Raw genomic sequence first — 143,767 nt, forward strand, 5'->3', positions numbered from 1 at the left:
TGTGCCATCTTTTTTTTCTGTTGAAATAGGAATATTTTGAGTATTTAAGTCTGGGCTGGTCTAGAACCTCAGTCCTCCTGATCTCCGCCCTCTGAATAGCTATTACAGACCTGAGCCACTGAAGTTAAGCTCAAATTCTTTTTCTGGTAGTATTTAATTCAAAGTTCTATCTCTCATGCTAGAAAATTGTTCTGAATCATTGTGTTCATCAATTCACAAAAGTAAAGCACTAAAAGACTATTTGGAAGCTCTGTTGACCAGTGGATATCATTTGAAGGCTGGTCAGGTAGAAACCCAGGAGTTTTATGGGGGATCCTGACTGTCAATATCTAGAAGCCTATTCTCATGGGCTGGCTAGTTTCTTCAGAGTCTCCAGCTTGAGGTTGAGTAATTGATTACAGTTGATTACCTACTTTTCTTTCTCTTCATTTTCCTCTTTCTTTTAATTTCTTGCAGGATTCAACTATAATGCAATCAATAAACATATTTTTTAAGTATGTTAAGATGTAATTAAACTATTTCTTTCTTTTTCAATTTCTTGAAGAAGCCAAGTTATTGCCTTATAGTTTCCCACAATTCAGAGTTTACAAATTACATCTTTTGGTTCCTCTGTCCTTGTATTTTCTGTATAGTGGTAATTACCTCTACAGGCTTGATTAGATTCAACTTTGATTTTTGGAAATACCATTTTATAGAGTTTCATTTTGTATTTTCATCATAAGGCACTTAATGTCTTTTTGTGTCTCTTTTTGCAAAATTAACACCCATGGATGATCATTACTTATCTCTATTATTTCATTAGGAGTTACAAAGTTATGCTTTTATAATTATATTCATTTCTTTATCATTTGTTAGTTGGGAAGCTTATATAAGAGAAACTTCTCCAACTTCTTAGAAGGTAGAAACATTAGAATTGCAATTTAAGGCCAACCTTGGAAAAATTAGACTCTGTCTCAAAAACAAATTAAAAAAAAAAAAAAGGGCTTGAGGCCATGGTTCCATTAGTAGAGCACAGGACTTAGGTTTAATCCTCAGTTTCGTAGACAGACAGACAGACAGACAGATAGACAGACAAAAAGAAGGAAGGAGAAAGAAAGGAAGAAGAAGGAAGGAAGGAAAGAAGGAAAACTGGAGGGAAGAGAAGAGAGAGGGAGGAAAGAGAAGAAAGTTTCACCTACTCTTTGGTTATGCTGAGGTATAGTTCATTACAGAAAGTCAATAGAAATACTTTATTCTTTCTCCTTCCTTTTCAGTTTTCCAAATAATGAGTTGGTTCTCTAACGTCTTTCAAAACAGATCAACAAAGTGCTCTTTTTCCCTTGTAAGTATATGACTCTGGGATATACATATATTTGAAGAGTTTTCATCCATTGCAGATAGCATTCTTACTGATGCTCAATTGTCTCATCTTTGGCCAGTGTGGGTCTTTAGTTGGTGCCAAAGTTCTTTTGACATGACCATACTAGCTTTCTTGGTTTCTGACATGACAGTATTTCCAGAATCATCTTGTACACCTAGAATCTTCATCTCTTTCCCTCCCTTGCCAGGCTCCCCTCCCCCCCCACACATTCTTTTTAGTGCAAAAAAGTATTTAAAGACCATAATCTGGGATCTAGGCATGCTTTTTACTAGAGTTGGTTCGCTTCATGTCCTTTCCAGTGGACACAGCCATGAAATACATATATACAATGTATCAAGAGTTATTACTGATACTTCCAAGTCAAACTCAGGACTATTGAGAGGTTACTAATATTCATTGATCTACTCTTTCTTTTTATTTGTTTGCTTCTCCCACACCAAAGGCCTCCAAGAATATCAATATCATCATTTATTTGCTTTATTAGTATATATCCCACTAGGGATGTATGTAGAGTCAATTATTGGATTTAAAATTACTTGAAATAGTTTCTGTCTATGTGATTATGACACCAACTCAATAGATGGTTAGGTTCATTTATTTCACTTTGCTTTGGGGTTTTTAGAGATTATTTATTTGCTTGATCTTATTGTGTCATAATATAAAGTATTTACATGGATCTTTCTGGTACTACTGGGATTTGAACTCAAGGCTTTGCCTTTGCTAGGCAGGTGCTCTACCACTTGAACCATGCCTCCAGTCTAGCAGCACAGGTCAATCTGAATCTCATTCTCTCTTGTGCTCTCACTCTTGTCTTTCTCCTCCATGCTCACGATTGCATTAGCCTCCTAATGATTCCATCTCAACTTTGCCTTCAACCACCCTTTCTAGGAGCTAGAATTAATTTTGCACATAATACTTTCCATCTGACCATCCTTAGGAACAGCCTTGATCTCAATGGAGAACAGGAAAAAGGCCAACCACAGCCTGGTATTCAAATCCTTCCTCCCTTCATGCCTTTACCTCAGCTGTTATCTACGTCCTGTCAACTCAACCTTTGGTAAATACACCACAATCAGTTTGGGAAATTTTCCTTTAAATGGTATTTCCCCAAACAACAACAACAACAACAACCAACCAACCAACACATGGTTTCAGTCAGTATATGGCTCTAAGCAGAGCCTTCTTTTTTTAGACACTGGTTTTTTCTTCTAGGGAGTTCCTCAGTTATTCTCTCTGCTGTTGTAACCTCCAGCTCTTACAAGTTGACTGCATATTCTTTTTTTTTTTTTTTTTTTGTCGGTCATGTGGCTTGACCTCTGGGCTTGGGTGCTGTCCCTGCGCTCTTCAGTTCTTCAGCCAGCACTCTACTGCTTGAGCCACAGCGCCACTTCTGGTTTTCGAGTGGTTTATTGGAGATAAGCGTCTCACAGACTTTTCTGCCCAGGCTGGCTTTGAACCACGATCCTCAGATCTCAGCCTCCTGAGTAGCTAGGATTACAAGCGGGAGCCACTGGTGCCTGGCTGACCGCATAGTCTTTAAGGGGTTCTCTTCTCCCCACCACATCACCATTCCTGGGCTGCTAGGAATGTCCTAACTGGGAGAACTTGGCTCCTCAGTCAGGCTAGGGGTGTAGCCAAAGGCAAAGCTAGACATTTACCTATTTACCTGTTTACTCTTTAATATATGTTTTCTGGCACCCATTGACAGGTTCTGAAAATAAAGACATGAACTCCATTCTCATGGAACTTAATGTTTTGGTGGAAAGACAGAACAAATGCATGAATACTTAGTAAGGTGACATGCTGATGAATGAGGAAGTTTGGGGAGTTATAAAAGCATATCAAGAGCCGGCTGCCAGTGGCTCATGCCTGTAATCCTAGCTACTCAGGGGGCTGAGATCTGAGGATCGCAGTTGAAAGCCAGCCGAGGCAGGAAAGTCCGTGAAACTCTTATCTCCAATAAACCACTAGAAAACCGGAAGTGGCGCTGTGGCTCAAGTGGTAGCGCGCTGGCCTTGAGCTGAAGAGTGCAAGGATAACGCCTGAGCCCAGAGTTCAAACTCCACAACCGACCAAAAAAAAAAATAAATGAATAAAAGCATATCAAGGGAGTCAAGGAAAGCTTCCTGGAGGGAATAACATTTAATCTAAGATCAAAAGGATGACTAGGCATTAAGTGAGTGGTGGGTGTTACAGGGTGGGAGGAGAATGCTATACTTAGAGAAGAATGAGAACACAGGAGAACACACTGAAGATGAGACTAGAATATTGTGGCTTGTTAAGAGTTTTGACCTGATCTGTTACAGGCCTATGGTGGTCCATCAGTGTGTTAAGTTGGAAGTGGAGGGTGTGGTAGGGTGTGTAACAGGATGTTTTTGAAAGATAATAATAGCTACAAACAAAAGCCTAAATCAGATGGATATGTAGAGTACAAGATGGCTCAGCCTTGAGTTAGAAACAAGTGTACAAGATTTTGAGATATCCCTAAGGTTGAATTCAAGACTTGCATTCTGATTGGATGAGAGGGGTGAGCCAGAAGGAGGAGCCAGGATGACTGCTGGACTCCTGGCTTGGGCAGTTGAATGGATAATGGCATCATTCCTTGAGATTAGGATTGATGGATGGGACAATTGTACCTTGGGTTCCACACAGTCACCCAAGATGGTTGAGGATAATGATAGGGGAGTACAAGGAGTTATGAGGCCCAACCTAGTCAAGGGGTGGAGAAAGTCTTCCTAGTTGAGTTTGCTGATATCAAGGCCATGACTAAATGTGGTTGGACCATGAACTGGGACCTGGAGGTGGGGAGGCTGAAAGTTGGGGAAGTACAAGTCCTGTAGACTTGAAAATGGACCCAGGGTGGCCCAAGGCCTGGGTGACTCCAGACTTCATTGGTGACAGACGGCTGGGCTAGGCTGGGCTGCCCTCTCCTCCTCTGATAATTAATCCCGCACGGGGGCCGCGGGCGATGACAGGGCTGTCTAGCGTGCACTTAAGCATTAAATGACCAATTTCTGTCAGACTAACTTCCCCAGCCTCCTCGTCCCCTCCTCTGCCGCCCACACCCCGCCCGCATCCCCTCCCTCCGCTCCCTGCACTCTGAGTTTTTCAGCAACTGATGGCTCCTGGTTCATTTCTGTGGAATTAATTGGTCCCTGAATGAATTCTGTTGACAGGGCAATTTATCATGTGTTTGGGCTGACAGTGTGGGTGTTGGGGGTAGGGGGTGGGGAGATAGACTGTGGAGGGGGTGAGGTAAGGGGAGAAGAGGGTCTGTGGTAGGATGACTATTGACCATACATAGGGCTTGAAAAACACAAGCCCCAGGTCTAGGAATCCCATAGAGCACCCAACTATGGCTCCATTCCTTGCTACATATCCTAGTCCTACAAGTTTGAGGGAAAATTCCAAATTAGAAACCCCCAAAACTTTGTCTGGCTTTTCTTCAACCCTTTAATCATCTCAAATGGGGCTATCTTCTTTAGGGGAAACTCTGCACCACATTCTGAAGGCTGGAATGGGGCCCTGCAGGTTTTAAGAGAGAATAAGTGTGTGTGTGTGTGTGTGTGTGTGTGTGTGTGTGTGTGTGTGGTGAGCACACTCATGCACTCAAGGAGTGAAGGACTGATTAGTCTGGGGGGTAAAGGGGCCAGTCTCCAGGGAGTTGGGCGCTCAGCCGGCCTGGCTAACAGGGTCCTGAGGGGCTGGCTAATTAGAGTATTGGAATGGTTTGGACAGGAGGGGGTGTAGGAAGAGGGAGGAAATGTAGTTGGTCCCAAATAGCTGCTTCCTTTGTTTCCCTTCCTTCATACCCTACCCTGTACCTGCCAAGGTCCCTTCAGATCACCATTCATCTGCCCCAAAGTTTATGTTTCTGACCCCAGAGACCTTTAGCCAAACATTGGAAAGAGAGATAGGAAAAGGCACTACTAACTTCCACGTGGAGAATGGCAATAAATAAACCTACAAATCCTCCTTCTCTAGCTTTGAAAGCAATCCTTTACCCTTTCCAATTTGCATATGTCCACCCAGTCCCCCAGAATTTTCCTGAACTTCTCTTGGCTAAAGAGATTGCTTGAGGCACCTGTAGTGTACAGCTATGGAACTCTAATTTTGTCCAAATGGGAAGAAGTCCTAAAGGCCATCTGCTGCTGCATATGAAGAAACTGAGGCATCCCCATGTAGAGAGGAGCTTGTGATGATCACAGAGTGACCCTGTGAAACACATTCTGGATCCCTTCTATCCTTAGTTTTGAGATGCCTCTACACACAATAGATTTTTTTTTTCTGCCTAGCGTGTGGGACATGGGAATTCTTTGTGGAATTTATCTTCCACACAAGGCAGCAAAGACCATGTCTGGGTACTGGGAAATGGAGAGTTAGGATGATCAGATTGTGAGACGAGGCCCAAGGAGCTGCTGAGGTTCAGTCTGTGGAGATGTGGATGAGGTGAGAGCGGGAACAGGGATGTAGTTTTGGAGAATCATGGACAGGCTACCAGCATGGTATGCAGCATGGCTTACAGCACGCTCCTTCTATAGACTTCCTTTCTTATCACTGGGAGAATCTCTCCCAAATTCTCAGTCCTCCTCAAGGCTAGATCCTGCTCTCCCTTCCTCTCAGGGGATAACAGCTTTATCTCGTGTCTCTCCATGCAAATCCCTCATCCTTCCTCCCCTTGTGACCTTTTCCAAGCAGAACTATCTGGTTCCGGCCTACTTTCAATCCTGTGCCTCTTCTTTGCTCTTTTAGGTCTCTTTTCTTTTCTTTTTAGGTCACTCAGAGGCCTGAGCACTGAGCCCTAGGCTCTTTTCCTCAAGGCTAGTACTGTACCACTTTGAGCCACAGCATCAATTCCAGTTTTCTGGTGGTTAATTGGAGATAAGGGTCTCCCATGCTTTCTTGCCCAGTGTAGTTTCGGACCACTATCCTCAGATCTCAGCCTCCTCAGTAATGAGAATTACAGGTGTGAGCCATCAGCATCTAGCTTTGTAGGCCTCTTTCTACAAACTCCTCATACCTACCTCTCAACAGTTCACACTCTGCCTCTGTCATCGGCTTATCCACACAGGCCTTAGCCTGAGAGAAACTTCTCCTGAATTCATATCTTCCTGTGTACGTCTCCTCTCCTCCTCCTTTCTTTCTTTCTTTCTTTCTTTCTTTCTTTCTTTCTTTCTTTCTTTCTTTCTTTCTTTCTTTCTTTCTTTCTTTCTTTCTTTCTTTCTTTCTTTCTCCTCCTCCTCCTCCTCCTCCTCCTCCTCCTCCTCCTTCTTTTCTTTAGAATTTAAAAAAGTAGTTTAGTTATACAGAGGCGTCTCCTCTGTCTTTCACACTTTCAAAAGAATTGTTAACACTTCTACTTAGGCTTTAGCCACTGTCATCTCTAGCAGTCCTCCCTCAACCCTAAGAAAGCTTGGAGGCCTCCAGGTGTTCCTTCTGCACCAAATCCAATAGCTTTTCTTTCAGTTGTAGAACCAAATCAGCCAAATTTGGTTCCCTCATGAAACAATTATACTTCTATGTGTCAAGGACTTGGTTGTCTCTTTACTTTTGTTGTTGTTGTTGTTTGTGGGTGCCTAGGTGCTGTCTCTGAGCTCTTTTATTCAAGGCTAGCATTCTACCACTTTAAGCCATAGTGCCACTTCCAGTTTGTGAGTGGTTTATTGGAGATAAGTGTCTCATGGACTTTACTACCCAGGCAGGCTTCGAACCATGATCCTCAGATCTCAGCCTCCTGAGTAGCTAGGATTACCGGTGTAAGCTACCAGAGCCTGGCTTCTCTTTACTTTTTTAAAGTTACATTTTTAAAAATAAAATAAAAATTAGATTGTTGTCAGTTGTGGAGCTTGTACTCTGGGCCTGGGCACGGTCCCTCAGCTCTTCAGTTCAAAGCAAGCACTCTACCACTTGAGCCACAGTACCACTTCTGGTTTTCTGGTGGTTTATTGGAGATAAGAGCCTCCTGGACTTTCCTGCCCAGGCTGGCCTTTGAACTGTGATCCTCAGATCTCAGCCTCCTGAGTAACTAGGATTACAGACGTGAGCCACAGGCGCCCGGCCAAAATTAGATTTTAAAAACACAAAAAAACTCTTCCTTTGGCCCTGCTCATAGTATTTCTTTTTCAGAGACAACTGTTTTTATTAGATAATTGTTTATTTTTCTGACCATGTACATTATTTTTCTGATCATATGAAAAAATTATTTCTTCCACAATGACATGACCTCTAGCTGTATTTCTTTGTTTGTTTTTTTGGATCTGGTCATGGGGCCTGAACTCTGGGCCTGGGCGCTGTCCCTCAGCTCTTCAGCTCAAGGCTAGCGCTCTACCACTTGAGCCACAGTGCTATTTCCAGCTGTTTTCTTTTTGCTTATGTGGTGCTGAGGAATCAAACCCAGGGCCTCTGGCATGCAAGGCATGCGCTCTACCACTGAGCCACCTTCCCAGCCCCGCTGTATTTCTTTAAACTAGATAGATAAATAGATTTTTTTTTTCTGTTGTGGGGCTGGAACTCAGGACCTCACGGCCTGGGTGCTATACCTGAGCTCTTTTTTTTTTTTTTTCCCCCTTGGTCGTAGGGCTTGAACTCTGGGCATGGGCGCTGTCCTTCAGCTCTTCAGCTCAAGGCAAGCTTTCTACCACTTGAGCCACAGCACCACTTCTGGTTTTCTGGTGGCTTATTGGAGATAAGAGTCTCATGGCCTTTCCTGCCCAGGCCAGCTTTGAACCACGATCCACAGATCTCAGCCTCCTGAGTAGCTAGGATTACAGGCATGAGCCACAGTGCCCAGCTTCTCTGAGCTCTTTTGCTAAAGGCTAGTGCTCTATCACTTTGAACCACAGCTCCAATTCTGATTTTTCTGGGTGGTTAATTGGAGATAAGAATCTCATGGACTTTTCTGCCTGGACTGGCTTGAAACTACGATCCCCAGATCTCAGCCTCCTGAGTAGCTAAGATTACAGGCATGAGCTACCCGCACCCAGCTAATAATAAAAAATTTTAATGTTTCCATATCTATTTCCTTCCGGAGCCAATGTAATTATTCCTCTAGGTTCCCATCACTCCTGCTGGACAGTGGTAGTGGCGTCTTAACAATCCTCCCTGCATCCACTGTGTCTCTTTGAATTTCATTTCTCATATCATGGACCAAGTACTCTTCCAAAAGTGCAGGTATATTAAAACATTCTCTGTTGCTCAAAAACTTTTCATAGTTCTCCCTGTCTATAAAAAATTGTAAAGTTCTTGACAGGATATTCATACTCCCAGAACTGTTTCGATGAGAATTTAATGACAGAAATTCAGCACACTTCCTTAAAAAAACAAACAGAAGACATATTGGCTCTGACTCTGGAAATGTCAAAAGTACATCTTGTTTTGGGTTTAACTGACTCCAGAGGCTGGAATGATACCACTAGTATGCGCGCATGCACACACACACACACACACACACACACACACACACACACACACACACACACACATCCTGTCTCTGTCTCTTTCACCTCTCAGTGATGTTTGTCTCTGCTTGAGTCTGAGTGTGTCTCATTCATGAGCAGGTATTCTCCACATAGTTACATAGTTAAAGGGTCTCTTAGGGACCTAAGAGCGTACTCAGCCCTCATTATTGTAGCTCACAGTCCAAAAGAAGAGACCTTCATTCTTCCAGTACTTGAGACCAGTTCTGTGAGAGAACTTCTGTTGTTTCTAACTTAAGGTTTATGTACTGTAGCTAAGGACCTGAGGTGCTCACTGATCAGATAGGTGGTCAGGATCAAATAAGATAATCTGTTAGTTCCTCAGGAATTATGTAGGATGGGGGAGGGGCAATTTTCCAGTGGAAGGAGGGGTATACTCCCAAAGCTCCCTATGGGAACTCTGACTGGTGCTTTGGATATAAGGGACAGAGTTGCCCAGGTAATGATGGGAGTCATTAGAAAGCTCAGTGTTTATCTCAAACCACTAGGCTGCAAGAAAAGCAGAAACAGAACCTTCCTTCTATAACCTCCTCATAGTAACTCAGCTACTCCCTCTACAGATCACCTTTCCCTTTCTATGACTGAGGACTTCACTCTCTCACCTCTGCTCTGTGTCTATCCCCTCCATACACCTACCTCTTTACTCTTCATTCCTTTGTCCTCTTAATACTTCATTCATTTATTTGTCTATGGTAGTTTGTTGAACAGCTACTGTGTGCCAAGCACTGTCCTAAGCATGGAGGGTGGGGGGGAATGGATGCAGAAGTCACAAAACAGCAAAAAGCTGCCCTCATGGCTTTCACACTGTAGTAGCAGAAGGCAGAAGATAAATAAACCCACCAGGTACTGATAGGTACCTTGGAGACATAGAGGAAAGGAATAGAGGTGTGTGTGGTGGTGGGGATTCTGTGCTATTTTGTGTTTGTATGGTACTGGGGATGGAACCTGGGGTCTTTCACATGTTAGGCAAATGCTTTTCTACTGAGCTAGGGTCCAAGATCGTATTTTATACTATTTTATTTAAGTTGCCTCTCTGATAGGTGACATTGTAGTATAGACCTTATGGAACTAAGAGTGCTAGTCGTGGGAACACCTGGGAAAAGAGCTTGCTAAGCAAAACACATTAAATGTAAATGTCTTCAGAAGGTACTTCCTTGGTATGACTGAAGCAGAGCCCAGAGGCCAACAGACTTGAAGAATATAGATTTAAGGGAGGTAATGAGAGATGAGTTAAGACTGTCATGAAGTGGGTGAACAGCCACACATGTAGAGTCTTGTAGGTCAGTGTCATAATTTGATCTTGACTGAGGGAGATGGAGAATTGCCTGAAGATTCTGAACAGGTAGGGAAATGACTTGTAGGACATTTTGGAGGATCTTTGGTTGCAGGAGGGAAGCAAAAGATGAAAGCAGAAAGATCAAGGGGCACTTTTTAAAGTTATGCTGGCTTGGTAAAGATGGTACCATGCAGGCAGTTGAAAGTGGGCCGTATTCTAGATCAGTTTTAAAGGTAGACACTTTGCAAATCCTGAGGAATGGTCTCATTTTGTTTCCTTACTTCCTACCTCTGGTTCCTGAGAGAGGAGAATAGATTGGTTCAGTGTGGATTTGTGTACCAGTCTAATTCTGTACCAGTAACAGTCATCATGCTGTCTACATGGGCAGGAGATGATTGTGGATAGCTTCCTTGAAGGAGCTGTGTTTGTGGAAGGCACCATTTTGACATTCCCACCATGGTGTTATAGCTAACAACTTCTTTTAAGCTTTATTTACAAACCCATCATCCCCCTCTCCTTCCCTATAGATCTGGTACTTTAGCTACATTTTATCTGGTATATTTGTATGACTTCATGCCTTTGTTCCTGTTATTTCCTCAACTGAGGACACTTCTTTTTTTTCAACTATCATAGCTATGTACTTCAGCTGGCAACTCTGTTGGGGTAAAGTAGTAAGAAGACTAGCAAAACAAATTCTGGGAAAAACGAAATGAAGTTTCAAAATAAGCCCTTTTGGTGATCTGGTGAATGAAAGGGCTTCAGTTGAGTAGACAACTGGCCAGGATTCTATAGCATTTCTGGGGACCTTGAGCTTGATTCCAAGCAGAAACCAGCAACTCAGAAAAGACACAGAAAAAGCTGGGCGTCGGTGGCTCACACCTGTAATCCTAGCTACTCAGGAAGCTGAGATCTGAGGATCGTGGTTCAAAGCCAGCCCGGGCAGGAAAGTCCGTGAAACTCTTATCTCCAATAAACCACCAGAAAACCGGAAGTGGCACTATAGCTCAAGTGGTAGAGCGCTAGCCTTGAGCTGAAGAGCTGACACAGAACAAAGGCTCTGCATGGAGGTGGCCAATGTAAACAGTAGAGCCCTCAACATTCCTTTTGGTAGGAAGGGGACTAGAAGATAAGAAGCTTGAGAAAACCACTAGTGTCTCTGGCTCCCAGTTGATGGTAGGGCAAGCAAAGATCCTTGTCTGGGGGCCTGGAGACAAGCTAAGCACTGAGAGCCACGTGTCTGCTAGATAATGAAGGCAGCATTCAGTAGGTTGAGCAAACTCAATGTCTTAGTAACTTTCAGGAGCTCCCTTATTGGATATGAAGTAACAGGAGTTCTATCTCCAAACGTGGAGTGTGCATCTTCCAAAGAGCACAAGATAATCCATTTGGATATGAGAAGAAAATACTAGAACTTCTGTTTCTAGGAACAATTTTGTTCTTTTTCTATTTAATGTTTTGTAAGCCTCATGTTGGTCCAGTAGCACACTTGTAGAAAGTATAAATAAAAAGACATTTAGACTGTGAGTATATAATCAGAATTCTTTTGCAGATAAGCTGTATGACCAAAGAGGTTTGAAGATCATTCTTGCAGGAGACTGGTGGCCAAACCAGGGCTAAATGGGAATGGCATTTGCTGAGATGGAGCATTTGAAGGAATCATGGGTGAGGAGGGAGAAGAGGTTAGGTGTTTTCTCTGATTTGTTGGTGGGGGGGGGGTGTCTTGCATACTCCTTAGTGGTTGCTTGATAAGGGATGAGTCTGGATAAGCCAACTTGAGGAAAGGAAAGGCCTCTGGCATCTTGGTGGGAAGGAAGTGTCTGGATCACACTGCCTCAGTCAAGGGGGACAATTGCTCCTTCGTCTGAATGAAGGTCCTGCTTGCAGCAACCTCTTGAGTTGGGGAAGTTTCCTGGGATGGAAAAAAAAAGTCTCCTAGGGAAGACAGCAGGTGGAAGCTAGTGCCTGTGTGTTGTCAAGAGTAAAGGAGAGTTTGTGCTCAGGGGATATTGAAAGGATGGACAGGGGCCACTTTTAAGTATCTCTGATGTGGGAGGACAGTGCGGACATCCTTTCCAAGAAGAACAGAGACCCAAAGACAGACACAAAGATCATCCATTTGTTACCTGGGTCCAAGAATAACAAGGATGTCTAAAAAGACCAACAATTCTCCAATCCCATCTCAGAGACCCATCAGGAGACACATAGGAACGCACAGACTGACAGAAATTCATTCAAATGCAGGAAGTCATTGATTCAACTGCCCAGCCAAAATAGGTACCTGTGTGTGATGGTTGTGGAATATACCCAAGCTGCAGTACAGGGTCAACAATTCCAGTGGCTGCTCCCTAGGGCCTGAGACTCTTGGGGAGAGGAGAGGGGCATGTGAGGTCCCAACAGTGAGTTCTTGAGGTTTCTGTGGGGCTGCCATTCTCTAGGTCTAGAGGTAAATAAATGCAGAGCAAGGAAACTTTCGGCAAGTGTCTGAGGCCTCCTTGGTCCCTTGTACAGACTCTGGGGTAACATTGTATCTGCCCACTTGGGGAGCCCAGGAAGGACACAGGACCGCAGACCACACCCACCTATATGTAGAGGGCCTATGATGTTGCATTCTGAGAGCTTGCACCCTAGATCTGGGTGCCAGGGCAAGTGGCAGGATGGCATGACTGGCTTGGTACAGATGCAGAACTCTAAAGTGAACTCTAAAGTTTCAAAGAGAGCTCTTGGCTGGAGGGTGAGGGCGAGTAGCGGGGAGTGGATGCTAAATAACAAGATTATCCCAGCCATCACCTACGCTCAGCTGCTATACAGGAAAGTTTCAGCCAAAGGTCTACAGGGGACCAAAGTGAGAGAGGAGATTATTGACAGAATTACTGAGGATCAACCAGAGACAGGCCCACCCCAGAGTCAGGGAGAGACAAACCTGGAGCCGTGGGGAGTGACATACAAAATTTTATTATTATTATCATTTATTTATTTATTATTTATCATGTGCACAAGAAAAAAAAAGAGGAATCAAAATGAACCGACACGCTGAAAGTGGCTGAGAAACCATCTTGGTCAGGGGACCTTTCTAAGATTAGGACTGGTTCTGGGTCCCAGACTCCTGCCCCTGCCAGCCCCACCAGGACTGGAATAGACTGAGCCACCGAATAGGGACCTTGTCGCCCCGAGGAGACCACTTGCAACCTGGCTGGGCGCCGGCACTTCCCTTACGCTATTCCCTTTTCTCACTTTCCTTTTCCAATAAAAGTTAAAAAACAAAAACAAAACAAAACAAAAAAAAACCCCACAAAGGCTCGAAGGGAAGAGAGATCTGGGCGAGGACTCCAAGCCTTTTTGGATTTGTTCAAGGATTTTTATTTATTTATTTATTTTCACTTTTATTGACTTTGTTTCTGTTATTTCGAGTCGTCACGATCCACGGGTGAGGAGACATGCAGGGAGAGCATCGCCGCTACCGAGAGAGCAACTACAGGGCGGGGCAGGGTGGCCCGGCCACCCAGGGCGCAGCAGAGAAGGGCCAGCCCGGAGACTGGAGCCGCCACCTGTGATCTTGCCCGCGAGGGCAGAGCTGGGAGAGAGAGGGAGTTGGGGGGGGGGGGCAGAGACAGGGAGACAATCAGAGGTCAAGACGCAGGGAGACGGAGACAGAGGGAGAGAGCAGCGGAGAGGAAGGGAGGCGAAGGGTGCAGGGGGTGGGGGGGAGATGCCAGGAGGAGAGAGCGAAAACACGGAATTACAGAGAAACAGCCAACAAAACAGAGGCGAGAGGAGTCCACGGGACCATGTTCGTCATTTTGCATAGAGATTTCTTTCTTTCGTAATAGTTTTGTAACATTAAAAAAAAAAAAGTTGTCCCCCTCCTCCAGGATGTGCTGTGCATCAGCGGGCGCGTCGCGGTGTCCCCTCCCCCCAGCGAGCGGCGACTCTCACAGCGCACACGGCGGGGCGTATCTACAGGCAGGGCTGGCGGGGCCGGGGACTCCACGGGGCGGGAGCGCGGAGGGGCGGAGGTTATATACACGGGGGTTCGCCTTCACACGACACACACCGTCTTTCTAAAAAGCAGCAGCCTGTTGTTTTTTTTTTTCCTTTCTCTCCTTTTGTTCCTTTTTTTTTTTGCAAAGACCATCCTATTAAATAAGTGTAGGCTTTGTTTTTGTTTTGTTTTTCGGTTCTTGTTCATTTCCTGCCGGAGAGGGAGGGGTGGGGTGGAGTGGGCAGTCGTCCACTTTCCATCCAGCCGTCCACGGCTCAGAATGGGCTCCTATAGTTGGCAGGTTGGGGCATCTGTGTCAGGGAAGGAGGTGCCAAGTAACTGCCCCCGAAGACCAGTACCTGCGGCCTATGGGATGGGGTCCTGCAGCGGCTGGGGGGCGGGGCGGGGGGAGACGGAGGGCGTCCCGAGAGGCAGGGACTTAGGAACCACGGACGCCGGGCGTCTTAACCTGGGGAAATGACCGGTAGCAGGGGAGGGGGAGTGAGAGGGCAGCAGATGAAAGACGCTGTGGTCGGGGACCGGGCGGTCCAGATGGAGGAAAAGAGCCAAGAGCTGGGCTCGGTGGGTGCCCATCGCTGCAGCCTACATGTCTTGGGTCCCACAACCTGCGAAAGACTTGACACCCCAAACGCCGTCCGTAGAGCACCACCCTCGGGCGCACGTTCCGCCTTCGGGGACAAGGCACACCCGAAAGGCGGGGCAGCCCTGCCAGCGCAGGTGCCAAGGAGTCCCACCCCCCACAGGTGGCTCTTCTTCCTTCTGCAGAAAGTCGTTTGGTGCTTAATTTCCTTTGCCCAGCGCCCCCCCAGCAAAGCCTCCCGGAGCCGGAGCGCCCCCCTCCCCGGCAGGCTGCTCGGGGCGCTGGGCCGCGCTGCAGTCGGCGTTGATTGTGTGTCACAGAACTGTATCTCGTCCCCAAGGTGGCGGCCCGGCCGGCGTCCCGCAGGGGGCGGACCCGCTCCCGGGCGGCTTCTACCAGGCCCCAGAGAGTTTTGGCCGGGGCGACGCCGCGCAGTCCCAGGCGGGCGCGGAGGGGCGGCGGGCGGGGCCTGGGCCGGAGGGTCCCGCCCGCGGCTCCACCCGTCCCGTCCGGCCTTCGGCTGGCTGATGAGGAGGGCTGCGGGGGGTCTTGGGATGGGGGTGGGGCTGGGACGGTGGCCGAGAGGCTTCGCGTCGCGTTGGTCCTCCCTCCCTCCGGGGTGGGCGGTCAGACGGGGACGATGTGGAGGCCGAAGCTGTCGGCCTGAAGCTTGATGTGGTCCCCGCGGTAACTAGTGGCGGTCATAGGCAGCGGCAGCAGCGGCAGGGGCGGAGCCCCGGGGGGCGGCACTATAATAATAAGGGGAACCTGGAAGTTAACACAGGAGAAGAATGGGCTGGGTGAGAGGACAAACAGGAGAACAAAAAAACAAGGAAAGAAAAGCAAAGAAAAGACCTCCCCGGGCTGGGGTCCAGAGGGATCAGGGCGGGGAGACCGTGGCTGGGCCGCCCGGGCCGTGGCCCTGGAGGAGAGCTGCGTTCACGCGCGCTGGGTGGGAGGAAAGGACCCAACTGGTGACACCGGGCTTCAGACTCTCTAGGGGGTTCGAGGGCGAAGGCGACGCCCGGGAGCCTTCCAGTGATCTGGGAGGGAAGGAAGGAAGGGACGAGGCCAGAGGCGCAGGGGTTCTCCAGGGATTCCCGGGCCTCTGCGCTGCACTAAGGAGCCCGCTTCCCTGGGCGCCAACCGGACACCCGAGGTCAGGGGGCCGGGAGAGGCGCCCGCGTCTCGAAGCCTCACCGCCGGGCGGGCGCGCTGAGCCGCCGGCGGGCCAGCCCGGTGGCGTACTCACTTAGTAAGGCGGGGTTGCTGAATCTCCAAGCCTCGTTGTAGGCGGTGTACTGGGGGTGGCTGTACGGGTTGCCAGAGAACTCGCTCCCTGCGGGAGGGTGGGGAAGTGGGGATCAGACACCCGCGCTCCAAGACGGGCTCATCCAGTCGGGTGGGGACGGCTTCTGCGCCCCTTACACCCCTAGTCCCAGGTACAAGGCCAGGCAATGGCAGGTACGGACAGGTCAGAGGCGAGGCCGTCCACCTGGTCCACGTGGGGAGAGCCGCCCGAAGGCGCCTGGCAAATTGTGGCGGGGGAGGGGATCATCGCTGGGGTGCGGTGACTGGGGCGTGCCGGGGCTCCCCTGCGGAGGCGCTCCAGGCCACTCAGGCAGGGCTAGTTCGAGGTCTGGGTGTGCCCATCCCCAGTAACCTGAAGCAAAGGGCTTTTATAGCGAACACTGTGATTCTGGGAGGCACAGGCCCACAGGGTGGAGGCGAGGGAGGGTGGCGAAGAGAAACCCTCGGGACACTTTGTCCCAGAAAGGCCTAAGAATGGCATCTTAGAGCGGTGCCAAACGCAAGGGGCGGAGAGCTCTGCTGGGAAATACCCCCTCCCTTCTTTCCCTCAGGAGGTTTTACGTAGGCCTCCCGGCAGGGGGAAGAAGCCGCAGGAAGCCAGTGGAGTGCCCGCTGGTCGGGCAGCAGCTAGCCAAGGGCCCGTGGGCTGGGAGCCGTCGGAAGCTGCCTCCCTCCCTCTGGGGAAAAAGGCCAGGCCTCCGGGTTTCCCCCTCGCCCTTTCTCCTGTGTGATGACCCTAGACTGTTTACAGTGATCCCTAACCGCGGGTTAAGTAGAGGAGAAGGGGCCCCTCTCGGAGAGGGAGCTGGGGTGGGGGTGGGGGATGCAGCCACTGGAAAGCCTGTTTATTGACGAGGAGGGAAAGCATGCGTGCAGCAGGATAATGAGCTTCTGAGCTCAACTGTGACCAAGAGGAACTGAGCTATCTCCTTCCCCATCGCTAATGAAACAAGTGTAATTTCCTCATCAGCACTAGATTCTGTTTAACGACTCCCCCCTTGCCACCATGAGCTCTCGGCGGCTCCCCTCATCCCCACCTCCCTGCAGACTCCCCACCCTCACCCCTCCCCACTCTTCCCTCACCCCCACTTCTCTAACACCTCCTCCAGCCTCCACTCGCTCACTTGCTGGGACCTTCCTCCCAAAGAATCTCCTTGATTCCCACAAAAGTGCTTGCACTTCTTTCCCCAGATCTGGGCAGTAATCCCTTCACCAACACTTATACCTCCCTTCAGCCTTTTTTCTACCACACCTTTCTGCACTCTCCCTGTTTTTCTCAGCCTCAACCCAGCTTTGCTTACCCAGGGCTGCCCTTGGGTGATCCTAGATGGATGAGTTCAGTCAACCTCTTCTATCCTCTCCCTCTTCCCCTACCAATGAGAAACTTCTGGGACGGGGACACAAGGCTCTCCAGAAGCAGAGGGTTGTAGGCTGGGATGAATTTTACCCTCTTTAAGGCAAGAGGTTTTGGTGTTTCTGCAAATAGTAATGCCAACTCTCTGGCTTCAAGTTCTAACCCAGGACCGTAATCTAGGCTGAGGGATAGGATATCATGACCTTCGCTTGCAATCACTGGCTCCTAAATATGGCCTCTGCACCCCTGAGCCAGGCAACCCAAGACTGTGGGTGGGGCAAATTCTGGGGAGCAGTGAGGACCTGGATCATCTGGAAAGGTTTGGTGTATTCTTGCTTGTCTCTCTGAAGGCAAAATCTCTCTGTTTTGCTTTTTTTTTTTTTTTGCCATAGGCTGTTCTCAGCTCCTCTTAGGGATGAGTTCCCTCCTCTCTTGAGTTTGGGGTTGGTTCTCCATCTAGTCTTCCCCTGTGACTTGGTGTGGACCCAGAGTGGCTTTGTCTGAGTGACTGACATGACCCTGGAAATGGTTCTTGGTTCCGAGTTTCCATGGAAACCGGGGCAGGATCTTCTAGGCAGTGTCAGCTGACTAGGGTGGGCTACAGCACTGAGGGTGGAGCTGAGGCTTAGTGTTCAGGGCACAGGCTCTGGTGGGTTGGGGGGGGGGCAGGGAGCCATGACACAAAGTCATGCGCACTTCTGTAAACTCTCCCTGGATTGCTCATGAGGGAGGATGAGGGGCCAACTGCAGCCCCCAGAGAAAGAGAGAACAGAATAACAATGGTTTGTAGGGAGAAATGATGTTGGGTATCTCCCTCCTCCCCGCCCCCGCTCCACACCCTTGTCTGCCCACATCCCCAGCTTCAGACTAGAGACCACTCGGAAGCTCTCCCACATTTAGTACCTCCCACTTAGCTGTAGCAGTTACCTACCAGGCACCATTCCTGCCAGGGTGGAGGTGGGGTAGCTTCCCTGGCCAGTAGGGGGTACATGAGGGGGGTAACCAGGCAGGGTGGTGCTCGCCATGTCACGACCTGGAAAAACACAAAGGGGAAGGGGTGAGGGCTGGAAGAGAGGGTCTGCCTCTGTTTACATTGGTATATACCAGGGAGAGCTCTGAGCAGATGTGTACCTGAACAAGCAGGTCTCTGGCTGCCTTTGCACAGAGTCAAGCTTGTTACCTAAATGACTGAGTCCACCACTAGTTGTGTGTGTTACTCCCTTCTGTGTCGCTTTGGATCTCTGTGCATCTGTTTCTCTTCTTATTCCCAAACCAGATGGAGGTGACCTGGTTTTACTCCTCCCTCTCAGAGAGATAGTCAGCTGTGGTCTCTCCTGGGGCCAAATGGACCTTTGTCATCTTGCTTACCTCTCCCTTCCTAACACCCCATCTTCCCTTCAGGCTTGGATTCACCACCCCCTCCAATTCTACAAGGGCTGACTGGCATTTCCTGTCCTCTCCAAGTTGAGCTGGTGCTGTGTCTGGCAGATGTGGAGGGTAGGGACCAGCCAGTGGGGTATTTTGCTGGTAGCGATTGTGCATTTGCAGGATAGAAACCATTCACCTCCTTCCTGAGATAAATCAGGAACTTTGAACCAACGGTGTGGTGATCAGATTAAATTCCAATGAGCAAAATCTGGTACCTCTACCAGTGGCTGAGGCCTCCTATTAGCTAACGATGAGCTCTCCTTAGCTAGTAGAGGAGCGGGGAGATTCCCCAATTCACAGATGATTCTTTTGAAACACAGTTGCATGTGATGGCTGTCCTTATCTGTCCCCTCCACTGCTATGACATTTAGCATACTCCAGTTTTTAATGATGATATTTGGTCTCTCCCATCTCCCACACTCCCACATACTAGAGGCTACTCTGTTCTCTCTTGGGGCCCATGCATTCTCTGTAGGGTTCCTTTATTGTTCTTGCCAGCTAGTGCCATTCTACCTCTCTTTAGCCTAGAAAGGCAAGGTATAGCTGAAGGAAGCCATAGGTCTCTGCACACCTTGTCCAGTTCACTCTTTTCTTCAGTTAGATCCTAGTCATCATCTTCCCATTACTATTCTAAACTACCTTTCATTCTTTCTTCCTTTTCCAAATTAATGAATGAGTTAATTAGAGATGGGCCTCACTAAGGTTGTTCTCTAACTTAAGATGCTCCTGAGCACTCTTCTTATAAGTACCGTGCATTAACCAATTGCGTCACTGTAGCTACTGAGCACTCTTTTAAGTACTCAGATTATAGGCCTGGAACATCATGGCCAGCTAAGCATCTTTCTTTGCGACTGTCCCCTTGAAGATGTCCTCATTTCCTATCACCTTCTTCACCTCCACCTAGATGCTTCTGAGTGCTTTTTCTTTCTCTAAGTATACAGAACTGTGGCTCAGGATTTTTGCATTTCCAATTGCCTGCTGTACACTCTTATTCACTATTGCTTTGTCACCTCAAACCTAATAAGAAGGCAGACTCACCTTTCCCCTCAGTCAGTGCCACTAACCCTTTTGAAGACAGCAAGACCAACAACTTTGGGGTCCTTGACACAGCCTTCATCCATCCTCCCCCACTATATGAAGTCAGTCACCAAGGATTGTCAGTTGTCCTTAGCTATCTCTGTTGCATACATTTCCATTTCCTCTACCACTTTCATCATTCAGCTCCTAAGCATCTGCCCTTGGTTGGCCATAAAGGTTGGCTTCTCCTGTCCATGCCAAATACGGCTGCTTGGGCTAGTAGAGTGCTTGCCTAGCATGCTTGAAGCCCTGGGTTCCATTCCTCAGTACCACATACACAGAAAAAGCCAGAAGTGGTGCTGTGTCTCAGTGGTAGAGTACTAGCCTTGAGCAAAAGAAGGTCAGGGACAGTGCCCAGGCCTGAAAGAAACATTGCTTTCATCACACATTTCCCTTGGTTAAAAAACAAAACAAAACAAAAAACACCATTGAGGCTATAGTTTGAATATTAACTGAAGGCTTTCAAAGCCTCCTGGTACTCTCTCCACCCAAGTTCTCAACTCTGATTTTCACTTTTCCTGGTTTAGTTTGACTGCTTGCTTGGTTGCCTGCCTTTCTGCCTGCCTTCTTTCCTTCCTTTCTTTCCTCTTCTTCTTTGTCAGTTGTGGGGCATGATCTCAGGGCCTGGGCATTGTGCCTGAGCTCTTTTTGCTCAAGGCTAGTGCTCTACCACTTTGAGCCACAGTGCTACTTCCAGTTTCTGGTGGTAAATTGGAGATAAGAGTCTCACGGACTTTTCTGCCTAGGCTGGCTTTAAATTGTTATCCTCAGATCTCAGCCTCCAGAGTATCTAGGATTAGAGGTGTGAGTCACTGGCACAGGGGCAGTTTGACTGTTTTCACTGTGCATTCACCATGAACTTTCCTTCTTCCTTATTCATAGTTTTCTTCTAGCTCAAGCCTCAAAATCCCTACCATTCTGCTCATCAGGGAAGTTTCTCTCTTAAGCAGCTATAGGATGTTTGTTTTCCATGTCTTTATAGGGCATAAATGTATCAGCCCAGTTGTTTCATGTCACAGTTTGCTTCATCAGACAGATCATAGGTACTCCAAAAGCAGGACTTGACTTCTGCTTTCCTTTCCTTTCCTTTCCCTCCCTCCCTCCCTTCTCTCTCTCTCTTTCTCTCTTTCTTTCTTTCTCTCTTGCTTTCTTTCCTTTCTTTTTCTCAGTTCTAGGGCCTGAACTCTGGGCCTGGGCGCTGTCCCTGAGCTCTTCAGTTCAAGGCTAGCACTATACCACTTGAGACAGTTCCACTTCTGGCTTTTCTGCTTATGTGGTACTGAGGAATTGAACCCAGGGCCTCCTGCATGCAAGGCAAGCACTCTACCATTGAGCCACCTTCCCAGCCCCAACTTCTGCTTTTCTGAATAGTTGAGAACACAGTAGACAACCAATAAATACTTGTTGATTAATTTCCTAGCCCTTGATTGCACTTACAGCCAATTCCTAATAGGTTATAATTGTTTTCTAATTGTTTCATGTAAATCTAGAACAAAATGTGAATGTTTGAATTTGTTTTTTTCTTTATAACAACTTAAGCAATAGCATGATGAAAGATTAACAGTGAGACACATCTATTGTGACTCAGCTTTATCATTTAATAGAATGCTTTTCCTCTATACTTACTAATGTAAGTATTTCCTAAAACTCAAGAACTAAGTAGAACTACCATGTAAGAAATCACTTTTGTAACTTACAGTGATAGAAGAATTGAGTTTTGCTTTGTTGTGGGTTTTCTTTTCCCTCATTTGGTCCTACTTCCATCTCTCTCTCTGCTTCCTTCTTTCCTTCTCTCTCTCTCTCTCTCTCTCTCTCTCTCTCTCTCTCCCTCTCTCTCTTTCTTGAACTGGGACTTGAACCTGACAGGGCCTCACACTCTTGCCTGACTTCCCTTCAAGGCTGGTTCTCTACCACATGAAACATAGCTCCAGCTCAGCCTTTTTGCTAGTTAATTGGAGATAAGAGTTTCTCTGTTTTGTCTGCTTGGGTTAGCTTCAAACCATGATCCTATGATCTCAGCCTCCTGAGTACCCAGAATTCTAGGAATGAACCACTGATGCCCATTGATATAGAGGATTTAAAACTAGAAGGGCATGGAAATCTAATTTCTTCTGGCCTCCCCATTTTTTTTCTGGTCCTGGGGCTTGAACTTGGCTCGGGCACTTCCCTGAGCCTCCTTTGCTCAAAGCTATTGCTCCACCACTTGAGCCACAGCTCTACATCCAATTTCCTGTCTGGTGATCAATTGGAGATAAGAGTATCATAGACTTTCTTGCCTAGGCTGGCTTTGAACCATGATCCTCAGATCTCAGCCTCCTGAGTAGCTAGGATTACAGGCATGAGCCACTGGTGTCGGGCTTGGCCCAGTGATCTTAATGTCTAATTATAAAGAAGCCAGTTAAAGGAGTATACCTTTTTAAAAATAAAATTTAAGTGCATGTGAATTCTGGCCTTCAGCTGCATATGAATATGAATTTCTAATACTCTAAGGTTTTGCCACAAAACCTTCAGGAGAGAGGAAGAGAGGCTAGGTGACTAGAAAGTTATGTGCAGTTAACCTGCAGGCAATCCTATTGCAAAGTTTATTCCCACTGGCTTTCTCACTTGCAAAATGATATGGCCAGCTTCCAGCAGGTTGAAAGCCACCCACTGAACTGTTGATTAGAAGGAACATTTCCAAATTCTATTTTTAAAAAACTAAATCTTGGAAGCACCATGCAGCAATTTAAAAAATGTACAAAAGGTCCATGATGAGACAAAACAGTCAAGCATCCTAGCACATGACATATGGTCGTACCCCATTCCGTCACATCAGTGTCACCACCAAGGGAGCCTGCTGAAGACCCCTGAGTCAACAAAGATGCAAGCCGCTGCATACAAAGCATGCTCAATGGTTTTATTAGTACACAAGTGATACCTGAAGAGCAGGAAAAATATTGACCCAACTCTTTTCAGAGCCATATATTTTTCTGGAATATATGTTGTCAATAATAGAAAATACATATTGCAGGATGTTTTCAAATGACTGAGCTCGTCATACTATTTGCCCAGCAGCATTCTTTGAGCAAACCTCCTTTGGTGAGGGAATATCGATGGCTAATGAAATTTGTGTGAGGAAGAATTGACAGAGCACTGGGGGCTGCAGTACTGCAGAGAGACAGATGGACGTAAAAACAACTCTAAAACTGCTAATATGGCATTGCCACGTTCTTTACACAAACAAGGCAAGGCACAGAAACAGAAGAAAACAGCTACAAAGTAGAACATATCAGTTTTAAAGTATGTGCCATCCACCAGCAGACAGGAAGCAGTAATGTATTTGCTCTGCTTACTGATAAAACCAGCAACATGAAAACTGCACAGGAATTGCAAGTGGTGTAAACTTGTCCTGTAAGAGGTAAGAATCTCATATTGACCACTATAAGAAGGTGGCTACTTGGTTTATAAGGATACAAAGCTTTTGTAGATAAAAGAGCATTTCAGTTGATTATCAGCCTAATATCCTTGTTATAAAGATGAGAAAACGAAGACATACAGAGGTATCATGACTCTCCTGTGACTACATAGCTAGTAAATGATAGAGCCAAAGTTTGAAGCCATGTCCGTGCCACACTCCCTTTAATGACAACTCAACAGCAGACTCCCCAAAAGTGTCACAGAAAAGGCAAAAAAAAAAAGTCATTTAACAAGAAAAATATACCATTACACTGTCATTAAGACAAAAAAAAAAAAAAAAAAAGGACACAAGGAATAATCAACTGATGTGGAAGGTCTGTAGTAAAACTCTACAGGGCAGAGCATTAATCTCCTTTGAGAGTTTTCTGAAAAACAAAGACCTCTTCAGGAAACAGTAGTTGTTGAGAATCTTAAAGTACCCAGAAGTGTTAGAAGCACTGTATTTGATGAGGATGTCTTCTCAGTTCAACTGAAGAAGTCCCTAAAGATTCTAAAGCCAATTTCTACAGCAATCACTACATTTGAATCAGACAGTGCACTTTTGTCAGACATTCCTTAGCAAATGGCCCAGAGCAAATCAACTGTTTTGGAGAATCTAAGTGCAACCTCTCACTTGTACCAAGAGAGCAAAGTCAGAAACTTTATTAAGGTATTGGAAAACTTTGGTCATCAGATAATTTGCTACTTTAATAGTCTCGTGAAAGATCTAAAGGCAGAGTTGTGTTTCTCCTTTTACCTGGACTCACTAACATTCACTAAGCACCAACTGTCTACTAGATACTGTCCTCAATATTTTATATGTATTTTCTCATTTAATTCTCATACCAACTCTACCAGTTGTCCTATCTTTAATCCCCATTTTGTAGATGAGAAACTGAAACTTGGAGGAACTAAATATTATGTCCATGTTTTCACAGCTAGTAGATGGCAAAGCCTGGACTATGGAACAAGAAATATATTTGGGAACTGATTCTAGAATAGTATTCTCAATACTATAGACCTAGAAAATAGACAGGTATTTGGTCCAAGAAAGTAATGTGGGATGGTGCTAAGCTAATCCTTTCTATAATAGAGCACCTTGTCACTACCTGTTTCTTGTATTGTCTACAGTAGAGATTTCAAAGTGGGATTTACTGATTTTATAGGACTCCAAAGAAACACTTTAGGGGGCCTGCAGAAAGCTATATATAAAATGTTATAGATATTATAAATGCATACCTTTGGTATAGATGGTATATGGCCTTTATCATATTGTCAAAAGTATTCATAACTTTCGAGAGCATAATGAAAGATTAATAAGCAACGCTAATTAAAAAAAATAGAACCTGTTCTTTTGTGTAAAATGCTAATTTGTTTGCAACTAGTGAATAATATCAACAAATAAGATCATATAGGAAACAATAAAATTAAAGCTTATCTCAAGTACAGGGAAATGCTATCATGAGAAGATTAAGGAAATAATACAAAGGACGCTGCTCAAGAAGCAGAAACTGCTGCTAGTGACAGCCTGGGCAATAAGACTTATTAGACACAGATTTACACAGCAAAAGTTATATCCAAGGAGTTTAGAGATATGTTTCCTTGGCATCTTTCTCTGAAAATGAGCACTTTTGCTACCTACTTGACACTGTGAGGATCCTAAGGCCAGAAAGCATAACTCTTGTTTTACTCCCCTACCCTCAAGGTTTGTCTGCTTCTCATAAAGTGTCAAAAAAAAAAAAAATGAAGACATTAGATTTCTTCAAGGTTGGCAGTCTATGGCTGCATTTAACACAATCATTTTTAATAGGTATAAGAATATGGTTAGTAAATTTGTAATTACTGTCTAAGTATACATGTACTTTATACTTTATTTATATTTACCCTTTATAACAGTATATTGAATATAATACACCAAACTAAGGATCTTTGAATCTGTAAAAGATACTTTCAAAAGAGAGGGAATTTTCTGTATGTATCATTTTATTTCTTATTTCCCAGGTTACTAGCTTCCGCCACTCTTCTCCCTCCTCCAAGTTTTGTTCTTTGGAGCAAATGGGTCTGTGTGAGGACCCCATTAGGTACTGTGGAGGCCCCACACTCAACCCAGGACTTGCCTGCTCCAAGTTCCAGCAGAGGGGGCTGTACCCACAGCTCAGGGTGGCTGCTCTCCTAGCTGATCTGTTGCCCAGTGACAGCTGGACCTCAAGTCCCTAAGGTGTCCTAGGCAATGATGTGTGTGGGCTCAGTGAGGTCTGGTCCTCTACTACCAAACAGCTGGACAGAGCCAGTCATGCTGTTCCTACCCCTTCCCCCGTAGCCCACGGCCCTCCTAGGGTTGTGTACTCTCCCAGCCCAGGGCCTCACAGAAGGCATTTTGCATCTAACTCATCTGGACTATGCATGGAACTGCAGCCTCAGAATCCTGTAATAAGACTGGGGGCTCTGGGAAGAATCATATTTTCAAGAAGCTGAAAGGAACTCCATAGGCCAACTCCATTTACAGAGATGGAAACTGAGGCTCAGAGAGAGGAAGAGAAATCTCGAGTGCTCTCACTTCTCAAAGCTGCCTTCTCTGGCTCTAGGAGCAGGTTACAAATGAAGAGCAGAGCTGGGTAGGAGCTGGCATCTGGGAGGTTGGGCCAGGGGCTCATGGATGGGCTCTGTGTCTATGAGACCCTCGTGCTGGGTGGGCAGAGGTTAAGCTTGTTTGCACAGTCTCCTGATACTCCAGGTCTCCCAGTTCCTCTCTGGCTTTATTTCGCTCTCTAAGAGCACTGAATTGTCAGCTCTAATCCTTCTGAAAGCACAGCGTTTTTCAGGCGCTCTGTGTAAGTGAAACCCTAATCCCAAGGAAAACGGTCACTTAAGCTGCTGGAGCATTAGGCTGTTCTCAGAGCCCACTGTAGGATTTCCTCCCTCCCTGCCTGTCAGCCTTCCACCACTGGGGAGGAGAGGATTCCAGACTGAAGGCACATAAAGCCCTCTCTGAAGTGGCAACACTGGCAGAACTGTCTCCCAGAGCTCAGGGTTAAAAAAGCTGTGGCTAGTCTGTCCTGAGGCTACAGCTAAATATGGGGAAGGAAAGCCAAAAGATGACCCCACCCTGGGGAAGGGAGTGGGGTGGCTGACTGGGGGAAGCATGTTTTCTGGGCTGGTTTTAAAGCTAGCAAGTCATTTCTGAGATACCACTATTTAAGAATTTCTAGTTATAACTGGGCACTGTTGGCTCATACCTGTAATCCTTGCTACTTAGGAGGCTGAGATCTGAGGATCAATCAGAAGCCAGCCCAGGCAGGAAAGTCTAAGAGACTCTTATCTCCAATTAACCAGCATAAAGTTGGAAGTGCAGCTGTGGCTCATATGGTAGAGGGTTGGCCTTGAGTAAAAAAGTTCAGGGACGGTCCCAGGCCCTGAGTTCAAGCCCCAGGACCAGCACGCATGCAGGCGCGCACGCGCGCGCGCGCACACACACACACACACACACACACACACACACACACACACACACACACACAATTTCTAGTTACTCAAAAAGGGCTGGGTCATCAGACTATACTTTTCCTCAGCTAACTTTTTTTTTCTTATCAAGTACCAAATAATGGTGTAAACAGCTCTCTGCCAGAGGTAGCCCATCACTGCTAGGATGGCTGGTAGACACAGATGTGGACTTAAGATTGAGGTGGCACAGCTTTTATTCCACTCTAAATTGGCCTGCCTCTCCAAGTCCTGGAGCAAATTTGTGCCTGGACTTTTCAACCTCCTTTCCCTCTGGAGGAGGACTGAATAAAGGAGGAAGGGAAGGAGCCTGACCCAATGACTGCCTAAACAGCAGACACAGGGCACCTGCATATCTGTCAATGTCTCATTGCTATGGAAATGCCCCCATAATTAAATCAGAATGAGGTCCAGGGCTGGAGGTCCTTGGGGAGGTGGCTAGAGGCCTCAGGGGTGTCTGGAGGAGGTCTTACTCTTTTCTGTGGACCTTCTCAGCCCACATGAAGGGTCTAAGAGCAGTAGGTACAGACAAATCCTCAGACTTCACTGGGCCTCTGACTTGCCACACATCCCAAGGTGTTCTCACCCTCTCCTTTCAAGGTTGGGGAGCAACTAGTCTCTGCCCTAAATTCCTCCAGCTAATCAGGGGCTTTGAGCCAACAGACAAGACTAAGAGAGTTCCAGCCTGCCTTCAGAAGCACTTCTTGGGCCTTTATTGCCCTCTCTTCCTCAAGGGGCTGGCCAAGGGCTAAGTGTTTGTTTTATGGGGGAAATGCAGTTGCATTGGAACGGGGTTGTTAACTACAGGAAAGAGGCGGTGCCTGGTTCTCAGACTCCCCCAGTAGGTGGAGAAGATTTCCCAGGGTCCACACCTCTCTCCTCTCAAAGGTCATTTTGGCTGCCTGTGAGCCAGGAGTTGGAGCTGCTGAGTTGGTCCCTTCTGTCTGAGGTTGAATCCATTTGATCTTCCTGGTGTCTAGGACAACAGAGCCAACCTTGCTGCTTAGCTTTAAAGTCTGGCTTACTGGCCTCTAGCCTCCCCACCTCTCACTCAAACTTGCCAGTTTCTGGGAGACCAGCATTACTGATCCCTCTCCATGTGTTGGACAACACCCACTGGACCTGAACTAGGGATTCCTTTAAAGCTGTAGTCTCTAGGTATTAAGAGAAATTTCTCTAAATCTCTTGAATAAAATCTACTTCACCCTATCAGGTGAGGAAGTCAGTATATTTCCCACATGCACAGGGGAGAGGCAGCACTGTCCTGGTCCCCAACTCTCGAGTGTTGAGACATTTTTCTAAAGGGAAGGTGAGATACTCTGCTGGAACTCCGCAATCTAGGAGTTTGAATAAGCAGGGAATAGGCCCTGCTTTCACAGTTGCCTGAGGCCCAGCAGTCTTCGTGGCTCCTAGACAATAAGCTAGAAGTATGGTCTTCATTCTTTGTCATTTTTGATCTCCATTATCTGACAATTTGCTGAGCTGTGGGAAGGGAAGGTGCTCTGGGGATCTGGATCTGTGCTATAGACACCATTTATACTTTGATCTTTTTAGAATATTGAACATGCTTAGTTTATCTTCCCATTTGGATAATTCTATGATCTCTGCTTCTTGGAGGTGTTAACTGTCCTATGTGTAGTTTCTGCTACGCTCGCTCATGATAGTTTGCTTTCGCACGAGCTATGTAATTTTTATGGAGCACTCTTCAGTGCTCTTTCCCTTATAGGTAGTCCTTCTGTTTTGGATTGCTGAATGCCTCTATATGTTTTGTTATTGTTCTTTCTGAGGTTTGGAAGGAATCTGTTCTGGATGAAAGCTTAAGTGAGCTCTTGGCTTGAGGTTCCTACAATATGCTTCTAGCATATATTTGAACTCTGATCCAGACTCAGACTCTTTGATGTGTTTCAATCTTAACCTTTCCTCATTAGGATCTACCTCCGGTGTGATACCGGAAGTGTCTCACATACTGATCTGGCTTTAACTTGTCCTCTATTTCTGGCACCAGAGTGAGGATTGGCTGTTACATTAATATTATTTGTTGCTGTATTTTATCCAACTATGTTTTGCTAAGATTAGCCTGCCTCTCTACAACACCTCTCTACAACTAAAATGAGAGTGGTGAGAATTACACTCACACAGGCTCTCCCAGTGCTTGGTACTGATGCCCACTAGAGGCCAGTGAAGCCTGCTCTGTGCAGCAGCTCCTGGGACATGTGTGTCCTCATGCTTCAAGACTGGACATGGAGCTGCACTGTCACTAACTTCCTTCACCATCATCTTGGCCCATGTGGTCTCCAGGGAAGGAAGCTTGTCTCTCTTCTTCTCTAGACCTTCCTTACACTACTGGACTCTCTGAATGCTCCAAAGCCATCTCCAGTGGCTTTAGGGATCCTAAAACCAGTTCTTATTCTTCTTTACCCAGATTAACAAGACTGACAGGAACCCTGCAGACTCTCCTATCACTGTAGCCCCTAGCCTAGCCCAGGCCTGGCCCAGCGGGAGGGAGGTAAGCAAGCCTTGGAGAAAAGGGGCTGTCATTTCTATCAGCGATGGGAGACTTTAGAGAATACAAGCTCCAGCAGATAGTTATAATCAGGGTTTTAACTGCACCTATACAGCCTGGGGACTTTGAGAGGTTAGTGACCATCTCCTGTGGCGTCCTTTATAGAGGTAAGAAGGTGGCAGTAGACAGCCATCCCAAGAAGCCTGAGGCTAGAGTGCCCCCGGCCCATTCTCTCATTTAGCAGGTCTCTTTTTCCTTATCACTTAGAGGAGACTCGGCTCTGTTCCAGACCAGCAGCCTAGAGCAGTGGGCTGAGGAGAAGAGATGCTGCAGAGCTAGAGCAGCCCAGCGGCGGAAGCGAGAGTGGGTGATAAATTTAAATAACCAGCTTGACTTGGCAGCTTGCTGAGTTGTGATGCAGTAAAATTAAAATCTCGGCAGAACTTGCAAACACCACCTAGAAAAAAAAATCCATCTCTTGCCTTCGTTCCTTGGTGGAAGGAGAGTGGGGGAGGCAACCGGCTGAGTCCTAGCTTCTGGCAACCACCGTTGCTTGCAATGTGATTAGCTGTGTCCTGGCCCACTGGGCCCCACTCGCCCTTCTACACAATGGTCCAGGCTCCTCCATCCTCTCAATCCTGACCTTGTGGAACAGCTGCATCAAGTGGCTGGTGAAGTCTGAAATCAGCCTCCAGTGCCAGAAGGTGGCAGGAATATCAATAAGTTCTGGCTTTTCAGATTAGGCCAAGGCCTTATAATGCCAGCTTCCTCAGGGCTCATCCCTAAAAGTTTGCTGCCTCCTTTTATCTTTTCAGGAAGGAAGATGAGTTGGTGCTGGCAAGGTGAAAAGTGGAGAGGACTCCTTAACACTCACTCAGGCTCTGGGCACGGCATGAACTTGCTACTCTCTTACTTGAACAGTCACTTGGTACGATACTTACCTACCAGGAAGGCTTTTTTTCTTTCTCTACTAAGTCCCCTACTATTCTTGAATGAAATAATCTTTTTAAAGACTATTTGAGAGGAATTCCTGCAAATATACTAAGAGCCTTTCCCACCCCTCGCTCCTACTTGGGCCCAGTACTCAAAGACACCGATACTTCTCTAAAACTTACCCAGAGTCCACCTGTTCTGGCTGTTCTTGACACTGCTCATAACTGTCCACAAAGTCCTAACCTGAACTGGACTCACTCCAGAGAGCTCCATGAAGTCTCTGGGCAATGCCCCATTTCTCACCTTGACAGTACCTCCAGCAAATTCTGTTTGTCCCCATAATAAACACATCATGAATCATTCATCTTTAATAGATTATGCAAATTAGGAGGACATAAAATCAACAAAGATCAATAGCTGCAGCCGTTTAATTGCCAGCAAAAAACATTTTAAGAATGAGCATAATCGGCATCCCTTTCTTGGGTAATGGCACTATTAATCCAAACATTGGATCTTGGCCTAAGTGTGGATAAAATCATTCTCTGCTCCCCCTCCCCCAACACCCCTCCCCCACTCCTCCATACACTTCTCTCTTTTTGGTAATTTCCAGTTTCTGAGTGAGTTTCCCCGTCATTACCACTGGTGAACAGCTCCGAATGTTAATGGTTCTGCTTTTGTTACTCCTCGCTTGATTGAAATGTCGCATACAGATTGAGATGTTAGTGCTAACTTGCCACCTGGGAATGTCAAGCTGGGTCTGAAATGAACTTTTCTCACACTTGGATCCAGATGGATCAGCCGGAGATGTTCCCAGGCTGAGTTGGGACTGTTCCAGGGCCACAGGAGGGGGGGGAGGCGAGTGGGGGCTGCTCAAGGTGGAGGCACTTTTCTGCACCATTCCCAGGGTGCCCTGAGGCAGAAGCCCTACCCGGAAAAGCCACATGTCCAGCCCCAGGAAGTCCCTGCCTTCTAAACAGTGGTCCTGAGCACAGAGGAGCATACTGGGATCAGAGGAAAGTTTTGTGCACTCTGTTTTTGTGGTCAGTTGTCTAGTGTAGGCCATCTTTGAGAAGCGACCACTGCACCAGAGAGGTGGCCTGCCCTGGGTCAGAAGATCAAGTAGGTTAGAGAATTCCCAAGTAGGGCTGCAGAAGCTCGTGCCAAGAGCTAGCTGATCTAATCTGTACTTTGACTCAGGTAAGCCTATTGCTCCCATCAGCTCAGTCAGTTTGGGAGCACTTTCTAGTCTTAGTAGTTATACTCCTAGCCAAAGAGTGCATCTCCATCAAGACTAGACACAATGGTACCAGGACATTTCTTCAGGAGAAATTTAGAAAGCTAATAAAAGGGCTCCCTTGAGCCCCCTAGAGGCTGGGTGGCTACTCCAAGCCCATCTGCGCCTGAACCATGCCCAGCTCATTTCTAAATCACCACCAGAATCGTGCTCTACAGGAAGGCCTGTGCCTGCTTCCCATCTTTGCTCTGAGCTGACTTCCCTGCAGTCCCTCTGCCACGTTCCCAGGCTACCTCCACTCAGTGGGCAGGTAACGCCTCAGTGTCTCCCAATCCCCACCGAGACTCAATCATCCTGTCTCTCAAGGAACAAACGGCACATTGGCTTTAGTGTCTCCAGAATAATTAGGTGAATTTTAATAACACCTCAATGTGCATCTCTCCCACTTGGGCACTCCCCTGGCCCGGAAACTCTTCTGCAGTGCCATACGCCTTCAGCTCTTTGGCCCCAAGTGTCATTCACCAGCCCTTCCCTGCAGGACCATTCCAGCTACTTTAGCTCCTTGGGGCTCCTGGCCAGGGTGCCCCCTCTCCTGCAGTTAACCACCTGACCACCTTGACCACTTGGCTACCTGACCAACTTTGGCCTCAGTGACTTCTCCAGGAAGCAGGGAAAATGCTATAATCATTATGTCTCTCTCTAACTCCATAGAGCTGGGTGCCATGCCCTCAAGCCAAAAGCCACAGCCGCCTGTATTACCTAGACAGAGAGGAAAGCAGGTTGCCCCAGAGCCTAGGAACAGGGGAAGAATGTGGAGGCTGGATAATGGGAATCTATGATCAACTCTTGCCAGTCTGGCCTATTTGTCCTCCGAATTCTTCAGTACACATCCCAAGGAGAGGCTCAAAAGTCTGAGTGCCTTGGGAGAGGCAAGAAAAAAGGCAGATGGAAGGTAGAAGGACAGCAGAGAGAACCAGCAGCACCTCCCAAACTTCTGCTTTTCCTGGCTGAAGCTATACCTCCTGGCCACAATGTTTTCCCCCACATCTGCACACATCTGTTTCAGGAAGCACCCTAGGTTTTTGGAGGCTCAAACTCACTCTCTCACTGCAGATATCATGGCAGAGTGCCCAGTTGTCACTGGTCCCCAGATGGCAGGGTCTGAAGTGCCCCACTGAAAGGAGTGCTCCCACCCTCCTGGAAGCCTCCTTACCGGTCACGACGGGGTATGTCTGTGTGCCTGACACATTGCTGCCCAGCTCAGGGTTGGTAGATGCAGATAGACTCGACTTGACTTCATCAAGCCCAGGGGTCAGGGCTGGGAGGGAGTACTCATTCCCCTGGGAGGAGAGAGAAAAGTGACAGCTCTCTATTGATGCACACTTAGAGAAAGGGCTCAGTGTGCAGATGGAGAGGAGGAACGGGACCCTCCCAGATGGGGTGGAAGGAGATGGCCCAGCAGAGGGGAGATAGGGAGGGGCAGCCTGGGCAGTGATGGGAGAATGTTGTGGCAGTGACGGACCACATATTATGGGTGGTGTTCTCAGTATCCTTTAAACTTTGGTGGACGCTCTGGCCTAAGAAACTCCAGAGGGGATCTGAACAGTGAGAGTGCTCCTGCGGAGATGTGCGGTGTCTAGATACAAGAGAGTAGGAAATTTGGGGGAGGAGGCTTTATCCTCATCATGTCCTGACATGATGGCAGAGTTAGTAGCTGGGGGAGGGGCCTACTGAGGCTTCCAGCCTGGCACTGCTGGTCTGCCTGATCAGGTATGGGTGACCCTTTTTAAAAAACAAACAAAGACAGCCCCACCGGCCCCTCGCTCTCTGCCTGTGCACTGGGGTATGAAATTGGGGAGGGGAAGAGTCCACATGGCTAACAGCAGGGTGGGAGGGGGCCAGTCATTGACTCTGAAAGGGTGTCCTGCCCGAAACACTTGGGTAATTGCCTTTTTATTGCAGCTACCGCCAAGCCAGACCCCTGAGCTGGGCAGACCAGGCGCCTACACAAAGCAGAAAAAGTTGCTCTGATTAATATTACGTTAAATTAAAACTGATTTTCTGCTCTTTCGGGGTCTGTTTTTTTCCCTTCCGCTTCCTGGGTCCCCCCCCCCCCCCAGAGGACCCCCTCCCTTCCCTGGCTGGATGGGATTGCCTCGTCATTTCCAATTCCTTCTCGTATTGATCTTCCTGTAGAAATCAGTTTTGTAATTAGCTGCAAATTAGGCCTTCTACTGGGGGTGAAGCTGCCCCCTGATTTATCACCAGAGTAATTCGCTGTGATCGGAGAGAAATTAAAATGAACTCAATTAGGCTTCGGATTTGCTTTATGGGCCCTGCTCCGAGTTTCAGGGGGAAAAATGACTGTGCTGGTGTTTAATAGTCTAATGAAAGTAAATAAAGGTTATTCATTGTAATACAGCCGGGGACTCAGGGAGGGTGCACCGAGCCGCCCGCCTTGGCCGGCTCCTCCTTTGTTGGTTTATGGCTCAGGGCACCTTAAAAAGACTTTTGATTTTTGTTTTATGAAGACAAACAGCTTATGGGATAAAAGAACAGGCGGAGAGAAAGGCAAGTGGCTAGGAGCTGTTGGAGTCTTAGAACAGAGCTGTGCTATGTGGCTCCTGCAGGGCTTTGCTGGTGTACACGTGTGTGGGGGCGCGTGTGAGCACAGCAGGCTGGGTTGTGCTGTGGTTGGAGGCCTGCCTGGCCTAGGCCATAGGTGTGGGAGGGTTGGGAGGGTATCACTGTATGTGTGGGGTGTGCCAGGGGCTACACTGATGTGGGTGGAGGCATGTGCTAGAAGAGGTGCCCTGCCCTCTATGGGGTAGCTACTGCCTCTAATGGGGCAGCTGGAGCTGTGCCATGAGCACTGTGAACGGTGTAGGGTGAAGGGTACAGGCAAATGGTGGAGGTATGTAAGCACCTGTAAATGAGAGGCTGGAAATGGGTTTCTGTGCATGTTGCATTTTGGTCTCTGCTGTGTCTGTAGGAAGGCGTCAGAGTAGGCTGTCAGCCTGCCCAGGATCACACTGGGCATCTGGACCAGGTAGCAGGAGGTGGCCACCAGTGAGCTTTCCTCCTGACACTGGGCAAAAGGAGCTCCAGAGATTTTTCTACAAGACCATGACAGTGGAAGCCAGGGAACATGCAAGAGAATAGTTTGAGTCCTCAAGTGCTTATGTTTAAAGAGCTCATCCAACTAAGATGTACCATCTTAGATTTAGAGGCAGATACCTGGTCATCCCCTGGTCCTCACTAGGGCCACAGAATGACAGACTGGATGGGATCTGACTAGTCATGTATCAAAGTCCTTTGTTCCACAGATGGGGAAACAGAGGTCCTTAATGGATATAAGATTTAATCACTTGAAACGCATCATTTTTCTTTCTTCTTTTGGTGGTACTGGGGTTTGAACTCAGGGCCTCTAACCACTTAAGCCAACCTCCCCCACAGCCATTTTTGCTGTTTCAGATAGTCTTTTGTTTTTTGCTTGGGCTGACATGGACCCTGATCCTCCTATTTAGGCCTTCCTATAGAGGTGGCAGGTGTGTCCACCACCCCACTCACATGTTTGTTGCTGCTGCTGAGGTGAGATCTGAATAGCTTTTGCCAAGGCTGGCTTCAAACCACAATCCTCCACTATCTGCCTCCTGAGTAGCTGGGATTACAAGTGTGAGCCCAGAACCCCTCATTTCCTAATTGCTATATAGCACAATAATTTCTATTAACTCCATTCTGATGTCCTGGTGTCAGAATTTTCACACCACACATGTATGGCAACATATGAAGTGCTGGGTATTTGGAATGCAAGTCCTCCAGAGGCATTGCTCTGCCCACTTCCTCTCCAATTCTGTGGCCAGCAGGAAACTCCTTCCTCACCTGTTCTGATTTGATGTGTTCTGATGCCTGGAAGACGTCAGGGTAGGAAGGACGCTCAAAGACTCTATCCAAAGCTTCCAGCTGCTGCTGGGTGAAGGTGTCAGCTCTCAGGTGCTTCCGCAAACTGTCCACGCCACTCTGAGAGTCTCCGTTGGGGACTGAGCCCTCAGACACATCTGGGGAACACACGGATACTCGGAGCATTAGCACTAGGCCAGCAGAGACACAGGAAGAGTGCAGGGGACAAGGGGTTAAGTGCCTGTTTCTTACCCCCAGGAATCTGTACTCCTGCCAGACCCTGTCCTTCCAGCTCATGGGCTAGAGAGAGTGGTCCAGCTTGTTGGCCCTCCCTCAGAGGCCTGGCTAGAGAAGCCAGATCCCTAAAGGATCTGGGAAGAGAAAGGAAAAGGGGTAATGGCACAGAGGGTGGGGGGACTGGGCTGAGGGGAACCAGAGGGGCTCCCTGGGCTGTTTCCCAAGGGCATCTTTCCTCAGGAACTGCATTGCCCCTTCATCCTATTTCAGCCTGGATGAGGAGCTGAGTTCTCAGGCTGGCGTTACCAAGCCTGTGGAGAATTGAACTCAGCTCTGAGATGAATTTCAGTTCCACTGATTCTAAGGGTTGAAAATCATCAAATCTCTGAGGCTGAATGTAATACAGAGATTGTGTGAAGTCATTAACTGCCCTGGAAAGCAGGGGGGGGGGGAAGGGCAGTGTATCTCAGAGCAAGGCTGACGTGCTCAGCTCAGGTTGGGCCAAGATGAGACAGAGCAGAAGGAAGAGGAGTCATGCGGACTACAGAGCACCCATGTGAGCAGAATACAGGGGCCTGCATACAGCTGTGCCGTGGCCACTCCTCTTCCCAGGGAACTCTGGTGCACTCCTCTGCTAGGAGCCAGTTCTTCGGGCACCTGGGACTTCCTGTGGGTTTCCACAGGGAGCCGAGATGCTCCACAAAGGAGGGGCTTGGCAGAACCCCAACAGTGCCTGCTGTCTTGGGGCCACTGGTCAATCCTGTTACCATTTTAGGCTTTGCCCAGGCATTGTCGCCACTCTGCTATCGCTGTCTTCCAAAAGCTTTCAAAACATGCAGTGGACAAAGTGCCTGCTCGGCTGCCTCTCCTTGAGTCCCCATCCCATAACTCTCCTGGCCCCCAGCTTAGCCCTACTTTGTCATTTTTGGGCTTCCCTCTGCTGAAGACCAGCTAGTGAGCCTTGGGCCTGGGGCCAGCCCATGCTGGAGGCCCCAGGGTGTACCTCTGGGACAGTTATATATATCAGTTTATAGGTGATTATACGATATGATATAATCAATATTGCATTATATACAGTAACACCGTACAGTATCATTTCGGAGACCATAGAAAATATTACATATTGATTAACCTCAACCTGCAGCCATCCTCCCTTGCTGTCCTCCCAGATGGAGCAGGGGGTCCTGCTTTCCAAAAAACAAAAACAAAAACAAAAAACTTCAGTCTTCCCATACTGTTGTGGAAGGGGTAGGAAAACTCTTGTGTGTGTGTGTGTGTGTGTGTGTGTGTGTGTGTGTGTCTGTCTGTCTGTCTGTCTGTCTGTCTGTCTGTTTGGGTGTCTAGGTGTCCTAGACATATAGGGAGGGAAGAAAGATTGGAAGTAGAGGAGAGAAAAGAGACAAGGAAGGAGAGAGAGCATGTTAGTGAGAGAGAGAGAGAGAGAGGCAGCCTTGAAGGCATTCCCATGTTCCTGAGAACACAAAACATGGGAGTTTTGTTTTCTGTGTAAGATTCTAAAATGGCTTTTAGTCTTAGATGGTTTGTGTCTTTGCATGTAGGTGAAGTGTGCTATACTTTTTTATCCCATTTTGTGATGGTTTCTCTGTGCATCTAGATAAATAAGGGTCTATGATAGGCCATGTGCACGTGGGTGGGGGGTGTGCATGTGAGGGAGAGACAGACAGAGACAGAGAGACAGAAGCAGACAGACAGATGGACTGACTGCAGGGAAGTGTGAATCTATATCCCTGACTTCTTCTCTGACTGCTTCTTTTCCTATGATGTGCATCACCCGAACTCACTGCCTGTAGCTATCTACGTGTGTCCAATGTGCCTAGTAATCCTCTCTTCTTCGGATCCTCCCATCTTTTTGATTTCCCTGCTATCAGAACTGAGGGAAGGTGGCACTTTGTATATGGTTATTGCCGTTTCACCAAATAGGCCCTAGGGAGTGGAATGTCACACATCAGGTGTGTGTGTGCACGTGTGTGTGTGTGTGTGTGTGTGTGTGTGTGGCAGAATGCCATCATGCAACTGTATAGATTTTGTGTACATGCTTCTGTGTGGCTGGGCTTACCCTATGCCTCTGTGTGTGTGTGTGTGTGTGTGTGTGTGTGTGTGTGTAGGGGCTGAACTGAAGCTTTGTCCTCAGGTCACTGGCTGGAGGAGTCTCTTTGCCTTCATTTATTCAGGGGCCCTTCAGATCTTGACAAATCTGTCACTCTAAATTTGCGAGAGATTATGGTGCTCTCTCCCCAGCCCGCAGAGAGGTGATATATGATATCTGCTGCCCCTATTGATTGCCTGATCTGGTGGCAGAGGCCGGCGAAATGAACTTGAAATGAACATCATGCCTCAACTCATTGTGCGTATAATACACTACTTAATCCCACATTTTTCAGCCGCTATGGAATTCAATTGATCAATCATGTTCCACTGATAGTACTGTTTTAGGGGTTATTGCTGCTCCCTCCACTCACTGACCTTTTTATTTATTTATTTATTTTTTCTACACTCAGGCCCTGGTGGTAAGGCAGGTTACAGAGGCAGCGACGGAGAGGAGGGAAAGGCGGAAGGGGAAGGCTAAATGAAGCCTGCTGCTGGCAGAGGTAGCAGGTGGGAGGTGGAGACAGAGGAAGGAAGAAGGGAAGGAAGGGGTGGGGAGGCGGAAAGCAGGAAAGCGCTAGAGGAACAGACAACAAAGTGATTGATAAAAGCATATAGAGACACTGCCTCCCCTGCCTCGCCCTCCCCACCCTCTAAGGGACTCCCCAGAAGGGAAGAAAAACTGAGAGGCAGCAAAAGGCAGCAGTCAAGATGAATGGTAAAAGGACCACAGAAAAGTTATAGGAGACAGGGAGGTGAGCTGCCGGGCAAGAAGAGGGCAATGGTGCCACTAATGGGGGACAGGAAGCGAAGGAGCCCTCTTGCAACTCAGCCACAAGTCCCAGGGATTGTCATGGTTCCTTCTGGAGGAAGGGTGGTACCCTTCTGTGTCTGCAAGGAAAAAATGAATGAGAGTGAGGAGAACAGGCAGGAATGAAGTAAGCCACCGAGGGTAGAAGGGGCCTTCAATCAGATGGTGCCAGGAGAAGAAGCTTCAGAAAGGAGGAAGCCCAGAAGCAAAGGTAGGACAGGAAGGAGGCAGAGGAAAAGGGGAAAAGGGAAAGTACTTCCACATCAGAAGCCAGGCAGGCACTGGCTGGGGAGAGAAAACTTGGCACAGGAATGGAAACAGCTGGCTCTCTGTCACTGCTGCTTGTGTGTCCAGCTACAGAGAGCAGCCCAGGGCCTGGACTGGGGGAGGCTGGAAAGGTAGAGGGAGGAGAACAGAAGAGAGCAATAGAGAAGGAGAAGGAAAGAAAAGAACACAAGGAAGAGGAAAACAAAACAGAAAGGGGAATAAAATGGAGTTGACAGTACTGACTATCTAGAGAGCCTTTGCAGACCAAGATGGAGAGAGTCGTTCTGAATAGTCCCTCCCATAGGCAGAGTCACTGAGAAGCCAGTGAGGGAGATAAAGGTACCACTCCCAGGCCCTGAGCAAATCTAAATAGAGGCAGAAGCAGAAGTGGTCCCTGGATCTAGTGAAGGAACAGGTAGAATAGACATCAACCACCTCAAAGACAATTCCTCACCCAACAACCCTCTTGTGTCAAGGAGCCAAACTATGGGCACTTTGTGAGTAAGGTGCATGAGTGATATATTTCTATAGCTCCTATGCTAGGCATGGCACATAGTAGGTACTCAATTAATGGTTGAATGAATGAGACTCTCCGGGGTGGTAATCACACCAGACCCCTGGCAGTTAGTTTCAAGAGTAACCACCTGATTGGCCTGGCAGCCAGGGAACTCAGTCACTTGTCAGGCGAGTCCCACGGCCTGTTAGCCTCTAGCAGTATCTACCCCCGGAGGCTCATTTTACCCTCAGCAATACCATCCCACCCACCTATGATACTCAAGCCAAAGAATAGAGAACACTATGCTCCCATTTAGAAGAGAACTTAGCCTTGGAGCTGCAGACCTGTCAACCAAAGCAGATGGCAGAGGCTACTTAAGGACAAAGCCCAAAGAAGATCTCTACATTTAGACTCCCAGCACCAAGAGGGCTGGAATATGGTGTCCATATGTCCTGGACTTTCTGGAGCAGTCCCAGTTTGCAATATTCCTTCCAACTCTCAGACCATGTTTTTAGGTTGAGATTGGAAAATGTAATTGTTGTAGGTTTCGGAAGATCCTACAGAGCTAGGAAAGGGCCATATGCTAAGCTAACTATCTCCATCTGTGGAAGATTTAGCCCTACTCCTCTTCTACCTCCTGCTCAGCTATCCTAACCACACACAAATATTAAGACCTTTTTGAATGAGGATGTTACTCAGTGGTAGAGCACTTACCTAGCATGTGCAAATGTCTGGGTTCAATCCTACAGTCCACAGAAGGGAGGTAGGAAGGAAGGAAGGAAGGGAGGGAGGGAGGGAGGAAGAAAGGGAGGAAGGAAGGAAGGAAGGAAGGGAGGGAGGGAGGGAAGGAGGAAGGAAGGAAGGAAGGAAAGAAGGAAGGAAGGGGGGAGAGGAAAGAAGGGAGGGAAGGAAGAAAGGGAAGAAGGAAGGAAAGAAGGGAGGGAGGGAAAGAAAGAAGAATAAATAAAAGGAAGGAAAGATGGAAGGAAAAACAGACATGATAGTGTACATCTGTAATCTCAGCACTGAAGAAGCTGAAGCAGGAGGATTGAACCTGAGATGCATATAGAGAGAATTTGTTGAGAACCTATCTCAACAAACAAACCAATAATAAAAAAGTTTCTTCCATTCCATTGCTATACTTCAGAGCTTATTTAACCCATCTAACAACGCTATGAGGTAAGTATTGTGATAACCTGTTTCTAGACAGGAAAGCTGAGACAAAGCAAGGTTAAGTCACTTGTCAAAAGCCATGAAGCTAGTAAACCACAGCCATGGTTTGGATCCAGGTCTCTGTCTCTGGAGCCTTCTAAATCATCTCACTGTGTGGTCTTGGTGTGAAGCCCCAAGCTCTAGCTGAGGTCCGCTTTGCCCTTTCTGGGTCACAGTTCTCTGGTATTCTGCTTTCTGCTTATACTCTTCTTATACTGAAGCCAAAACTAGTGTGTGTTGGCTGTGTATAGACTCCCAGATAATTAGGACACATTTGGTCCAAATTCTTCATGTTACGAGCAGAAAAAATAGCTGGATGGCTTGGAGGTGGCAGCCACTTGTCCAAGGTCATATACAACGAAGTAAGTAGCACTCTCAGGCCTAGAGCCCATTTCAGTGTCTGTCCACAGAAGTACAAGCATGCTCACGGAGGGTGAGCTTCCTCAAGTCCATTTTTGGAACACGGACAGGTTATAGATAAATTAATTAAACAAACTGATGAGCTCCAACTTTGAAATCTATTATTCATTCAAGGAGAACAACGTTCATATCATCTTTTCCTCTGATCAACGGATTCATATTTGCTTAGTGCTTCATGTAAAGTCTTCATGGCCCTTAGGTTATTTTGGCTTCGTAGCCACTCTCCAATGTAAGCAAGAATTGTAATCTCCTTGTTACTGGTGAGGAAGCTGAGGTGCCCAATAATGGAGGGATACATGAGGGCACCTTCACCAGGTAGCTTGGCGTAGGGAAGGTGCACAGTATGCATCCATGAGCTGAACCAACAGACAAGAGCACTGCTTATCTATCTCCTGGTGGAGGAGGCCCCAGACTCCGTGCAAACAAATAGAGCTATAAGATGAAAGGTCTGGTGACAGTGGTGACTTCCTGATCACAAATGATTTGTATTTACTTGTGTAACTCTTCCCCCATATTGTACAGGCTTTGTGCAAGTAAGCATGCACTACTTCTGGAATTATTAAAAATGTCTGGAGGCTGTGTGGCTCATTGACAAAACATGCTCAAAGTGCAGAGTTTGATTCCCAACACCAAAAAGGGAGAAAAGACACAAAGAGAAGAAACAGAAAACAAAGAAAAACAAATGTCTTTTATTCCTTGATCTGACCACCTCATTCACTTACCCTGTCGCTCCCCATCTACTCCTAGGTTTACTTGGAGCAGAGCCTCACCTCCCATCTCTCACCCCAGACCAGAACCCTTGCATGGAAGAGTCACAAATGGAGTTGCCCTGAGAGGTCTCCAATCTACTTGGAGGTCACTGAATCTCTTGTCTGTGCTTGGGTTAAGGACAAGGGACAGACATGTTCTTTCTTCCTTATGTGTTTACTTACAACCTGATTCCCAAGGAGATGTGGTGGGAATAAGCAAAATAAAATTAGATGTAAAGAGCCAGGGCAGCCCGCCAAATCCTAAGAAGCACAATTAGGCATTTGAGAAGATGAAGGAGCAGAAAGAGGAGGAGGAGGAGGAGGAGGAGGAGAGGAAGAAGAGGAAGAAGGAGGAGGAGGAGGAGGGGAGGAGGAAAGAGGAAGAAGAGGAAGAAGAAGAGCAAATATTAACATAGATTTTTCTTTTTCTTTTTTTTTTTTCTTTTTTAGTGCTAGGGTTTTCCTAGGACCTTATGCATGCTAGGCAAGTTCACTGACATTTAAATAGTTCAGTTTTGTTTCTTTCTTTGCTTCTTTCTTTCTTTTTTTTTCTTTTTTTTTTTTTGTCAATCATGGAGCTTGAACTCTGGGCCTGGAAGCTGTCCCTCAGCTCTTCAGCTCAAGGCTAGCACTCTACCACTTGAGCTACAGTGCCAATTCCAGTTTTCTGAGTGGTTTATTGGAGATAAAAGTCTCATGGCCTTTCCTCCCCAGGCTGGCTTTGAACCATGATGCTCAGATCTCAGCCTCCTGAGTAGCTAGGATTACAGGCGTGAGGCAATAGTTCAGTTTTTTAAGCCCAAATACTAAGACCTATGGTTTCTGGGGAAACTGACACTTTTGAGCGTTCACCTGCACTCATTAAGTCTGTTCAACTTTATAGAGTATTTATTATTATTGTAATTTGGATGAAGGAAATAATCACAAGAGGCAAAATTGCTTGCCCAGCATCACACAGCTAATAATAAATAGGAAAGCCTGGATCTGAACTCAGGGATGTCTGCTTCCAAAGACAAATTGGGGCAAATTTGCCTTTTCTCATCTCTCTTTCCATCCGCATCACAGCCTTCATATACTGTACATTTTCTATAATCCAGCAGTTTCAGGGCACTTCCTTTAGCCCTTACAGAACACTTGGAAAGATATAGCATTAGCTCGATTTTACACATGAGAAAACAAGCTAAAGAAGAGTTCTAAATATATACAAGCTCACACAACTGGCAAGAAGTAATTTGGGATAAAGGAGATCTTTACCCAAAGCCCCAAAATGACCTCAAAAAGTGGTATGGAGTCAGGCACCAGTGGTTTATGCCTGTAATCCTAGCTACTCAGGAGGCTGAGATCTGAGGATAAGAGTTCAAAGCCATCCTGGGCAAGAAAGTCCATGAAACTCTTATCTCCAATTCACCACCAGAAAACCAGAAGTGGTGCTGTGGCTCAAAGTGGTAGAGTGCTAGCCTTGAGCAAAAGTGCTCAGGGACAGCGTCCAGGCCCTGAGTTCAAGTCCCATGACTGAAGAAAAGAAAAGCTCAGAAACAGCACCCATACGCTGAGTTCAAGCTGTAAGACAGGCATACATATTTAAAGAAAAAAAAAGTGGTGTGGGAGAAGGAAAAGGTGTGGAGAAAGTGGGTGTGGTGGCTGAGGTGGGAAGTCTGGCCATTCCGGCTCCTCACTTAGATCTACCTTAGATCTTTCACATCCCACCTTCCCCCCCAGAGGGGTTCATCCCAGGGCTGTGCCCCAATTTTCACCAGCTGCCAGTTGTTGAAGTTTCAAACTCAATTGTTCTCCTCGGTACTGAGGCAAATGGAGTCATTAATTACCTTCTATCGGCTGGGCTGAGTTCAGAATTCGATCAATATCCCCGCTTGTCATTCAGGGCAGCCTGCCTGTGCAGCCCCAGCCCCACCCCCCACAGCAGGCGGCAGCCTACAGACGGGACTTGGGTTGCCACCGGGGGCCTCTCATCGGATGGGGAGCAGGGAGTGAGGTTTGGGATGCTGAGGAATGGAGCTGCTCTCCAGAGCTGGGATGTCTTCCAGACTGGAAGATCCAAGTTCCATGGATTGAACGGAAAGTGGGAGGGGGCAGAATGGAGAATGGATGAAAAAAGACAGGGCAGGGGTGGGGGTTGGGGGGAATGAAGAGAGGAGGGAGGGACTAGGAAAAGGGGTGGAGGAAAGGTGAGAGAGAGGGGGGAGGGAGGAAGATAGGAAAACGTGGAAGGATGGAGAAGAGACAGAGGGCGAAAAGGAGGCCTGTGATGCTCCACTGTTCTAAAAAGGGCCCCAGAGGGCTGGCCTGAGATTAAGGTTATAGAACACTGCTTCTCTTACGAGGTAGAATGAGGCAAAGTGTGAGGGAAGGGGTGACATTGTCCAAAAAACAATGTATTTTTTTTTTACCTGACTTATGTAACTGTAACCCCTCTGCCCTTTACCTTTATAATAACAATACAATTTTTTAAAAAGAGAGATGGAATGACATACCCCACTCTCTCTCAGCCTCAAACTGGACAATCTGTGAGTCTGGATTGGCTACGAAGCCTGAGTTAACCTTGTTGAACACAATGTAACTCTTAGGAATCTAGCCCGAAGCTTTAGCTCTGGATAAAACCAAGTCTGTGCTGCTCCCTCACCTTGATAAACCACTCACTGGTCATCCTTGATGAAGCCCAGCTCCTCAGCTCTCTCTAGGTTTATTACAGGGTGAGAAGCTGGCTGCCAGCCCGCTTAACCTCAGGCTTGCTGCAACCATTCACATCCATTTGCTTCTAAGAACATTAACTGCATTAGAGACTTTGGGTTAGGAGTAACTTTGGGCTGAACCCTAGTTTTGATGCTCACTTGCTGTATGACTTTGATCAAGTTGCATAAACTTTTTTTTCACAAGAAAGTTGCTAACTCCTCCCTCAACAATATTAATTTCTCCTCTGTGTTCCTCAACTTGTTTTAGAAATATTAATAATAGTAACCAAAATGGCTCCAGTTCATATTATGGTACCAAACACTATACTTAAATAAACACACATGGTTTGAATCCTTAGCGCAACAACTGCCCTTTATTAAGCACTTACTGTTTATCAGGCACGCATGTAAGAATTTTACATATATCAACTCATTTCATTTCTACAAGAAAAACTTATGCATGAAGCTTCTATTCTATTCCACAGCATAAATGAGGAAATGCAAGTACAGATGTTATGGAACTTTCCCAAAGTAACATGGATGACAAATGTAAAAGAGTGCTAGAGGAGCCAAACCCCAAGCAATCTCTGCCTCTGAAACTGAGATCATAATCTCAAGAAACTGAGAGCTTCTGAAGAAAGGGACTTGCCTAGAGATATTTACTATGGCCAATAAGTGATACAGCCAAATATAAATGTGTGTGTGTGTGTGTGTGTGTGTGTGTGTGTGTGTGTGTGTCTGTATGTCTGTGTGTATTCACTGTGTGCCAGTACTGGGGCTTGAATTCAAGACCTGGACACTGTCCCTTAGCTCTTTCAATCAAGGCTTTTCACTTTACCATTTGAGCCACAGCTCTATTTCTACCTTTTTGGTGGTTAATTAGATATTAGTCTCATGGACTTTCCCTCCTGAGCTGGCTTCGAATTGTGAGCTTCAGATCTCAGCCTCCTGAGTAACTATGATTACAGGTGTCAGCCACTGGTACTCAGCATCATAATTCTTTTATGCTTTTCAATTAAACTGAATTTTGATGGCAGGGACCCCATAATTTTCATCTTTTCTAAATCTATCATAGGGTCTAATATATGGTATGTAGTCTCAACTGTTGACTGATTTCTTGAATAGAATTATAAAACAAAAACTTTTATATCCAACAGTTTACCTTTTAGAAAGAAAAAGAACAACAATAAAAATTGCTACTCTCTATCCTGTGTCACTTGCACTTATATCTGGAAAGTATAATGGAGATAATTTGATCTTGATCTGATTCCCTCTCAGAGGTATAAAACCAAAACCAAACAGAGCAGCAACAACGAAAGAAAGACAGCCTCAGAAAGACTGGGTAATGGTCCCATGTCACAGAGCTAGTATGAGAATTGAGGTTCCAAGAATAGAGACCTTTCCATTATTGCAGGTGGTTTAATCCTGACCAAGAAAAAAAAGACAACAGGTAAGTGGTAGAAGCAACCCATTGCAGAGGAAGAGACATGATCTGAATCCCACTTGAAGAAAGCAAACTCCTCTCAGCCTTAACACCATCTTTCTAGAAACCACTGCACCATGAGAACCAAGTGGAGGAAGAAGCGAATGCCCAGGCTGAAGTGCAAAAGAAGAAGGATGAGACAGAAGTCCAAGCAAACCGGCTTGTGCAGGCCAGAGGAGCAGGAATCAGGAATGCCAGAGGCTGGGAAGCTGTTAGGAGTTGTTGGACTGCATGCTGCTGTCTATGATTTCCCAATAGATCTAGAACTTCATCTCCAAGAACCTCTCTGAAAGACACACACCTTGCTCATAACCAAGTATCCCCTGATGCTCCTGTGCTCTGGACCTGTGACATTCTGAACTAGCTTTGTTCATAGTTATGACCAAATGTGATGCGTGTACAATAGCCATCTCTTTTGTTGTTGGAAAAAAAAGAAAGAAAAGAAAGCAAACTCTGATGGGGGGGGGGAGCTAGTAAAGGTGCAGGACATTGTGACAAAACATTGTGAAAGGGGAATATAATTTCATAAGTACAAGAGACTTGAAAAATGAAATTCTGCCTCCATAAGCTCAAAAAATCAACCTGACAAAGTAAAAGGAGCGGGAGCCGGGGGAGGGGTGGAAAGAGGACATTTAAAGAAAATCACCATTGTTGCACACGACTAAGCTTTAAAATATGATGAGCCTAGGATTTAAAAGGACATGTACACCGAACAGTGGAAGATTATGCAGCCATTAAAAAATCATGTTTTCAAAGAATATGTAATGATATGTGAAAATGGCTCTATATAATGATAAGTGAAAATACCAAGATACAAAGCTATGTATACAGTATCATTTCAACTTTGATTTTAAAAATTATATATAAAGTTATATGTTCAGGAAAAAAAGAAAATATACCAAATTTTAACAGTGATATCACTTAGTGACAAGATTACAGGTAATTTTTTTTAGAAACATGGTATCTCTTCCAAATATTTTACATTGAACATGCATTGTTCTGATCAGACTAAAGTTCTCTCCCACCTTCAACTCTCATAAAGTGGATACAGAACAGATGGAAAGGCCATAATTAAGGATGGATGTGGGAATAGGATGCTTCTGTCAGGAGGACAAAGGCTCCAAAAGGAACTTGACATAACAACACAAAATAGAATGTTGTTGTTCCATTTGGAGAAAGAACAAAAAGGAAGGCAGGTTTAAGCTCAATCCTTGGGAGAAAGAGGTAATGCTGAGAGAGGAGAGGAATAAGCAGAACTCCTCCATCCCCAGCTTGCCATAGACTTCTCCACCAAAGAAAAGAATCTTCAAAATGTGACCAGCAGGAGGGCACCGGTGCCTTATTTTTTTTTTTTAATTATTTTTTTATTTTTTTTATTTTTTTCCTCCCTCCCTCCCTTCCCCGAGGTTCTTTTTTTTTTTTGATTGTGATTAAGTGATTACATAATTTCAAAGTCACAAGTTCATTCTAACTTCCCTGGAGCAAATTGTCTACCACAGTCTGTAATATATAACAGTGTTCACATGTTATATACCATATTTGTGATCAGCAGCATGGGGATATTTAGTAGTGGTTCAACCAGATGAGCAGGAGTTCTTTGTTTCCTTGTAGAAAGGGGGTCTCAGTAAGATTATGCAGATAACACTGTAATAAATTCAGTATCAGGCTCTGAATTTCTTTTTTTTTTTTATCATCACATAGCTAATCTGTGGGCACTAGAAAAGAAAACGTGATATACTAGAGCCTATACACACTTACCAAGAATAAGTTGTGGTACATTAACTTGATATTAATGCTTAGATCAAATGCCCATAAGGACTTCTCCAGTTGCCCTGGTTCTTTTTCATTTTTTTTCTTTTTAAACATTTATTACAGCCTCTTCCTCCTTGATCACAACACTGACCACATTCAGCTTGAATAATGATGTGCACATTTGCCTCCTTACTAGATGATAAGCTTCTTGAGGTCAAGGACTGTTCCATTTATCAATGTAAATCATTTATATAGCAGACACTTGATTTGCTCACCAACTTACACCGGATATTTTTAATTGATCAGTTAAGGAAATTCTGTGGGTATAGTAAATGTTAACATTTGGCAAACAATCCCCTTCTTAGCTTTACGAACATGGTGAAGAAAAGTGAAACATTTGATGGCTCTTGGGCTCAATAGTAACTAACACACGCATTCACTGCAACCAGGAGGGAAGTTTCCTCTGATAGGCCGTGCCCTTTCCTTGATTTAAAATGAAAAAAAAAAAATTTAAAAAGAAGAAGAAACCACTTGGATGATCATACAGAAGACATCCTTATGACCTTAACAGAGTAGAATTAAGAACCCAAACCAACAAAATGAAATTCAACAGGGATAAATGGAATGCCCTATGTTTAGGTTAAAAAAAATCAATTACACAAGTGCAGAATGGAGTAGACCTGGCTTGATAGCAATTGATGTGAAAAAGATCTCGAGGTTTTAGTTGACCACGAACTCAATATGAGCTTGAGTCTGACACGGCTGCTAAAAAAATCGAATGTAATCTTAGGCTACATTATGGATGTGGAGTCTCCAGACGGGAGAGGGGCAGTGGTTCCACTGTACGTACTTGGCATTAGCCGGACTGTCTCCAGGGTACAGTGTTCATTTAAGAGGGACCTTAACCTTCAAGAATAAATTCAGAGATGGGTACCTTAGTTGGTAAGGGAACGCCATCAAGGACGGCAACCACATCATGTCAGAAGCTAAAATCTACTTAGGACTCAGCCCAAAATTTTCCAAGTGCTTAGTAAGTATGGTGGAATAATGGAGGAGAGGAGAGAGACAGGGTGTCAAATGGAGGTCTATACTGCCATCCACCAGGCTGGTGGTGAACGTTATGACTGGCACTTATTTTTACAGAAGAAGAAACTACGATTCTGAGAGATGGTGTAAAATAGGTAGAAATCTCACAGCAAGTAACAAGTGGGGGTGGAGCTTACATCCAGACATTTGGACTGTAAGTCCTGTGCTCTTCCCATAACCCTGCACTTACTCAGTATAAAAGCTGAGCTGCAAACAATGATAACTGTCCATCTATATCCTATAGGCAGGGAGAGTCTTTGGAACAGCAGACAGAACTGCTGGGAGGGAGAGTTCTATGGTGAGTGGCAGGCAAGACCCAGTGACCCTCAAGAATCTCTGATTCTGCCTTTTTTGCAGCCTAGCTCCTTCTGCATGGGAGGTGTCCCTGGAGACAGCTCCCAGTTGTGTTTTCCTACTTCCTGCTGGCTCTTCTAGCTGCTTCCCTGCACTCCTTGAGAACACATAGCCACACAGTTCAGCACTTAATGAATAGCCAGCTAGGTGATGTGTGAAGGCCTGGCCCTCTCCCATAGACTGCACACTGCTGAGATCCCCTCATGTAGCCCAAACACAGTGGGCAATTGAGCCCCAAGAGGAAAGCTGGGTATTCTCAATATCCCACTGAATTCCACACCACAGCAAAATCAGACTATCAGCTCTGAAGTCTGTCTGGGGACAAAGGGATGGTTGTATGGACAACCGTTAAGGCCTTCATATTTTCTAACTTGTAAGAAAGAGGAAGAATGGGGAAAAGCTAGAACCCGAGGAAATTGTGCCAGGACAATTACTTTCCTCAGTGGTCATGAGGATTGAACCCAGGGAGAAATTCTACCACTTGATCTATGATCCCAGCCTTACATTTCTTAATTTTTATACCCACTGTCAAGGCAAAGCCAGCGCAGACATGTGACCCTTGTGGAAAGGAAGAAGGAGGCTGAGTGGGTACAGTAGGGGAAGAGAGAAGCAAAGGCCAGAGGCATTGGGAAGGAAACACAAAGATGATAGAAGAGAAAGACAGACTCCTGGGAAGAAGGGAAGGGAGGGGCCCTGGGTGGAGGATGGAGGCTGGGGGACTGCATGGTGGTAGGGGATTCATTTCCTTGCTTCAGAGCATCCAGCGTGCAGTCCTACTGGCCTGCTTGCTTGCAGAGCTGGTGGACAAGGGGAGCTCCCTGAGCCCCTCTGGTAGGGCCCCAGCAGGGGTGGGGTCTTCTACCCCAGTGCTGCCCTCCCTGGGCTCCAGTTCAGGCTCGAACCAGTTAGAAACCTCTCTAGAGCCAGGAGGGAAGGGGGCTTTGTTAGCTCAAAGGACACAAGCAAGGCGAAAAATTACATACCAGGCCGCCCTAAGTATGCTTGTTTAGAGAAACTGCTTGCATTTATGAAGTCTTTGGTGCGGAAAGCAGGGTTGCAAATGACTGCATCAGAGCGACAGTAAAGGCCATTAATTTCCTGTTATGTTTTCCTGTGTTGGGGGCTTTATTAATTTAATTTTACACTGTCGAACAACAGCGAGAGCTGACATTGCCACACTGCCACACTGCCACGGCTGGGGTGTTCTTTTTGTGTGTGTAGCAAGGCAAGGCTTTGCCTGACATGCAAATCAACGCTATTACCCGAACCAATAAAGATGTATGGAGGGAAGTGGGGAGGGCTCAATGGGAGGAGGGCCGAGGAGAGAGCAGGGGACAGCAAGGGCCAAGGCCATCCTCGGCCAATTTCTGTGTCTGGCATCTCTTGGCAGTCCAGGACATCCTCCACAATCAGCAATTTCTGCCCATCTTTACCCTCCCTCTTATCCGCTTTCTTCTCTCTCTCTCTCTCTCTTTTTTTTCTACCTTCAAAGACCTCCTCTGTCCCAGCTCCTGACAGAACTTGAATAGAGGCATGAAATTCCCAGAAAGAGATAAGAAGTACATTTCTCCTTACTGTATGTTTCCAGTTGAGGTATGTCACACAAGCCAGGGGCAAGGGTCCTAATGTTGCCACAGCCATGGGCAAGAGGAAAGGCCTTCGCTGCACATTTCTTTATCAGTTACTTTCTTCTCTGTGTGTCCGTTTCCTCAAAAGTCAAAGATTCTAAGCCAAGCACTGGAATCTCAGACATAGAATCCTAATTATCAGGAGACTGAGATCTGAGAATTAAGGTTTGGAGTCAGCCTAAACTAGACTTTTATTTCCAACTGATCATTAAAAAAAAAAAAAGCTGGAACTGGAAGCATGACTCAAGTGGTAGAGTACTAGCCAAGAGTGAAGAAGCTGAACAAGTGTGAGTGGCCCTGAGTTCAAGTGCCAGTCCTGGCATTAGCGCGCGCGCGCGCACACACACACACACACACACACACACACACATAGCCCTACTTACATATACATTCCTGGTACACACACGAACCATGTGTTGAGCATAGGAAGGATTTGGAAGGGCTTCTAAGTCCTTCTGAGAGTCCCCACACTCTGGCTTATCAGTCACTTATAAGTGACTTTGAATTCTCAGGGGAAAAAAGCTTTTAAAAATCTTGAATTGTTTCTATTTAAGAGACTGCAATGTGTCTCCAGTGGCCTCAAGTATCTACTTGGTCCATACCCAGACTCTGAAAAAGGAGCAGATTTCTGGGAGGCCCAGTGGTACCACATTCTGTTCCCTTTTACTGTCCAGTCCTTATAAACACTGCCCCAAACCACTCAAGCTGCAGTGTAGATGCTCCCTCTGGTTCATACTGCCCTTGGCTCAGCTTACCATATACCACCACGATGCTGCCCACACTGCCCACATTGCCTGAGACAATGGATATGGCAGGTGGGCAGTGAAGAGGGACAGAAAGAGGAGCTCCTAGAGACACTTCCTGCAAACACACCATCTGTATCCTTCTGTCCTGGGCTTCCAGGCTGCCACAGCCGAGGGTGGTGTGTGTGTGTGTGTGTACGTGCATGCACACATGCACGTGGATGTCTGTGCATCTCTCTGTTTTGCTCACTTGCTCGCTCTCCTGCCTACACTTTCTGCTTCAGGAGGTGCCTGGCAGGCTCTGAGAGGCAGCTGGATAGAATCCAGCTCTCCCGAGGAGGAAAGCATAAACTTCATAAACTGCATTTACTTTAATGCAGGTTCGTGGGGCTGCTTTCCTCCAGCTCATCTTCCCTCCCCCATCCATCACATTATATCTCTGCCTCCATGTGCTCTCATGTGAGCACAAGAACACGAGTACACACACACACACACACACACACACACACACACACACACACACACACAGAGTCCTGACAAGATGAAGCCTAGGGCTAAGGTAAAGGGAAGGGGTGAAAGCTCCCCTCATCTGATCACACAGGACAGTACCTCAGACAGTATCCCAGATGGGCCCCAAGAGATGCCACACCTTGTCTCCAATGGAGATGATCACAAAGGGTGCTTTGAGGCAGGTGGACAACCTCAAGGAGGGAGGGCTATGCTGACATTTCATGGGGATGGCCAAATGAGAAGCCACCTGGAGGCCTGGCCACAGGCTTCAAGGAAGGGAGGGAGACAAGCAGGGCCTCGCATAGGTTGAGGTTTGTGAGGCCTCTTGTCTAGTGCTGTCAAGGTCAGCAGGTTCAGGTTCACCGAAGGGTCAGGATGGTTTGAATTACTGGCTCTGCCGCAACTCTGCTCTGAGGCGGCTGAGAGGCTGAGACTCGTGACTGTCTCCCAGCCCCTGTGCCAGGCCCCACCCTCCCCCAGACCTTTTGGCCTTTCCACCCCTCACAAGGAAGAATGGGAGAGTCCCAGGGAGCCCCAAGATCACTATGGCCCTGAGGAAGACAGAACGGGGAGGGATCTTTCTCTGGGCTGGACTGTGGAAGGCTGCCAGGATCTATTACTCTGGTAAGCAGTGATCCTAGGTGTCCCCAACCCTTCATTTTCTCCAAACCCATTCTAAGGGGACATGTTCCAGACCTCCCTACTGTCCAAAGGCGTGCAAAGGAGGAGGCACCAGACAGATGAGCTCATGAGACACAGGCCTGGGGGATAGCGCTGCACCTGGCTCCTCCCTCCTGCAGCAGGGGGGGGGGGAGGGGGGAGGAGAAGGGCAGAACTGAGCTGGTGGGTTTTGTAGATTTCTAAGTCATGAGCTAACATATGGGTGCTCATGCAAGGCTGCAAATACAGGAGCAGGACAGAGAACCTGCTAACCTTGGCTAAGGAATGAGTGACACTTCTACTATACCCAATGTCCTGGATTAAACAGACACACAGAGCCCTCCAAAGCAAATTTGTGCCCTCTCTTACGGGATGGTTGGCCCATTCATTCTAACTTTTTGCCTCTGCATGTATTTACTCTTTTGTGTTAAACCTCAAAATACTTTCTCAAACAACCTACTCATCATCCACAATAGCATAAATGAGTTGGGAAATGATGTAAGTTACCAGGATATCTTGCAGCGATTTATAAGCAAATTAATATACTTATGTCAGATCCATACAACCTTAGCTAAACTCCTCTACTTGTCCCCATAGGAAAACACAAGTCCCATATACACAGGGCCTTCAATAAAGGTCTTAATAAGAGTTGGACATAACCTACCTCTATAGAATGACAGCAGTCATTCTACAGACTAGTGGCCAACATTATTTAGCTTAGCTAATATACGATTTCACTAAGAGGAAAATGGTTCCCCGTGTGTATGACCAATAGATTTTTCCTGGCTACTAGGAAGATATCATCAAAATCCTGAATGTACATTACTAAGTGTGTTTCTTTTGCTGGTGAATTAGTAAAGGATGATCTTTAAACTTAACTTTCAAAAACTGGATATCAGCTAGATTTTGAATATTCACTGGAAAATAAACATAGACTGAGATCTGATAGTCAGGAAAACTCTGTAGCTTCCTATAGCTTTGTTTTCTGGATTTCCATAGGACCTGTAGAGAGACATGTATAGTCTGTGACATGTGTATTATGCATGTGAAGCCATGTAATGCCAAAATCATCCACAAGGCACCTTCATGACACCTCCCTTTTCCTTGCTTGCTGTTCCTCATGGGCAACTACAATCTAAAGACACGAAATGGAAAATTCCAGAAATAAACAATTCGTTAAGTTTTAAGTTGTGCACCTTTCTAAGTAGTATGAGGAAATCTGCAGACGTTCTGCTCTGTCCCGCCCTGTGAGTAAATCATCCTTTTGTTTAGCTTATCCACTCCATATCGGTGAGTCACTTGGTAGCTGTCTCTGTTTTAACTGTCATGGTGCTAATACATTGCTATAATTATTCTGTTTTACATTGGTTATTATTTTTAAATTTTCTTACTGTGACTAACCTGTAACTTAAACTTTTTTAAATGGATAGGAAAAAACAAAGTACATATAGGGTTGGGTGCCATCTATGATTTAAATCCAGTGGGTCTACTGGAATATATCCCCTGTGGATAAGAGAGGACTACTGAGTTCTCTGTGAAGGGAATCAGATTATTCTCTCTCTCTCTCTCTCTCTCTCTCTCTCTGTAAGAATTAGAAGATATAATTGAACTTAAACACTTGGGTTCAGGTTAAGAAATCAGTATACTCTCATTTTGTTTACCCAATATGGTGCCACCTTATGTCTTTCAGGCGGGCCATCCTCGGCATCCCTCCCAGCTCCTCCAGGCTGCATCGTGTCCCACTAAAAGAATGCACACTCAGCAAAACTTCCCTAAGCTCTTTCAATACCGATGAGTTCAGATGCCTCCCCATTCCAGCCAGCTCTCTGCACCCTGACCAAAGGCTACTGAAAGGGTCAGACTCAGTTTCCAGCCTCTGCCTTTAAATGTCAACCCACACCCAGCTTGTTCAGATCAGAGCAAGCTCACAGACACAACAGTTCACCAGAACACTTCCTCTCCCAATATGCCAACTCAGCGGGCAGCACCCAAGTCCCAGGACCCACCCAGGCAGTTGAGCAGTAGCAATTTTTTTCTTCCCCAGGGTCCTTCTTGCCTTCCTTTTCTCACCCTGGCTCTCCTCCCAATGCCTCTCCAAAGGACAACTAGAAAGAGAACTTGGTGGCCAGGGCACGCCTGGTTTCCATTAATGAGATACACCAAGTGTAAGCCAGCCATGGAGGCAGCCTACAAAAGGAGGCGATCACGGGCGGCCAGGAGCAGAGCTGCTCAGGTAATTGGTTTATCTATCTGGAAGCAGGGGGAGCAATCTCAGCACAGACAGACTAGCAGTAAAGTCTCTTCCTTAAGGCTATTTCCTTTGTCTTTTCAATTGCTTGCACATCCATGTGAGAGAGGGAGAGAGTGTTAAAGAGAGAGGGAGAGGGAGAAATGTTAATTTGTGAATTAATGGCTTTTCTCAGCGGAATTGTAAATTCAAATGTCACCTCACACGGTGACACCACGGCTGGTCTGCTGAAGAAGCAATGATAAGATCCCCCCACCTCCCTCAGTGCCCCTCCCTCCCCAAAGATAGCTCTGGAGTGGAACATGCTACTTTTAATTTGCAATAACAACACAACAGAGGTATGCAGTAATGACTGCCTCTTCCACCCTCCTCCTGGCTTCCTGCCCCCCAGTCCAGGTGGCTCCCCATTTCCTCTTTCCCCACCCCCTTCTGAAACAACACCTCACCTCACCCTGCTACCCCCCCCCCCCAGCCAGTGCCTGATCACATGGGGGGGTGCCTTTGGAATTGACGATGCTGCAACCCTCTCTTCTCCTTCAATAATCAGGGAATTAATGACCCTGAAGTTAAAGTGAGGCTGATACCGAGGCCCTGCCCAGCGCTGGGAAAAAGCCTTCATTGTTTTCAAGCAGGAGGCGGGCAGCAGTGAGGGAGATTCATGGATGGAGATTGAATATGCAATTTTCTTTCACCTTGCCAAGAGCTGCCCCTGGGCTGTGCCTGGCCTAAATTTTTCCTTTTACCATCTCTGCCTTATCCGGCCCTCCCACCTCCCTTCCATTCTTTCCAGAAAATTACCTTCAAAATTGATTTCCACTTTTACAAACAAATATAATGGGAACACAGGAAAAAACTTGGGCCGTGATGAATTAGGGCTGTCAGGTGCTTCCAGGTCTCCTTTGCTTTTGTTTTACTGCCCGATCTGCTCTTTGTTTTTCCAAGGGCTGGAATAGCTGCCCCCATCCACTAAGTACCTGACCTCCAGGCCACCAGGCCTCAGTCCCCAAACCCCTCAGTGGCCCATGGAGGAAGTGATCCAGGCTGGGAGACTCTATTAGCAAATTGGGTTCCCAGTGGAAGACTTAAGCCCTGCCTCCTTTCTGCTCTTGGAATGTTCTCTAACTGCCACCCCTGAGATATTCCCCATGGATGCCCATATCATATTCCCTCTGGCCCTTATACCTCTTAAAGTCCAGACCAGCTGCAATCCTCTACCTCCTCTAATGTGGGCAGGATCTGTATATACCTCAACTAGGGCAAATAAGAGACAGACAAACACTGGGAGATCCCAAAAGAATGGCAGATAGAAGATGGGGGCTAGACCTTGAGACTGAGAGACTAGACTCCTTTCAGAAGGGCTATAAGGGTTCTGAGTGGTAACTTCTTCACAGCCTGAGAAGTATTCATTCTTAGTTTCAATTTTCCTAGCCTGGGGCTCCAGGTACCTTTAGAGACAGGCTCAGAGCCATCCACCCATTCATCAACAGGTATATTATCTATGGGTCCTTGGGGACTAGCAGTATACACATTCCCTTTTCCAGAACCCCAGACACTTGGTGTGCTCAGGTCTGGCCTATGGCTGTCCACGATCACTGGTGCTGGTGGACATACACACAATCACATTACTAATCTCTCCAAACACAAAGCTACCTCCAACACTGCATGGGTTCCCAACACCTGGCACTGTCCATCCTCTTACACCCAAAGATCTCAGAGAGGGAGAACACATGAACATATTCATATAAATAAATAGATCACATAAAAATGCATATGGGCCTATCGTAATAAATGAATGTACAGGAATGTACACAGATGAACAGAAGGAATGATGCCCCCATATTAGAAAAAGGGGGGTGTCTTTTATTTATCCACACACATAGGAAATGCCTGTGTACCAAGTAAAGGTGTTTATGCCTGTAATCCTAGCTACTTAGAAGAGTAAGATTGGAAGGATCAAGGTTTGGGGCCAGCTAGGCAAAAACCCGGCCAACGACTAGGTGCAGTGACATGTGTCTGTCATTGGGATACCTGGGAGGCTGGGATCAGGAGAAGTGAAGTTCTAGGCCAGCCCAGTCAAAATAGTTTTTGGGACTGCATCTCAACAGAAGAAACTGGCACAGAGATACACACTTGGTAGGCTGGGAAGTTGGCTCAGTGGTAGATCGCTTGCCTTGCATGCATGAGGCCCTGGGTTCGATTCCTCAGCACCACATAAGCAGAAAAAAAAAAGCCAGAAGTAGCGCTGTGGCTCAAGTGGTAGAGCACTAGCCTTGAGCTGAAGAGCTGAGGGACGGTGCTCAGGCCCAGAGTTCAGGCCCACGACTGGATTCCCCCCCCCCCCAAAAAAAAGAGATACACACTTGCTATCTCATGAAAAGCATAAAATAGGAGGACTTCAGTCCTGGTATAGACCTGGACAAAAAGCAAAACATGATTTCAAAATAACAAAATTCAAAGGAGGGTTGGCTCCATGGGTCAGTGGTAGAGTCCTACCTCACAAGTACAAAGCCAAAAAGAAAAGAAGGACAGAAAAAAATACTTTTGGAGGCTAAAATATGATATATGTATGGCTCACCAGACAACCACAGAGCAAATTAACCAGTAAGGATGGACAAGGCTTGTCCCAAATACACAGGAGGAGGCTGACTGCACTGCTCCCATCCAGGTTAGCTCATCCCTGGATCAGTGAAAGGTTACCATAGTTACAAGAAGCACCACTGAGGCTAGGAAGCCAGGGCCCAAATAAATTTCTTTCTAAATAAGCTTCATTTTCCCATGAAATCTACACCTGCCAATTGCATTTCCTTTGGAAGATGTATAAAGATTCATCTTCCAAGATGGATTTGGCTCAAAACTCTAGATCTATGATCTCATTAAATCCTTTCTAGTCTTCAGGCAGTAAGTATTGTTACTATCTCCATTTTACAGATAAGAAAACTGAGCTGAAGCAGGTTAACTGACCCAAGGCCACACAGCAAGTGAGTGGTGCTATGATTCAAATCCAGAGCTCACAGTCTTCCGGAGCCACTGTCCCTGTCGATGGGAGGCTCCTGGAACTATACACCAGCCTTGGTTGGACTGGCACCTTCCTTCCTGGAGACTTTGCTGCCTTCCCTTGCCTCCTTTTAGGGCTCTGGACAAAGGCAGCACTGCTCAGTTCCGTAGTCTAGTCCCCTATTTCTACTCCGAGAGTAACTTAAGCAACAATCTCTAGGACTTCTAGGTGGGACACTAAAGAAATAAATAGTGTCTTCTAGTTACAGCTTCATCCAAAGCAGAAGGGAGCCATTAAGGGCAGTGACAGGATTCAGCCATTTGAAGCCATGAAACCTGCCCTCCTGCAAACGCACAACTGCACGGGCTTGGCACCACTCAACTGCACAATTCATTGTGCATCTAATTAATGGAATGCAAAACCACAGCCCCCTGCAATCCCACACATCAAAGGATGATACTAACACACCTCCCTCACACACATCAGCAGACTCTCACCATATGACTTCATTTGGATATTTGGACAAGTTATATAACTGCTCTGTGCTTCAACACCCCAGCTGATAGATAGCAGTGCTTTGGGCCGCAGCTCAAAGCAACGGGGGAGAAATAAAAAAATGAGGTTTTCTGTTTTGTTTTGTTTCCTGGCGCTGAAGATTGAACCTATAGCCTTGTGTATTAACCTGGTTATAGATAGGGCACTACAAATCTGTCCTCTAGCCTCAGAAACCAGAATATGCAACATTAGCAAATTGATGTCCCTAGGAATCCAACCCTAATATACCTGCCCATAATTATAGCTAAGAAATGAAGAGTACTGAATGAGGATTCTTCTGACTCAGACTGATACAAAACCTAGTTTCTGGGTGCTTCATGACATGATTTCATCTCTCCCAAGCCTGTCTGCCTGTCTCCTTCGGAAAGCCACTGGACTCCTGGGAAGTATCAAAGCTTCTTGAGTAGCACATTTCTTCAAAGAAAATCTGAGGGTTTCACATGGGCCAGGGCCTACAAGAGTCTCAAGCAGCCAGCTTCCCTGTGCCCTCAGTCAAAGCTGATCAACCTTTTACAAATATCTCCATGGATATGATTGCTGCAGATACTAATAATGGTGTCCATATTCTAAGTGCCAGTGCCAATAATGTTGGGTATTATCTCTGCGAACACCAATAACTACTGCTGAGATTGTGGCCACAAATGCCAGCACCCATTGCAATGATTGTCCTCGCTAATGCCCACCATTGTGTCATTGTTAGAGCTGAAGAATAGTCCATGCTGTACCTAGAGGCAGGAGCCGAAGCAGCTCCTGGAGGGCAGCAAGGTGCCTGGCTTGTCTTCAGGGTATGACACTTCAAGGGAGATGCCAAAGAGCCTGAGGCCGAAGGAGGGCCAGTGTGATCAGGGTATCCAGAGTTCTCCTGGAGGGAGATATGCCTGTCCCCCCACTCCCTCTAGGGTCTAGTCCCTGGACATGCATCCGTGGCCTCATTCCAATGCCCTACAGTCCCCCAACTCAGTTTCCCTTTCACCTGCAGTCCTGGGCCAAGAGCTGAAGGACACACCTGGGTGTCTGTGCAGCCTGTGCCCAAGGCTCCTCCTGCTACTGGCCTGCCAGCTGCTATGCTACCTTGGCCTGACTGCAGTGTTGGGCTACATCATCTTGACACATAATTATCTCTCCTATTCTTAATCATCTGAGCTGCTCCCTAATGCAAACCAGACTGGCTGCTCGAAGGCCTCTGGAGTGAGAGAAGGGGAAGAGGGATGTTCAGCTTTACCTTTGTTCTCTCCTTTCCTCTCCTATCCCTTCCCACCTGAGTCCTAGGAATAAAAAATAGGGTGGATGGATTGGAAAGTGATTTAGTGGTAGTGTTTGCCTAGCATGCACGAAGCCCTAGGTTCAATTCCTTAGTACCACATAAACAGAAAAAGCCAGAAGTGGTGCTGTGGCTCAAGTGGTAGAGCACTAGCCTTGAGCAAAAGAAGCTGAGGGACAGTGCCCAGGCCCTGAGTCCAAGCCCTATGACTGGCAAAAAAAATGGGGGGGGGAGGTGCAGGTACTAAGAGAAAGCTGATCTCTTCCCAAACCTGGTCTCCAGGGAATAGAAGTTCAGCTCCTTCATGCCTGAGGCTGGCTAAGAGGAGAGAAGGGGCAGGAGAAATCCTCCCCCCCCCACACACACACAAATAAGCAGTGCCTGGAGATTCTTGCCTCTTGCTGAGATTCATCAGGTAAATATTTAAGAGGAAACTCTGAGGCCCCACACTGTTCTTCACCTGAAGATTTCAACCACTTCCTACACTGTCTGCCTGCTGACATCACTGTCACACTGCTGAGCCCCTCCACCCAGCCCTGCTCCTGTCCCTTCCTGCTCAGACTCCTTCAGGCCTACCCCTTCCTTCAAAAACAAGCCCACCCTTCTTACTTGTCCAGGTATTGGCATATAGCCTGTGACCCTTACCATCTACCTGGCCTTGTCTCACACCCCTCTCCCTCTTTGCTGACAAAGCTACTCTGACTTTGTTGGCCCCAGAGCCTCTGGTCACAAGACCTACTTTATGAGGAAGACTTCCAGGCTATTGTCTTTAAGACTCCCCTCAATTATTACCTAGCCTCTTCTCAAAGAGCAGATCTTCCCGGCAGGGCCCTGGCCCTTCTCCCACCCTTCTTCCCATGCCATCTCCCAGGGCCCAGCAAGACCTCCACTGCACACTGCATCTGATAGCCTTTAGGCTCTCTGCTCTCAGTGTTTTCTGAACCCTGATAGAATGTAAGCTCCTTAAGGATAAGAATCATATCTTGTTCTGCTTGGGGACCCTCTATATCTAGCCTTTCTTGTAGCTGGTGTGCAAGAAATTCATTGAATTGAATTGGCTCGAAACAATGAATGGGAACTGCTCAGAGAAGAGATTACTCTGTTCTGTGCCTGCCTTGCCCCACCCCTGGATGGCCACAGCCTCAGGCCAGTACTTCCCTACCCTCGGCATCCCTTCACAGCTCATCCGAACCCAAGTAGCAGAGGGCAGGCAACCCCCAACTGCAAGCCAACCAAAGAGAGAACAGAGAGGCTTCAGTGGCCTCTCCAATCTCTTGGATATCTCATACACTAAACAAGGCAGGTGGCTAAAGAGAAACCCTTAGGGTTTGAAGCAGACTCTACCAAAGCATCCAGGGTTCCAGGGAGCTTGGCTAAGGCCTGAGTATGGGAAACCCCAGGGAGATCTGGGACTCAGGGCTGTTCACTCGGCCTCCCTTTGCCCATCAGGGGCTGCCGCCAAAACAACCACAATGAAATTTAGTGAGTGGCAAAGGCCGTGGCAGCCAAATGGGTTTGGATATTTTGGAAGAAGGAGAAATAGAGCCAGACAAGCTGTTTCCCTGTGAAACGAGGCCATTAGGGCTTCTGGAAGGAAGCCAGCACCAGGTCATCACTGTCTTGCCAGGCCCAGGCCTCTCCTATACACTCTGGCCCTTCTGCTAGAGGCCAGGGCTCTCATACTCTCTTCTCTCTGCCTGGGCCTGGAGAATATAGACTGTGGCCCAGAGAGACTGTGTCCCTCTCCTCTTGTTCTTTATCAAGTGGCTCCCATCAAAGACCTGTCTATGTTTAGGGTGACCACAGAAGCTATTGTCCAAATGGGACATTCTTGAGAGACAAAGAAGAGGCTGATTGGCAGAGATGCAGAGAAAATAGGCATAAATTGGAACTGGCCTGAGCTGGTGCGAAATATGGTCACCCCTCGCCCCTTATGCTGATCTTTGGAGGATTCTGTAGAGGTCATGGAAGATAGCTATAAAATCCTATACTCTGAAAATCCAGGAGGCTACCACTTCCCTGGCTGAGACTGTGGGAGAACTGGAGCAGGAAGCAAGGTCTGAGACACTGGTGTCTGTTTGCCTGCCCTGACAGCTCTGTACACTGGCCTCATGTATCAGAGGAGAACCAGATGGTCACCAAAGGACCCCTAGTGCTGGCGTATTTGAGAAAGCACCTTGAACCAAGTTCATCCCCATCACTGTCCCCTTATTTTCTTTCTTCCCATCTCCTCTTCATTCCTCATTCCCTTTAACTCATAGCTTAATAACTTGGCTATGCCTTGAGGGCTGCAGAGGAAGAAGGAGATGGGCCCGTGGGGAACCGGAGTGACATCCACTCTCATGGAGAGTCCAGCTCCATGAGGGCGGAGGAAAAAACAAAACCCACAGCCAGTATACATGACATCACCCAGTACCTTCCAATGGGTTGGGATCAAGTGAGGACAAAGTCAGTTGGCCTTTCATCCTTGGTCACAGACCAGCTGTCCTCACAACCTCCTAAGGTAAAAGGTTCACATGTCTCCTCCTGGCATCCCATAGGGAGAGATGGGGTGTGTCTCAGCAGAAGGTGAAGCCCTTAGGGCTGAGCAGATGGTGAAGCTAGTGGCCCCACCAGCAGCCTCCCTCCCACTCTCCAGGAGCCAGCAGGGCAGTGGGGGTACCTGGGCTTTGCAACTAAAACTGATCTCACAACAGAGCAGCTGCAAGGCCAGGCAGAAACCGGAGCTCTGAGTCCAAGGACAAAGCACGCAGAGGGGAAGCCAAACCTCTTCCCTCCTCCCTACCTTCATCACGTTTCCTCTTCTCACCATTGGAGCGAGGTATCCCTAGGATCCCATTGATGGAGTAGGATCCCACTGGGTCATTGGAGGCGCTGGAAACAGGAGGGGAGGCAGTGCTGGGAACTGGACAAGAAGAAGAAGGAAATGCCATCAGGATAACAGGTGTGGTCTCAGGCCAAAGCCCCACGGCTGGGGGAAGAAAGAAGCAGAGGACAGAAGGAGGGATGCGGAGCCTAGATTCCCCTTCTTCCTGAGGCTGAAGGGAGGAAACATCGACTTGCGCAGTTTAGGCTGTTACTCCTTCTGTTCAGCCCATGCAAAGTAGTGACCAGTCAACTCAGGCTTCTGTAGCCTATGGTTTCACTGGGTCCTGGAGCACCTTCTCTGTAGATAGACTGTGTATAGGCCTAGGAAACCCTAAGGTTGGTTTAGTTTAGAAAGTACTTTGATGGCTTTCTAGGGAGCATGGGTCTTAGAATACCTTTTGAATAGCACATCCAATTAGGGTCTGGGCAAATTCTTCCCCCCTCAAATCCCAGCTCATCATTCCTTTCTCCTGAGCAGTTTTTACCAGCTACTATTTGGAGCCTATAGCTCTGTGATAATTCTGTTTCTGACTCTGGGAATCTCAAAGCTTGTTCTAATACTTCTCAGAAGCATACAGTTTCTCTCTCCCCCCTCCCCCCTCAGTTGCTTTTGGTCTTGAAACCACTTAAAAAGTTCCTAAATTCCCCCTCAGGGGACAGACTATGACCCCATTCACTCTGCCATGGTGAGCTCAGGTACAGCCTGGTCCAACCCTCCCTCCCAGCACACGCTGTTACCTAGGCCTGGCAAACAAAGGCTCCTGCCAACTCCAGGAGGGCTGGGACCAGCCATTTCTACTTCCTGTTGGTCAAGAGAGAAGGGGATAGCTGCCAAGAGCAGTAGTAAGACAAATGTAATTGCATCCCATTTCTTTGGACTCCAGGCCTCATCTATGGTGACAATAGCATGAAGCACCAAGAGCCAAAGATCAGTTTGTGTGTGTGTGTGTGTGTGTGTGTGTGTGTGTGTGTGTGTGTGTGTGTGTGTGTGTGTATGCATGGTGATGGGAAAGTGTGCCAGCCGGTGTGTTGGCAGGCCTGGGACATGCCGTTGAAAGACCCTGAGTTGAGTCAAGAACTGAGATAGGAAGGTTGGAGAGAGGCAAAAGGCTACATCATGGATGAAGCAGAGACAAAGAAATCAGGAGAAACCGTGCCCTGTGGCTCATGCCTGTATGCCTAGTGAATCAGGAGGCTGAGATCTGAAGATCATGGTTCAAAGCCAGCCCAGGGAAGGAAAAATCTGTGAGACTCTTATCTCCAATTAACCACCAGAAAACTGGAAGTGGCTCTGTGGCTCAAAGTAGTAGAGCTCTAACCTTGAGCAAAAAGAGCTCAAGGACAGTGCCTAGGCCCTGAGCTCAAGCCCCAGGACTGACAAAAAGAAAAAGAAAGAACGAAAGAAAAGAAATCAGGAGAAACAGGCCAAAGGAAGAGAGACCATGAGGAAGGAAGAATGGAAACAGGGATAGATCGAGAGCCACACATACAAGAAGAGGAGGGGAGAGGAAGAAGAGAAAAGGGTTGGAAGGGGAGGTAGAGAAGAGTGAATGGAGAAGGAAGAAAGGGAGGGGAGGGAGATGACCGAGAGAAAGGGAGGGAAAGGATGCAGAGGAGGGGTGGGGAGAGAAGGGAACAAAGGGTAGAAAGGAGACAAGGTGGGATAATTTGAAACAGAAATGGCGTAAGAAAGTAGCTATGAAAGAAAGAAGAATATACAGAATTAAAAATTTAAAATATAATAGAGCAAAAGAAAGAAGGGTAAAAAGAAGAATTACTAAAAATAAAAATAAGTTAGAGAGAGACAATATAGACTAAATCAGAGGATGGGTGGGAGGATCTCAGGGAGACTCTGGGCCTCTAGGAACTCAGGAACAAGAGGAAACATGGTGTGGAAAACAGGGCAGACCCTAGAGGTCATTGAAATGGGCAGCTCCCAGGACTGGTCTGTATCTTGGCTTTTCTGGGCCAGCTTGTCTTTCCCTCCTCCCCGAGCCCTCTTACCGATGGTGTGACCAGGAGCAGTCACTCCTGTCCCTGCCCCATCCGGCGTTGGGTGGAAAGGCTGCTGAACTTTGGTCCGGATGATCCTGCAACAGCATCACAACAGTATCACACATCACACTGCCCTGGCCAGTGCCCTCCCAGGCTCCTCAGCTTCATCCTCATCCCTTGAGTTTTGGTAGCAAAGATGGGGGAGAGGGAACAACTGCTCTGGTGGCTGGTTGCCCACCTTTCTTTTCCCTCCTCAATTTGACATTTTCTGGTACCAGGACCTCCTGTGGCTGGACATCATTTTGGAGCTAGTTTTATAACTGGGACCTTATCATAGTCCTCCAGATTTGAAAAGAGGGTGCTTTTCCAATACCCCAAACTAAGGAAAGTAGAGAGGGAAGTGCTAGGCCACTGGATCTTAAGCCAAGCTCACCTCAACCAGCCAGGTGAGTTATAAGCCATGAGCCAATTCAGCTTTAATCAGCTTTTGCTGAACACTTGCAAGCTGTAGGAATGAGACCCTTGCCTTCCAGTGTTTTAAGATAGTAATCTGGGCTGGAAATGTGGTTTAGTGATAGAGTGCTTGCCTAGCATGCATGAAACCCTGAGTTTGATTCTCCCTTACCACATAAACAGAAAAAGCCAGAAGTGGCACTGCGGCTCAAGTGGTAGAGCGCTAGCCTTGAGCACCGAGAGGCTCTGGGACAGTGTCCAGTCCCTGAGTATAAGTCCCAGGACTGGCAAAAAACAAAAACAAAAACAAAAACCCTAATCTGTCATGACAATGGCAACCTGAAGACTGAATGAAGGTATGTGTGTATAAGAAGAAGCACACACTTGGGTATCTGGATAGTTATTAGTGACACAGGGGAGAAAAGTGTCATCCTAGAGGCTGAAGCAGGAACCAGGCAGAGCAGGGTTAGAGAGCACCTGGAACCAGGAGACAACAAAAGTAGCCAGCTGCATGGGAAGTAGAGAACAGATCTGGCTGTGGAACGTACAGAGAGTGTTTCAGTACAAGAACAATCATCTGGATACTTTTGTGGGCTGAAGGAAAAATCCATGCAGAGGGAAAGCCTGAGGCTGCCAAAGAGACTGGAGACAGAGCAGGGCAGCGCAAGGGGGGAGTGGGGCAGAGGGTTAGCCAAGCACAGCAAAGCTCTGAAAAGGAGTTTTTATGGCTGTTTGCTCTCAGTAAAACAGAAGTTAGGTAATCTCTGAAGAGTTGGGGAGAAGCCTGATTACTGTGGGAAACAATCAGACAGTAGTTGAGAACGGTGTAGGCTCATCGACAGGAAAATTCTAGAAGGATGTTAGGCATCTCAGAAGTTGCTGCTCCTGATTTGGGACAGCACAAACTTCTAGGGTGCTGCAGGGCCTGTGGTGGCTCTGTGTGGGCCAGTGGGCTCTGGATGAAGGAAGCCAGGGAAAGGTCTGGGAGAGACAGATAACTGGACAGGCTGGTGGAGTTTCTGTCTTTGTTACCCAGGGCCCTTTGACCCCTGGGTTCCTGGTACAGATTTAGCTGAGGCAGCAAGTGATGGAAAATCACTACACCCTGACAGCAGCTTGGTGGCGCATGGGAGAAGAGCTGGGCAGAGTGCCTGCTATGTTACTAATGCCATTGGTATCCATTCACGACCTCAGGCAATGGGGCCTAGCCAGAGCTAAATGGAGAATTTAAGAACAAGAGTCTTGGACACCTGATGGCCATCCAGTGCCCATGCCATATACAACCAATGTGTGGAAAATGGCCCTAGGGGTTAAAGCATAAACCAATGGCTTAGGATGACTCCTTGGGGCATTTTCCCACATTCCTCCTACTCCATCTCGAACTATTTTTTCAATCTTGGCCCCACAAGTCAGCCAGACACATCTGTATTCTTTATAACTCCAGGTAAGTTTGGCCTGGTATTGCTCCCTACTTCCCAGTAGATTTTCCTACCCGGGATGCTCTTTCTTCACTCATTTCAGATGAAAGCTTGGCTTCCTTGGGCTTTGGCCTATACCCAGCATGGAATCTCAAGCGCTTAGAGTCTCACATTCATAAGAGCATACCCTTGCATAGCAATAGGTTCCAGGCTCAGCCTGCCTCAGCTAGAATCTCAACTCCGTGACATACTGCCTGCAAAACCTAGGCAATTTCTTTTTCTCTTCTCTGTAAAATCAGGTAATATGATTATGTACTTTTCAGGCTTGAACTGAGTATTAAGTAGAATAATCCACATAAAGTGATTAGAATGATGATTGGCTCAATAAGTGCTAGCTATAATAATAATGTCCACTAGTATTATTATTCCTATAGGCAACTCCTAGTCATGGTTGCTTTCATTTAAGGATGAGCTGGAGGAAGGCAGGAGGCCTCCCTACTCAATATGCCCCAGCTTTGTAGATACAGATGCTATTGAGACCCTTGGAAGAGCATGAAAAAGATAGGAAACAGCTATAGCACGGGTTAAAGGATAACCCCCAAAAGAGGCAGTATTAGAAAGAATCCCAAGAAGACAGACTGGGTTCTGGATCACACGTAGGGACATGAGGACGAATTCTAGAGAATCTAGGAGGTGGCAGGAGGTGGGGGTACAGGTGTGTGGTGGGACTTTAAAGGATGATAAGACTGGTAGTGAGGTCAATTCTTCTTCAGTTAAAATCCCAGGAAGGCTCTACCTCCATTACCTTGGAGACCGAAACATGTTCACTGCCTCTGTAAATTTGAATGGAAGGCCTCGGCAACAGTCTATCAAACTTGTGAAGACAGAACAGAGACGGGGTCTCAAACCATTGAAGATAGCTCAGGGGAGACTCGCATCATCTCTATTTGCACCCTTTTTTTCTTCTTCCTCTCATGGTTTACTTCTTTGTCTCTCCCTCTCCATCTTTTTCTGCCCTTCTCTCCATCTCCCTCTCTTTGTCCATCTGTCCATCTCCTTGCACCCTGAAGTCCCACTGTGGCTGTGTGAGTTTATTGATTTCTGGGAGCTGGGGGAAAGCAAGAGGCAGGGCTGGGGTGCAGTCTCCAGGATGGAAATAGAAGGCTATAAATTATTTGTGACAGGAAAGCAATAGTGGCAGAGTGCTGAGCACAAGTCCTGTGTCACTATTAGATTCCTTTTAGCCTGATGACACTGTAAAAAAGGTTAAGTGTCTGCTGGAATCGTACACCTGGGGGGCCGGGGCAGCCTGGGAGCAGAACAAGCCAGTGAGAGCAGGTATATCAATTCTCCAGGCCAATAATATTCCTCTCATTGATCGCCACGCAAAGTTCAAAAATCTCATTACAGCCAGGCAGACCGGGAACTTTTTACAAATCAATACAATGATATAATGTATGTATACTTAGTACAAATGTATCTATTCATCTATCCATCCATCCACGGTCTGCCTCAGGGTTTCCAAGTTAACCTACCCATCATATTATGTTATGTTATGTATGATATTATATTGTCTCACATTATATGATAATAAATGGTGTGCAAAAACTTTCCCTTAGGTAGAAACAAGAAGAGGTCCTATTAGCATTGAGGTGACCTCAGACATCTCACCTTGGAGGGAATGAGGTGACAGCATTTCCAAGATTAGGCTGATCAGGACTTCAAGGAGCTATGATTCTTCAACAGAGGCTCCAGTCATAAAACCTACTGTCTACTAAGTATTTCCTATGTGCTAGACAATGTTCTATTTGTATTTTGAATAAGTAATTCGCTTAATCTTTACATCACCCATTTTACAGTCAGGGCATGCTATAATTTGCTTACCATCATCCATTTATCAATCTGACAGTTGAATTTAAGGAGACTAACTCTAGGCCTCATACCTTCACTCACTGAACTATACTACTTTCAAAAGCAGACACTCAAAAGTCCAGAATTCAAACTCCTAGATTCTTGCCTCAGTCCCATGTTCTGAGAGATGCAGGGTAAGGCTCTCCTTCAAACATCAGAATTTCTCACTGGAGAATGGGAACAATGATATTGGTTGGAACCAGCCAAGAACAGTATGTGTATATGATATCTCCAAGCATGTACCCATGAGATCCTGCCTAGCTGCCTGGAACAAACTGTCTTCCCAACTTGGTAATTACTTCTCAGAAGAACAGAAAGAATGGGCTACCTCAAACTTGTTTATATCACTGGTTTGCTCAAAGGGCCATGGGAGCAAAATGTCAAGAATCTACATGCATCTGCTATATACATGTATACATCATATAAAGCAGCTTATTCTAGAGTAGACAGTCTATTTCAAGGTCTAAAAGCAAAAAATTCAAATCTATGGCAAGGGGAAAAAATCCTCCCTGGTTTGAAAAAATTAAAGGAACTCTCAGATAGAGACTGTTTCAGCCTAGCTGGCCCTATTGCCACTGAGCCAGACAGGTGGTAGGCGGGACCTCTGCCAATGACTTCAAGCTGCTTGAGTGCTCTACACAGGATCATTCTAAAACTATATTTGCTCCAGCAAAGGATATTCTACCCTCTGAATACAGGTAATTGATTCAACTTGAATCTTTGAGAGCTGCCTTTATCAGGACTGTATGCTTGGCTTGGCCCTGAGGCAAGTGAGCAAACAGCTAGAGACTTTCCATAGCAAATCGTCAGTGAGATGTCGTAGATCACCCAGGAAGTCTTTATGTTTCCTGAAAGTGGTGCCTACTCCTGAGAACTCTAAGAAACTGGAATCTTCCCCTCTGTATATAGTATATACGGTTCCTATAGGAAACAGTAGTCATTCTATACATGACCTCCCTGTTGGTAGACCTGCTCTATGCAACTTGCTTTTCTTATAGGCTTTGATTCTGTGGTTAAAGTAGTATAGGGATATTGTCCATGCTTATTCACAGACCCTGCAGGTTTTGGTTTGGAACAACTGACCATATGTCAGGGTTCTGTGAAGAAGCATGCCACCTATGAGAACCTGGCTACTCTTGAGAGCTGGGGGCAGACTCTTCCATTCTGGATTTAGTTGGACACACAAGTTCCAGGTTACCAGGGCTCTTCCCAAATGTGTCAAAAGCTTCTGTCCTTTTGCCACTTCTCAGAAGTCATAATTAAATATGAAGAAATGAAAGCTCTACCAAAAAGCTTGCAGAAGGATATCCCCAAACTATGGTCCTTGAATTAGCTGCATTAGAACCTCCTAAAGTATTTACTGAAAATGTATATTCCTGTGTCCATCCTTAGACCTGAATTAGAATTTCTGAGCTCTCCACTATTTGAGAAGATTAGCTTCAGCTAGAGTATGAGGGTACCATCTGCTAGTTACCCTGGGGGTCCTTGAGAGAATTGGAAAGAAGTCTTAGTAAAGAAAGTTCTTTACTCATACACCATTGGTCCACATTTCTTACCATCTGTTTATCAGGACTCTAATGTAATCACCCAAATCCAAGAATCTATCAGTTCTTCTGCAAAAACTAAGCTCTAGATTAAAAGTAAAATAATTTCAAAATGGATTTTTCAGTGTTTTTTTTAAGAAACCACGAATATTTGCTGCATCAACTTAGCCCTCTCAGACTGGCATTGAGGGCAATAATCTTTCTGCCATGTGTCCCTGGGAGCCCAGGCCAAAGACAATTTACTAGGCTAGATGGGCCATGGGGCTGGCCCAAGGGGGCAATAGTGATAGTTTATATGATGAATGATAAGCATATGGATTGATTTAACTTCAAGATATGCATAGGTTTAAAAATTAAGGGGCAATGTGTTTAACTAACCATTTGGAAACCAGTCTGCAGTGCATGCCAAGCCCAGAGCGTGACCAGACTAGATCGTCTCACCACTGGCTCTGCCCTAATCTGAGAGAGTTCCCAGCTAAAGCTGGGGTCGACCAGTTGTCCAGCACATAGTCCTGCTTGAGAGACTCTAGGAACTTAGGAACTATTTGCTGTAATGGTCAGTGGATCCCCATTACTGGGAGCAAATCTCCCATCTGTGTTTGAACATTTTACTTGTCTCTCTACAGGTATAGCCATCTCTCTGAGAATATAACAAAGCCTAGAGGACCATCAACCCTGGAAGCAGCAGACATGGGGCTTGTTTCCTAGCCTCCCTGTCTTTAGTCCTTGTCACCGTTTACCTACTTACTTGGGATTCAAAAGCAATCATCCAACAGCCTCTGTCTCCTCCCGAAAGAATATGATGAGCCTAAACTCCACAGGATAAATTCAGGATTTCTTGGCCTGGCCTTCAAAATCTTTCCCACTCTGGCTCTCCCTCAGCTTTTCAATCTATTGATCTCTGGTCTCTTCTTTCCATCAGGGGCCAGCATCGAGCTAAAGCCTTCTTTCGCTGCTTCTTAGTTCACTCTGAGTGCTCCCCTGGACTCTGAGCTGTACAAAGGCAGATGTCACATCTATTTTTTCCTCACTACCTAGCAACAAACAGGATAAAGCATAATGTATGTAGTAAATGTTCATTGAAGAGTAAATTAATATTATCATCAAAAATAATAAAATATTAAGAGACCCTCTGAGCTAACAAATGCTTACTATGTGACAGTTGCTGTGATGAGCATTTCCCACAGATCTTCAAATTAAATCTTTCAATTACCTATGGAAACTCTCATCCCTATTCTACAGGTGTGGAAGCTGAGACTCAAAGAGTACATCTTTTACATAACAAAGCCAGAATTTAAACTTGGGTGTCTAACTCCCAGAACCTACACTGCTAACCACTAGGTAGGATCAAGAACAGATGAAGATGAGCCCTGGTAGCTCATGCCTGTAATCCAAGCTACTAAGAAGGCTGAAATTTGAGGATTACTGTTTGAAGCCAACCTGGGCAGAAAAGAGTCTGAGAGACTGTATTTCCAATAATCAGCACAAAGCCAGACTAGAAGTGTGGATCAAATGGTAAAGCACCACCCTTGAGCTAAAAAACGCCAACCAATAGTACAAGGACCCTGGTATTAGCAAGCCCTGCTATTAGCACACATGCATGCATACACACACACACACACACACACACACACACACACACACACACACACACACACAAATGGATGATGGAATAAAAAGCTAGATGTCAATAGAAGAGCTACACAGAATAACAGTAAAAGTTATGACTAATATTTATTCCATATGCATTGTACAACAGGCATTGTAATAAATACATTTTCTCATTTAAATCCCAATGACAACTCTATCAAATACACATGCTCTCTAGTTTACCTAAGAGACAACTCAACTTGCCCAAGGTCACATTCTTAATAGCATTGAAAACAGACTTTTAGATCCAGGCCTGTGACTTTAATAGCTGAGAGCTGAATGATATGAACTCTTCTGGAAATTTCTGTATTAATATTTCTTTGTGTTTAGTAACTATTTGGGTATGAGAGAATATGTTTTTTTTACATACATGACCTGGACAAGGGAGTAAATATATCTGTAGACAATTAGCAGAGATTACACTTGGCTGTGATTCTGCGCTTGCTTACGACTTGCATGTGCCACGGTTTAATTTGGTCAGCATTATGCTTGTGTTTCAAAGGAACAATTTCCAAATCATATCCATGATCATATGATGATACTGAATACAGATGTGTTTCTATGCTTTTAGAAACTATTTATATGATTAGGGTATTTCCGTGTCTGCTCTAATGCATAGATCCAAGATTTATAGCCATAGATGTGTTTATCATTACTGATTTCATGAATATCTGCCAAGTTATGCCTACTTCTGTTAAATATGTAAGTCACAGTGAAATTCTATACCCATCACTGCTCCCTTCTCAGGGTGTTTGAGATTCCCACACCACAATTGTGTTTTTATATTGGTCCAGTGCAGCAGTATTGATGTGCATAAATGTGCATTTGTATACCTGTGTATCTCTCTGTATATGGCCAGGATGAGGTGAGGGTGGGGGATGTGGAAATGAGAGAATTATTAAATGCCAAGTAGATGTGCAATAAATTCTATTGATTTTATAAACTCCAACTTGTCTTCAGTCTCCTTCCATTCTTTATCCTGGGGGCATTGCAACAAAAACCTATTTTAAATACCTTGGCTTCCCCTACTCCCCCTCCCCAAAAAAAGTGTCAATATTTTATTTGGATTTTTAACTTCGCTCCATAACAGTTGTTTGACCTCCTGACTCGTGCAAGTCACATAAATTCTGGGACTTTATTCAGGAGCCATGTTCCTGCTATTGAATAAGCAATTTGGGAGGGTGAATTAATGACTTGTGCTGTTGCTGGAAAGTCCCTGAAGAAATATTAAAATTGCTTGCAGACTGAATCGATACTCAGTGAACACCCAGCAAGAGGGCTTCAGCTCAGGAATGGCCAAAGAAGACAGGAGTCGGAGGGGAATTCCTGCACCCACCGTGGCAAACTATCCCCCACCCCAACCCCAACCTTTCCCTCGATCCCTGGAGCTCTGTCATTTTCGGTAACAGTGAAGTCTTATTAAACCTCAACCAGAATAAGCTGATTTGTCCTGTCTCAAGAAGCAGGCTCAGGGGACAGTTTACTCTCTCACTAGCAACAAGAGCCCAAGGGCTTTATTGGAGGTGATGATCTAGACACATCCACATGCTGAAGAAACAGTGCTGTTGTTTCCTGGCAGCTGTACTAAGCTTGGTGATGGTGTGGCCGTGAACACTTTTCTTTAGTGTGTGCAGCAGGTTTGGGTGTTGCAATGCTGACTCTTTACTCTGTGTGTGGCTGGCCAATGTTTACCATCACTCCAGTGGTCACATGATTTCAGCCTTTGTGTACCGGGTGACCTATGGGATGGGGAGGTGTGGATTGTGCTGTGTTACTATGTTTCACATTGTGTTGACATATTCCAGCAGCTGGCTGCCCGTTTGGTAGTTAGTGCTTTGTGGTATTGTATGGAAGGGACTGCACTTTGTGTAACACTGAGTTGGAAGAATTTGAGTATTGTTCTGTGGCAGTGTCTGTGTTTCTGCTTTGAATTATCGTGTTCATTGATCATATCTGCATCTCTTTATTTGTAATGTATGTCTCAGAGATTAGGTTAATGGGTGTCTCCTTGGTGATGTGGGTTGAATAATGATGTTGGATATGGGTGGTGGTTGTGTAATTCAGTAATTACTTTAATTGCCTTCTCTATGTGGTTGTAGGTGAGAGGGCCATCCTTTTGACTTAATTTTAGCTTATTTTGGCTTGGTCATTTGTATTGCTTTTTCCAGAGAGAGAAGATTCTAGAAATGCAGAACAAATCTCTTCTTGATCCAATATACAACCCTGTTCTTCTTCAAAGCAACTTGTCCCTATTCCACAGAATATTTCTGACTTTATCACATTGGTTCTGGTACTGGTGCCATCTGCCTAATCTGAGAGTGAAGCAGTTGGGCAAACCCTATGCCTACTGAGAATCTAGATACCAGATGAAGTGAGGGGAGATGGATGGGAGTACACCCTTGAGTTCCAACATGAACCCATTCCTCACTAGTCTGTAACAGAGGCCAGCAGCATCTCCTTCCTTTCCAGTATCCCCAGATGACATGTTTCAGCAGCATAGTGCACTGAGGGACACTCATCAGGAAAGAATTCAGGAATATATCCTAGACACAATACTGCTAGGGTACAGGTCCTTGTCTGAGCTTGTAAGTAAATGTATAAAATCATGGCAAAGGACGAGGTGGTAAAATATGCAGTTTCCCAAGAGATTGCCCATTCCTTCATTTTCATGATCTCAAATTGACTTAACTGTGCCACAATGGAGAAGCACATGAGTTCAAATGGGTTCAAATCCTAGTTCTACTTAGCCTGTGACCTTAAAAAAGTTATTTAACTTCTTGTACTCCAGTTTACTCATCTATAAACAATCCTATAAAGCCCTATGGGGTTGTTCATGAGTTTCAAGTCAATTAATACATTTAATATAACAATTCCTACTGCAGTAAGGACTGGTTATCTATGTTGGTGGTGGTGATGATGATGATGATGATGATGATGGCTTACTAGATAAAATTGCCATAAGGTTGGACAATGCACAAATACAAACATGTATGCAAGTTACTAAAATCCATAAAATCCTCAACTAGGTCAAGGGGTGTGGGGGGGTGCACATGCACAGAGATACACACCCAGACCCTAAACAAAGAAGCAGGTGGCACAGTGCCAAAGACAGAGAGCCCTGGTCATTTAAGCAGTGCAGGTGATAGATAGAGACTGAGAGCCACACCGCCCATTTCACCCTGAGACAGTAGCCAGCCCTGTGGTGATACAGTCACAAAAGAAAAACTTTTAAAAAAAATTTCTGTCTGAGACTAAAACTCAAACTGATGCTTTCACGTACTTTGCTCTACCAACAGAGCCACACTACCAACCCTTAACATTTTTTTTCTTTTGGGGCTGGGGATGTAGCTTAGTGGTATAGTGCTTGCTAGCATGCATAAAGCCCTAGGTTCCATTCCTCAGTACCATAGAAACAGAAAAATTTAGAAGTGGTGGCTCAAGTAGTACAGTGCTAGCCTTGAGCAAAAATCTCAGAGACAGTGGCCAGGGCCTGAGTTCAAGCTCCAGGACTGGCAAAAAAAAAAAAAATTCTTTTGTTGGTTGTGGAGCTTGAACTCAGGGCCTGGGTGCTGTCCCTTAACTTTTTTTGCTCAAGGCTAGTGCTCTACCACTTTGAGCCACAGTTCCACTTCTGGTTTTCTTGTGGTTAATTGGCATTGTCCCAGGGACTTTCCTGCCCAGGCTGGCTTTGAACCACGGTCCTCAGATCTCTGCCTCCTGAGTAGCTAGGATTACAGGCATGAGCTACCAGTGCCTGAGTGTCCCCCCTTTTTTAATTTATGAAGGCGATTAGCTCTTAGAATGTCCATTTTACTAATTTTTTAAAAAATTAGGATTGGGGATATAACTCAGTGACAGAGTTACTGTCACTTGCCTAGAATGCACAAGACCCTGAATTCAATGCCCAGTGCCCCACACACATATACACAGAATCTCTCTTTAATTTAATTTTAAAAATCTGGATATTTAGCAGGTAATATGACTATTAAAATACCAGAAAAAATGAGTGGTGAGCAGCTGAATGTGGATCTTTAGAAGTTCTCTGAGCTGAACTGAAGCCAAGAAGAATTTGAAACAAGAATATATCTAGGTCTCAGCCTCATTCCATGAGATTTCTCATAGAGATGAGAGACATATCATGAGTTTGGTTTTCATCTTTGCTCTTGGTGGGCACAAAGTAGATAGAAAAATCTATTGTTGTCCAATTATTTTGAACCATTGCACCTAAAAAGATTAAGTCTAAAGTGCATTTTGTTTCTTCAAATTTTTCTTAAAATCTTTTCTCTCTTATCCAGGGTAATAACTTCAATGATGATCAGATTCCCTTGCTTCCTGCAAGGATTTGGGCATGCAAGACAATATTCAAAATTTTTAGTTGGAATTTGTCAAATATTTGCTTACTGCTTCCTCTCCTTTGTCTTGTCTCTATTTTCTCTCTTCTCTTCCCATCCTATACTGTTTACCTCCCTTTCCTCCCCTCTATAGCATTTAAGAATCAGAGGAATCCATCAAACCCATCACATACAGATTTTCCACACAACCATTTCCTTTTTTCTTAAAACAACAACAACAAGACTATGAATGCAAGAACACCACAACCCATGAAAATGCCAGGGCCTGAAAAATGCCAACCTTCAACTTCTCAAGCAATATCAGGCTCATCCTGGAGAAGAGTGTGTACTTACACACAGTACACACACACACACACACACACACACACACACACACACACACACACACACACACACACAGGAATGTGGAAGGGGGTGGAGCTGGACTCACAAAGCAGACAAAGGGAGCAATTACCTGACTAATTCTGTTTGATGGTCAGAGAAGTGAGTCACAGAGCCTCTTTTTTTCTCTAGTAAATACAGAGAGCATTTGCCTTTCCTAAATACAGTTAGGCTCACAGGACATTATAAGTCTCACTGGCCCTCAGGACACACAGTCCTGCTCATAGAATATCCTTTGGCTTTCTTCTTTAGAAGATTTCAGTGTTGATGCATAGGCAAACGAGAATGCATGCACAGTAACATAGAGACATAATAAGAAATACACACTTGATGAGTACTATAAGAATAACATTTACTGGGCCCTTAATATCTGTCACATGCAATTCTAAGCAGGTTTATGAGGATTGGCTCATTTAATCTTCATGAGAACCTCTTAGAAACCTACAGGATTATTGCCTTCACATTTTGGGAGGTGGTATTGGAGTTTGAACTCAGGACCTTGATCTCACTAAGTCAATACTCTACTACTTAAGCCACATCTCCAAGTCCTTTTTTGCTTTAGTTTATTTTTCAGGTAAGATCACACTCTTTGTCTGGAGTTGATCTTTAGCTACAATCCTCCTATTTCTACCCCTTGATATTATATATACATGTGTACCACCAAGCCCAGCTTGTTTTTTTTTTTTTGTTATATTTGTTTGTTTGTTTGGGTCAGTCATGGGGTTTGAACTTGGGGCATGATTGCTGTTCTGAGTTTTTTTGCTTAAGGCTAGTGCCCTACCACTTTGAGCCACAGTACCATTACCGGTTTTCTGATGGTTAATTGGAGATGAGAATCTCACAGCCTTTCCTGTCCAGGATGGCTTTGAATCACATCCTCAGATTTCAGCCTCCTGAGTAGCTAGGTGTGAGCCACCAGTGCCTGGCCCAGCTTGTTTTGTGAGATGGTAGTCTCGGTAATGTTTTTGCCTAGACTGGTTTCTAACATGATCATTCAGTTTCTGCCTCTTGAGTAGTTGAGATTATTAGCATGTACCATAACGCTTGGCTCCCTCATATTATACATATTATATGAGTGAGGAAATTGGTCCAGAAAGCACATGAGATTGGGCCATAACCATGTAACCAGAGAGTAAGGAAGCTAGATTCAAATTCTGGCAGCTTCTTCTCAGAGTCTCCTTTCTTGCACTATGCCACATAGCTTTCTGTGACTTGTTTGGCAGGCAGTAGGTACTTTCCTTTATCTATTCAGTACTTAGCTAAAAATTAAATGAATGAATGGTATATCTAATAATTTTTCCTGAGATGGCAAATTGGATATCCAAATGGAAGCCAGGCCTAACAGACAGCTGAAACTTACTTGGACAAAGTGATCTTCCTTCTGACCAATGTTCAGGGGAAGGAAAGTGTTTTGCTATATTTGTTTAGACATCAACTGCTCTCACCTCTGGGCCTGGCCCTTAAAATCAGAAACCAGAACCAAATGGTCCAAAATGCTTTCTAACCATACTTTATTTCCTAGAACATTTTTCTTTGAAAACAGATCATGTGTTTCCCAATGTGTTGTTTCTATGCCTAAGAAATCCAGTCACTTAAGATGAGATCTCTAAGCTACCAGGATTTTGGCATCCTATGGTCAACCTTTATAGAGGATTGACTAAAGTTCTTGGTTTTCATCCAGATGTTTGGGAGTTGCTATGGTCATTAACCTGTTTGTCAGTAAGTGCTCAAGCATTTCCAAGACACATAAGTGAACACTAAAGAGAGAAAAAAAAATAACCCAGAATAAAAACAGACTAAAGAGGACAGGGGTAGCAGCTATTTGCAAAATCATTCAGGCAGATGGTGTTCTGGGAGTGGGTTGCTACCTTAGAGATCCATTAGAATGTGGATCCAGCTCACAAGAGACTCATGTGCTTAAAGACCTTTAAAACCCTCATGCAGCTGTATCTTTGACTGTCTACATCCTACCCTACCAATCAGATCTCTGCACAGAGAGCTGATGGATCAATCCCAGCATCCAGCACAGTGAGCAGTCTGCCCACTGTGCAACCAGCCCACTCTCTCCACACTGACACTCCCCAGATGCCTGTGTGCCTGCACACACAGTCACTGTGTATTATCAGGCTGGGCTGTAGATTTTGCAAAGCTTGGCATCAATCTGGTTTGTGACTTTGTATGAGTATCCCTATTTGTGATTTAGCACTCTGCTTTTCTCATCTCTCCTACCTCCATTTCCTCTCTGTGTTTTAATACTATTTACAACTTCCTTACTCATAGAGCAGCATAGATATTTTTCAGAGTCTCTAATGATTTTTCTTTCCTAGGTTTTTCTCTCCTCTTGACTTAGTTTATGTTTTAGTAAATAGGAAATTTAGGTGGTTCCATTCAATAGGACTCAGGGTTACTGCTTTTATCAAACCGATCAAGACACGAAGACTCCTTGTGAGGGCCATTTGTTTATTCTTATGAGCAACCGGCTTTCCTTACATGTAAGAAGGCTGCGTGCGTGCAGGCGTGCATGCGCAACGTCCTAAGATTGTGCCTCTATGCTCCACTGCCCTGTGTCAAAATGCCACTTGGCACTAGAAGGAAAAGCCCAGCAAAACCACAATGTGAACAGAAGCTGGTCCTCAAAGTAATAGAGAAAATCCAGGCATGGCACTCCTTGTTGAAGGCCACTGAGGCTTTGTTTGTTTGTTTTGGGGGTCATGGTACTAGGTATTGAACTCAGAGCCACACACTTACTAGGCACACACTTACTAGAGTCACATTTCCAGCCACCTTTTGTGTTATTCTCTCTCATCTCTTTGCCTCTGTCTCTGTTCTTGCCTCTGTCCCTCTCTGACTCTTCTCTCTCTCTCCCTCCCTCCCTCTGTGTGTGTGTTTGTGTGTGTGTGTGTGTGTGTATGCTGGTACTAGGATTTGAACTCAGGGCCTCCTACTGTTGCTTAGCTTTTCTACTCAAGACTGGCACTCTACCATTTGAGCCACACTTCCACTCTGGCTTTTTGCTGGTTAATTAGAGATAAGAGTATCTCAGGTTTGTCTGTCTGGGGTCACTTCTAATCTCAGCTTCCTGAGTAGCTAGGATTACAGGTATGATCTCCCAGCTCCCAGATGTGTTGATTATTTATTTTATTTTGTCGGTCGCGGGGCTTGAACTCTGGGCCTGGGTGCTGTCCCTCAGATCTTCAGCTCAAGGCAAGTGTTCTACCATTAACCGACAGCACCACTTCTGGTTTTCTAGTGGTTTATTGGAGCTAAGAGTCTCATGGACTTTCCTACCCCAGCTGGCTTTGAAAGGTGATCCTCAGATCTCAGCCACTTAAGTAGCTAGGATTACAGGCATGAGCCACTGGAGCCGGGCTTGTGTTGGTTATTTTTGAGGTAGGGTCTCACTTTACGCCCTGACTGGCTAAGCTGCAATCTTCCTGGTTGTACTTTCTGGCTTCACTGGGAACCATTGAGCAAGGATTATTTGGGAGGGCGGGGGGAGCTACTCTTCTAAAGATGTGATTTGAGATAGACAAAGAGTGGAAAGCCAGAGCAATGCTTCCCTCTATTTATAAGCCATCTTTACTTTTTCTCCCTTTCCTCACACCTTTAAACACCGTCTTTCCATTCTTAACAATATTTGACCTTGAACTCTGACCTTTCCCTTCACACAAGAATCTGTTACAAGAGGGACAGCACCTCCAGAGATGCAGTTACTTGGCCTGACAGGCCTGGAGACCAGTAGCCAGAAGGACCAGCCCGTCACTCCACTCTTGGAAATAAATCCCATTGTATTTGCATTTTAATTTTCCACATAAACAAAGGCCCAGAGTACTCGCTTGGGCAGCATCACTGGACGAATTTAATTAGAAATGAAAAGTTTATAGGGCCCTCTTTAATGCGATTAATGCTCAGTTAACATTTATCACATTCATAGGCTGGATTTGCCTTTTCTAAGCAGCCACTGGCCATGAAATGAATTTCTCTCAACTTTTTTTGTGTAACTATCCTAGGAGGTCATCTTCTCAGAAGTCTACATGACCTTCTGGATCATTTCTTGGGACTGGAAGTTACCTGATCTTCAGAGATACGATCAGAAGAAGAGAGAATGGTGATAGAGGCAAATGTTACATGGAGGGAGCTCAGAATGAGGGTTACCACTGTTTCTGAGAAGAGCTGGACATGAGCCAGGGCTGTGTCCTCTGTAGGAGGCTGAGAACTCAGATGCTGCCCCTTCCTAATTTATTTCTGTGACCATAAACCAAGCCTTAGGTGGGACTAGTCAGTGTCAGTCACAGCTGGCTCTCATTTCTCTATGCCAATTGTCTTCCATCCCTTTTCCTCTCTCATTTGGGAATCTCAGGCTTTCTCTCTCAGTAGCATAGTGTTTACCTCCTCTCCGCTGGCTCTTCCAGAGGCTGGACAGTCAGTAGGTAGGCTGCCTGCCCTTTGAGAAGCAAAGGGGATACAGAACATGACACCTCTATTGTTCCCCAGAGGAAATATGGCCTTCCTTATCTTATCAAATTCTCTTCACTCTTCAATTGTCTACTGAGATTGGCTTCCTCCCCAAACCAACTCACTGGATGAGGAGGAAGGAGGGAAAGAGGAAGAAGTGTAAGAGACTGAGGTTAGGAGGTGTGGGGAGTTGCCCACTCTACAGATAATAGCAGATAACTATCCTATCATTTATCCTGTTCAGATGCACAGACACACAAACAAAACAACTGCTACCAGTTCTCCTGGTGTGCCTTTATACACCCTGGCCAAGCTGCCATTGCATACAACTCAATGCACTCACCTTCAACTGAGAAAATACACACAGTGCTCACAAGGGCCCACACCCCCAGGTGTATGTGTGCTTGTAACTAGCTGTGTCAGAACCCTTTTGGACATGGTCCAACCTTTACCGACTGACTCATTAAGACATCTTCAGTCCTTTTGACCTTGCACTCTTTAGGTAGCTTGCACTACCACCTCAATCAAACAAGCAGGCCACCCAAATGATGTCAGGGACTCTCACTCTAGAAACAGTTACTTCAGCCCGAAACCTAAATAGCAGACCAGAAGCTCCCAGTTGGAGAAGCTTGACTCTTCTGGGTTGCCCAGGCCATTTAGACCATTTCCCAGGGCATGAAAGCCCAGGCTCAGTTAGATACCGCCTTCTCTGAAGCAGAACCTTGTAGAAACTCCAGTCCATATCCATCAACTTCTCTTGGCACAACCCAGAGACAGGTGCCAGGACTTGCTTTTAAAATCAGGATGAAAAGTAGAAGGATAAGGGCAAGCATTCCTCCCTGACCATCTCCATGGTCCATCAGGTCTAATTCTGCCTTCAGGGCTCCTAGTCTCCTTCAGCTTCCTCCCTTGCTTGCAGATACAGATTGAGCACCTGGGCCCAGCAAAGGTTCCTGGCCCAGCAAAGACTCCTAAGGGAACTGTAGGGTCAGAGAGCACCTCCCTGCACTCGCTTCCATTTGCTTGAGTTCTGAGGTCCCTTTGTTTGCCCTTTCTGTCCTTTTGCTCTCTCCTAGGCCTCTCTAGCTTTCTCTGATTCCTGACTCCACCGTGCTTGCAAAGTGAATACAGCTCCCTTTCCAGCCGGCTGCCCTGTTCACACACCCTGGCAGGAATTGCCTGACACATCCTCTCATTCCTCTGCTCCTGGGCCACTGCAGAAGGAACGCACTGCAGATCATGCAGGACTAAAGAAAGACAAAGCAGAAAAACCAGAGTTAAATGAGCAAGGCCTCCAAGAAGAGGAGGCTTCAGTGTGGAACATCTTCCTCTTGGCTTCTCTCCCACTCTCCTTTCTGGGCCTGCCAGGGGCCAGGCTGGAGCACCTGCACTGCAGTAGCACTATGGTTACTGGCAGAACCTTGCAGTATGCTGAGAAGGCAGCTGGCCATGGCTGTGCCCATGCTTCTGCGACTCCCTCTCAGAAAGAACCACACAGCTCCTAGCCCTGAAATTTTGCCTCCAGTGCCAATTTTTTGCTCCATGCCCTTCTCAGAAACTTGCCCACCTTTCTTCCTAGCTGGCCTCTAGTTTTCCCTTTCTCACCTTTGGGCCTCTCCTTAGGAGTCCATCAGTCTGGACTACCAGCTGCCTGAGGTTCAGGCTTCCTCCAAACATCTCCAAAACCTGAAAGCTGCTGGCTCAGATGAGTGGGATCCCATGCCCCCTTTTAAGAAGGTAGACGCATTCTCCAACTTTCTGCCCAGCCTTAAGCTCTCATCACCTCATCCCTCCATCCTCTTCTTCAGTGACTTCTGGACTACAGGACTCAAGGCATGTCTGATCCCCTAGCGCTTATTCTAAGGTTACTGCTCTGGCCTACAGCAGAGAGATCAGTGCATAGTATTACATAGACCACAGGCTGCCGACTGCTGGCCAGGATGGAATCAAGCCCAAAGCTGTGCTTTATTTGACTAGCACAGAGTTGTTCAAAATTGCCTTCCTGTATCAAGACCTGTAGGCCAGTCCTGGGTGCTCCAGCTCTTGTAGTCATGTACCCTCCGCACCAGGGCTCTAAAAACACTTAAGTCATGACCCCTGTAGACACATGCACCTCCATTACTGCCTTTGGCAAATGCCAGTATGGAATCTTGGGTGGTGATAAACCTGAACTCTCTAGAATTGAATGCTATCTGACTCTGACTTTTAGTGTCTCTTTTTCTTTCTCTCCCTCAATTAAAAAAAAAATACAAAAATACCTTATTATTATTTATCAAGGAATACAAGAAAGGGTTTACCTGTTTTTATGGTTGGAGGATAAGCTATGAGATAAGTCTGGCTCCAATACCACTCCAATGTCCTTCTTTTCTCTATACCTTCCTTTCTTACCTGGCACTGTCCAGTACCCTTGTCCTTCTCCAGGCAAGACTACTCCCCTTTTGTTTCCCATAGGCCCAGAAGCTCCCCTGTGCCCAGCCCATCTCAAGAATTCCCAAGGCCGCTGCCTCTGCTTCTGAGCCATGACTGACATCTAAGCCTTCTTCTTGTTCAGCCATGTGTTTGTTGCTCAGAGCCTCTTCCTGACACCTGGATTAGTAGGGAGGCTTTGGAGGCTGGGCCTGTCATGGAGAGAGATTGGCCATAACTCTGTCTTAGTGCTTCTGCAAGGCTCCTGCTGGAGGACCTGGCCTATGGGTGGCTGAACCACAGCTCTGGAAGAAGAGTTATGTCAGAAGAGCATCTTCTTAGCTATGAGCTGGCTAGTCACTAGCTCTGCCAATAGCGGAGGGAGCCGGGGAGGACTTAAGTGTCAAAGTGAGGATAGACAACTTGCCACACAAATCTACATCATAAACGTGGCTTCACCACAGAAAAGCCTCTCTGATTAGGAGCTAACTGGACTACAGAGTGCTGTAATGCAAATAAAACTTGAAGGAAACATTGGCCTTACTTTGCCTAAATTATGAAATGAGCCATTTTCTGCCATGCTCTGACTATTGAAACTTGGTCTAGTGACCCAGTGACTTGTTGATTTTCCTGTTTGGCCGAGGACAGTCCTTGCTTGTGACTACAGGTCACATCTGGGGGCCTTCTTCCTCAGCCTCAGGGCATTTATAAGTGGGTGCACAAACCCACACAGAGAAGAGACAGATGTGTGTGTGTGTGTGTGTGTGTGTGTGTGTGTGTAGAACACTAGGGTTTGAGACTGCTAGGTAGACACTATGCTACTTGAGCCATGACCCTTAGTCCAAAGAAAATAATGTTTTTTCCTTTTTGCCAGTCCTGGGGCTTGAACTCAGGGCATGGGCACTGTCCCTGAGCTTCTTTTGCTCAAAGCTAGCAGCACTCCACCACTTGAGCCACAGTGCCATTTCAGCTTTTACTGTTTATATGGTACTGAGGAACCGAACCTAAGGCTACATGCATTCTAGGCACCACTGTACCACTAAGCCAGCCACATTCTCAGCCCGAGAAAATAATCTTTACACCTGTACACCATTGCGAATATCAAGCTTCTCCTTTATAGCACCAAAAAAAAAAATCTGACCAATAAGATAAAACTACCTCAGCCCAGTGGCTCAGTGCTACATAGATCCAGATGATTTGAGTTTTTCTCCTGCTATTGCTTTGGCATTAGTTTGGGATTGCTAATCCTCAGGAGTCCTTCTACCTTTTATAGATGCACTCCAGTAGGTGAGCTGCATTTGTATAGCTGCACCTATATCTACATCCCTCAGTGTTCTAGGTACCGTAGGAGGTATGAGAAGACAAAGTAGGGATCCAGAGAATTGGCAGGTCACCAATTGGGCACCCTTTTCTGCATTCCATTAAGGAACCAGACATGAAAAAAAAAAAAAAGAACTTTTTAGAGTATATACATTCTCCTCTTAATGTAAGAACCACATCCCCAGTTAGCACCAAGATGAGTCTCAAAACAGAGCTGAGCACTAGAGGATAAAGTACAGTAGCTAGTGCTTCAGCTCTAGGAAGTTTGAAGTGGACAATGGGCCACTGCTTTAAAAGTGTCCCATCTGCCAGGTGCCAGTGGCTCACACCTATAATCCTAGCTACCCAGGAGGCTGAGATCTGCCATCCTGGGCAGGAAAGTCCATGAGATTCCAGTTAACCACCAGAAAACCGGAAGTGGCACTGTGGCTCAAGTGGTAGAGCACTCATCTTGAGCTGAAGAGCTCAGGGACAGAGCCCAGGCCCAGAGTTCAAGCCCCATGACCGACCCCCCTAAAAAAAGTGTTCTTTCAGGCAAGATGCTGGTGACTTATGCATGTAATCCTAGCTTCTCAGGAAACTGAGATCTGAGGTTTGAGCACAAAGCCAGACAAATCTCTGAGACTCTTGTTTGGTTTGTGAGTTTTTTCCCCCCTGTGACTGGACTTCTCACTTATTGGCTGGTGTTCTACCACCTAAACCATGCCTCCAACTCTTCTGAGACTCTTATTTCCAATTAACCAGCAAAATGATAAACTGGAAGTATGGCTCAAATGGTAGAGCTCCAGTCATGAGTTCAAGTCCTAGTACCAGCACCAAAAAAAAAGAAAGAAAGAAAAAGGGAATAGTGCTCCTTTAACAATTCTACTGAGAAGACTAGCAAACAGGATTTTCATTCCTCACACTTTCCCCTCTTTAGAGAGCAGGCTTTGGGGGAAGATATGATTCATCTTTTGCACTAGTTACTAGTATTGCTACTCTCTCTAGAAGTCCATGAGCCAAGCCTTTCACATCTATCACCATCTCACGTGCCTTACACATCCATTCCCCAAACACCTTCCAAAGTACATGTTCTCACTACTCCAACTTCCAGTATTGCCTCTTTTTCCCTGGACCAACTTCACCCTGCAATTCCCTACCTTGTGCCAATAAGCAGACAAAGCCCTGGCATCCCCTTCCCCATACCACTATCTCCTCGATATTCTCTTTTCCAGGTACCATGTTTTCCTTCAAGGGCCGCTCTTGCCTGGCCCCATCTCTACTTGGCTAATTCCCCTTGTGGCTCCTCTATTGAACTGTTGTGTTGTCCATTTCCCTGTGACAAGGGATCTGGTTACAGAGTTATTGATTGGTTTTCATGCAGACAGATGGGCCCTTCCAAGGCTCCTATCGAAATCCCTAGCTGTATGGGCTGATTGTTACCTCTCAGGGTGTAGTATTGCACTGGAGACCACCCTCCAAGCAGTCTCCTTTGCCCGGGCCATGGACGGTAATAAATGGAGGCAGTCTGAGCAATAATAAAAGTAATTGAGTAGGTTACCTGTGCAGACACAAGATTTATACCTCTTCATATTTGATGTGATTGTTTTATTGAGTTCTCTCTCCAAATAATTGGGACAGTATTTATTTATTCATTCATTCATTTGTTGTTTTCCCTCTCTTTCCTTCTTGGCATCACCCTCTAAAACCCACCTGAAGTTTTTGTTAGGAAAAACCCCTTCAGTCTACCTCTTCTCTTCTCAAAAGCTGCCTACTGAGATAGGAACTCAGTACAAGATAGTCTGAACTCCCACAAACCAGACAACAGGGAGACAGTCAGACCAATACAACCAATGGCCTAGAAGCCCACGTTAAACAACTAAGGATACAAAAATGGACTTTTCAAGAAGACAACTCTAAAATCAGACCAATGGCCACAAATGTTCTTCGTGTCACTCGAAGGATGGATGATATTTACCAGTGAGGACCTTCTCTTTGGAATAATGGATGAGCAAGAGGCTTCTGAGACAGAAACTGATCAGAATAAACCTCTATTTGTGACCACAATCCGCTAGTGAGGCCCAGGACCCCAATGGCAAGTTTGCTGTCTTTATTTCTCCAGCTCCTCTGTGGGAGAAGTCTTATTCCTATTTTATCATCTTGCCTTGGGTCTTTTTCCTGAGACCAACAATGCTGATAATCAAACAGCTGCAATGATACGGAGATATGACAGGTAATGTCACTCCTTTGTCCCAGCTTTGTGCCTAGCCAGGTCCAAGAGACAAATACACAGTGTTTGATAACCTGAGTTTCAGAGAGAAAGGATAAACCCTCATCCAGAACATGTCTACAGAACCCTTAAGACTGCTGCAATGAGTGACTCCCAGCTTACTTGGAAAGGTAACTGGTAGGCCACTGACTCCCCTTCCATCTCTCTGGTAAAAATCTGAGAATTAGCCAGGCGCTGATGGCTCACACCTGTAACCCTAGCTACTCAGGAGGCTGAGATCTGAGGATCATGGTTCAAAGCCAGCCTGGGCAGGAAAGTCCCTGAGATTCTTATCTCCAATTAATCACAGCAAAAGCCAGAAATAGTGCTATGACTCAAATGGTAGAGTGCTAGTCTTAACAAAAAGGAGCCCAGGGGCAGTGCCTAGGCCCAGAGTTCAAGGCCCAAGTTTGGCCAAAACAACAACAAACACACAAAAAAAACCCCTGAGAATGATGTGGGAGGTGGGGCGGGGAGGACACCTAAATGACACAGACTAGGATAGCAGCCTTCCTTACGAAAACCAATGTTGTCACTGCTAGGAGAATGAGTGTATTCACTTTGAGCAAATGAGCTAATGGATAACACAAGAGATTATTAGGTCATCAGTGAGCAGCAGACTCTGCAAAGGTCTACACAAAGATCTAGGAGCGGGAAGTCACTGGCAGTGAAGAGTGTAGAGAAGGCTCGAAGTAGGTAGAAAGTGATGACCTTATTGTCAGTTTATTCCAAGACTATACCCTCAGAGGATCATCAGTAATCCCTGACTCCATCTGGAGTTGATACTGTTCTTTTGAAGGAACTATTGCTCTATCCAGAGCAGTGACCAAACTTGAAGACTGGTATATAATGAGAGAAATCCTTCCTGCCTAGTCAATTGCTCAGCCATGTAACTAGGTGACTTTTCCCCTTTCAGTGCATGGATCTCCCTCCATCTCTTCCCCATTCCGGGCCATTTCCCACACCAGGTTTCAATCTGAAATCACCTATTTATAAACACTTGCCCACCACAGCAGTGCTATACAAAGATGAAGAGCTGTCAACTCCATGCTCAGCGATCAGTAATCAGATATTTAGAATGATTTGGGTAAATTCCATAGGCTAAGTAACCCAGTCAACTCTCAGGATTTTAGAAAGTGGTCTCTGGAAGTGGGGAGGCCTTCTTGACCCAATCTTTTGGCTCAGAGGCATTTCTATGAGGATTTGCTAGTAAGGAATAGAGATTGAACCGCCAAGCCTTTATCACGATAGGATCAGAAAATGTCAAAACCATTTCTAAAGTATGAAAAGCAATTTAGTTTGCAGCCATAATAACATATTTTTTTTTCTTTTTATTTTTTGTCCGTCATGGGGCTTGAACTCTGGGCCTGGGCGCTGTCCCTCAGCTCTTCAGCTCAAGGCGAGCGCTCTACCACTTGAGCTACAGCGCCACTTCCGGTTTTGTGGTGGTTTATTGGAGATAGGAGTCTCACGGTCTCTCCTGCCCGGGCTGGCTTTGAACCGTGATCCTCCGATCTCAGCCTCCTGAGTAGCTAGGATTACAGGCATGAGCCACCAGCGCCCGGCTCATAATAGCATATTTTAAGTGCGGCAACAGCATCTGTTTTGGGAAGGAAAAGATGAAAACCTTTGGCTCAGGTAAGTGAGCATGTGTGGACTTCCTTTTTTGCCAACTCCAGCTCCTGTACACTTTTACTCATAACTGTTACAAAGGACCCAACCTAAGTGTACAACTCACCAAAATGAAAGCCCCAAACTCAGAAACTCCCTGTTTTCAAGTGATCCTATTTCTGCACAGAGAAAATTCTCCAGGTTCTTCCTATACTGAGAAAGAACAATCATTGCTGGCATAACCAGCACTTGTAGAAACGCCCTGCTTTTATCTGGCATTAAGAGGAAAAACACCTCCAATAAACCTTCCCCATTAGAACGAAACATCTACAGGAATGATGCTACGAAGGGAGTGTCTAGGTGCATCTTGGTAGCTTGGAAGCACCAGAAGTCTTTCCAAAATATGAGGCATAGCGGGTCCTGCCCAAAGCTTAACTGTGGGGGCCAGGGCTGGCTGCCTATGCTGCCACTGGTTTCCAGGATCCACTTCACCATTCCCTGTCTTTCTCTAGCAACACCTACCCACAGATGACTATTTCTCTGCACCCAAAGGAAGTCTCTATGCCCCTCAAGTGCTAGGACTCTGTGCTGGGAAGATTCTGTGGCTGCCAAGCAGAAACAATTCTTTCCATCATGCATAGCTCACTGGTGGCTCACTTGTCTACTTTCTCCAAATTCTGGTGGGTCACCTCAACACCTCTGGAGCTCAGTCTTGGGGTTGCCAGTCCCCTGCTCTTCATGATTTTCAGGTTGAAACATCCCCAAACTTGTGTCTAAGACAGCTTCCAACAATGTTTCCAGTGACAGGGTATGTTTGAGAGGGAGAAGGTACAAGGGAAGTGCTAGCAAGGCTGCCGCCACACCTACCTTATTGCGCCACTCCACCTCATTCAAGACAAACAAATCACCATAACTATGTTTCTCTTAGATTCCCCCAAAAGCTTGCAGATACCATCACCGACAACAAGCATTTCTCAAAAATGTTCTCCACAGCACTATTGCTCCCAGTCCAGCACCATAGCTCCTTAGCTACTTGGCCTAAGACCAAGTAGCTGCTTTCCTCCTAAGACCTCAGGTCTATCTGCTGGTCAGGAGACAAAGTTTCTGAATGGCTCAGAAAACAATACTTTATCCTTTCTACTCATTAATTGCCTCATCCACTGAGCTTCCCCAGCCTCCTTCTGACTTTGAAATGCAAAACACTTATTCCTTTTTCAAACCACCTAGTCTTCTGAATGTCAAACCACCATGTTTTCAATACCTGGCTGAGCCAAGCCCAGGGAGCTTGAGGGTTTCAGAGGGTGTATAATTAGCTGATCAGTATTATGTTACCCTGTTCATAACTGAATAACCATTTTAATACAGATGGCACACACTGGGATAATTTCTGAGGTCGCCTCGCAGTACGTAACAGCATGAGTGTGGCACAGGGAATCTTCTTTAGCCAAGGTACATTCTACCAGCTAATTTTACCTGCTGTTTTCAGGATGATTTGGGATAATTCCATATCATTTGCAAAATATTAAAAAAATGTGACAGGTGATGCCAGTTTCAGAAAAAGGCATCATCTGAATTATTAGTTGTCCTGATAATGAGACTATGAGGAGTGCAAAGAATAACAGGGTATGCAACTCTTATCCTTTTTCTCTTTTACGGGTGCTTCAGAATGGGGGGAGGAATCAATTTGCTTCTGACTGGTGTCTGACTTGTGCAGATTCTTCAGATACGTGGTTGTATAGTTCTGCAATTGTAAAGGCACCTGGATACCTGGATCCAAATACTGCTTGTGTGTCTCATAATAACCACGGATAGGCACTTTGGCACATTGGCTGGGAAAAGTGTGTGCATGTGCGCACACACATGGAACATGCCCATGTGTTCTCCCAGGTAGCACATTAGAGTGGCTTGGGATTAAGAGACATAACTATCCTGTAAGTTGAGTTGACTCAAGTAAGCCTGTGTTATCTTCACCTGCCTGAGCCGGTTGTCAGCGCAAACTTCAGCCTTGAGATAGACATTCTAGGTGGTAGGAGCACCTTCCAAGGGTCAATCTCAGGGTCCCAGCTTTTCCTCCTTGCCTGGTATCCCACTTCTTGCTAGCTCTTCTTCTACTCCCTGCCAATTGCTGGCTGGTGGTTGGCATTTGCTTCTCAGACCTGGATGCCAGTACTTCTAGGCCGGAAGTTTGTGTGAAGCTGGCTAGCAAGACTGGGCTCCTGGGAGGTAAGCTTTGTGGGAGTTGGCTGAGAGGGTGAGGGAGCCAGGGCCAGCGGCTACCCCTGGGGAAGGGCACATGCCTTTAGAAAAGGAAGTCTGTTTGGAGGCAATGAATAGACACTGGTCATTTTAAAGGCTTTGCTATGAGCTGTGATTGTCTCTAGATCCCGAGGCGCGTAATCTTGGAGTCTTAATTACCACAAACACTTGGATTCATTTCCAGGATGCTGGCGGGAAAAGCCTGGCAGGGAATGCCCAGCTCGGAACTGGAGACAGTCCTGTCTGTCTGTCTATCTATCTGCTTTCCAGGTCCTCTCTCCCTGCCCAAAGGACTTCAGGCTGGGGGCTAGAAGGAAGGGGTGGAGACTGTACCAAGAGCAAAAAGCACCAGGGTCCTAGGAGCTGGGAGCCCTGGGAGCTTGCTCACCTGTTGATGGAAGAGACGCTGGGCACAGTGTCGTTGTCACAGATGCCTTCAGCCAGGAGCCGGTCACGGATCTCCCAGGCGAACATAGTTGGGTTCTGTCGTTTGTATTCAGCAATCTTGTCCACCACTTTGGGCGTTGCCACCTTGGGCTTGGAGCCACCAATCACACCAGGCTTGATGCTGCCAGTCTCGTAGTACCTGCGCCCAGGGAAGGCCGGCGGGATCAGCAAGAAGTGGGCAGAGGCAGGGGGGCTGCAGGCTTCAAAGCTGCTAAGCCACTCTCCTGCCCCAAAGGCCCAGTGTGGCTGAGCTGACTTTCCAGAGGGTGCTTGGCTAGGGTGAGGGATGATGGAGACGATGAGGGGAAGAACTAGGGGGCACCTCCCTCTTGAAATGCAGCCACTCCAGGAGCTGGGTGCACATGGATTAGAAGTGGCTTCCATTTGGGAAGGAGGGAGGAAGGGCCCTTGGAGGTCTCTCACTGACCAGGGCTGAGACACTACCTCCAGCCCTTGCCTAGAGAGGACAGAGCCTCTTAGGCAACTAGGACCCACTTTTGACCTCCCCAGTGCTACCTTTCCACCTCCTTGGAAACCTGTTCTGTTCCAACCGGCTTCCTCCAACCCCTTCCCACATTAACAGGCTGGGAGAAACAGCTCTCCATGTAGGAAGCGTCCTATAGGGCTGCCTTCCCGCATGAGCCCTAGAAAAGGCGTTAAGTAATCCCTAATCCACCCTCCCTCCTGAGGCTGGCCACCGTTTGAATGCCCTTTCCCAATGGAGTCTTTCTTTCGATCTCTTCCACTTGGAAGTTTCCCTCTCCCGCTTGGCTCCGGGTAACTTAAATCCCAGTCCTTGGCAGGGAAGGAGTCAGGGCGTCTCCAGGGACGGCTCACGGCCCTCACCTGCCCAGGATTTTGCTGACACAGCCGTGGCTGACCCGCAGCTGCCGCGAGATGTCACAGGGCCGCACGCCCTGGTGGGCCAACTCCACGATGCGCTGCCTCACCACGTCGGGGAGGGGCCGGCCGTTCACAAACACCCCCCCGAGCTGGTTCACACCCCCGTGCCCTGCTGGGGAGAGACAAGAAAAAAACACAACACCCCACACACAGTAGGGGACCGGTCATTAGTCAGGGTCCGAGGCCCGGGACGTGCGAAAGGAGCTGGCAGGGCTGAGGGGGGAAATGTTCCCGAACTCTCAAAGAAAGGTAGGGGAGTGGAGATTGGAACCCGCGGACGGTGGAGACACGGAAGCGCAGGCGCTGGGGGAGGGAGGGGAAAGAATAGGACACCGGGGACGAAGTGAAGGCAGGAGAAGCCAGGAGAGAGGAAGAAGAGAAAGAGGGAGAGCGGGCCCGGGGGGAATTAATGTCAGCGGGAATGAATGCAGGGAACGGGGAGAGAAAAGGCCTGGCTGCGCACGGAACTAGTGCGCAGCGAGATGCCGACTGCACCGGCCGCTAGCGAGAGGCATATTCGCTGCGTGCGAGGGCTGAGAGGTGGTTTTGATTTGGGGGTTTCAGGGTCCACCTGAGTCTACTCAGCATAGCCGCGAGCACTGAGAGAGGCCGTGAGACACACACACACACACACACACACACACACACACACACACACACACACACCAGTGCTTCCTGCCTCTTCCCTGTATTTATTTTGAATTGGAATTCTACATCTTTCCCTGTTTGATTCTTTGCGTTTTCTGTCATAGAAATGAGAAGCTTATAGTTTCCCCTTCCCCTCTCTAAAATCAAAAGTGGAAAGAAAATCAGGTTTGAAGGGGAAGACAGAAGAGGTAGTGGCTGGGGGATTTGCCGAGCTTAGAGACTGGGACCGGCCGAGCCAGCGGTGCGGCTGGCGGTGGCAGCAGCAAGAAAAAAAAGAAAAAAGAAAAGCAGGCTGCGGAGGTTCGGTGGCCAGCCGCGGTGCGCCAGGCTTTGGATCCACCGTCTAGTGCTGGCGGCACGACACAGAACTCATGGGCACCCCCTGCACCGGCCCAAGCCAGTCAGATCGGTCTCATCTCCCAGACCTCGGTGGCCAGCCGGGAAACCGAACAGCAAAGACGAGTCCTCCGGACTGAGAGCAAGCCCTGGATTTCCAATGCAACCCAAGGCGCCCGTGCGCACCCAGCCTTGGGGGGCAAAGAGGCCACCAGGCGCCAGGTCCCAGGGCACGACCCTGTGCCCCATTCTCCCTGGCCACACAGCAGCCTGGAAATCCTGCACCCAGAATGATCAACCTGCGAGCTCAGTTACTGATCAATCCAGACGATCAGACTTCTAGCCAACGAGTCGGGTCCTACCAGGCCAGCAACCTGCAGGCTCTGTCCTGCTAGCCTCCAGTCAATTTCGGGGAAAGCGGGAACATCCTATGCCCCTTCACTTGTCTCCCGCCTCTTCTGGGGCGACCAAGAGCAAGCCTGGGCAAAACCCCTGGGCAGGGACCTCTGGATCAGGCGGCTCGCAGCGGTTGAAACCTCTTACTTGGCCCCCTACCCCTGTAGTCTCCCCATTTCCATTCCCACTCTTCACCCCTCCACTCCTTCCAAACCTCGACCATCAATAATTTAGGCCCCGGGAGAACTCGCGTTACCAGTATGAAAAGGCGGCAGCTGCGGGCAGATTAAAGATGAATAATTCAGCCTCCCCAGGCTCTCCGCACGGCCCCTCTGCCCCAATCTAAGGGGTGGGGATTGGAAGAAGCATGGTAAGAATCCAGGGCCAGTGATCCTCCCGGAGGACCCACGTTGAGTCGGGCTTAAGATGCACCACTGCCACCGGCGCCGATCTGGGCCGCGGCGGCTCGCAGGCCAGACCTCGGGCCCGTGGGCCCGCGCTCTGCCGCGCTCTCGCCTTCTTCTGACCACCTTCTACTGTCCTTGTTCCCTTTTAGGTTTCAAAGTGACTCCCAGTGGGCGGCCACTCGAAGGACCACCGGAGCAATCCGCAGGAGAGGAGAGCCAGAGCAGTGGTAGCCGGCCTGGAGGCTGCGGTCTGGACCAGCACCGTGTGCAGACCCAGCTCTACTCTCTCCGAAAAGGACCCTGGCTTTCCAACCGGGTGGCTGGCGGAGATCTGCGGCGGCTTGAAGCCCGGGTGGGGTTTCTTGTGCTGATATGCTGAGAAATATTTAGGGAAATGTATTTATCCCAGGATTTAAAAATGTATATATTCCCCTGTAAGGCTACATTCATCCCTTACAGACAAACATAGCACTCTCTGCTTGACTGTCTTGTCTCAAGCACACATAGGAACCAGGTCTAAAAAAGTTTCCTTGTGAAAAGTTACAAATTATTCTTAATTATTAATCTACAGATAGGGAGGAGTTTTCTATTTAGAACCCTATTTTTTGAATAGCCTGCTTTTAAAAAAATTTCACATATAGTTTTCCAAGCTAAGACATGACAAGAATTAAATTCTAATTGTATGAAATATTTCTCCCTTTCCTCTATTTTTCTATTCTCTCCTTTTTTTTCTATAAAATCCTTTCCATTTTCTTTGATTTCCTTCCTCTTGTTTTGATTTATTTTTCCTTTTCCCTCAGCATTGGCATTTGCCTTCCTTTTGTTCTTTCCCCGTTGGTTATTCTCTTTGCTGACCCCCTGGCAAGGGGCCTGGCTGCTTGATCCTCAACAAGGAGTAGATGGCCAGCAAGGAGTCTCCAAAACTGAGACCGGAGCCCAACTCTGCCTAGGGACAAGCTTGGAAGGCTTGCATAGCTGCTCTCTCCCGGACTTCGATTTCTTCTTGGAATTCCTCTTTGTTTTTAGAGCATCTCCCAGGGCAGAGGCAGGGAAAAGTGACCAACCATCCCCTTCTGCCAACCTCAGATTCACAACTCAAAAGAGAAGGAAAGGAGGAGAGGAAAGGGCGATGGACAAGAAAGAGGAAGGAAGTAGTTCAAATCAACTCCCAAGAAGCCTTGACTAGGCTGGAAAGGCCAAGAGATACTGAGAGCTGAGGGTCAGAAGGGGGCACCCCACCCCCATGCTCTTCTAGCCCAATTGTCCTGACACAGGGGTTGCCCGGACTAGAAGTCTCATGGTGAACCCTCACAACTCTTAAGTTTTAATAAGGTAGGGGTGGGGAGGAAATATAGGGAAGGGAGGAGGCAGAGATAGGGAGAAAATACACTCACACAACACCCTGAAAACTGCCTGCCAATTAGTTTTCCAACCCAAGATTAAGAGCTGACTAGAGAGCGAATGACTGGAGCTAGGGCCCAGGGCTGTGGATCCCTCGACCTAAGGAAAAACAGGTGAAAAAAGCAAAGCAGGTGGTGAGAACCAGGGAAGGTAGGAAGGCAGGCAGAGGGACATGCATGGATACAGAGGGCAAAAGACAGAGCGAGAGAGACTGCTTGAAAGCACACGCAACACCATATGAGAGAAAGAGGAAGAACGAAAGGGGGGGACCTGGAGAAAGCGCTGGGGACCGGGCCGCGCGGGAGGCTAGACAGGGTTGGAACCGCGCGACAAGGGGACAGGAGCCGGGCGCCGGTACTCACGGTGCATCGCGGAGAAGGGGTCGGCTTTGCAGTGCATATCCATGGGGAGGCAGAGAAGCGGGAGCAGCGCGGCCGCCGCCGCCGTGTCGCCTCGCAAACTCAACTTCAGGACTTGAGGAGAAAAGGGAAGGACGGTGGGGGAGGAAGGGTAAGCGGGCGCCCGGCTACTGCGGGGCGCGCGGGGACCGGGGACGCGGTGCTGCGCTCCCCGCCGGGTCTCCCCCCCCTCCCCCGGCCCGCCGGGGCTTGCAACCGCAGTGGCCGCAACTTCCCAGCGTCGGGACGCGGGGCTGGGCGGTCAATAGAGCGGTCCCGGGGTGACGGGCAGGGCTAAGGGGAACTGGGGGCTCATGGCTCGCACAGCAGCTTGGGACCAGGGCTGAGGCCGAGCAGGGAAGGCCGCTAGCTCCGCTCCCCCTGGAACCTGGTCATCTGAGAGGCGTTGATTGGAAGAAGGCGCTGGGCGAGGGTGGCCCGAGGGCGCCGGGAGGGGAGCTGGGCCGCTCCAAGTGACGACGAGTTGGCGAAGTTGGCAGAGAAGTAGCAATCCCCGGGATGTCCGAGCGGACGCCTGCGGGAGGGGAGCGCGCGAGCCGGCCCCCGCCCCCAGAAGAGGCAGACGCGCGCCGCGGCGGCCGTGGGGCCGGGAGGGAGGGAGCCAAGCGGCGCTGGCGGCGCTAGGCTGGCCCCAGGTGGGTTGCGGCGGCGAGAAGACTCGGCCGGAGACTGGAGCCTCGGCTCCCGGTGTGTGTCTCTCTAAAAGCTGCAAAGCCCCCTCCAGACCCCCTCCCCCTCCCCGCGCCGGGAGATGGATGACTTGTCAGACAAAGGCAATAGATTCCACCACTCTGTGATTCGCCAGCGCCGGAGCCCCGAGCTTCGGCGAGGAGGGCCCCGCGCCTGTCACTCCGGTGCTGGCGAAGGGAGGGCAGGGGTGGGGGAAACGGGAGGGAGGGAGGGAGCTAGGGGCGAAGGAAGAGGGAGGGAGAGGAGCGGGCTGGGGGTGCGGGGGGGGGGGGGGAAGAGGAGGAATGAGAGCCCGAGATTAAAACTACTCGGAGAAACGAAACTCGCCGATAAGATAAACGTTAGATAAGGATAAAGCGGGGCCAGTCTAATGAATATTCAGGCTACCAGCGAAGGCCGCCTCGCGCGCCTCGCACTGGAGCCGGGCTTCTCAGTCCCAACTCGCCCAAGCCCTGCCATCCACCGGCCAGTGCCCGCCCGCCCGCAGGAGCCGCTCCGCCCCGGGCCCGGTCGGCACCTCAAGTCCTAACCCGACTACCCTTGGCTCTTGAGTTCCCTTCCGTTCCTTCCAGGTTCTTCTTCCCTCCCTCTCGGTCTCTGATCCTTCCCTTTTCGCCTTTCCCTCCCTTGATACCCTCCAATCCTCGCACCCTCAATTCCCGTTCCAGGACAAAGTGCCCAGCAGTTGGTCCTCTGCTGTTCCACACGTGGTTAGGACCCCTCATTCTCTGGCTTTTCCTGGGTCAAAGCAGAACCCCGCTAGAGGCCTCTGGCAAGGACCCACCTGCTTTGGTGGGACCCACCCGATGGGCGGAGGAGAACCTAGGGGGAGACTGCACTCCTTCCTGGACCCTCGAGTAACTGGGGAGAAGGATTGGGAATCTCAAGCCCGTGCGGAACTGCTGGTCGCTGGCTGCAAAGGATGCGGGAGACCAAGGCGTGTTCAAGGTTCCTTCTCCCCGGCTGGGAAGAAGAGGAGGCTGCGACCCCGCTGAGCGCCGCCTGCTTCTCGCTCTGCGGATCCCGAGCGAGCGCCGCCGCAAGCGCAGCACGCCGGCCTTGGCCCCACTCCTACCCGAGCCGCGGGCCGGGCCTCCGCAGCTCTCGCCGGCACCCGCTCCCTGGCTCGCTGGGGTCCGCTCGCGCACACTAGGCAGGAGAAGCCCTTTGTCTTCTAACTGGTTAAGTACAGAATATCCGGGAGATCTTTATGAAATATTTTCCCTCGTCTCATAAATCATCTTGGCACTTCAGCTGATGTTTTAACTCTCTCTCCCTCCTTTGCTCCCTCCTCCCGCTTCCCTGGGTCTACGAGAGGGCGGCTCGGGGAAGCTCGAGCTGCGCTGCGCTCGGGCTGCTGGGTTTGGGGCGCCGTCTGCTCCTGTCTGCAGCTCCTGGCACCTGGAAGAAGGGCCTAGGACTCGTGCCGCTGTCCCTTTGGCCAAAGCCTGGACACTAGATAGGCTCCAGGACCGCACCCGCTTGTCACAGCCTGACTCCTACTGGGCATCTCGGACCCTAGTTTTTCTTGGTTCTCTTTACTCCTTGGGTGGGTTTTACATCAGGCTCAGCCTCAAAGGGCTTTGAGCTTCCCACTGAGGGCTGGGTCCTGGCATTTGCCCTCCCTTCTGATTGTACTGAGCCGGGTCTGCTTTTTTCCATCTACAGAGTGACTTCGAGAGACGAAAATAATTCCCTTTCTCCCCCCCCCCTCGCCCCCCCCCCCCCCCCCCCCCCCGCCAACCCCGTCATCCCATCCCAGCCTCTGTCCGCACTTCCTTTGGGCTGCGAAGCAAGATTCCCTGAATTGAAGGTGCTGGGTCCAACCCCGAAGGCCAATCTCTTCCTCTCAAGGCCTGCAGATGGCGCTCCGGGGTTTGCTTTGGCCTCACAACCCCACGAACTCGCACTAAGTTCGAGTGGAGAGAGAGAGAGAGAGAGAGAGAGAGAGAGAGAGAGAGAGAGAGAGAGAGAGAGAGAGAGAGAGAGAGAGAGAGAGAGAGGAAGAAAAAAAAGGAAAACAAGAGTTCCTGTTGCCTAAAGGGTACAGTCCCCAGCCTGGGAGGCAAGAGACTTTGGAGTGATAGCTGGTACAGACTTGGGCTTCCTTGGGGAAGGTAATTAACCCAGAATTGGAGGTAGGAGCATTGAAGAAGGGTCCTATAGAGAGGAGCCCAGAGAGGAGTCTTTGCCCCCAGGTTTTCATATGTTGGCCATCCAGTAAATTAAGTCTTAGGAAGTCTGAACTCTGGGAGGGACCAGCCTGTGGGTGGAATCTCTCGCAGAATCTAAATAGATTTAGATGTTTCTGGAACAGTGTTGTACATACTGTGAGCAGAGACAACAGACATTTCATGTATTGGGAAGGTGCTTCCACATTTTGTAAAGAAGCAGACTAGCAATGCACACAGTGCACTGGAAGTTGCATTTCTATACCTCTCCTTCCCGTTCAACCTCTCAGGAGTGGTGAACCGTAATAGTCAAGAGAATTCTGGCATACTCCCTGATCTTGGTGCACCCTTCCCAGCACTACACTATCTGGACACTCACACCAGACACAAACCTTCTGCAAGGCCAGCCCCTGGCAGCTTCTTCCTTAAGTCCCTGGGCCTAGAAAGTCAAAGAGGAAAAAAAAAATATATCAACGAGCAACACTCCCTGATAATTTCGAAGACCTGTTAGCCAACACTACGCCTTCTCTTCTAGGCTTTAGGATGAAGGGCTGACTTGCACATTTCTCTCATTACTGATCTCTCCTTCTATCTCCTTTCCTGCTCTTCTTTTTATTCTTTCAATAGTGTCTGTTATTGGGGAAAAAAGCAAGACAAGAAGAAAGAAGAAAGAAGAGGGAAGGGGAAAAGAAAAAGAAAGAAAGAAAACAACCCAACCCCAAACACAACCAGGGCTCCAACCTGTCAGGGTTGGTTGCTTTTCCGTCTGCCTCTAAATGAACCTTTTCTCTCTGGTGTTTTCAAAGCGGCCCTTCCACCCCACCCCACCCCCAACCTAGGGGCATTTACACTTCAAACAAGGCACCCGCCTCCCTGCGGAAATTTAAAGGCAAATAAACTTTTGGGGAGTTGCTCTGATACCCATCTCGGGATTTGCTTCATTAGCCGCCTCTGTGCATCTGATCTGCCCAATAAATCTTCCTTGTGGATCTCGGCTCCTTCGCCTTCTTCGCTCCCTTCCCTGCCAAGCTCGCCTGGCGCCTGGCGTCCCCCACTACAACCGCCTCCCTTACGGGCTTGAGTCTCGGGCTGGACCACGCCTGCTCCGCCTGAGTGAAGGTCTCTGGGAAGCAATGGTCCCCAATGTGTATCCTCGATCCAATATACCTATACATAGGTGCCCTAAGCCACGAGTGATTTTTTTTGCGGGATCTGTGTGCCTGCCTTGCATGGATCCTGTTCGGTACCTCCCCCCGTCCCCCTCCCCAATGCTTCTTTAGACACTGGTGCTTGGTTTCCGGTTTCCAGGTCCCTGGCCTAGAGCTTTCTGCCCGGGCGAGAAGAGGCAAAGGCGAGGCTACTTCCCCTCTATCTGCTGGGCGCTGAGCCGGGGCCTAGGCACCCAGCCCAGAGCAGTGCGGGAAGGGGGAGGGGATGAGGGGACAGGAGGGGGCTGTCTAGTAGAGGTTTGGGGTTGCAGCGGAGCATCCCAGCTGTGCCCCTCCCCCGCGGCCTGGGCCTGCCTTCCTCCTTCCATCTCCCAGAGAGCAGCTCGGGGAGCTAGGGACAGGACTGTGAGCGAGGGGATTAGAAATTCCGAAATTAAGTGTATCTCCCCAGGAAATGCTCCCTACAGCGCGGACCAAATTAAACGCATTAAAGTTGGGGGTGGGTGGGAGGGAGGGAGAGAATCCGTTTAGAATCCAAGGAGAAAAAACTAGTCCGAAGGGAAGAAAAGAAGAAGAGACAGAAGAGAGAAGAGAAGTGAGCAGCTGCTCCGCAGCCGAGCTCCTTGTCTGGAGGATTCCCAGTTTTAGAAGTCACCACCACCGCCATCAAAAAGAAAGAAAAGTTCTGAAGATCAAACTCGGGGCGGACTCCTGAGATCCATTTGCCCTCGGGGTCCAGTGCGCCCCGGACCGCATACCCTTGACGGCGGGATCGGGGCAGCCCGTGTACCAACTCCGGCCCCTCTCTAGAACCGCCTGACCGGCTCCCGCCGGGCCTCACCCCTCCTCTTCCCCATTCTCTCCCTGCCCCTCCCCCTGCCTAGCCCTCTGGTCACGTTGGAGGATGGTTTTTTTTTTCTTTTTGGAAGAGCTTCTGGTACAATATGGAGCACCATGGGCTGCAATTTCACACTCCACAGCACATTCCCCCTAAAGCTACTTGCTTTTTTTTTTCATCTAAGACCCCCTAATTTCTGCTTCCTCGCTCTCTCCCTTACTCCCTCCCTCCTGGTCTCACTCATCTCGCTTTTGTTCCTAATATTTGGGCACCCCCTGGGGGGGCTGACTCTCAGCTAGCCCCGCCTGCCGGGTCTGTTGATCCTGTGGAGACCTTGCACACGTGCAGGGCCTTTATCCTGACTGGTCCCTCCCCCCTTTAACCCTACTTCCTCTCACATGAGGTCCTTTCGACCTGTCCAGCCTTTCGCAGCCCCTTTGAGGGGGCAATGACAATGCAAGCCACTTGGCCACCAGAGCGGCCTCCTTAATGGCACGGGGCAGCCAGGTGGCTGCTGCCGGTGAACCACTGGAGTAGGGGGGCTAGGTGGAGAAAGTTAATCCAGAAGAAATCAGGCCAGCAAGTTCACAGTTTATGAGTAGTGGAGATCTCTGACCAAAGAGAACAAGATGAAGGGAGGAGGCAGAGAGACCCTGGTACTCCTGACTGAGCTAAAGGAACCACTCTTCCACAGTTGCCACTGCCTACACAGTCCCTTTGCTTCTGTTTAAAGCCTCGGTTTTTCACCTGTAAAATGGGGATACTTACACTTGTCCATTCTTGGAACCAACCAAGAAACATTTGGAAAAATCAACGTTTCTATAGTAGATGAGTCCATAGCTGCCCAGGTTTCTGAACCCCTATCCTTCCATGAAGAGGGGAGGGAGGGATCAGAGCATTTAGTCAGAGCAGGGAAATAATGTTTTTCATCCAACTTCTGTTCTACAAAGGTTTGTGGGATTCCTCACTTTGCTCCTTCCTGCTTTCCTCCATACAAGGATTTTTAGCCCTTTACTTTTGACCATACCACATCCTATTCATGTTTCTCACTCTGCTCTATTCCTTTTCCTTCTCCTCCAGTCCCATTTCCTGCACACACACACACACACACACACACACACACACACACACACACACCAGCCAGCCAGGTTAATTGTGGCCTCTAGTCTGGTCCCCTTCTGCCAGTCCACCAAAAACGTTGGGAGGAGCCCGCCCACTGGCAGAGACTCAGAGAAGGAAATTCTGTCCAGTCTTGTTCCAAACAAAGAGAATTGGCCCTCTCAGGACCCACAGTCCACTTGCCAAAGCTACAGCTCAGACGGGGCGGATGGGAAAGGAGGTAGAGGGGGAGGAGGGGGAGGAGGGAAGAAAGATCAGAGAGGTCGTGAAAGAGGTGCGAAGGCACTGGAAAGAAACCTGTCACTGGAAGGCCGGAAGAGCCTGGTTTGATTCAAGCCAAAGTCTCCACCTGGCCAACTACCCTCTCCCCTCCTTCCCAAGCCAAGGTGAGAAAGTCCAAGTGAGGCTGACTGTCGATAGAAGTAATGATTAACCCTCTTCCCAGCCGGCCCCGAGGACTTGGGCTCCTCGGGCTGTGACCTGTGATCGAGGGAGATGGTACTGGAGGACCCAGGACATCCTCAGTGCGACTGGCCACCGCCACTGCGACCCCAGGCCCCGGAGACTGCGGAGGGAGGGGGCAGGTGGTAGCAACAACAGTGGAAAGGGATATGAGTGCTGGGAAAGGGCTTCACAACTCCAGCTGCTGGAAACCGGGGAGAGCCAATACACGGGGAGAGGAAGGGCCCAACGCGGGCGAGGACGAGTGGCTCCGCAGCAAAAGTTGGAGGGGGCGGGAGCACCGGGCTGAGTTTCCCCGGAGTTGTGAGCACACACCAAATCTACTGTCTCGGATCCATCCGCGGCGCGCCCGCCCTCCCTTCCTCCTCTCCCAGCAGCTGTGTGCTTGTGAGGAGCAGGAGGAGAGCGCGCCAGAGCCCGGACCGGGTAAGGCAGCGCGAGACCGGCCAGAGAGGCTGGGAGGCTGAAGGGCAGGGGCCACCGAGGCGGGGGACCGACTGCGAGGTGGCTGGAAACAAAGGATCGGAGCGGAGGGGGGTGGTGGTTAGGGGACACGGGGCGAAAGGGACTGACAGGACAGGGAGAGCGGCCTCGGGAAAGGAGAAGGGGACTTCTCGGGACCTGCCAAGGTTTGTAGACGTCTGCCTTCACCGCTGACGCCCAGACCAGCGTTGGGACGCCTGGGGGCTCTCAGCCCACTTTTCAGTAGCCTCGGTCGCGGCGGGGGGTGTTGCTGAGGCTGTGTGCGCCAGCCTGTGTGCGCAGACCACGGTTTAGGCCGGGGGAGGGGAGCGGAGGGGAGGAAGTGGGCAGCGTTTGACTCCTGTCCGGATTAACTGTACATCTCTGCCCTCTACCCTCTTCGAGCCAGAGTTTGAAACAAAAGGCGCGAACTGAATAGCCCACAAACCAGGGCAAGGTCTCTTTGAGGGGTGTGGGGCGGGGGTGGGGGGGGTGGGAGGGGATGATTTTGTTTGAGGCTTTTAGGATCACCTGCATCCAAGATTATCCCAACTTTTTGTTACCGTTCCTAGAAAAGAAAAGATATAAAGTAAAAGAGAGGAGAGGATCCCAGGTCCAGGAGTTCAGGTGATGGGGTTTAGACCCCTAGCTAACAAATACTTAGAAGAAACTGACTAATGAAGGGAGGGAAGACCCTTTTAATTTCTAAATCAATTGAGAAATTTTGATATGTCTCCTTGGATATAGAGCATGCGTTGGTGAGGAGCTTGTGGGAGTGTTTGTTCCAGTATCCTAAGGGTATGTGCAGACTGCATGGAAGGGTGGTGGAGAGTTTGGGCTAACAGTTGTGTTCCAGGAGGGGCTGAGAGAACCCACATCCAGTACTTCCCCCTCCTCCCACTACCCTCAGCTGAGGCTGCTCTGAGGCCAAGGCCTCGGCAGTCTCTTCCAGCAGGGCCACCAATCAATCCTGCAGGTCAACACAGCAATTAATAACGGGGTGAGGAGGCCTAGCAAAAGGGGGCGGGAGGCATCAGGCTGTATTCCCTACTCCTACTGCCCCCCACCCCACCCCCAGGCTCGGAGGAATTGGTAGCTGTATCAGGCACTGGGAGGGATCTCTTAAAAGAGACAGAGACCTGAGAACTCAGGATGAGCTCAGAGTGGGCCTAGGCTTCCAGGAGGGAGAGGCAAGGCATCACTGGCAAGGAACTCAAAAACTGCCCTTGGGAGGGAAAGAGAGGCGGGGGAGGAGGGAGAGAGAGAGGACAGAAACAAACGTCTTATTTTTATGGCTCTGGAGATATGGACTGCAATAACTGAAAATCACAATTGACCTAGTTGCTCATTCTTTCCCCTTACACCTTCCTTTGCCCTTCCCGGGAGTTTTTTTGCTGCTCAGAAACAGGCGCAGGGAAACCGAAATAAAACCCGCATTTTCCGCAAACCCGGCTGCAGCGGTTGGTTGCGGCAGCACGTCTGCTAGGTACACTCTCTCGCTCGATCGCATTTAGCTGTCAACATCATTTTGAACTAGCCGGATTGGGCCCAGAAGGAAGACAGGGTCTTCAGGGGAACACAGGGTCCCCAGGGAGTTGTGCCCCGGGCCAGATGTGGTTATGGAAAAGATAAAGGTAGGACAGCAGGAGAGGACATAAAAAGAGAAGAAAAGAGAAAAGGCGGCTGGGGAGGCAGACGACTTTGGGATCTGGCTTGGTGGAGGCACCTGGAAAGGAAAGGCTCTTTCCCTCTGCCTCCTGCTCAGTTCCACAGCTCTTCTCTATCCTGGCCCGAGCGAGCAGTGCCAGCCAAGGCATGCGAGCCCTGCTCCAGGAAAGGAAAGAAAAGAACCGGAGCTCAATACCAGCCTGCTCTACTGGCTTTCTGTGCCATGCACCCGAAGATCAGCTAGCCTACCCCTTCCAGGCACGGGTAAGCGCAGGCACCCCTGGCTAAGTGGGAAGTGCCAGGGTCCCATCTGGAGTAACTCGGAATGAGGAACCTTGACAGACTTATAGGGATTTTCCCATTACTCTGCTTCAAGTCTTCCGGAGGTGCTAAGGGGGAGGCTTGGATGGGGCTGTGGGAGACTAGCAACCCAGTGCATTGCACCTCAGACCCATAAGGCAGGAAGAGGTGCCTGCATGGTAAGAAAACTGAAACTTGGTTTCAGGAGCTGGGGTAAAGGAGTCAGAGAAAGGTGGGGGGGGGGGGGAGGGTAGAAGGCATCAGAGGGCAAAATAGATTCAGAGAGTCTGTGAGAGAGAAGCTCTGTACAGAAAAAGGGGGAGAGAGGTTCCCAGGAAGGCCCAGCCATTAGGTCTGTCCTTGGGCTGCATATTTATACGGTCGAGGGGGTGCACAGATGGGCTCTCAATTGAATTCCATCTTCAACACCATCAGAGATTGATTTTGTACTCGCTTTTAATTTTGCCATAATTAATTAGATCATTACAACTGTTTGCTATTGATCTCCCTACTTAAACCTCTGGTGTGGAGGGTCTGCCCAGAGCCCTAAAAGCCCAAGGAGGCGGCAGTTGACACTCTTAGGGGCCTAGGTTCCCCAGTGGGGGCAAGACCCTGGAGGAGAATGGAGACAGCTCCGAAATTGAGCCAAGATACTAGAGCAAAAGCCATGCTGGGAGGTGGAGATAGGCTGGGTTTTCAGCTGAAAGAATTGGAACTTGAGCAGGGAGAGTTGGGAGGGGGAGAAATGAGATTTGGGGAAGGTGAGGAGTGAGGTAGAAAGGCCAGAGGTAGACCTTGACCTCTACTGAATTATTTGGAAAACTCTGGGAACCTGATCCAGTTATCTCCCTCTCTCCCAGTATTGAACTAAACTTGGGTATTTGATCCCTGCTCCCCCCACCCCCCAATATACCAGGACACCTAATGGGAGCAGTCAGAGGTGAGCTGGTAAGCCTAGGGGAGGTGGAGAAAGGCAAATAATAGAGAACAATCATCACCTTTTGGGTAGATGATTTCAGTTTCTCCTCCCTTTCTGAGCCTGCTGGTCCCTTGCCACTTTCTCTTCCCTGAACCTGTCTTTAGAGTCTTGAGTTTGGGGACAAGGCCTTCTCCCTGCAGAGCTTAGGCACATTTAAACTAGTGCTCATAACCAAATACACACGATTCTTACACACGTGTGCACACAGACTTAGGCAGTGTTTCTTGCCCACTAGACTAGGTGTCCACGCCCACACTCACTCTCCACTAGAAACCAAGGCCTACTCAACACTCCCAACTTGGGGGAAGTTTTGCAAAATACTTAATGCCTGCAGAGAAAGCAGAAAGAGCTAGTCCTGGACACCCAAAAGAAAGATACACCAAGTTTTTGCCAAGAGGAGAAGAGAAGTTACAAAACTCACATTTTCTAGGTGGAAAGTTTTCATTAGAAGATTCGGAGGACATCAGGAAGGAAGGCTCAGGAGGCCCAACGGGAGGGGAAAAGTCCAGAGAACCTCGGTTCCCAGCCCTTACTATTGCCGTCTGGGTCAAGCCGGGAAAGGAGTGGGAATCTTGCTAGCCTCGGCCACCCCCATCCCTCCCCACCGTCACCCTTCCCGGCAGAACTGACGGGCTCCTCTGGCTCTTACCTGCCTGACTCTGTTCCATGCTCTGCTCCCGCCTCAGCCACCAGGGCCCGGGGCTGGCTTCTCTCTTCTTCCCAAGTCTGTCAGCGCGTTTCGCCTTCGCCGCTGCCGCTCAGAGATCTGGGCGCAGCCACCCAAGACGGAGCTGCTCAGATAACCCAGGCTGCCCGCCGCCTGGGCTGTGCGCGCCGCTCGTGCCAGCGCTCACAGACCCTGCGCTCACACACCCCGCCGCGCCGAGGCACAGCCACCCGCGGAGGAGCCCCCGGGCCTCCGCCCTGCGCACACGCGCGCACTGGCACCGAGGTCCCCAGCCAGCCGCAGGCAAGCCAACACCCTCGCTGCCGCTGCCGGAGGCACCCAAAGACCGAATCGTGGGTCTAGATGCTGGCACACCCTCTCACCCCACCCCCTCTCCTTCACTGTCGCACGCTCCCCTTCATTGTACAGCGTTGCGTTCAGGGGCGTTCTCACTGTCACATATTCGACAACTTTTTGCGGATTCCCTTGCCCACGACTATCGGCACTTCCCTTATCCCACTGATGATCATCAGGCTCCGCAGCCTACCCAAAGCTTTCAGGTCTCGGGCTCAATTTCCAAGATCTCTACAGACCTACCCTAACTTTCGCACCCCACAAAGTTGTTCTTAGAGAATGGATCATCAGTGTATTCATTGTACGGCTCGAGAGCTATTCTGCTCAGGATTCTAAAGCCAACAAATAAAACAACTTAGAATAAAAGGAAAAGATCCCAGCTTCCATGGTCATTGGAGATGTGGTGAAGGCCAAGGGCAAAGGGACCAAGGCCCAATCCCTCCCACATTCACTTGGCCTGCTTGAACACTGGGCTTTTACTACATTATGGTCCCCTCACCCCAAGTCTCTTGGGTCTTGGCTTTCATCCCTTGATCAAAGCCCCGTTTTAGCTTTGTTCCATATTGTGCCTACTCAATCTGGAATTTACATCTCTTACACCTTGGTCATAAATTCTCCTTTAGACTCACAACCCACTTTTCTCATAAGCACTTGTTTGACTTGAGCTTTATCTCCCCCCCTCTTCCATGAACCATGATGTTCCCATACCTAAAGTCCTCATGGTCATGGTCTCTTTCTTCATTTATACCACTTATTCTGCTACTCACTTATGCAGAAACTCCCTCTTTTTAGAACCTTGCTCACACACTAACCCTGAGGAGTGCACACAAGAAAGTGTTGGGTAAGCTCTGTGTCAGTGGAGGCTTGTGACAGCCTTCATTTCTCTCTCTCTCTCTCTCTCTCTCTCTCTCTCTCACACACACACACACACACACACACACACAGGCACATACTACCTAGAAAGAAAGGCTCTAAGGCAAGGGATGGGTAGGGCCCAGGTCCAGAAGACTCCTTTTGTGAACTGAAAATCAGCTCATAAAACCCCCATCTACTGACTTCCTAATCTAGAAAGATTCTGGGACTAGGGATAGGAAGTTGGAGGGGCACAAGGACCCACAGCAAAACGGAGTCAAAGTTCTTGAATTTTTCCTATAGGAATATGACTTTCTGTGCTTTCAGAGAAATCCTAGCCAAGTTAGTATCTGACTAACTTTATTTTTTTTAAACAACACTAAAAACTGAACCTAAGGCCTTCCACATTGCTAGAAAAGCCCCCCCCCATCCCATTTAATAAACTATTTTTTTAGTAGTACTAGAGTTTGAACCCAGGGCTAACTGCTTGCTAGATGGGTGTTCTAACTTGAGTCATGCCTCCAGAACACTAGCGTTCTTTATCTTTAAAAACTTTAATAAAAAAACTTTAATGTTAGGTAGTTGTACAAAGAGACTACAACTCCATAATATTTTTATTCTTATTGTGCTGATCCTGGAATTGAATTTAGAGCCTGGGCTCTAAATTTTATGCTCAAAGCTAGTGTTCTACCACTTGAGCCACAGCTCCACTTTCTGGGTGCTTTTTTTTTTTTGTTTGTTTGCTTTTTGTAGTTAATTGGAGCTAAGAGTCTCACGGACTTTCCTTCCCTGGGCTGGCTTTGAACATGATCTTTAGATCTCAGCCTCCTCAGTAGCTAGGATTACAGGCATGGGTCACCAGTACCTAGCCAAACATTTTTATTTTTTATTAAACAAAGCAGACCTTATTGGTGGTTTTTTCCTTTTTCATGTAACAGTGATTTTCCAACTCCAGGGCATCAAATGCTAAAAGCAAAAAGTATTTTTTCTTTTGTTAAGAAAACAAGAACAACAAATAAATTTAAATCTAGTCACACATATACAACTACCATGTGGTGAGATGGTGATGTATAATTAGCCTCTTGATGTAACTTCAGAATCACATCCAGACCTACACAGGGGTTGTGACCTGCTGAGTCACCTTTTGTTGTACAGCTTTTTGTGCCTGTTTCCTGTTTGGTAAAATGGTGATAATAATCATTCCCTTCTCCCAGATTTCTCAAGTGATAATGGGTATGCAAATGATTTATAAAATGTGAGGTGTGACCATACTTCCATCAGGTGTGCTTGTTCCTATATTATCAAAGGCAGGAACTGAGACACAATGTCCCAGACACACATGGGAAGGGGCACAAAATGGGGAATCAGGTTATTTTAAACTGAGGACACACTCATTCAGCTCCAGGTTCCCTTCCTGCTCCTAAGCCAGTTTGTCTCAGTTACTGAACACAGGGCTCAGGTTTGAGACAGAGGCGAGGCCAGGGCCTAGGCCCTGAAGGAGGCATGGGCACCATGGTGCCAAGTAGCCCATCTTATACTAGAGGGACCATGAGGAGGAAGGATACTTCTTAGTTTTTCACTCTAATATTCTTCCTCAGGATGCCTGCAAAATAATGCCAGCCAAGAGTCCAGCCCTGAGCCTCTCTTCAGCCTCCTCCCTCAGGCTCTGCCTCTCTTTGTCTCCTGTTCCACACTGTCTCTTGGGCCCGTTTGCTCATTGCCAGCCCCCATTGATTGAAAGTCTCTTTCAGGTTCTCCAAGGAGTCCCAGGAAAAATGATCCGCCAGCCTATTGATTCTTCATTAGAATTACATTTTCACGTGTGCTAAATTGGTTTTAAAAGCCTTTTTCTGTTGTTATTGTCTTGTCAGACCCTGCGGTCCAGGGCAAACCAAGTTTAAATGTTGTGGCTTCTTAGGGGGAAAAAAATCACCAGGACTGGGTCTGTGATTACCGGCCTTCCTGCCTTATGGTTGTCATGATGACAATTGTGATTTGGTTTAAGTATCTTTAGGAAAAGGGCCCTGTAGGAGGAGGTTGCTCAGGCCATGCAGGGGCTGGCTGGTGAGGGTTTTTAAGCTCTTGAAGGAAAAATACCAGAGCTGTGTTTTTTTCTTTTCCTGGAATTAAAATTAGCACTTAAACTTGTATTAATTGCTTCTGGGACAAGTGGGAAGCAAAAGTTTTAAACATTTTATTTCCTTTTTCTTCTTACAGATTGAATGGGGAGAAATAGAAAATAAAGCCTTACTTATTCTAGCTCTATTTCATGTTCCTTAAGTAGCTGGTGTGTGTGTGTGTGTGTGTGTGTGTGTGTGTGTGTGTGTGTGTGTGTGTGTTACACGGTGTTGAGAGGCACATTCTGCTTGGTAGCAGGGAAGAAGTACAGTTTCAAGGACACTGGTAATCATTATATTCTATGCTGTTTTGGGGAAAGTGACTCTAAATAAGGAGGAAGAAGAGAGAAGAGAAGGGCAGACTTAGAATGAAGGACAAGAGAGACCCAGAGAGGAAGGGCTTCAAGGCCCAGACTGGCAAAGAAAAGGAGGAGATGAGCCATGGATAGTCTAATGGACAGAGGCAGAGAAGCAAAGAGCAGAGAATAGGGAAAGAAGGAAGAAAGGAAGGAGGGAGAGAAGGAAGGAAGGGCAAGAGGAGGGGAAGAGGGAGGAGAAGGAGAAGAAAGAGGAGGAGGAAGAAGAGGAGGAGGAGGAAGAGGAGGAGGAGGGAGGAAAGATAGTAGAAATAAAGCAGAAAATGGAAAAAAGAAATTGAGAAAAAGAAGTATATACAAGAAGGGAAAGAGAAAGGACAGGTAAGGAAAGGGAGAGAAAAAGATCTAGATAAGTGGAGAAGCAAGCCAGTCTCTGCAGCCTGAAGTCCTCCCCCTTCTCCTGGCCTGGCAGAGGTCTGGCCAGATCCAGGAATGGGCACCAGGCAGCAGCGGAGCTAGGCAGGAAAGCTGAATGTCTCCGTGATGTGTTTATCTCCTAATCAGTTCATTAGTTATAAACAACATGACATTAGAAGTTAGGAGGCAGTTGATATTAATTTTTATTTAACTAGTTGATGTTTAATCCGTCACGCCAGGCTGGGTAGCAGCGAGAAAGATCTTCCTGACACAAAACCAGTTAGAACTTCATAAGGCGCAATCAGTGTCCGCGCATTGAAACAAACAAGAGAGACAGAGACAGAGAGACAAGAGACCTAGGCAGCCCTGCCAGAGATAAGACAGTGGCAGAAAGAAACCTAACTCCAGGCAAGAGCTGGGGGCAAATCAGTTAGAAAGACTGAGTGGGGAGAAGATGGTTAGGCCAGGGGCTCAAGCCCTGAACTGGGGTTCCAAGCCCAGCATAGTCACTGTCAGCAAGGCTGAGCAGGGAACAGCTTCAGAGAAGTGCCCAGGGCTCTGCCAAGCCTGGCCACTGCAATCACTAGCACCTTTGATCCATCCAGGAATGTGTCCAGTGTCCTACAGCCTGGAAGATAGCCAGGCCCAATGTCCGTCCCTGAAGGGGACAGGAAAGGCTCTGACTTTTAGAAACTTCCCTCTCCCAGAGCTTGAGGCAGAGACCCATCTCCCTGTCTGCTTCAGGAAGAGAGGAAAGGAGGGCCAAAAGCAAGAAGTTTGTGCACATAGCTTTAAGTTTGAACAAGTTTGCCGCTGTTCCAGTCCACAGCAAGGCGTGCTCATGTGGGCTTTGAGGTAGTGACCATGGCAAAGGGGGAGGAGTTGCGGGGATAGTTGGGGGTTCTGCATGCCTGTGCCATCCTAAGCCCCCCCTGTAGGGCTTGGAACAGAATGTGTGAACCAGACTGGGAGGGTCAAGGGCTTCTTGTGTGGCCATAAGGGCAGAAAGTCGGAGGTTCCTGGCTAGCCAGGGTTAAACGACTCTCCTCCCCCTCAACTCTGCCCTGAGGCCGAGCACTGGGCTTTTTCCACCTTCTCCCGGGGCACCGGCCAGGCACCGACTGGGTCACGGCTGCGTGCACAAGCAGGGCTGTGGGGGGCAGGGCTGTAGTTTTCCGCTGTCCCTTAGGACATTGTTTGGGGTGGGGGGGACGGAGGCATCCTCACGGCGCGCAGACTCCAGCCGAAGGCTCACCGTTTGCATGTTAATCTGCCTCCACCACGAAAAGGAAATCGCTGAAATTCCGAAGAAAATTGCCTCTCCCCAGCGGTTAATAGTTAACTTGGACAGGAAAGTTCCCAGGGAAGGGCGAAAGTCTGAGCGCGAGGCGCACAGGACGCTCCCTCGAGGCGCCCCGGGGGGCCGGGAGCCCCGACCTCTCCCTTCGCCAGCCAGCCAGCCACACTCCCGTCCGGCGCTTCGTCTTTTGCAGGCGGCGCGTCCCCCGCCCCGTAATTAGCATCTTTTAGTACACACACACTCACACACACACACACAAAACCCTTCCTGGGAGAAATCTGTTCCCTCGTTCCGGGGCTTGGTTCAGCACCTGATTCCTCCTTGTGAGGGGAATAAATCACCGCTGCGGCCGGCGGCGGGGGAGCCGGACCCAGGCCAGACAGATCGGGGCCGCTGGGAGAAGGAAACAGCAAGAAAGAGGCGCAGGAGCCTGGAAGAGGATGCAGAGACTCGGGGTAACCTTAGTCCAGGGACAGCGCCCCCTCCCCAACACACACACACACACCCCGCGGAGGGAGCCTCAAAGAGAAGAACTCAGAGGAAGAGGAAAAAAACAACAACAACAGAATAGGAGTATACTGGAGAAGAGAAGTGCGGGTGGGAGGGGACAGATAATGCTAAGAAAAAAAAGATCACAGAAGCCCTAGCAAGAACCACAAGGGAGATTAAAAAAGGAGGGAGCGGGAGAAAATTTAACAAAAAAAAATCAAAAGAACAAATGGAAAAGTGCGGCAGTGAACACACGCCCTGCTGCGGACGGGCCCGGGTTCGCGCAGATCCGGGGGTGTAGGCGGGGTGCCACGCAGAACTGGGCTCCAAGTTGGAAGTTGCAGGATGCGGGGCGCACAGGAGCATCTGTGGTATCTGTATGTTGGGATGTTATCCCGGATCCGAGACCCGGCAGATATAAAAGGCGCGGGCTCTTTATTGGGTTTTTGGGACTAGATGCCCGGGCGTGAAGCGGGGCGGGGAGCGTGGTGGGCGGGCTGCGGCTGCTTAACCGAGACTCAGTGGTCCGAGCAGCTCAGATCCCTTACCCTCCTGCAGACCCTCGGAGCACTGTCCCCTCTCGTGGATTTCCAGAACCCCGGCCATCGCTCCCGGCCACAGCGCAAGAACAGCGACCCAGCGCCAGCGGAGGGCGCATTTCCTGAGTCCTCCTGGGGACGGCCGAGAGATGCCAGGCAGATTCCACCTGCTCTGGGGCCTGCTATGCACGGGCAGCTTGGACCAAAGGATGGGAAAGAAGCAGGGAAAGAAGAGGAGAAAGAAGCAGGGGGGGGGGGGGGAGTGGCAATGGCAGTGCCTAAGACCAAGCGAAGGAAAGGTGGGAACGTAGACTGCAGGAAAAGGAAGGCCTAAAGATGTTAGGGAGCTGTTACCCCAAGAGTGAGACAGATCTCTTCATGGACAGGGATGGTTTTTGATCTTACCATTTCAAGTCCCTGCTCTTGAGTCCCAGGAAGTGGGGCTGAAGACTGAGACCCCAGCAAGGTGGCTGGAGACCACTGTACAAGTGGGAAAGGACTGGAGAATAGAGAGGCAGGCATCCCTATGGACCACACAGTCCCTGGGATGACAAATGCCTGGAAATTTTCCAGCATTTAGCTTCTCGGTTGGTCTATGTGGTTCAGCCCATTTCACTTTACTCCTCCTTCCCTTCCTGTCCCTCCCTCTGCCAGGTCACCCATGCTGGAGTAGAATGAGGGGAAAAATAGGAAGGTAGCTTAGTTTTACTTCTGCAGGGACTCAAAAGTTCCACTGACACCTAACCTGAATTCCTTAGGTTGGGGAGAGTAGGGCGATGGGAGCACAAATCCTCCCTCACAGTGGTTGCTCAAGTGGAAACCTGTGTGTCATTTCTGGGGGTAACATTTTGTTTTGCCAATACCTCAGCTTGCTTGTTCATAGCTGGTGCACTACTACTTGAGCCACACCTCCGGTCCTGGGAGGGGGTGGCCCTTTTTCCCTACTTCATAGTCTCCTAAAACAATACAAATTATTGAAAGGACAATTGAAAAGACTAACCCTAAAATACCAGAAAGCAGTAATGAGTAGGAAATGGAGCCAAGAATTCCACTGTTCTCAGATGGGATATGGATCAGCTGTGTGAACCAAATCACATAGGAAACTTCTGAAAGCACTTGAAAGTATTTGTAAAATGGGGAAAAGAACTTCTGTCTTAATTAGGGAGGTAGAGACAGGAGGATTGTGATTTCTAAGCAAGCCTGGGTTAGATAACATATGTTAGCTCATTCCTAGTCCCAACCTAACCAGACTTTTATATATACACAGACTTTTACACACACATACACACACACACACAGAGGCGAGGGAGAGTTCACTATATTACTGGAGCTGGTTTTGAATTCCAGATTCTCTGCTCTTGCCTCTGAGTATCTGGCATTTTAGGGATGTGCCATAATGTTTGGACCAGACTTCTCCCCCACCCCCATCCTGAGGCTTGAACTCAGGGCCTGGGCATTGTCCCTAAGCTCTTTTGCTCAAAGGTTACTGTTCTACCACTTTAAGCCACAGCACCACTTCCAGTTTTTTGAGTGGTTAATTGGAGATAAGAGTTTCAAACTCATGGGGACTTTTCTGCCCAGGCTGGCTTTGAACCAAGATCCTCAGATCTCAGTCTATCTCCTGAGTAGCTGGGATTATAGGCATGAGCCACTGGTGTCTGGAACCAGACTTGTTTTTTTTTCTGTCAGTTGTGGGGCTTGAACTCTGGGCCTGAGTGCTGTCCGGAGCTCTTCAGCTCAAGGCTAGTGCTCTAGCCCTTTGAGCCACAGTGCCACATCCAGTTTTCTGATAGTTAATTGGAGATGAGAGTCTCATGCTCATGGGGACTTATCTGCCCAGGCTGGCTTTGAACCGCGATCCTCAGATCTTAGCCTCCTGAGTAGCTAGGATTATAGGTGTGAGCCACTGGTGCCTAGCAAGACTTCTTTATACACTTCTTGAACATTGTTTCCTGAATAGGCATGGGGGGGTTGGGGGGGGTGTGGGTGGGTTCAAAGATGCAAGTAGGCCTTATGCCTACTATGGCAAGATTAGTGATAATAACAACTAACATGCCTGAGGGCTCACTGCATGCCAAGCACTATTCTGCTTGCTCTCTATACAGTAAGTCCCTTAATCTTTACTTACTAGTATTAGTCCCATCATACTGATGAGGTAACTGAAACACAAAGCTTTTTAGTAACTTTTCCTATATCACACAATCAGTAAGCAGCAAAGGCAGGCTCTCTACCCGGATACTGCCTCCATAACTTATGATCATAAACATATGCTACTGTGCTAGAACTTTTTGGTCCCCAAAAGAACCCCAAAGGGAAAAATGCATTCTGGCTGTGGTTGAAAGAACTGTCTAGAAACTTCTACCAGGCAGAACCCAGGAGCTCTTCTTCCTTCTCCCTCCCAGATCTCACCCTGTTCTCTTTCCTCTACCCAGGGCATCTAAATCTGGGAGCTCAAAACTGACTTCTATGACCAGGCCAGCTAACACTATGAGGTTAGATGTTCATCTAGTCCTCATCTAGTCCTTTAGGGAATCAGAGCCTGCACACTGGTTTTTGTGTTGGGAGACTAACTTCCCCAGCCAGTTCTATGGATAGACAAGGTGCCCTCGGATATTTTTGCTTCTAGGCCTGTACCCCGTTGCAGCTAGGCTCAGCTCTGATCAGGCCTTGAAATTTTTGATCCTCAACTCTAGCTACATACAAGAACCTCCTGGATGATCCTATGCCCCTCAGGACCTGATGTGGGTTGCCTCATGCAGAACTTCCAGGAAACCAGCTGAAGTTCTCTGGGAACTGCAAAAGATCCTGCTCCAGAAACCATGGTATCTGTGGGTTTCCTAGTGCTCACACAACAGGCCAGTATGGCTTTTCACAGAACTGATCTCACTGGGGCCAGAGGGCCACCCATCCTAGAACTGCCTCACAGCTTTCCTTTCTCTCCTTGGGAAAGACTTGCCTTTGCCAAAAGACAGAATTTATCAAAAGAAACTCTGGAATGACTCAGGTCTGTGAAGACCATCTCTGACTTCCTTTAACTCATCCAGTAAAATGGGTATGTGGGAGGAGGAGGAGGGTCTTGTACCTGTGTTTTGGAAAGGGGGTGTCTAATTTTTTCCTTTAATTTAACCATTTCCTAGCTAAATATACTTAATGGCTTCTTCCAAAAATCTTTGAGTTCTTTAATCATCAATGGAGGGCTGTGGCTCAAGTGAGCTTCTGAGTTCAAACTCCAGCACCACCAAAAACAACAAAACCCCCAAACCCCAAAACAAAACAAAACAATTTAAAAAGTCACTGTAGCTGAGCAGATATTCTCAAAGTGCCAAACAATTTACAGACTCCTTTCAGGGATCACCCTTCCGAGCTTGAAGATGGACAGGGTATTGGCGATATGCCACTTCATTCGACACTGACATTGGGGATGAGGTGACTGGATGGATGTAAATTAGAGACGGGCACTGCCTCTTTGTCAGCCTACTCCTATCTCCTTTGGACATGGAAATGTATGTGTATAGAGGAGGAATCGTAGGTTGCAGCATCTCAAAAGATAATCTCTCCCCTCCAGAGAGGCAAGTTAAGTCTAAGTCTTAGTTTTTTTCATCTGAGAAATGGGAAGTCTCTTTCCTGCTGACTAGAGAAAATTACAGCCTTAAAAAAAAAAACACCAAACAAACAGCACTGTTGGACTCTACTGGCTCATGCCTTTAATCGTAACTACTCAGAAAGCTAAGATCTGAGGATCAACATTCAAAGCCAGCCTGGGCAGGACAGTCCACCATCCCTGAGCTTCTTTTGCTTGAGGCTAGCGCTCTACCACTTGAACCACAGTGCCACTTCCGACTTTTTCTATTTATATGGTGCTAAGGAATTGAACCCAGGGCTTTGTGCATGCTAGACAAGCACTCTACCACTAAGCCACATTCCCAGCCCCCATTAGACTCATCTCCAATTAACTACTAAAAAGTGGGAAGTGGAAGTGTAGCTCATCGCGTAGAGTGCTAGCCTTGAGTGAAAAAGCTCAGGGATGGTGGCTGGGCTCTGAGTTCAAGCCCCTGGACCAACACACACACACACACACACACACACACACACGACCACCACCACCACCACCACCAACTACAACTCTGTGCCCCATACACAATACCCATACATATACCCCTACATGTCATTGTCATGATCATTCGCCTTTCAAGGAGCGATACTGCAACAGGCAAAGGCTCTAGACGCGGGTGAGAACCGGGAACTAGGAGGACTTTCCTCTCAACCAAGCACCTCTCGACCTGAGACTTTCAGCCAGCAAAGCTCAGGGCTCAGCTGCTCAGGTGCGCGCGGGCCGGGCTGCAGGTCGGGTGGAGGCAGGGCGGACACTGAGGTCCTCGTGGGAAGTTGGGCCTGGCCACCGCCGCCATGGAGCCCGCCGGGTTTGGATCTGCCCGTGGACCCAGATCAGCCTCTGTGCTCGGTCTTCGCTTGTAGGCTACCAGGCCCGCCTCGCCCGCCCGCCAGGCGCAGGCTCTCGATTAATAATCATAAACCCCCGCTCACCCTCCTCTTAAAATTAATAACTCTGTAATTAGAGTCATTTCAGAAGCCTCCTGAGCCGCAGAGGCCGGCCGGGCCGCCGGCCGCCCGGTACCGTGGACAGGAGGGAGGAGGAGGCCGGGCGCGGCGGCCGCGGCATCTGCGGGTACAGAATGAGAATTAAAATCGCTCTCAACAATCCAATACACTTTTTATCAGCCATCTATCTGAGAGCCGGGCCCATTCATCATCCGAGGCATTCTCCCTGAAAACAAGACCCATTCAGATTTTATACAAATTATCATATTTATCATCGTCTCCAACTCCGGAGTAACATCTCCGCAAAGTGTCTGCCATCTCCCCGGGGAGCCGCGCAGCTCCGAGCGCCACCGAGCGAGCGAGCCAGCCAGCCAGCGAGCAGCGCGGGCCCCAGCCCCGCAATTCCCCCACCGAGCCCCTCCCCAGCCCCGGCCCTCCCCCCACCCCGGCCCCGCGATCCCCCCACCGAGCCCCTCCCAGCCCCGGCCCTCCCCCCCTCCCCCCACCCCGGCCCCGCGATTCCCCCACCGAGCCCCTCCCCAGCCCCGGCCCTCCCCTCCCCTCGACCGAGCCCCTCCCCAGCCCCGGCCCTCCCCTCCCCTCGACCGAGCCCCTCCCCAGCCCCGGCCCTCCCCTCCTCCCCCCCCCACGCTTCCAGCCCCGCAATTCCCCCACCGAGCCCCTCCCCAGCCCCGGCCCTCCCCCCACCCCGGCCCCGCGATTCCCCCACCGAGCCCCTCCCCAGCCCCGGCCCTCCCCCCACCCCGGCCCCGCGATTCCCCCACCGAGCCCCTCCCCAGCACCTGCCTCCTCCCCACCCCCCACCCCCAGATGGCAAGCCCCCTTGCTGGCCTTTGATCCCGCTCTGCTCCCCACCACTCCCTCAGCCCTGGCTTCCTTGGGATCTCTTTCCCAGATCTCTCCCTGTGGCCTTTGATCTCTGTCTCTCCCACCCTCCACCCCCCACCCCCGCCCCACTTCCCTCCCAGCGATTCTCTGACTCGATCTCTCCACTTGTTCTCCAGGGCCTGGTTGGGTCTTCTTTCTTCCCTGTCTTTGTATTTCATCTCTGTCTCTCTTCATCTTTGCCTACCTCCCTCATCTCATCTCCATTTCCCCTCCCTGCCAAAAACAAAGTATGAGAACTAGAGGGGCCATTTGGGACAGAAAGCCTGAGCCTCCCCCCTCATGGACTAATGAGGCCTTCCAAAGCGAGGGAGGGGGGGTGTCCTGCCCCCCTATCTAGGAATAGGAAGGAAGAAAGAAAGCCTATATAAGTGACATGTTTGTGACCACCATACATCACACACACACACACACCCTCCACTACACAGACTTCCCAAACACTACCCTTCCAATCAATATACATAACTCCCCTCACCACTGACAGATATACTCAGCTCTCAACACACTCACAGATTCTCCACTATGTACATGCCATACATACATGCCGAAACACACACATACATGGACAGCCCTCTTCAAAGACACATAACTCTCCTTACACTCCTCACAACCTTCCAATACATACACAGCTCCCTGTCACACACAGTCTGCACTACATACAGGCACATGGATGCAAACACAAGTGCACAGATCTGCATACTGTCACCTCCTGCCCTTCTATCTAGATTCTCATCCCTCTTGCCCTCATATCTTGGTCTTCTTCCTACCTTGCTTCATTCCTCTCACCCTTCTCCTACTCCTCTTTCTCTTCCTTCTCTTTCCCTATCTCCCTCCTGATGGGAACAGGTGGCCCCACAGCTGCTAGAATAACTTCTGCCTTGGATGTCGGAGCTTTCCTAGAGCCAGCAAAATCTCAGCTGTGCAGCCAGAAGAGCATTAGTTTTTGCCCTGACCTCCAGGGGTCAATAAAGCTTTCCCAGGTTAGATCTACAGACACCAGGACATTTATACAGAAATGTTATCCACACTCTGAGGAGGAAAGGCCTTACCAAAAAAAAGAAAAGAAAAGAAATAGAAATGTTTAAAACATAGGTTACTGACTCAGCCATAATGAACAACTTGCCTCCTTCTTAGGCCGTAGTTCTGGGTGATGCTGCAGCTCCCTTGGGAGCAGCCAGTCTCTAGCAGTTTACTGAAGCTTCTCCCTTTAATGTAGTCCACTCTCAAAAGGTTGTTGCAGAGGAACCTATAGTTTTGTCTCCTGTGGGCCACTGATTGGGCTCAGTTATTTACTCAGTGATTCCCCCTTTGTTCATTTAAGACATAACTGAGAGGCTGGGAAGGTGGCTCAGTGGGAGAGTGCTTGCCTTGCATGCATGAGGGCCTGGGTTCAATTCCTCAGCACCGCATAAGCAGAAAAAGCCAGAGTGGCACTGTGGCTCAAGTGGTAGAGCGCTAGCCTTGAGCTGAAGAGCTGAGGGACAACACCCAGGCTCAGAGTTCAGGCCCTATGACCAACAACAACAACAACAAAAAGACATAACTGAATGCCTTCTCTCTGCCAGTTCTGGGCTTGGAATAAGAATTATGTCAAAGGGGGCTGGGAAGGTGGCTCAGTGGTAGAGCGCTTGCCTTGCATGCATGAGGCCCTAGGTTCGATTCCTCAGCACCACATAAGCAAAAGGAAAAAAAGCCAGAAATGGCGCTGTGGCTCAAGTGGTAGAGCACTAGCCTAGATCTGAAGAGCTGAGGGACAGCGCCCAGGCCCTGAGTTCAGGCCCCACGACTGGACCCCCCCCCCAAAAAAAAAATTATGTGAAAGGCTAGGAATCAGCCAGCGCCCTGCATTTGTTAAGATTATATTTAGAGTAGTGCATCCAAAAAACTTCCTGTGATCATGCAAATATTTCCTATCTGCACTGTTCAGTATGGTATCCAAGCCATATGTGGCATTGAACTCTTGCAATGTGGATTGGGAGCTAACATTTAAATTTTCACTTAATTCAAGTGATTTCTTAAAAATGTAATTGTGGCTAATGGATATGTTGTCCAGTAAAAGTTTGACAGGCTAATTGGTCTTCATCTCTATTAATAATAAGTGCAGGATGTATATGAAGGAATTCTTTCCCTCCTTTCAGAACAGTGGAAACCCTCACTCATACAGGGGCCTCTCCCTGTTAGGAACAAGAGCTTTCCAAGTACTGTAAAATGTAGCCCACCCACCATACATGAAACTTACCCACACAAGAACCTGACTACCTGAAAAAGACTTTTCTAAAAATTCAGATGAGTGATTCCCATGAAGGAGTAATAATAGCACTGAGCGTGTATTTGGTACCAGACACTACTTGCAATGCTCTGTTAGTCTTACCAGGGCCTCACCTGGGCAGATGCCTGAAGTAGCAGGAATAGTTGGGAAGAAAACATGGAAGCAGGTTCTAAACAACTGGAGAAGGGAACCTCCTCCTCCTCCTCCTCCTCCTCCTCCTCCTCCTCCTCCTCCTCCTCCTCCTCCTCCTCCTCCTCCTCCTCCTCCTCCTTCTTCTTGTGGTGCTAGGGATGGACCTAGGACCCAGCACATTGAGCACTCCAGCCTTCTGGATAATATTGCTGGGCTAGTCATGTAGCTCAGTGGAGGATTACTTGCCTAAGATTTGCAAGGCCCTGGGTTTTTCAGCACACACACACACACACACACACACACACACACACACACACACACACACAGAATGGAGGAGACAATTGCCATGCAGAAGTATGAGCTAGTGATGCCAAGTTCTGTGTGTGTGTGTGTGTGTGTGTGTGTGTGTGTGTGTGGTGGTGGTGGTACTGGAGTTTGAACTTAGCCTCATACCTGCTAGGCAGGTGTAAGTTGCTTAATTTTTTTTTTTTTTTTTTTTTTTTTTTTGTCGGTCATGGGCTTGAACTCCGGGCCTGGGCGCTGTCCCTCAGCTCTTCAGCTCAAGGCGAGCGCTCTACCATTTGAGCTACAGCACCACTTCCGGTTTTCTGGTGTTTATTGGAGATAGGAGTCCCACGGTCTTTCCTGCCCGGGCTGGCTTTGAACCGCGATCCTCAGATCTCAGCCTCCTGAGTAGCTAGGATTACAGGCGTGAGCCACCAGTGCCTGGCTAAGTTGCTTAATTTTTAAGGGCAGCCAGAAATATTGATTTTTATATGCATTCATTTGAAACTATTTAAAACATTTTAAAGCTATCAACCTGTACAGATGATGCAATGGTGTGCAACGTTGTTTCCAAGTTAGAAATGATCTAGATGTCTGGGTAAATGATGTATACCATGTCTATTCAGTAGCATACTAGGCAGCCTTAATCTAGAGGGAAATGACTCTTCAAATATAGATATGGAAAGATCCCCAAGGTGAATTAAGTGAGGGGAAAAAAGAAGGCTTGGAAAGGAAAACAGAACACACAACCATGAACATACCCACCTTAATCTTGAATGATATACTAGAAACAAAATAATGATTGTCTCAGGAAGTGGGACAGAGATAGAATGATGACTATTTTACCTCATATGCCCTTTAACTTTTTTTTCATGCCAATACTGGGGCTTGAACTCAGGGCCTGGGCACTGTCCCTGAGCTTTGGTGCTCAAGGCTAGTGTTCTACTACTTTGAGCCATAACACTATTTCCAGCTTTTCAGTAGTTAAGTGGAGATAAGAGTCTCATGGACTTTCCTGTCTAACCTGGCTTTGAGCCACAATCTTCGTATCTCAGCCTTCTGAGTAGTTAGGATTACAGATATGAGCCAATAAAGCCCATCCATTTTTTTTTTTTCTAATACAGGATTTCACTATATAGCCTACGCTATGAATCCCTACTAGGATTACAGGCATGGGCCACCATGCCTAGTGGTATGTTTTTAACTTTTGAACTAAATGCATGATTTTATCTAGTTATAGTACATCCTGGGAAAACCGGGTAAAATGCAACTATGGGTTTTGGATTTCATATTTATAAAACTCAGATTCTCATGAGGTATCCCTTTGGAGTACTTTCAGCCCTCTCATACAAATGAGGAAGCTGAGGCTAATTTGGATTAAATTTGTACCATTGCTCAGTGTCAAAGAACTAGCTAGTGGTGGAGCTTCGATTCTTACCCATGGTCCCTGGTTCATAGATCAGAGCACCATACTGTCTCTCCTAGAAAAGGCAAGGAGTGATGATGCTAATGACATCAAAGTCACCAACAGTAACATTTATTGAGAACTTGTTATTTGCCATGCAATGTGATAAATACTTTGAGTCCCATTTAGTTCTCACAACAACCTCACAAAATAGACACTTATTATCACATTTTGCAGATGGGAAACCTGGAGCCATAGAGGCTACTTAGGTTTCTCAGACTGACATTTAGAAGTGGTAGAGTTGAAAGCCATAGCTGAGTATTTTCACCCCAAAGTATGATTTTAAGTATTTCAGTACACAGAGAAAACTCTTAATTGTGTGTGTGTGTGTGTATATGTGTGTTACTAGTCACCATACCCCAAGCCTTGCCCATACTAGGCACGTGCTAGGTCAGTGAGATCCTCAGCTCTATAATCTATGTTTTACTCCACTAGGACTTATTCATCAGAATGTCTTTTTTTTTTTTTTTTTTTTTTGTCGGTCGTGGGACTTGAACTCTGAGCTGGGCATTTTCCCTCAGCTCTTCAGCTCAAGGCTAGTACTCTACCACTTAACCACAGTGCCACTTCCGGTTTTCTAGTGGTTTATTGGAGATAAGAGTCTCACAGACTTTCCTGCCTGGGCTGGCTTTGAATATCGATCCTCAGATCTCAGACTCCTGAGTAGGTAGGATTACAGGCATGAGCCACCAGCTCCCAGCTATCAGAATGTCTTATCACCTCTCTCTGGGGCCTGACAAGACTCTATGTTCTAGTGTAGATCTATGTCCATGTGTATTTGTACAACATACCTGTGTGTTCCAAGAGAAGAAAGAAGTCCTTTTGGGGTAGACCTCTTGGGTCATCTTCTGGGATGAGCCAAAATCCATATCTAAGATGTCTGTAATCCTAGCTACTAGGAAGCTGAGATCTGAGGCCCACAGATTCTCTGCCTGGCTTTAAATTCCCTTAGCCACAGGCCTAGGTTCCTGGCACTAGCCCAACCTCAGTTTGTAACTAAGGAAAAACAATCAGGCAGATATTGAAAGAACTCCATCCTTGTTCCACCACCTTTCCATGGTTGTGTTGGCAAAATACAGGCTCCAGTAGGATCCAGAATTTTGGAGGGCCTAAGGAAACCACATGAAGATGACATGTCTGACAACTGATTGACCATCTAGGCCTCCCCTAGGGCTTGAAGTATTCCCTCCAAGGAATTTATTTTAATAACACTTATAAGGTACTTGAAACGTACCTGACACTTTACAAATATATTAGGTTCCTATTGCTGCTGTAACAACTTACCCAAATCTTGGTGGTTCAAAACAACACATTTGTTAACTTTATATTTTGGGTCCAGGATTTAAAAATGAATTAATAGGGCTTAAGTCCTTTTAGAAGCTTTGGAGGAAGATTAGTTTCCTTGACTTTTTCCCCTTCTAAAAGCTACCCATATTCCTTGGGTTGTGGCTTTGTCACTCCTATCCATACTGTAGTTTTCACATCTTTATAAACTCTGATACTCATCTCTAAGAGTTTTCCTCTCTAAGAGTGCCTGTGATAACTGTAAGGTCATCTGGATCATCCAGGCTAGTCACTTAAATCTCAAGATCTTTCACTCACTCTCCTCTGCGAAGTCTTGTTTGTTGTGAAGGTAACATATTCACAGATTACTAAGGTTTTAGACATCTGAAAATAGCCAACTTAATAGAGTGACAAGCCTTGACTTAAAAATGAATGAATGAATAAATAAATAAAAAGAGCCTGGCACCAGTGGCTAATGCCTGTAATCCTAGCTACTCAGGAGGCTGAGATCTGAGGATCATGATTCAAAGCATGAGGCCTTGAGTTAAAGGCCCACTACCAACACACATACATACACACAAACACATAAAATAAGATAAAAATAGGCAACAACAGGGAGCCAGTGGATCACTCCTAGCTACTCAGAAGGCTGAGATCTGAGAATCACAGTTTGAAGCCAGCCTGGGCAGGAAAGTCCATGAGATTCTTATCTCCGACTAACTACCAAAAAGCCAGAAATGAAGCTATGACTCAAGTGGTAGAGTGTAAGCCTTGAGCAAAAGAGGTTCAGGGACAGTGCCCAGGCCCTGAGTTCAAGCCCCAACTCACACACACACACACACACACACACACACACACACACACACAGCAACTATTCCTCTACCTACTACAGCAAATATTAATCATATAACCCTAATAACAATCCTATGAAATAGGTAGTTTTATTATCATCATTTTGCCAATACAGATACGAAGACAGCCAGAGATTAAATTGTTTGCCCAAGGTCATACACTTAATACATGACAAAGTACAGTTCAGTCCCCCAAAATATGTCTCCAGAGTCTGTGCTCTTAACCACACGTTTGGAAACCTGATAGAAACAGATGCTCTTTGTCTGCAGGTGCTTACTCTGGCATCTTACAACATGTCTAAGTGTTTGTCATACAAATACACATGCTTTTCATATGTATATATTCCGCTCAGATACATATTCACTACAAATATATGGATCTACACCAGGTATCTGGACTTGTGCATTCACAATCATACCCTCTGCTCATATACACTCACACTTCACAGAAGCACTCATGCCCTGCACACACACATACATATTCACACATTGATCTCATATAGTCTATGCATCAATAGTGTATCTACAACAAACATCATATACTTTTGATAGTATTTATACACATAAACGTCCTGTGTTAATGATGTAATGTCCTTTGAAACATGCACTCTGCACACACATGTACATATACCTGTGAATACAGATATCCCCTGTGTGTATGTGTGTGTGTGCACGTGTGCACATGTGTGTGCCTATACGAAACCTTAAAGCTCTCAACTGATTTTCTTGTACTGTTCCTGGGGCTTGAACTTAAGGCCTTGGCACTTTCCTGAGCTTTTTGTTTAAGGCCAATGTTCTACTGCTTGAGCCATAGCTCCACTTTCAGCTTTTTTGGTGATTAGTTGGAGATAAGAGTCCCACTGATTTTCTGCCCAGGCTGGCTTTAAACCACAATTGTCAGATCTCAGCATTCTAAGCAGTAGTAGATGCCAGTCACCAGTACCGAGCTTCAACTGTCTTTCTTGCTCATGGCAGGTAGTACTGCTTGAACTATGCATCTATTTCAAATGAATTTTTATTAGTATAAATGATTGTACAAAGGGGGTTCATTGTGATATTTATAAACATACATATAATGCATTTTAATTAAATTAACCCTATCTATATTGCTCTTTATGCTTTTCCTTTCTTCCCCCATGTATCCTTTTAAACACACCTTACAAAAAGTATACACAATGTATCTACATCATACATATCATATATATGAATATACCACAAATAAACATATATTCTGCCAGTCCTTATAATGCTAGGTACATATTTAACCACACCCACATTCTAGGCATACATACATACATCCTGCATAGACTCACTTTTCACACACACAAATACACACACACAAATACACACGACCCATCACCATGGACACATACCTTTCATTTCAAAGCTAGGCCCTGCAAACCCTACTTAATATACATTTACATACCATGTTTATGTTCTCCAGTATAAGCTATGCACATACATAGGGATCCTGAATACCCAATTCTGAAAATTCACACAGATCTCATTCTGAACACCCGCACAAAATACTTTCATAATACCTTTTATGCACAGACCTTACAGTTATAGAAATGTAAATCTTATTCAGCTGGTTTAAATCTATATTGGGTTCTCTGCTTTAATTAGTACTTCACATGAAAAAATAACCCTGGGACTGAGCAGTCAGTCCTACCTAAGATTTAGAAAAGCTTCCTCAGGCATTCTCCTATACAAGGTAGAGGTTATGCCCATTTTCCTGGGGAGGAAGCTGAGGCTGGAGGGTGGCCCGGGCCGCCCCGCCCCTTCCCTGCCCTCTCCCGCCCCCTCCCACCGCGAAGGTGTGATCAGCCCCCGGCTCGTATCCCTCAGCCCTCAACAGAAAAGTAGTTCCAATACCATGTTTGTTAACTAGGTTATCTAGGCTGTGGAAGATTTTAATGTTGAATTTTATAGCTTTACCACGCTCTGCCGTCCTTGTGAATATTGTAATATTGCATTTTTTACAAGTTACTCTTCTGTTAATGTTCCAGCTAGTAACTTTTATAATCCTCCTCAATGAAATTTTTTTGTATTCTTCCGCACCGTTAACCCCAATGGCGGCGCCTCGGCCCCTGGCAGGAGGCAGATACGAGATGAATTCCTCTTTAATCAGAAATAATAATAATAAAAACACACACGCGGCTTAGCAGCCTCTCGCTCCGGCTTCCCTCACTGCCGCTGCAGCCGCCGCCAACCAGGGCCGCCTGTGGGCCCTGGGGCCTAGGCCCTGGGCGGCTTCCGACTGATGGCGGCAGGCCTGGGCTCGTGGCGGCCCCGGGCTCGTGCAGGCCCGGGCTCCCGGACAACTGTGCACCGCGGCGGCCCGCGGCCCTGAGCGGCCCGGGCCACCTTCCTCCCCGACGCCCCCCTCTCCGGGAAAACCCTCCAGCGCCCCTTCTCCCTGTCCTTTTTCTGCCAGTGTCCACCTGTCTCTGGGCCTCTCCTCTGCCGCCTTCGCCAGCCCCTGTTTCTTCCTCTTGTGTCTTTCTGCCTGCCACTTTCAGGCGCCTTTCATTGAGCAGTCCCTACCCGTGTCTACCCCGCCTCTATTGTGGATCTCTTTTTCCCCTGCCTAGCTTTCCTTTCAGCCTTTTTTTCTTCTTCACCTTTTTACCCTCTCTTCATTTCCGGCCTCTGCATCCACAGTGTCTCTCCCTTCCCCCCACTCCCTTTTGGCCCCTACTCATTTGGAGTTCAGGAATGGGGAGTCCCTGGGAAGGGTACAGCCTGGTTAATGAAGTGGACCCGTTTGGAACTCTACTGGCATTGGGGTACTTTGGAAAGTATTAGGTTAAGGAACCATGAGAAGGTTATAGTATTCGTAGACATACGGAGGGGAAGAAGTATGGTGTGTGTGTGTCCAAAGATTAAGGGGGAAGGTAAAGTCAGGAGGGGCCTCGCTTCTGGATAGGAAAACAGCTGGCCAAAGGAACCCTGTTTGTTTTTTTTTGTTGTTTGTTTGTTTTGTTTTTGGTCAGACTCTTGCCCTGGGATCCCTTCTATCTAATGGGTAAGATTCATCAATTAGTTAGGGAGAAAAGGGAGGGGGTGTTACCGAGGGAGGAGGGCTACAGTTCTGCTGGTGCTTTGAAGGAGCAAGGTCAGAGATGCTTGCTTTTGTGCTGGAGAGAATGGCCTGGCTTCTTTGATAGTGGCAAAAGAAAACCTGATCTGAGATGACAGCACAAAGCAATAGTTCAGCACCAGCACCAGCAAGTGCGGCTGAATACCTACTACGTGCTGGGCCCCATGCCAAACCTGGGGAATGCAATGATGAGTAAAAACATAGTTTTGGACCATGGAATTTATACACTAGTGAAACAGAAAGATATTAATCCAGTAGTTGTACAACTTTTATCTTTGCAAACTGGAATCACTACTAAGGATTTCAGTGCTGGAAAACCTATCCCTAGGGCTTTAGGGGATCTTGTAGCTAGGGGAGCAAATTGGACTCTGAGTCTAATATGGACTTCAGGGTCACATTCCTAGGCCTTAAAAAAAATCTTTCAGTACTTAATATCATCGCTCCATTTAACGGAGCAGACCCCCCCCCCCCCCATATTATCAGCTGCTCTTTGACTCCACCAGAATTTCCTAGCAACTCCTAGATCTGACACCTACAGTACTCTCCTCCTTCCGCATCCAGAGGGGTTGGCGGTCCCACACGTAAGAACAGAGGTGCCCAACATCTGGAAAACAGAGCCCCAGCTCAGCTGAACATCTGGACCGCTAATCGCAGGAGCGCAGGGTCCCGCAAGGGTGGTGATGGTTTGTGCATGTATGGAAGAGCTCAGTTACCAGGACACCCGATGCTCCTGGTCTCTGCCCACCAACCTAGATCGCGCCTGCAGGGATCCACCTTGGCGCAATACTGAATGCCATCATCACCACCATAACCCCCAGGTGCACCTGTGCTGCTGTGTGTACCCCGGGCCTGTGGAGTCCCACTTCCTGTAGAAAAGGCTCTGCAGACCCCACTCCCATCTCCTCTGTGGGCCTGCAGCCTGCAGGTAAGAGGGATGTTGTTCAACGGAGTCTGGGGAGGGGGGGGGGGAGGAGAAAAGGAGTAGGGGGAGGGGCGGGGGCGCCCGGCGCGCCTGTGCGGAGCGCGGAGGCTGCGAGCGCCCGCGACAGTAAAACATCTGTAATGTGCCATTCGCCGCTGCTCGCTGATTGCTCATGGATTAAAGATTAAAATCTCGGCTTTGGCAGATGGGGAGAGAGAGGAAACTCTTACGAGCACGTTTTGCATCTGCATTTCATTCTGCTCTGTTCCCTGCGCCACGCCTGGTGGCGCCCGCCCTACCCCGCCCACCCAGCTCCCGGCTCCCCCTGCGCGTCTAGTCTGGTCGGGTGAGCCCCTCAGGCCGTCTGTAGTCTTCCCCATCCTCAGTTGCTCCGAACCTTGGGCTTCTGCCTCTTGCTGATGTGGTTCTCATTGAAGATTTCCACCGGGGTAGTCACTTCCCTGTTTAACTCGCACACTCCCCAGGATAACCTCCCCAGAAAAGGGGGGTACTTTCTGTTCCCCTTACCCGGGATCTCAACACCCCATGCTCACAGTGCCAAACTACCTCTAGCAGGTGCACCGTGGTACTTTTGGGTTCAGAGAAAAGAAACTGTGACATACTCAAGTGGCTTCACCTGGGCAATTGTTTGTCTTCTGTGTCTTTCATGAAAAGCTGCAGTGGAGGCAGGGTGTGGGATAGGAAAAGCGAAAAGGGTCAAAACGACACCTATCTTGGGGTGTGGGGTGGTGGTGGTGTTCCTTCTGGCTTTTGGATAATCCCTGTAAATTAGTTGAATGTGCTTAGGCTGATGAAGATTGTGCTTAGGCACACTGGGGTAGATAGACCCATTAGGTCCTTCACCTCTGCCACCCCCTCAGGATGTGTCCCTGACATCAAACTTTCTGGGAAAACCCAAGCACAGAGAACAAGAGACAAAGGACGGTCAGAAAGACAGGCATTAGAGAGGCAGAAAAGGAACAAAAAGCTTCAGAATGGCATGGCAGATGCAAGCACCTACATCTGATGGGTGTGTGTGGGGGGGGGGGGGGGGGGAGAAGGCCAAGAAGAGGGGCACAGGAAGGGTCTTGCTTGGTTTTCAGGACCCACATGAGGAAGAGGAGGTTGATCTAGAGTGAGCAGAAGAAAAGCTGAAGGATGAACAAGAGGAGGGTTGGTGTGGCAGATGTAATTAATTACTGCATATTAAAATGTTTGTTTACAGAGATGAACAGCGGCCGGAGGTCTGATGGTAATTAATTCACAACATTTCTCAGCCCTCTGGGGGGCAGGCTTGAACCCCCCTCTAGGGGGTCTGAGGGCAGACTGTGATGGGTGATGCCTTGTTCCTGTCCTCTCACCAGGGATGGGAAACCAGAAGGCCAATGGGGGCTGGGGAGGAATCTTCTGACATCACCTACTCAAGCCCAGCCCATATATTTGGGGAAATCATAAATTTGGGGGAAATCAGTGGGGAATGGGATAAGGGGGACCAGAGGAGATTTGTGGCTAATGATTGGGCCTAGGTACCAACTAGTCAGTGGTGTAACTAGGACTGTGGTCCAGCTTTCTTGGAAAGACCAAAGGAACTCTGAGGAGACTAATCTTAGGCATACAGCCAAACAGAAAGAGGCACTAGTACTGATGAAAGGGCTTGGGAAGAAGAGATAGATCTAGGGCCCCTCCTGGAGAGGGAATCAGATCCATCACTGCAGCATAGTGGGAGAATTAACCCTTCTCCCCCCCAACTCTCTCCACACACTGTCCTGGGTCAGAAGCATGGAGTATCTTCAGCCTTAGAGTCAGAAAGTCTTGGGGGGAAATAGCATAATCTTTCTTGGGGGAAATAGCATAATCTTTCTGAGCTGCTCCCACTAGCTCTTCATTTGTAAGTAGTCACTTTAACAGCCAGGAAAAAAAAAAAAACAGTTTCACAAGCATCCTCATTCATTCATTCATCAGCGTCAACTGATGTGGGGTGGGAGAATGTAAAAGGAAGAGGAGATCTGCCTCTGTTTTGTAGGAACTCACAGAATTCTCTGCCATGAAGAATCTGGTGACAGCACAAAAGGACTTCAATGAGGTAAGAGTTAAGTCAGAGGAGAAGAAAGGCTCCTGGAGAATCTGGACCTGGATTCCAGGCCAGGGCACAAAGAGAAGGCAGAAGGAGAACAGGATGGAGGTAAAGGCTGGAGGAAATGGGCAATTTGAAAGAAGGATCCTCCTCTCTCCAAGGGCTGATCCTTGTGGATCCTGAAGAGGCAGGCATCTTATTTGGTCTGTCAGGGAAGGGGATCTCTCATCTCACTATCTCCCTTATGTCCTGCTCTTTCCATACCAGATCCCCTCTTATAAGTCCGGAAGAGAAGATGTTTGGCCCAACTGAGTAGAACAAATGCTGAGGAAGGAGGACAAGGAATTTTGGGATGGAAGTGGTGCCCTTGACCTGAAGGGTCAGGCCTGGAGCAAGGTTGAGAACTGGAGGCAATGACCACAGACTTGTCTGGGGCTGCAAGAGACAGGGCAAGGTGTGAATGGGTAGAAGGCCATGACTGGGACATGCTTGTGCGTGTGGGTGCGTGTCAGCATGTCATGGTGTATCTGGAGTATCATTGGGTATCACTGGGTGCCCATACAAGAAGACATGCAAGAAGGGTTACTTTGGGGCAGTTTTCCTACAGTCATGCCCCCTCTCCACAGCCCTTTAAAGTGGGAAGCCATGCCTAGAAGGTAGAGGCCATTCCCTGGCTGGTCCTTCAGGAATTCTCAATCTAGCCCCAGACCAGAGGGCAGGCTCAATTCCTATGATACCTCTAGGAAGCCTCTACCATAGAGCCCTGGGGCGCTGGCTTTTACTTGGGGTGTGAGGGGCTGGTAATCATACCAGATATGTTCTTTGCAAACCAATATGAAAGACAAAGAAGACCCCAGGAGTTCAGAGGAGCAAAAAGAAGAGAAATTGCACCTATTGACTCCCTCCCAGGGGGAAGCCTCTCCCCAGCCTACCCCCCTCCCCGCCCCCATGTTGCTGTTTTTCTTAGGCAACACCCTGTGAACAGAGTTGAAGTGGGGCGGCACCAACCATGCCTCCGTTCGCTTTGTCCCTATCCTGTGCTTTGTCCCAGGCCTGGGCCTTGGGCACGGTGCCCCTCTTCTCCCACTCTTTCTCGCCCTGACCCACCCCTACTCTCCTCTCCCACCCCAGGCCCCAACAGAAGGGATGGGGGGGGGGTGGAATCTGGTGGCCCGTGCACGTTGCAGGGGCGCCCCCGGCCGGCTGGGTGGGCACAGGGGCGCGGGGCACGGCCCCCAGGGGGGAGCCACGGGAGGAAAGGCGCGGAGGGAGGCGGGGCGGAGCTGTCGCTTCCCATCAGGCGGAGGATTGTTCCCGACACGCGCAGGCCCCGCGGCGTTTCTGTGTCACAGAGTTTTGCCGGCGCCGTGACCCATGCGAGGGGGGTCGGGCTGCGCGCGGGGAGCGGCCAAGAGTGACCAGAGCGGCCGGCCGCATCATCGCCACCTGGCCGGGTCACTGCTTCGCTCTCCTGCCCGGAGCTTGGAGGGGCGGGGGAAGAGGGCGCTGGGGGGAGGGGAGGGGATGGAGGACGCCCCGGGATCCACAAGGCGGGGGCTTCTCCCCAGTCCCCTCCTCTACCCCCTGGGGAAGGTCAAGTGGGAGACACGTGTCCCATCCCCAGAAGCAACCAGTACGGGGCCTCAGCTTCTTCCTTTAGCACGGGAGACAGGAGACCTATCCTAGTCTTCACTTGAGAAATCAGTGTTCCTGGAAGGTAAAAAGTCACGGCTACAGAAGGCCATGGCCTGTGGGTGGGCACGACCCCAAAGAGGCGGCCTGGGGAGGCTCCATCAGGCTCAGGTTACCCCAGAACCAGAGTTCGAACACGTCAAGGAATAAGGCTGAAGTTTGCGCGTGGGTGAGGGTGTGGGGTGTGCCTGTGCAAATTAGATGATAATACGTGCGTGGGTGGTCAATTTCCGGAGCTGGGATGGAAGGGTGGAGGAGGGGCGGCGGGGAGGGAGGGGCAAGCTCCTGACCTCTTCCCCCTAACCCGCTGGTCCCATCTGAAGTCTGCAGGCTCCATCTTCAGCACTTAATGATTTTGACGGGCCCCACCCGAGCACCATCCGGGCCATTGTGTCTGCCAGACCAATGGCCCCTCTCCTGGGCCCACCCATCAGTCACCCGGAGCTCCAGCTGTTCCCAGCCTTTGGAGCAACCTCGGCCGTCACCACTACAAATTGGCTCTCAACAGCCGCTTGGAGACCCCTTTTCTGCCATTGTCTCAGGACAAATGGCCTTTCCCCTGCACACCCCACCCCGCAGGCTCAGCCAGGGCTGCCTGCTGCTTCTGGAAAAGGGGAGGGCATTGAGCCCTTCCTGCAAGCCCTCCTCCTTCTCTAGCCAGGCTGGGCCAAGAGAACCACCTCACTACCTAGACAACCCGGCTTTCATTTCCTCAGTGGCCTGGGCTTCATAAGGCCAGAGACTGAACTTCCTTGTGTTTCCCTTCCAGAGCCAAGAGCTGAAGTTTGTATGTGTACTAGCTGACTGAAACTAAAGTGAGAAGAGGAAGGAGGGCTGAATTGGGTGGGGAGGGCATGAGAACTAGAAGCCAGGGTTCCCAGGAGCCACCATGGCCAAACACAAAGCCAAGACAATTACATGCTTAGTTTTGCTGATTGCATTAAAATCATTAGAATGAGGGATCAGAAAAATCATACATTAAGGGGGCAGAATTAGAAACTCTCACAGGCATCCTCAAAGTGAATCTAGTACAATTAGCTCCGATTGTGTTCCACAAGCAGGCACACACTAGCTGTGACCTCCTCATATCATCCCAGCCTCCCTTCTTTCTTCCTTTTCCTCATGCTCACATGAGCCAGGCACCAGTGGCTCATGCCTGTAAGCCTGACTACTCAAAAGGCCTGAAAACTGCATTTCCAAGCCAAGCCAGGCAGCAAAGTCTGAGATTCTTATCTCCAATTAACCACCAAGAAGCTGGAAAGAGAGCTGTGCCTCAAAGTGGTAGAGCTCTAGTCATGAACAAAAAAGCTCAGAGAACCATGCTCTGAGTTCAAGCCCCATAATCAGCACCAAACAAAAAGAATTAAAAAAAATTTCCCCCTCATTCTTCTACCTCTTTTTCTTTCCTCCTCCCTCACATGCCAACCATTGCCCTACAGTACCGGGGAACTAGATTTGTATAAAGGAGAAGGCCTGTCAGGAGGCACTGGGTAGGGCTTTAACTTTAGGAGTGGGAGAAAGATATCTAGACCAATCAAGACATCTCCCTCCCTTTGGGTCTTCCCTTGGTGGAAAAAGCCAATCCTAGTATCTGTCCAAGTGTTAGTCAGTAAGAGCAGCAGGAAAGTCTAACTAGTGAGGTTGGATGAAGGTGAAGATGGATGTGGTCCTTTTTTTTTTTTTTTTGGTGTGAGACCCCAACTAGAACTTGGTTCCAGATACTTTCGCTCATTGGCTGGCACTCTACCAACTGATCCATGCCTCCAACTCCATGTGACAGGAACCTGAATGTCAACATTTGGTTGAGATTATGAGTCTGTGATTACCTGTGTGAAGTTATCACTCTGTGTGTGTGTGTGTGTGTGTGTGTGTGTGTGTTTGCTGAATCTTAGTTCTATATATAGCTGATCTTCAATGCACATGGGTCAAAGTTGTGTTGATGAGAGTGCGCACAAACACACACACACCACTTCAGATCTCAAGGAACAGTGAGTAAGCTGGGCTGGGCTGCCCAAGGTGGGCTCAGACCTTGGCTAGGCTGGGCTGGGGTATAGCTGTGGTGAGTGGATCTATCTGGTTAGAGGACTGGTGAAGAAAGGATTGGGTGTGAGTGGGGGGTGGAAAATGGAATTGCCAGCCCAGAATGAATGGATGGTAGAGTTTCTCTTTTGTAACCGGGAATAATTAAGATAGATGTGCGGATGGATTAGCTGTCCTGCAAGGTCAGGAGCGCATTGCCGGATCACTCTATTATTTCGCTGCGCCACAGCTACCGGGCTAACGCCTTTTTCATGATATTTTGAACATCCGCACAGAAAAAAGCGAGTGAGTGCTCGAGAGATACAAATGGATCGTTTGGTGGAGAAATCCGTCTTCGTCACCGCCGCCAGGCTGGGATTAATGCGATTGAAGGCTCCTCCAGGCTCCGCCAGGGAGACTGGCTCTGGAAAGCAAGAGAAATTGGTTTGTACCCCTGGGAGCACGATTGATGGGCTAGGCCCGCCAGGCTGGGCTGGGTTACTGTGTTCTTAGGCCAGGCTGGGGGTAGGGAGTCAGTCTGGGGTCTAATCTTGGACTGGATGGGGCCCTGCCCTAGGGACAGACCTAGACTGGCCTAGAACAGAACGCTGTGCGTGTGATGGTGAGATGATGGGTCAGTGATGGTCCAGGTGGGCTTGAGGGGCTTGGTGTGAGGACCCATTTCCTACTGACACAGATCTTTCCTGAGTGACCAAGGGAGGCTGCCAGTGTCAGTCTAGACCTTGATCTGGGGGAGATGGTCTGGACAAGGGAGATGTGGTCTATTTATTCTCAGAGAAAACAATTGCAGACATGTACTATGTGCTCAGCACTGTTTTTTGTTTTTTGTTTTTTGTTTTGTTTCTGTCGGTTGTGGGGCTTGAACTCTGGGCTTGGGCGCTGTCCCTGTGCTCTTCAGCTCAAGGCAAGCGCTCTACTGCTTGAGCCACAGTGCCACTTCCGGTTTTCTAGTGGTTCTTATTGTAGATAAGAGTCTCATGGACTTTCCTGCCCCGGCTGGCTTTGAACCACAATCCTCAGCTCTCAGCCTCCTGAGTAGCTAGGATTACAGGTGTGAGCCACCAGCGCCCGGCTTTCAGTACTGTTCTTTAGGGAATAAAACTTAAAGGAATGCTAATACTATTAGAAACATTCTAGCCAAATGACCCAGGAAGGGGCCAGGGGCCAGCCTAAGACAGGAGGGAGTTCTTTTTTTTTTTTTTTTGTCAGTTGTGGGGCTTGAACTCTGGGCCTGGGCACTGTCCCTCAGCTCATCAGCTAAGGCGAGCCCTCTACCACTTGAGCCACAGCACCACTTCTGGTTTTCTAGTGGTTTATTGGAGATAAGAGTCTCACAGACTTTCTTGTTTGGGCTGGCTTTGAACCACAATCCTCAGATCTCAGCCTCTTGAATAGCTAGGATTACAGGCATGCACCGCTGGCATCTGGCTGGAGGGAGTTCTTTTAGGGGCATAGATGACAGGAAAGCTAGCCTTAAAAAGCTGGTCTTGGTAGTGTTGGAGCTACAAGACGGAAGGGACAATGTTTCAAAATCTGGAGTTAGATTCACCTTCCTGAAAGAAGAGACAGAATCCATCTTAGAGAAATTAACTGACAGAGTGGAGTACGGAGAGGTTGGACTAGGAGGAATTTCTTGACCTTGTAGAAACCTATTGGTCTGATGGAGAAGACAAAGTCTTCAGTCTTTTAAAATGGTAGCTATGTAAGAAAATGCTCTACTGCCAGGTGCCGGTAGCTCACAACTGTAATCCTAGCTACTCAAGAGGCTGAGATCTGGGGATCATGGCTCAAAGCCAGCCCAGGCAGAAAAATCCATGAAATTCTTATCTCCAATTAACCACCAGAAAAATGGAAATGGCACTGTGGCTCAAGTGATAGAGCACCTGCTTTGAGCGGAAGAATTCAGGGACAGTGCTCAGGCCCAGAGTTCAAGTCCCATGACCAACAACAACAAAAAAGAAAGTGCTAACCCTCCAGGCCTATGTTTTTTTTGGGTAATTATTAAGTGAATGGATATAGCAAAAAATTTAAACATTATGCACAACTGAAAATTAAGTCTCTTCTCTTACCTTTCATTTTCAGTCCTAAATGTTCCGTTCCAGAAAACAATTGCTGGTATCATTTGTGTGTGTGTGTGTGTGTGTGTGTGTGTGTGTGTGTGTGTGTATCTTTTGGTAATATTCTTCACATTTTCAGATGATAACAAACCATACATAATATTATCCCTCTTTTTATAAAATTGTCTTTGGAGATTGTTGAAGTGTAACCATGATCTCCTTTGTTCTTTTCACAACAACAGTGCAGCATTCTGTTGTGAGGCTTATTCATTGAACCCGTACTGATGTTCACTTGGTTTGTTACTACTCTCATTCCAGCAAAGAATGCCGAAGTAGTGTTACTGAAGTAGAATTGTGCTAAAAGGAAACTGTAAAAAAAGTTTGGGCTTTTGGAAGAAAGGGAAGGAGGAGAGGGAGAAAGGCACAGAGTCCCTGTGAGTCTTTTAGAGACAGCAAGGAGGCTTAGCCAGGAAGGAAGCAGGCTTGAGACGGTTTTGGTTTTGTTCTTAACTAGTAGTGTGATATTACACAAGCCATTGAATTTGACTGAACCTTTTTTTCTCCGCAAAATGTGGAGAACAATATGAACCTCATTGATTTGTTGTAAGGTTTAAAATATTTTTTTTCATGATTGTATGTGGGGAAAATGGGTAGACACACTCTGCAATAAAAGCAACAATTATCTCTGGTTAGTTGCATCTGAAATGTTTTATTTTTTCTTTTCTATTTTCTGCATTACCTGCATTATCTAAAATTTCTACAATGTGCATGTGTTATTCTCACAATCAAAAAAAGAAGAAGAAGAAAAAAAAGGAAGACTTTAAGCCAGGCAGGGTGATTCATGCCTATTATCCCAACTACTTGGGAGTGAGGCAGGAAAATTGAGAGTTCAAGGCCAGCCCAGGGAAGGTTAAAGAGACACTATTTCAAAAATTAAATACAAACAAAAGGGCTGGGGATGTGGCTCAAGTGGCAGAGCAGTTGCCTAACATGTGCAAGGCCCTAGGTTCAATCCCCAGTACCACAAAGGAATAAAAAGAAGAAAAGGAAAGAAAGAGTATAGACTATAGTTGATTTTAGTGAGTTAGGAAAGACATGGAGAAGAAACCATGGCAGCCTAGACCCACCAGGGATAGGTTACCTTTGCAGGAGACAAGAGTTAGCAAGGGAGAACATTAAGCAGAGAGAGACAAGTTATAGAGCAAGAAGCCTCTGTGCAGAAGGCAGTCTGATGAGCCTAAGCAGAGTCATTGTGCTCATTTTATTCATTTGTTCCTTTCCTGGACACTTAAGGAGCACAGATTTGACCAGGCATCATACTTTGCTGCAGAGACATAATGACTTCAGTGATGAAGATATGTAAATTGTTCCTATGAAATATCTACACAGGAGCACCTTCTGACAATCTATAAGGGAGAAGCGTGGCCTACTCAGGGAGATTAGGAAGGCTTCCTAGAGGAAGTCTCCACTAATTTAGACCAAGAGGAAGGACAGATAGGTGTTCATCAGACAAGAAAGAGGAGCATACTCCAGGGAGAGGGAACCACAAAGTGAATGGCTCATAAGCAGGAGGAAGCTTGATTGGTTTAAGCCAGGTAAAAGGTGAAAGGCGTTAGTACACAAAGATGTCTGGTTCCATGGGGGCTGTGGTGAGAAGTTTAGATTTTATCTTAAAAGCAGTAGGAACTGTAGAAAGATTTATACTCACTCAGGATGTGACCAGGCTTGTGCCTTTAGCAGAACTACTGGCTGCAAAGACTGGACATGTGTGAATCAGTAAGGATGCCACTGAGGAATAAAAGGTGATAATCTGAGTGGGGGGAGATTCAGAGGGAAGGAAAAGGATGGGATTAACAGAAGTGTGGAAGAAAAGGCTAGACAGATGTGTGAATGGGATAGGAGCTATAGGAAGAAGAAGTGTGAGAGAGGCTGTAAGAACAGATTGAAGACATTAATCAACATCTATAGACTACTGATAGTGATCTGCCAACAATGGCCGTTCAGAGTGGAGTACTTACCTGTGCTGGGCGATATGTAATTTTTTTTTGTATGCTTGTCTCATTTAGTCCTTGCAACTACTCTGTGCAGATGTTGACTATTACTTCCAAGGAATGGATGGGTAAGGCTGCTCGAGTCAAGGGGTGCTGCCCCTCAGAGGTGGATCTGAGAGTGGATTCTGGTTCCAGAGGATAACCATCAAACTCTACTGCCCTGCAGCTTTGGGATAAAGAAGTGATTAGGATTATGATTCTGGAAAATTAATCTGGTGATAGTGAACTGGATGGATGGGTTTGGGGAGAAGCTTGGAGGTAAATGTTTCACAGGGGTATGAATGAGATCAAGGAGTCTGAGCAAAGAATGGGAAGGATGGGATGGATTTGAAGGGCACTGTGTGGAGATGGGAGGTAAGGTTTTCTATAGCTGCACTCACAATCTGCCATGAAGTTAGTAGCTTAAACATTTGTTTCAGAAAAAGAAACCCTCCTGGTTTCACAGGTCAGAAATCTGGGTAGGAAGCTGGGTGTCAGTTGCTCACTTGTAATCCTAGCTACTCAGGAAGCTGAGACCTGAGGATTGAAATTTTGAAGACAGGAAAATCTGTCAGACTCTTATCTCCAATTAACTACTAAAAAAGCTGGAAATGGAGTATAGCTCAATAGTAGAATGCTAGCCTTGAGCACAAAAGGCTCAGGGACAGTGCTCAGGGCCAGAGTTCAAGACTCAGGCAAAAAGAAAAAGGAAGGAAAAGAGGAAGGAAGGAAGGGAGGGAGGGAGGGAGGGAGGGAGAGAAGGAAGTTATGGTTCTGAATAGGCCTACCTGATTAAGGCTTTAGCTTGTCTGGGTTCTTCTTTGGGGCCCTGTTGTTGGCAGAATTCAGTTCCTTGTGGTTGTTGGACTGGAGTCCCTGTTTTCTTGCTAGTTGTCAGCACAGGGGAGCCAGCTCCTTGAAACCACTCGTTGGTCTTTGCTTGTGGTCTTTCTATTTTCAAAGCCAGAAACAGTGTGCTTTGAATGTCTCCAACTTTCTCTTCCACCTGCAGCCAGAGGAAACTCTCTGCTTTAAAAAAGTTTGTATTAGAGTTCTTATTAGACTCACACATAGATTTACCTCCATTTTGCCAGGTGACAGATTCATAGGGGTTGTGTGTCCTAGAATTCTGCAACCACAGGATCACTCAATTTCCTATATCTTGGAAAGCTGGATGAAGATATAAAAATGGTTGGAGTGGAGACAAAAGAGCCAAGAGGTTTGAGAACTGACAAATTGGGAACACAGTGATGACTACCTGGGTACAGGACTCAGGAGAGCTGTTGGGTAAAGGTAATGAATGAGGGGGGCCTTAAGGCAGACACATAAAACCCTTAGAAATGGGGTAGTCCCTCTCAGCAGTATGGTGATATTGCATCTCGTTGTACTTTTTTATTGAGATATACCACACACATGGTACCTAACACTAACCCATAACTTTTCCATATGTAGCCATTAAGGCCACACACATGGATATTTCCAGCCTCCTCCTCCTCCTCTTCGACCTCGTCCTCCTCGTCCTCCTCCTCCTCTTCCTTCTCATCCTCCTCCAACTCTCTGCTCCCTTTCCCATCATTATTTTTCATAGATTGCTACTATTTAGACATCAGTCACCATAGATTAGTTTTGCTTGAGCTTAGACTTCATCTGAACAGAGTTGTATAGTATGTACTCTCATCAAATAATGGGCTAGGGTATAGCTCAGTGGTAGAGCACATGCTCTTCTAAAAAGAAGAGATCACTACTGTTGGAGGCCAAAAGATGACCCAGGGGGAAGAAGGAAGAAGGTAAAGATGAAGCAGTGGAAATGGGGAGGGCAGCAGTCGGAGCAGGAGTGAAGGTAAGTGAGTGTGGCAATGTAGAAGCTAGTGCCAGAGAGCGAGGGAGCAATCTACAGCATCACATGCTGCTAAGAGGTTAATCAACACATATTTATGGAGCACCTGCTTCGTACAAGGCTAGGTACAGAGTGGAATACAGTGACATAAAATTCTCTGTAATAATGATCTCTAACATGCCTATAGAGATAAGGACAGGCTCTTGGTGGGGAGAGCGCCATAAAACTCAAATATGATTATGTCACGACTCTGTTTTAAACCCTTCTACAATTTCCCATTGCCATTGAGACTAAGATCAAAACTTCACCATGGCCTCCTTGTGTCCTTGTACTCTAAACCTCTGTTGACTCTTGAAAGCCTTCAGCTTTCTTTTTCTTGGCAAAAACTGAGGTTTGAACTCAGGGCTACGCATGCCTTCTTCTGTTTGAGCTATACCTTCAACCTTCAACTCTTAAGTCTCTCCTTATCATTCTGATTCTAGTCATCCTGAGCTTCTTTTATTTCCTCTTGTCTTTGCACACATTATTTCTTCTGCTTACAAGACTTGTTTTCCTCCTCACCCCTTGAAAGTCTAATTTACTACTTACCATTATTTACATCTCAATTATTTACATCTCAACACCCCAATCCTTTCCCCTAGGGAGAGTGATCCTCCCCCAAAGAGAATTACTTGATTTACCAGGTTAAAATAGCTTCCTTTAAAAAAAAAATAAATCTACTTCCCAGCTTGCTCCATGGAACTTTCTTCCCTAATGTTTACCATGGTAATCAATTATCTATGTGATTTTTTGCATGTTGATCACCCCTACATATTGGAGGCCTATAGGAGGGCAGAGACCTTATTGGTTTATGATTGTCAGTGGTTCCTCTGCACCTAGCTCAGTGAGGGCTTGGCAAATACTTGCTGAGTGAATAAGTTTATGCCTGTTATCTCAGAAGGCCTGTCTTTGAGCCTTGGCCATGTGACCTTAGGTACATGGCTTTCTTTTTTCCCTGGGACTCAGTTTCATCATTTATAAAATGATTGGATAGATTCTCAAGGAGCCTCTCCAGCCTGATGTCCTTGGAGTCTGTGACTCACACTTAAGAATGGCATTGGGCTGCCCACCGGTACATTAGCATTGACAATAGCAAGTGCTGAGTAGGAAGGTGCAAAACACCATGTTCAGCTGGGCCCTGTGGCTCACACCTATAATCCTGGCTCTGATCTGAGGATTGCAGTTCAAAGCCTGCCATGACTTTTATCACCAAGTAGCTACCAAAGCCAGAAGTGGAGGTGTGGCTCAAGTAGCCTTGAGCACAAAAACTCAGGGGCAGTGCCCAAGCCTTGAGTTTAAAGCTCCAGGACCGGCATAAAACCAAACTAAAACACCAAGTGCTGTAGACAGGACAGAGCAGAATGTGCTAGGATGTTCAGACACATCCTGGAAGAGGTGGGTAGAAAAAAAAATAAATCCATGGAGGGAAAGAGATTTTCAAGAACTAGAGAACCATAGTGGTGCCAAAGTAGTAACAGACAGGGGGACTGGGCTGGCTGGTGTCTGTGGAAGGAATCTTGGTCCCTTTATATAGGAGAGGCTGCTGTGACAAATTTCCACAAACTTGGGGGCTTAAAGCAACAAACCTGGGTTGTTATCAGAAAAGCCAGAAGTGCTGTGGCTCAAGTGGTAGAGTGCTAACCTTGAGCAAAAGAAAGCTCAAGGACAGTGCTCTGAATTCAAGCCACAAGACTGGCGCAAAACAACAAAACCCTTATTATTTCATAGTTCTGGAGGTCCAAAGTCTAAAATCAGTTTCACTGTGCCAAAGCCAAAGTAACTATAGGGCCCATTCCGTCTATAAACTAGGGGAGAATTTGTTTCCTGCCATGCCCAGCTTCTAAACGCTGTCCTCATTCCTTGGCTCACATCACCTGTGTCTCTGATCTGTGGCTTCTCTTTTATACAGGCCCTTGAAATTACATCAAGGGTATTCAAATAATCCAGGATGATCTCCTGATCTCAAAATCATTAACATAATCACATCTGCAAAGTCCCTTTTATCTTGCAAGGTGACTTAGTCACAGACCCACAGGATTAAGACATCTTTGAAGGGACACTTTGGGGCTTATGTAGCCTGGTGGTTACTCATGTGTCCTCTGGAGCCAATAAACATCACATCATGCCTGTATTTTCTCACTGTTTTGTGGTCTAATGAGTGAGTTATTTAATCCCTCAATAGCTTTAGTTTTCTCATTTGTAGAACAAGGAAATAGTACTATGTGTCTCTTTTGTTTGAGTTATTTGTTGTGACATACTGCCCCAGATTTTGGTGGCTGGAAATAAGAATTATGATTTTTTTTGTTGGTTGTGGGGCTTGAACTCTGGGCCTGGGCGCTGTCGCTGAGCTGTTCAGCTCATGGCTAGTGCTCTGCCACTTGAGCCACAGTGCCACTTCTGGTTTTTATTGGAGATAAGAGTCTCTCAGACTTTCCTGCCGGGGCTGGCTTTGAACCGTGATCCTCAGATCTCAGCCTCCTGAGTAGCTAGGTTTATAGGGGTGAGCCACTGACCCCCAGCTATTTTTTTTTAACAATGATTCTGTGGGTGGGTTGAGCTCAGCTGGGCCTTTCTACTGCTTTCTGTGGTACCTTTGAGGTCACTTATTCGGTTTCATTTAACTCGGTTAAGAATGGAACAGCCAAAACATTTCACTGGCATATCTGGCAGTTGAGGCTGGTTGTTGGAAATCCCTGGTTTTCCTCAGGGGCCTTTCACCTTGCCAGGACCTCTCCTTCCTCTGGCTTCTCCAGCAAGACAGTCCATTCTTTACATGGTAACTGCTTCTAAAGGAAGTGATTTTAGTGTCACATTTATTGTGCTACATTGGCCAGACAAGCCACACAAAGAGCTTAGATTCAAAGGAAGGAGGAATAGACTCCACCCCCTTGTACAAAGTCACATTGTATAAGTCTTGTGGGAAGCACAAGATACTATAACATTTGTGAAGATTCTATTGATTAAAATGTGTGAAAGTTGGATTTGGGGGTACACATCTGTCATCCTAACATTGAGGAGGTGGAGGAAGGAGAATTGCAAGTTGAAAGCTAGCTTGGCCACAATTAAGATCCTATTTCATAAATACACATATGTATATATATGTTATATATATACATATATGTATAGACACACATAGATTTAGAACAGCATCTGGTATGTAGTAAGTGGTCAATATTTTCTCAGTGGGCAAGCTCTTATGTTTGACTGCCTAGATTTAAAACCTGATTCCATGGGTTATGGTTTTGTGGTCACTGGCAAATCATTTAACCACCTCAAGCCTCAGAATACTCATCTGAAATGAGATTAGGGCCAAAATTTACAGGATTGTTGCAAGGATGAAATATTATAATGTATGCAAACTCAAAGTTTAGGTCCTTGTATATAGTTAATACTCACTAAGCTTTAGCTTATTATTCATGTGTGTCAGGTACAGTGCCAGGCTTTCCTTTATTTCATTTTTCTTTTTTGTATTATTTCTTTTGCATTTCTTTTCTCTGTCCACCCTTTCTGTTGTCTTTCTTTCTTTTTGGAGACAGGGTCTTATTGTGTACCTAAGGCTGGCCTTGATCTCATGATTCTCTCTCTAGCTCCTAAGTGCTGGTATTCTAGACATGAGCCACCATAAACAATGCCAAGAATTTCTCTCATCTTATTTTATTTAAGCCTATTGTTGACACTTGATACATGTACACACTTATGTATGAAAAATGGAGATCCAAAGTCTTAAGAAATGAGAATAGATATAGCATGCCAGGGTCTGGGACCCAGGTCCATGCGACTATTCCCAACTTACCAATAATTTCAAGCTTCTCTCTTTTCTCTCTTTTTATTTTTAGTAGCGAACAACCTATCTTTTTCA

At 47.5% G+C, this 143,767-nt stretch overlaps 1 protein-coding gene across 6 annotated transcripts; it reads right to left on the reverse strand.

Annotated features, from left to right (window-relative positions):
* Positions 1 to 14,209: 14,209 nt before the first annotated feature.
* Pax2 (paired box 2) lies at positions 14,210 to 106,585 on the reverse strand. Of its 6 annotated transcripts, none has more exons than XM_042689321.1 (11): positions 105,960 to 106,585; positions 95,396 to 95,506; positions 91,789 to 91,957; positions 90,884 to 91,081; positions 64,500 to 64,585; positions 62,437 to 62,532; positions 35,347 to 35,522; positions 32,678 to 32,804; positions 18,288 to 18,389; positions 15,944 to 16,030; positions 14,210 to 15,440 (listed from the first exon to the last, which is right to left on the reverse strand). In XM_042689321.1, exons 1-11 carry the CDS (start codon positions 105,976 to 105,978, stop codon positions 15,319 to 15,321), a joined length of 1,293 nt encoding a protein of 430 aa, XP_042545255.1. In that variant the 5' UTR covers positions 105,979 to 106,585; the 3' UTR covers positions 14,210 to 15,318. The 6 variants fall into 6 exon arrangements, with proteins under 6 accessions (XP_042545255.1, XP_042545254.1, XP_042545253.1 ...); XM_042689320.1 differs by having other exon boundaries at positions 62,413 to 62,532; positions 91,789 to 91,954; positions 105,960 to 106,583; XM_042689319.1 differs by having other exon boundaries at positions 62,413 to 62,532; positions 105,960 to 106,582.
* Between the last annotated feature and the right edge of the window lie 37,182 nt (positions 106,586 to 143,767).

Source organism: Dipodomys spectabilis, unplaced genomic scaffold (assembly GCF_019054845.1).
Source record: "Dipodomys spectabilis isolate Male_0828 unplaced genomic scaffold, ASM1905484v1 ptg000125l, whole genome shotgun sequence".
NCBI lineage: Eukaryota > Metazoa > Chordata > Mammalia > Rodentia > Heteromyidae > Dipodomys > Dipodomys spectabilis.

Coding starts and splice junctions, on each gene's coding strand:
- Pax2 (XM_042689319.1), bottom strand. Junction 35,523..62,412: donor GAAGAGGAAACGTGATGAAG/GTAGGGAGGAGG, acceptor TGTGTTCCCCAG/ATGTGTCTGAGGGCTCAGTC. Junction 15,441..15,943: donor CAGCAACCCCGCCTTACTAA/GTGAGTACGCCA, acceptor TTATTATTATAG/TGCCGCCCCCCGGGGCTCCG.